The following is a 144,179-nucleotide window of genomic DNA, read 5'->3' as shown; positions in this document are numbered from 1 at the left end:
AACGCATTCTGTGTTTAGCACAATAATTAAGTAGCACAATTAGCAAGTTGCTCAGGAAGAAAATCATGATATTCAATGTCTCTATTTTTTTTTTTAAATGTATAGCTCTCTGTTGTTTATTTTTGTCAGACTGGTAGTGCATTTGACTTCCGACTCAATAAAACATAGAAAATGTGTATAATGCAATATAACTGAGATAACTAAGAATGCTCAAGTGATGGCACCCCTTCCCCTACAGACAACTTATGTGTATGTGTGTGTGTGTCACACTTACTATTGTTTCTTGTCATCCTGTCTCTAGACCTGGTCAGGCCACAGAACCTCATCCACATTATATGCAATCTTAGTTCTGGCCAGGCATAGGGGGAACTGGAAATACCCTCCTATGTTCTGTATCCATCCCTGGATAGACCTGAGTATTATGTGCCCCAAATCACTCTTGTAATAAATCTTCCACTGGTGTGTAGTGAATAACTCCTATAGGCTTGAGGAATGAGGAGTATGCTGGCAGAAACAGACTACAGAATGTGTGATTGTCAGTAAACCACTCATGCTCCCCAGCAACAGAGTAAAAACTGACATTATCCCAAATAACAGCGTGACCGCTTTGGATACCCTCGCTCTCTCTGCTCTTGAAGGACATTATTCTGAAGACAGCTGAGGAATGCTAGTAGATGTAGAGTGTCGTATTAGTCCAGGGTAACATGGCACAATGGCTCACAGCAGCATATTGTGATATTTCCTTCACAGGATATCCACCATGGCCCAGTGGCCTATAATGCTCTACCCTCATTTCCTCCTTTTGGTGAGGGTAAGCCCAGCTTCATCAGTGAAGTTGTACTCTCTGTACAATGAAGGTTTATCTCTGGCATCAAGCTTGAAAATTGCCTATCAAAAATATGCAATTACATATACAATTTAATAGCGTTGTAGGATTGCAGTATATCATATACTACTGTATAGCGGGATATCGTGTAACATACAGTACCACACTATACTGTATATTGCTCTCTTGGACTTACTTACAAATTCCAACATTCAAAACTGCTTCTTGACATTTTCTGTATCGCTTTCCAGTGGACATTTTCTGTATTGCTTTCCAGTGGATCCCAATAGACATGTTTCTGACATTCGGTTACAGTGAAGCCTTGTGGTCAGCATTTGAATTACTGATCTGCTCAATTTCTTTAAAGACTCTCTAATTTAAAGATAAATTAGAGTTTACTCATCTCTGAAGTTCTCAAAAAAAAAAAGTATAGCATTATTGGCTAGCACCATATTTACAATTTCATGATTACATGATTACATGATTTCAATCAATTTGATGAATTGACAAGAACCATGGCCTGCCTCCAGAATGTTGTTGTCTCTCGCATCTACAAAACACAGAAGTATTTTCATCAAGGGTCGTAGGTGGGTCAGCGATGAAGGTTTGATGCTTGTTCTGGCCGACTGCCGACTAATCAGAGACCGTGAGACCAAACCCCAGCACCACCAAGCTTCCACATTTGGGCCCTTGATCAAGGCACACACACCCTGTGTTCCCGGGGTTCTGTATCACTGTGCTGTACTTGTATAAGTGACATTGAAGCCTGGTTTTCTTTCTTTCCCTTTCATACAGGAAAATTGAGAATATAGCACCCAAGGGCATGTCATGTATAACAATACTTTATTGTATTTCACACAATACAGTATGTAAGAAACAAGAAGAACAACAGGGAAGAGAGCTGAGTCCACTCCAGTTTTGCAGTACTATAGTACAATGAACAGTGTTTGTCTGAAACTCTGCATTGTGAAGCAGCTCAAATCTAGATCTTTGCCAAGCTTTGCTCATGAACATACCATAGACAAGGACATGGATGAATAGAGTAGAAAGAAATGTTCTCCTTCTCCTTTCTCTTCCTCTTTGGATTCCACATTGTCTTTAATGTACATGTTCTTCTGTCTCAGCGTAGTTAAGCTCAGTTCTTCCAAAGCATGTGAGCACATCTGCGGCTCTATTCAACTATCCTGAGATTCTGACTGGACTTTGGTCAGTTTAGTTGTTGAGTGATTGTCTAATGAAAACTGTGTGTTAATTTGAGGATTAATTTGAGTTAATCACAATGAATAGCTGAATGAACTCAGTGTTTACCTTATAGGTTTTCTGATTTGTGTGAAGAGTTGTGCACAAGCAAGTGTCTTTCATTTGATGGCTGACATTGTGGTTTGGGATGCTTTGCTCATAGGATTATTAATATAGAAACACTTTCTGCAGTTCACGGGTTATATTATACAAACACAGTCATACCAGAATGGGCTCTACAAGTAGGTATTGTATGCTTGTTCTAAAATTAATCAGAGATGTAATCTGCAGAAGGTGTTATCTTGTGTTTTGGCTTAAATTTGCCAAGTGTAGTATTTGACAGACTGATATCCAATAGAATCATCAAAACAGTATATACAGTATTTTAGGTTATTTAACAAATGTGTGACATTAATTTATATTTAAAAGGTATAGTGCTTTTACATCAATGTATTGTCTAATGTCTGAAAATTATAGTCTATAGATGCAAAAGAAATTAGATATTATATGCTTTCAGTTATGCATTTAGCCAGTAATTAATATGTCTAAATATGGCTTGAATGGGGTCATTACTTAGTACTGCAAAACAAAGACATAGTTTGCTGATTTATTTAAAAAAAAAAAAAAAAAAGGTACAAAGCAGGTGATTGATGCAACTGTATACCTGCAGGGCTGTAATATTTATTGGTTTGAATATCTTTAAGGTAGACATTTGGATGTGTTTACTGTTCACAAAATCACGTCAATCATTCATGTCCTTGGCCAAGGTCTCTTTTTTCTTCCTCTTGTCAGAATATCGATTACTGAAAGATCATAGTAAGACACATTCCATCTCAAAAAAGCTTCACATTTAGCATTTTGAATATCTACTGGTTTCACCACAGCCCCAGAATCACTCAGCTTACACAGCTGATGAAGAACTTTTGTCCGAAAAGGTTCTGGACATAGTTGGACATGAATTGACAATATTTTCTAAGTTAAATTATACAGTTTGAATCAAAGTGCAAAACACTAAAAGTAAAGCCCATATGCTTTAGCATCTGGACAGCAGAAGAGTGTTAGGAATCCTCAGTCCAGTAGATGGCAGCACATCCACATTGAATACAGTGATAACACAACTACAACAATCAAGTACAACACTGTATTCCATGGTGTGTTAAAAAAAAAAAGAATGTTAAAAAGAGAAAAGAGTCTGCTCTTCTTCACTTTCCTTTCTAAACTCAGGACAGCTTGCTCTGCTGCTTTCTCGATCCTTATAAACTACTCCATTTCAGGAGTTTTCTCTATAGGGATCGAGTTGGCCTACAGGTATGCAGATATAAATGTACTTGTCAGCAGAACAATTATGCTTCCTTCACATCTTAAATGCTGAGCAGAAAGGCTTGATTACAATCTGATGATGAGCTTGTTATTTTGCTCACAAAGGAACATTTGTCATCAGATGTTAATAACCTTCACATCTTCGTGCCTACTGTATTTGTGTTCTCAGTCTTTAAGGACAAAATCATTTTTTTTATGATATCAGCTTGTGGCTTTATGTAGAACAAGCTGAAGCCCAGTACAAAAAGATGCACCCACACGCATGCACACACACACACACACACACACAAACACACACACATGCACGCACACACGCACACACACACACACACACACACACACACACATGCACGCACACACGCACACGCACGTACACATGCACACACACCTAGTAAAGAAGAAAAATGAAGAAACAGCAGTTTATTGTGCAAAAGAAGAACCTTATCTCAAAAACTTTTTTGCACTGTATCACTTTGTTGCTGATTGCTTAATAACATAATAAAGATTGACAGTGATTGCATATTCCAAAGGAATGTGTAGGAGGCATGTGTGTGTGTGTGTTTCCGGCAGGTATTTGTCCTGGTATTGACAATAGAATGTTTAACAGCTGTCTCCTAGATCATTTTTTTACAAGATCTCAGGGTGCAACAACTGAAAATTGAGTCGCACACACACACATACACACACACACACACACACACTTTAACTTTACATATCACACATCATTACATACCACTCAAAAGAATATTTTTTATTTGTTTTATTGAATATTTGTCATTTTGTGTGTGGTACGTACTTAACTGTAGATGCCACTGATTACAGATCTCTATTCTTATTAGATATTTATATTTTTGTATTGTATATTTTCATCTTTTTTGCCTTAGCTTGGTGAATAAAAAAACTGTAGTGCTGATTTCAGACCATGCCCCACTCACAAGGGCTTCCAGCTCCTTGAAACAACAGTATCCTTTATTTATTCCCAATAATCACCCTGTGGAGTGGCGCTTGTCGTTCTCTAATTACCCGTGTTGTCTCAAAGCTTCTGTTGTTGTTTTCGATGTGCTAAGAGGGTCAGGCGCAACTTTTAGTGAGAACTAAGATGGTTGATCACAAAAGCCATGAATAATACAATACTACACTGTCTCAGAGACAAAATCACGTACAATAGGACTTGTATCAGTCCAGTCAAAATCAAATTGCTGTTTACAACATTCCAATTTAGAGTTAAACCATGTTTGCTGCATTTGTAAACAGCTTAGTTCAGAGTCGCCATTATGCTGTTCTTCTTATTACTTGATTACTAATGCACTCTTGCATTAGTAATACGCTTCTAACTGCTTTTATCAGCCAATTTCATTATTTAAAAGGTGGCCTACCATAAGATGTTTTAATGTTACTGTGCATTGCTAATAAAGTATGAAAGCACTTTATGGAATAGCTCTAAGTGTATTTTGAAGAATCTGTGTTGAGTCTCTCATTAAGAGCTTCAGAAATCTTCAGTACTGAAAGTGTTTGGTGGGAACTGTGAAGCATGAGCGGTGTTTGCATTTTACTCAGCAGATAGCTACACACGTGAAGGCCGCGGGTTTTCAGCACTGAAACATTATGAAACTGCTTCGTTTCGCCCACACCACCGCATGCTCTCTTTCTTTCTTTCTCTGACCTGTCGTTAAACCAGCCATTTCTCACCAAGCACCAGCTTTTTTTTCGTAATATCTGTTGCATATACTTGTCTCTTTTTTACTACAGCAAGCAATTTTTTTCTTCTTCTGCAACCACATCTAAATGTCACGGCAGCAGTGGAAACTCAGTCTCCCCGTGTGTGATGATGGACTGTCCAAACGCTTGCGTCTCTCCCTATTCTCCAGAAATGAAACTTGTCTGCTATTACAAAGTGATCATTTCTTGGTAAATATTACAGGGGATTACACAATAGTTTAGTAATCACTTTGCAACAGATACACTACTAAATACTCAATAAAAATCAACATATAGTATTGTAGTATTGTAAATTAACATTTACAATAGTAAAAAACTAACTCACAAAAATTGTATCTCAAAAATTGAAATTCACAAAAATTGTTACCCATATAAGAATCATATCATTGTATCACATACCTTTGAAAGTATTGCGAAACAGCAAGGTCAATTCTATTGTTTTTGCTATGCACTGAAGACATTTGGGTTGAAGATTATAATATGAATATCAGACAATAGATCAGAATTTCAGCTTTCATTTCCTGATATTTACATCTAGAAATGTAATGTGTTAAACAGCTTAGAACATGGCACCTTTGATAGCAGACCACCCAATTTTTAGGTGACTATTGGAACAGATAGTCTTAAAGTCAATTAAAGTGAATAACGCTTAATATTTGGTTGCATATAAATAAAAAAGTATTGGAACAGATAGTCTTAAAGTCAATTAAAGTGAATAACACTTAATATTTGGTTGCATATAACTTGCTTGCAATAAGCCAGAGACCCACTGAGATCACCAAACTGTTGCATTTTTCTTTTATGATGCTTTTTCAGTCTTGTACCACAGCTTCTTTCAGTTGTTATTTGTGTTGGGGGGTTCTCCCTTCAGTCTCCTCTTCAGAGGGTGAAATACATGCTCAGTTGGGTTTAGGTCTGGTGATTGACTTGGCCAGTCTAAAACCTTCCACTTTTTCACCTAATGAAGTCCTTTGTTATGTTGGCAGTGTGTTTTGGCTCATTGTCTCGCTACATGATGAAGTTCCTCCCAATTAGATTAGATGCATTTCTCTGTAAAATGGCAGACAGAATGTTTCTGTAGACTTCTGAATTCATTCTGCTGCTACCATCATGAGTTACATCATCAATAAAGATTAGCGAGCCTGTTCCAGAAGCAGCCATGCAAGCCCAAGCCATGACACTACCTCCACCATGCTTGAGCAATGAGGTCATATGTTTTGGAACATTTCTTTCTCCGCACTTTGGTCTTTCCATCACTTTGGTAGAGGTTAATTTTGGTTATAGAACTTTTGTGGTTCATCTCTGTATTTCTTTGCAAATTCCAATCTGGCCTTCTGATTCTTACTGCTGATGAGTGGTTTGCATCTTGTGGTATGGCCTCTACAGTATATTTCTGCTTTCAAAGTCTTCTTCAAATGGTGGATTGTAATACCTTCACCCCTGCCCTGTGGAGGTTGTTGGTGATGTCACTGGCTTGCTTTTCTCCCATAGGCAGCTCTCTGGTCTTCCCTTTGGTTTATTCTTTTTAACAAAAAATACAGTCTTCCCATGTGAAACCCAGGGCTCAAACAATCAATCTAACAGGGCACACATGTTCTAATGTTTTTGATGACTTGAAAAATGTGAGGGTGCAAACAAAAGGTGCCATGGTTTAAGTTGTTTAACACATCTAGGTGTAAATATCAGGAAATGAAAGCTGAAATTCTGATCTATCATCTCATATTCATCTTTTGATCTCAAACCCAAATCTTCAGTGTATAGGAAAAACAATAGAATTGACCTTGTTCTTCCAATACTTTCAGAGGGATTGTATAACTCATATAGTGTACTTTAGTTAGCATTATTATTATGAATTATAGCCTAATTATTCACCAGTGGAGGTCATAGATGTAGTGTGGAAAATGAAAGGATGTAAATATCATTATCATAACACTCACTTCAACCTTCCCATCATGCAATACTTCATATCAGAGTTCATATACAGTACGTGTGCTGTTCTTTCCTGCAAACGAAGGCAAAGCAACAAGCCAAGTCAGGAACTCTAAAAATATATAGTATGAGAGAAATGACAGATTCTGAGAATATTCTCTCTCTCCCTCTCTCTCTCTCTCTCTCTCTCTGCCTTTTCCCTCATTTCAGCCAGCACAAATCAACAGCACATATAAACAGGGCCTGGCTGCTGAATAATGCATGGTGAATCTGTGTACCTTTATTCCACTCAGGCCTTCCCCCGTTCTCCACAGTGTTGCAGCAACCTTCTCATTTTCTGTGACAATGAACGTGAGCTGTAGCTGAGACTGATGAAAAATAACATTGCTGTTGATATCTTTGCAGCCCCCCTCACCTCTTCTCTGCCGTGATAAAGAGCGATTGTAGTATTGCAGAGGAAGAGGTTTTGCACATTGTATAAAAAAAATTTTAGTATAAAGGAATCACATTTTAAAACATATTTCATGACACAAATGCAGATTTCTACTTTAATTAGATTTTTCTTCTAATTTGTTGTTTCATATAAACAGAACTGTCCCAGTTTTAGGCCTGTCATAGTTCTGATAAATATTCCTAACTATTACAAATGATCAAAATTAGGATTAGGATCTTCTGGAATTTTTGCACAAAACAATCTAGAGTTTACACAGAATGGTAAAAAACAAACAAAAAATTTCTGCTTTTCTGCTCACCACGGTTGTAAAGAGTAATTATGAGAGTTACTCTATCCTTCCCGGCAGCTCGAACTAATCTGGCATTTTCCTCTGACTTCTTATTAACAAGGTATTTCTACCCTGTAACTCAATCAATGTTTTTTTGTTTTTTGCACCATTCTATTGTAAACTCTAGAGACTGTTGTGTGTGAAATTCCCAGATCAACAGTTTCTGAAATACCCAAACCAGCCCTTCTGGTATCAATATCCATGCCATGATGAAAGTCACAGAGATCACACGTTTTCTTCATTCGTATGTTTGATGTGAACTGATGTTATCTGAAGCTCTTGACTTGTATCTGCATGATTTCATGCACTGTGCTGCTGCCACATGATTGGCTGATTAGGTAACTGCATGAATGTGTGAGTAAAGGTATTCCTAATAAAGTGAGCAGTGAGCGTGTGTATGTGTGTGTATGTGTACACACACGCACACACACACACACACACACACACATATATATATACATATATACACACACACACACACACACACACACACATATATATATATATATATATATATATATATATATATATATATATGAAATTACAAAAAAAATAAATCATTTTAGCATTAGCAGCATTCTTGCATTGCATAAAAGGTCACATAATGAAAAGGCAGACGCACATGTCTGTCCCCCAGTGGAAGTAACAGTTCACGCACAGCACTCACAAGCATTGTTCCTGAAGCTAAAAGCACATAAAACATCACGAGAATGCTCCACTTTTTTATTTGCTGTGATCACAGATGCCATCAGAGATAATAGGCTTACTAGTGCAATTACTGCTCTTTGGAATCAGATAACCTTTAGAGTATGAATTCAAGAGTGACTCATCCTTACCTAATTTTAGCGGCCTGCTCCACACTTGGACTTGAAGTAGATAATTAAATAAAATATGACAGAAGATGAAGGGAGGCTAGATGCAGAAGCTATAGGTTTTGACTCCCGGCTTCCTCCTACTTACTCGGACAATGCTTTCAGTAAAAAACGAATGTGAAACAGTTTGTCGTTTTCATTACATGACAGTAACGTCAGTCTCTGTATATCTGGATCAGCCATAATGATGCCGAGGACATTTCCAGCTGTGATGCTCATTCAGTCTTTTGTGTGAGCGTGTGTGTGTGTGTGTGTGTCTTGGGACAAATTATGTGTGTAATGTGTACATGTTAAGTAAGATTGGGTGCTTACTGTGAAGACAAAAACTGAAAAATAAATATTTTTACGTTCAAGTCCGCAAATACCAATCACCAGTCAGATTAATCCCCATGCTGGTTAGATGCTTTGTGCCCAAAATCATTCATGGTTTTTTCTAGCTCAAACACCACTAGTACTCTGTAGTGCTAGTACTTCTGTCTTCCCTGTACACACTGTGATACACTGAATGGATAAAAAGTGTTCACTTAACAGGACATACATGACTATACCAAGTTACAACAGCTAATTTGTACCTCACTTCTTGTAAATATCAGAGTACATTAACTATATATCTATATATGTCTTTACCACTGTATACTGCATATATATACCATTTGTGTCACATTTACCACCTGTTATTTATGTCTGGTAGTTTCTATCTTCTATTTTCTACTGCAGTGTCCAGGAAAATGAGCAGACTATGAATTTCATTGTAAAGGTAGCATGTGCATATGTTAATAAAAATACATGAATCTTGAATCTTGAGTAGTACACATAATTATAATAATGATTGTTTTATGATCTAGGTCTCAGTAAATGTCTGTAGATGCGACAAATGTAGAAATGGTAAGACTGAAACTTGACTGGTGGTTCCTCAACAGTCAAGGTGACCTTTAAGAAAGGAAAGAAGTGTGCTTAAATGTGTCACATTCAGTAACATGCTCATATTCACACAACACGTGCCCTGTCCTGTGCTTCACAATCAATGAATGTTATTTTTTTGCACCAACTGCACATTTTAGTAGGCAAAACAGCCTTTAAATGTATTTGGACATCTGTGGTGTACAACACGAGGGGATGCTGGAATTAGCATATCCCAATGCTCAAACAGCTTTTCTGATGAACTGTTACACCAGTTGCATTGTTCTACTTCCGAAGTCGTGCGCACTGGTAAGCAAGTATGTTCATCATCTTTATGCATTAGTGGTATGAAAGACAAATGGCAGGGTTTTCTCACAAATTTGAAGCTTTGCTGAGTACTCCTACTCATACTTTATGACCTACTAACTTTTAAGTGAGCATACTTATTGAAAAGGAAGGACAAAAGTTGCTTAGTCATGAACTTTCCGAAGGAGCCGAAGACACAGCTCTTACTCTGTGCAAATATTACAGGCTTATGCAATGCAAAGTAGGTCCTGACTCAATACACTCATTTCTCATTTTCAAAAATGCTTATATCTCTAGCACTATAGAACGAAATAACAATATGTTCTTTTTATCAACATATCTCAATCAACATAGGAGCTGAGAACATCAAAATATTTTGTGTGGAAATGTGTGGCTACATTTTTACAAAGGTGTGAACTGATTAATATAAGAGATACCACAGTTCCACTGTGTGACAACAAGTTGCATAAGGTGTGGTTTATGTACGCTTTCAGTATGAGCTTTCAACTGGCAACCTTCCAAGGTATCAACTGATGTTCAGGACTGTTGGGAAAGGGGTTGATCTTTTAGTGTTTTGTATTGTGAAACCTAGCATACTTGGTTCTCAAAGGAAACTAACTACATATCCTATAATGAGCTAATGACATCAGCTTGACTCTCAAAGTGGTGATATACCTTACAGTTACAATTCATTTACCCCAAAATAAAAAGAATATAAAAAAACACACACGGTATGAAATATATAGAGTATAGAAGTGTATATAGAATCCCTTTATATCTTAAAATGAAAATTAGAAATCTCAAAGTGTTGGATATCCCCCCTTTTTTTCCTGCTCATTTCTGCTCTCTTTTAAAACATCCATTTGTACTTCTTTTTTTTTTCTCATAAATTCCTCATTGGTTGGTTCCAAATTCCTATCCATCTGTGGGTATGTGATACTTCTTTGCAGCACAATGGGCCTGGGAAGGAAGACAGCTTTCTACATAATCCTCCAATTCATTCAACTCTCACATCATATCATGTAAATGGGACTGGCGTTTCAGGATCCACAATCCTGTTCCAAACCTATGCCTGAGTCGGGTGTGATACAACAAATATATTATGCATGCGTCTCACTAAGCTTATGGTAATAAGGTATTAAATTAGTGCAGGACATTATTGCTCCTGAAGATACTTTCTGTTTGAGAGATTTTTCATAAAAGTCACTTGACACTAAAGGAAACAGATTGTGAGCCAGATGAGGAGAAAATTCATATTTCCACACCAGTGTTTGAGCATTCAGCTCACTGTCATTGCCTTCATGCTGCATATTTTTCAAGAGCATGTGTGTCAGGCTTCAATATATTCAATTACCCGTATTGCCCTGTGTTAAATCAGTAAAATATTTTAGACAACGGAGCAAACACTTAACTTTGCCCAAGGTGAAAGAGATCACATGAATTACAATGGGTTAGATGAGCCTTGTCATGCCTTCGCTCAGTCTAGCAATTCCAGAAACTTCTTCACTAAATTGATCAGGGCACTGAACTTTTATCTTACAGAGATTCAGTCATTACAGCATCGGCTACATAAACATTTTCACCTCACTGCTCACATATGGAAGTGTTCAGGATGCCTCATTTATCAAGGTTATATTACAAACAAATTGTCCTCAAAGGTACATTTAAAACATCTGCATTTATGACACGTGAAGTCCACAACCACCATTAAAAATGACTTCTTGTCATATCAATTTGCGACAAACACTGAAACAATCCTGGTAAGCGCACAGTATAGTTTTGCTATATTTTAGAATTTTGTTTGATTAAAAAAATGTCTGTTTTTTTTTTACAGATTATTAAAATGCTGATTCAATCTCTGAGACACAAATAACAACTGTGATACATTCATACATTAAATCCTCTTACTGTACTCCTGCTAAAGTTTATGTATATTTTTTTCTTTAGAATATTTTTCTCATGTCAACCCTGCAAACTTCTTCTATCCAGTAAGTCTTGCATCAGTACATAATACCAAAAACTTCTCTGTTTGTTGAAGATAAGATAAGATAAGATAAGATAGAACTTTATTCATCCCGTGGGAAATTCTTGTGCCAGAGGTTGCTCAAACAGATATCACAATGAATAAAAAAGAAACCAAAGTGTTTGGTTTTTAAATATCCATCTGATTAGGTCCTACTTGTGGATTAAAAGGGAAAGCACAGCCTTATAATCAAAACTTTGTAATATGTAGGAGTTTATGGTTATATGGAGGCGGTGCAACTAAGATTACACGATTACACTTTTTGTCATCACTACACAGTTTAAACAAAACCCCAGATGGGCTTCTTCAGCTTATTCTTCACACATTCTGTACCTTAAATCACATTAGATTAATGGCTTGTTTTGCAAGGACTTATTTGATTTTTTAAATTTAAATTAAACAGAGAGGGTGAGGGCTAACACATGCTTCCATGAAGCCTGCCAACCGCATCCTTTCGAAGTGCTGCTCGTGCTACGTCACAAACCAGTTGAATACACATGGAGAAAAACATTAACTACACTCCTCTGTGTACATGCGGTAACAGATGCCCCTGATTGGCCAGTGTTTGAATTCTTGATATCTCCTGACACTAGGGCAAATACTGGAGAACATCTCTGATGTATGTTAGTTTTCACTATAAATTACAGCTTTAGCTATAGTTAGGGTACTTAACTGAATCGAGATGCCCATTGAAGGTTTCAGGCAGCACAGTTGCACAGCTTGGGTTCCTGGCTGTGCGGAGTTTCACATTTTCTCCACATGTCTGCGTGGGTTTCATCCAGGTTCTCAGGTTTCCTCCCACCTCCCAAAAACATGCTGGTAGGTGGATTGGCTACGCTAAATTGCCCATAGGAGTTAATGAACGTGGGAATTGTGTGTGTATGGTGCTCTGCTATGGACTGACGTTCCATTCAGGGTGTATTCTCAGCACGTGCCCAGTGTTCCCAACAACCCTGACCAGGATTACATAATCACTGAGGATGAATGAATGAGCCTGGGGTTCTCAGTTCAAGAGTATTAAACACTGTGTTGTTGTCAATTAGCATTTATTTAATTTACTTGAAAAAATCTCTTCACTTGCGTGTTTTCGTTTCATCCTGTACTAAACTCTCAGTAACAGTGCTTTATCTTGATGGTGTTCTCAGACCCCTAAACTATTGAAATAGCATGAGGAGATGCTTTTGATAGAGACTACAAAGCACTTCTGTAACTCTCTCGGGATAAGAGTGTCTGCAAAATGGCATAAATGTAAATGTAAACATGTTAGTTTAACTTCATTGTTATGAGGCTTTATAATATTTTGACTTATTTTACATTTATAGCTTAGTTTTGGCATGCTTCCAAAGAGTGCAGGCAATACTACATGAATTTGAAGGGACCATTATGAAAGTTTCAATAGCTCCATCCAGACCTACACAAAATCTTTCTAATCGTAAACATACTATAGGTCATAGTGAGTAAAACATCACAAAGTTCCTCCATGAGTTGTTCTTTATTAAAAACGCCTCACTAACCTAGTATTTCATGCAGTAATAAGCACCACTGTCTACTAATAGTTCAATAAAATAAATGAAAGTATGTGCAAACAAGGTTATCTAACATGCAAACTGTTTTTAAAGTAATGTTGAACATGGGTAACTTCGTTATTATTTGGCAGACTCTTGCAGCTGCAGTTCTAATCTCTTTCCTGAACGTGTTCTATTGTACTGCTGTGGTGCATATCTAATGCGTTCAATCTAAATAGTGAATCACTGTAGATATACTTCATCAATCACCAGCACACCAGTTATTTATTGTTACGTAATGTGGCACTGATGTACAAAAGAGTGAAAGAGAGTAGAGAGAATGTGAGACTGGCAGGTCTGCATTTCTAATTGAAGCAGTCACGCATATTACTCTCACTACACTGAAGATTGACTGAGCATGCCACATAATAATTGGCCTTATTTCTTTAATTCTGTCATATTTACCCAGATTAAATCCTTACATTAATAATGTTTTCATGACTAACTAATGGCTTGCACTTTGCCAAGAACCGTTTTCTTCCAAGACTAATCCAAATTGGTCCAATTAATCATGTGAAAGGTAATTAGCGCAGTCAAATGAGATGTGAAGGCTTGTTGGTGCTCCAGGGATTTGTCTTTTCTTTTCCCCGTCTCTCGATAGAAGTAAAAAAAATTAGTCAAGGATGGTGGTAGCAGGAAGCCCAGGCATTTGTGGCGTAATACTAATGACTGCACTTCTTTGTGGCAAAGTCCAAGCTGCTGGCACATTAGCCGAGATGTAGAGTCAATGAGAAATCTAATGCAGGAGTAAGAACGAAGAGAAAATTGAGAACAGACATTCAGTATCTGCATATAATTCTGCATATGATTGTGTATAGAAATATGAAGTTATTTTCAAGCCATGCCTTTTTTTCAGTTGTTATTGAGGTACTTTCAATTGTTAAAACTAACTGTTTACTATTAAATCAGACAGCATGGTGCTTCAGTGGAAATGCACAAGTAGTCAGGGCTCTCTCATTGAGGATGTGATGCAACCACAACAGCATCTCTGGCACAGGGACGGCAAGGTCAAAGGAAGTGTTTGAACCCTCCCCCTTCTATGTACAGGTGGTAAAGGGTTGAAATGTCACTAAGTGAAGAAGCAACTGTCAAAACACTTCAAAGTGTTCTGGTTAACTCTGCATTTATTTTAAGCAGCATGTTGCAACACTGCTACATGCAAGTTGGACAAGCTTGCACCTTTTCTAAACATCTGAGGAAATGTATGAAATACTGTAAGACGAACTACACATCAACAACTGCTGGTGATTACTCAAAAGAGTTTAAAAAAAAAATCGATGTATTCAAGTGAATAGCAGAATCAATTCCACAGCATGTTTCGCCTAAAGGGCAGAATTGCTGAATTATACAATTTATATGTTTATTAAGGTTGGTACTTATGTTTGACATAATTCTATATAAAATCAAATCTATAAAATAAACAGGAATGATGGTAAGTCATATGCTAAAAGACAGGTAATGCTAAAATCAAATTATTTTATATAGCTGGTCATATGTGATTACCAATTAAATATTGGAGAACAGGAACGATCTCATATAGAAAACTGCAAATTTCAGTGTCTGTATGTGTCCCAACGCACATAAATCATTCATTCATCTTCAGTAACCACAGAGCCTGCCCCAGCAACACTGGGCACAATGCAGGAATACAGCCTGGACGGGGTGCCAGTCCATCACAGCACCACACACACATATTCACACATATTCTCATCCGGAGTCAATTTAGAGTCAGTCCACCTACCGTCATGTTTTGGGAGGTGGGAGGAAACCAGAAAACTTTGAGGAAACCCATAAGAACACAGGGAGAACATGCAAAACCAGGTACCCTGGAGCTGTGAGGCGGCAACGCTACCCACTGCACCAACATGCATTATATTTGACACTTTGATGGATAGGTTCTTGTAAAATGAGACTAAAAAAAATGGACATATTGCCATTTGGCAAGAATAACTACCAAATAGTAGACTGATTCCCACCATGAAATATGGTGATGCCTTGAAGCTGCAACATGGTCTCAAGTGAACATTCTAGCACAATAGTAATGACACACCTTTCCTGAAATAACGAGAGCATTCTGTATGCTTTGATTTATAAGGACATCATCGTTCGTTCATTCATCTGGAGCTGTGAGGCATCATTGCTACCCACTGCACCATAGTGTTGCATCATGTCTTACTCTTATCCTTGTCAGAGAAAGACACAGTTAGAGATTTTATATATTTGCCAATGATTGGGAGTTTTGAAGATAAGAAGGTGTACTCTGTGTCTATAATACAGGATTTATATAAATCCCCAGACTGACTATTACATTTGCATTAGCATTTGAGTCTGGCTTCAGTTCTCCCATAAACTCTGAGCAGCATGTTCTATCCTCATTCACAGTGTGAGCTATAAGCAATGGAGGCAATTTAGCCAGAACTCACAAGTATTGATCAAGACCCAGTGAAATAAATAGGCTGCCAGGCTCTTATCACTCAAAGCTGACAACATATGAGAAGCAAGACCAGCTCTCAGCAGCTCAACTGCATCTCACAGAGCTGGTTTTTACCATTAAAGTTCACTGTACCTCACGCTCTACTGCTCACAGTCTCAAACTGGTGCACATATACAGATGTTCCTGACATCTGGATATCCTGAATTGCAAGGTCACGACGTCTTAAAAAGGTAGTTCGAATTGAGTGGTACTTTGCAAAGCAGTTAAACAGCACAATTGTTAACATTCTGTACAGATTCAAGAATAATCCTGAAGGGGTGGAAAGTAACAAACTACATGTACTCTTGTTACAGTAAATGCATACATAGTTTAATATAACAGTAACTACTTTTTTGTACAATTGAATCAAATTTTACTCAAGGTTTTTTTTTTTTAAATAATAAATTCAACTTCACTACATTTGTTTTTTGATAATAGTTACATAATACCATAATAATGCATTTAACCAGGGACATATATAAGCTAATGTGTTTTAAATAATACAATTTTGAGACCCAAATCAAAATAAAGCAGTTTCCTGAAAAGATCTACACGTGCAGCAAATGCTTCAGTTAGCAGCAGCGATGTCTGACACAGTAAAGACAGATAAACATCCCTGGCCCAATTTGTCAGATATCATCACGAAAACAGCATGATAATGATCTGCAAAAAATGCAAGCCAAAACCTGTGGAGGTATCGGCATTTCACAGCTCAACAACTAACCTGTGGAAAAGTGTGCAGGTAAACCAATAGCTAGCCAGATCTTTCGATATTTTACAGTATGAAAGCTCTGTATTAAAAATTAAGATGTAGAAATCTAGTGAAAAGCTTTCCCAGAAGAGTGGAGGTTATTACAACAGCAAAGGGGACTAAATCTGGAATGGGATGTTCAAAAAGCAAATATGAATGCGATGGTCAGGTGTCCGCAAACTTTTGGCCATATAGTGTATGTGCTGCTACACCCTATAGCTAACACTTACGACAATGTGTAAGGAACATCTTTTTGTGAGCTAGCTAGAAACATGTATGAATTAACATGAACTAGCTAAAGAACCTAGTAAGCTAATGAAACCCCAACAGCATCTGGCTAAGTTAGTTATCCAGCTAAAGTTATCTTTCATATTGTTGATAGCTTAAGTGTGTTCACTTCAGCAAAGCTCATGAAAAAAGTCATTTGTAATTGCAACTGTAGTTACTCAAGTATTTTTCCACCAGATGGCTTATTTATGCTTACTTAAGTAATTTTCTTGATCATAAGGTCACTAGTGAATTATTACTACAGTAGTAGTAGTGCACTCTTTCCACCACAAACTCACATTACAAACTCACATGACCAAGCATACCCCTAAACACGGATTTCTCTGAAATAATAAACATTAAGAAAATTAAATCAGTAGCAAAAACATTTAGAGAATGGATTTTTATCAGTAAATCAATGCATTAGTCACTTCTGCCTTGGGTCAGTAATTAACTCCAGCCAAGCGCAGCTAAACATTTTTGACGTTTGTTCTCATCTACAATTAACTGTCACAGAGGAGAGAGAAAATAATCTTGTCACATTGAGTTCAAATAAGGATTACCAAGTCTGTTCCTCTCTCTCTCTTTCTCTATCTCGCTCTCTCTCTCTCAGTAATGAATAAAGATGGTGGAAAGTATGACAAAGCACAGACTTGCATAAAGATGTGACCAACTCCACTGCCATTTTCTCATCTCTGTTTGCGTGCTGCCCACTATAGGTCTTCAACAAAAGTATTTTTTTTCCTACGGCATCATTTCAGTAATATAATGATAATTCATTGTCACTTTTCTGCTGTGAAAAGTTTAAATGAGGATGAACAGCAACAAGCTAGCATAAGAGCTGAAAATGTAGCCAGTAGACTATGTTTTCATTTGGATTCGGATTTACCTGAAATCATCACAAATATATCCTTCTATCAGTATATAGCAATTCTAATGTGCCTTATGCAATACCATATGTCATGAGCAAAATATTAAATTTAATGCAGTCTATAAAATTTCTTGCCACTAATACTTAATTAAGTCCAGTACTGTAAATGTGCTTCCAATTATCTAACACTAAGAAAAACAAAAATACTGGAAGAGGGTGAGCTCATTATTTTATCTTGACAATAAGGCAAGGGAACAGCATTGTGATCAGGTCTGAATTAATAGAAAGAGAATATTGTGGGCTTAGCCACTGGTATTGTTTATAGCATTGAATGAAGCAAGTAACCCTAAAACAATTCAGAAACGAAAGCGGTATTCCTGACTCACATATTTACCTGTAGCATTAGTAAGAGCTTTTTATTCTGGCATTGTAAAATCATCTGATCAGCAGTGAGCTATTATAATACACGTATACCCCTGTACACCAGCACATTCATACAATTATCCAAGAAGCTAATCATGTGGTAGCAGCATAATGCATAAAATCATGCAGATACAGGTCAAGATGTTCAGTTAATCTCACTTCATTAGAATATCAGAATGGGGAAAAATGAGATCTCAGTGACTTTGACCATGATGTGATTGTTGGTGCCAAAGGGGTTGGATTGAGTATTTCAGAAACTGCTGATCTTCTTGGATTTTCACACACAACAGTCTCAGAGTTTACACAGTATGTTTGGGAAAACAGAAAACATCCAGTGAGCAGCAGTTCTGCAGGAGGAAATGCCTTGTTAATGAGAGAGGTCAGAGAAGAATGGCTAGTTAACAGGAAGGCTAAGGTAACTCACATAACCACTCTTCACATCCGTAGGGAGCAGAAAGGCATCTCAGAATACAAAAGCTCACCAAATCTAGACAGTTAAAGATTGGAAAAAGACTAGGTAATGTTTTCCAATCTTAAACTGTCGGGTTTCTGTGAGCCTGTGTCCACTGTAGCCTCAGATTCCTGTTTTTGGCTGACCCGTCTGCCTCAAGGATTGATGTGTTGTACGTCCTGAGATGCTTTTCTGCTCACCACTGTTGCGGCTACATGAGCTCACACATGCCCATGATTGGTTAGTGTCTCTCTGATTGACAGGGGACCATGAACAATTTGGCAATCTTGGATTCCTGGCTGCAGATGGCTGAGTTATTGTTGGGATTCGAACTCCCAATCTCAAGATGATAGAAGCCCATGAATAACAATTACATTTCCTTTCTTTTAGTAGGTACACATCATAATATAGTCAGAGCAGCTCCCTTCACTGCTTTACTGACTTTGCCCATCTATCGATCCATCTACCTATCTTTAGATGGACAGATAGAAAGATGTACCAGCAATCCTTTCATTCTCCTTGTCAAACTGAATAAAGATACAGTATATGGTCTCTCTTAAAAGGTTGATATAAATATACCTCTAAAAGGTTTCCTATGTACTATCTCAATAACTCTATAACACTATATGGCAATGTTCTTACAATAAAAGCATGCTTCTCTGCAGTCTCTATAGCGTAATAGTACTTAGTGATGCAAAAGCTCATACAATGGAGTCCTTGGTCAGAGTCAGAATGAGATCTATGGGAAACATTTGTGGAGATAAATTCTAGACTGGGGCCATTTTCCAGAGTACACTCTCTGTCATTCAACTAAAAAATGGAATTAAACTGTCTGTTAAAAAAGAGCCTGCCTCAAAAACTCAGCAAAATCCATTGAATGTCCCTAATAAACAAATGAAATGGCCTGCAGCTTGTTTTTTTTTCCTTTTAGAGAGCAGAGAGAAATAGAGAGCAATCAGCGGTTATAAGAGGAAGTACTGCTCACTGCAAGTCATTTAATTAGAGCACCAGCTTGTTTCACTTTCTCTAATGAAACACAAAAAGATCTGTGCGGCATGCATCAGTTTTATGCCATTTTCATGACCGAGCATGAAAACAAATCTAAATTAAATGAAAGATAATCAAAACACAAACTAAAGCGCTCTCTCTCTCTCTCTCTCTCTCTCTCTCTCTCTCTCTGTCTGTCTCTCTCCTCCCTCTCTCTGTCTCTCTCTCCTCCAACCAGCCTAAAGTTTCAGCTTAAATAAGTCCCATCATCTCCATGACAACCGTTGTGCGGGTAACATGGAAACATATTAATGTAAAACCATGGCAACGTTTTCCAATTGAATTAAGCAGCACCTGTGCACATTAGAGAGCGAGAGAAAGAGAGAGAGAGAGAGAGACAGAGAGAGAGAGAGAGAGAGAGAGAGAGAGAGAGCAGTGATCCTGGCCTGCGACAGGCAGCTGTGTCTGCACTCACTTCAATTTCCATTTTTATTTTCCACCAAGTCAGACATTTTGTTAGTGGATATGAGCATTCATTGTATGGTTCTAATGACAAAGACTGCTCCTTATATAACACATGAACAAAAGCATGTGTGCTTTCAGCTCTGCATTAGATTGAAACAGTGACTGGTGCAAGGTTGTGCATCTTTCTAATATCGTACAAAGTGAAGTTGAAGTGGACCGAATTTTGATGTCAGAGGTAATGATAATGATTTAGATATGCTGATGCCTAAAGCGAGAAAACAGGAGAAAGATGAGCAAGAGAAAGAGGGAGGGTAGAAGGGAAAAGGTGGGGGTTTTGGAGGGGTAGTAAATGAGAAGGCACGGCGGTGGAGGGGCTGGCTGGGGTGAAAAAAAGTGGTTGTCAAGTGTACAGGAAAAAGGAGGAGAACCAAATCAACAATACATGTGCAAAAAAAAAAAAAAAAGAAAAAGAAAAGGGAAAAAAAACGGTTCCTGTTTACTGTTTCTCGTGCCCTTTATAGGCAGATCTTTAGTTTAAATTTTTGGACCACAAAGGTGAAAGCGTACATATTTGGTTGTAGTCAAAATAAGTCAAATAAACATGAATACTTGTGTAATACTAAAATACTGCGTTCTGTTTCACTCCTCCTAACCATGAAGGGCACTGAGACTCATCTGGATACCTTCCACTGCGTGTTGAATTAAAATGGGTACTGCATGTTCACGTTTTCCTCTCCTTATAACATTCTCTACGTTAGAGGGAATTTTATGACTCTCACTAGAAACCCAGTGCATTTGGAACTCCCTTTCTGAGTACTTGATCACTTGATATCTGAACCTCTGCTCTGGTGTAATTGTATTTATTGTATTACTGCTTTCTAAATGTGAGAAAGATGCTTGCATTGTGGCACTGCTCTCTGGCTGGTAAGGATGGAAATGTGGTATTTCTCTTTCCTGTGATGATTAGGGCAACTCTTGCTAATTGCTCATGTGTACAGAAGAGGGCAGTTAGTATCTCCTCCAAGCCTGTCATGCTGCCCTGTGGTGCTTGTTTGAAAAGATGCATGTTAGCTCTAGTAACTAGAGACAAACAATGACAGATAATAATTAAATTAATAACATAACCATTTAATTACTCTTCTGTTTCTGTATTTGTATTTTAGCTATAGCCTATAAATAGAAATTGATACCTGACTTTAGAAACTGATAAACAATTGCAGCATGATTTTATGTAAATCTGAGAGTAAGTGTGTGTTCTGAAGGGCAGCCAGGACACACACCCTTTTTGTTCCTAGAACAGCTTCCACTCTTCTGGGAAGACTTTCCACTAGATTTTGGAATGTGTCTGTGATGATTTTGTGCCTAGTCAGCCCCAGGAGCACAAGAGGTCGTGCAGTGATGTCAGAGTCTGGGGCGTAGTCGTCGTCCCAGTTCATCCCAAAGGTGTTGAGTGGGGTTGAGGTCAGGGCTCTGTGCGGGCCACTCGGGTTTTCCACTCCAGCCTTGCCACACCATGTTTTCATGGGCCTCACTTTGTACGCAGCAGCATAGTCATGCTGGAACATGTTTGGCCCCTTAGTTCCAGTGAAAGGAATATACTTCTACACATATTTTGTAATTGCATTTAGCCTATTCTTGTTATAATGATATTTTCAGTTAGTTATTATTGTTAGTTATTAGACAGTGCTTACATACGTATTATAGTTCTTAGCTTTATATCATTTATAGTTTTTTTTTTTTTACATTTTTGAGTGGACAGTCGGCTCTGTCTGTTCTAGTACGAGCGAGGAGGATCACTGTGTTCTGCCTTGCCATGCAAGCTCCTCCTCTACACGCTCAAATTCAGGAGTTCCCGCCCCCAACTAACATCAAATAATGATTAAAATATGATTATAATCATGCATCCCTAACATTAATTGACTTTGTGGAGTAAAGGGAGTTAGTTGAAAACTCGGTTATCATTAGAAGTGTAATTTGTGCTACTTCTGTGTCATTTTATTATTTAAACAAACATTTTGTTTATCATTTGGTTTGAGTAATTTGTTACTTATACAGTCTGCTATAAACAAGTTCATGGTTTAATTAAGCTTTTATATTCAAAATATTCAAAAACTAAAATAATTGATAGATGCAGCCCTAGTGGATACCAAGCTCTATTTCTTTGGGAGAATTTAACATTCTGACACTGGAGCTGGCACTTTCGTTTCAGTAAGAAGGACTCAGAGGACTCGGAGTGGCTCATTTAGAAAATAAGAGCTTCAATCCCACAGATAAATCAGCAGCTGGTTTATAGAGTGACCCAGCTGCTGGGCAGAAACACCTGATAGGGATGAAGGAGAGGAGGAGGGGCGACCGAATTTGCCTCCTCTCCACTGTCACAGATATTAAACCAGTCACTAACCCAGCAGCTGGGTTACAGAAAAACGTTTTATCCTGGTCAGGGTCGCTGTGGATCTGGGAACACTGGCCCGGAGGTGGATGGGAAAAAATAACCCACTGTCCCTAAAATTTCTCATGTCTTACTCTTGAAGAAATGAAACGAAACACTGTATCCTGCTAAAGATTTAATACCCTCCTTTACCTTGACTGTAGCATAATTGCAGAATGTTATGTTCTCTGCTCTGAAAAATAACAGCCCTATCTTATGAATATTTATGATAAATATAGCTATTTGTGATAAATATTTAATAGGAGCTGTTTCTGAAGACTCAGGCTTTGCACAGACCAGAGCATGCACAAGTTGAGAGAGAGAGAGAGAGAGAGAGAGAGAGAGAGATAGGCATGCTTACCCTTCTCAACCATTAGCTGCCAAAATTAGGGCAGACTATTTTGAATTACCACTGACTGAATATCAGAGATTCAGCTCACAGCCTTCAGTTAGGTACTTAACTCTGATCTCAGGCTTATCGGGACAGTGCATTCACCTATGAGATATGATTTTTAACTGGCCATAGCAAAACATCTGTTTAAAGAATTAGTAATACATAAAGACTTCACACTGACTGCTTTTTGTATTTATTGTGTAGTGCACTTGTTTGTTCACTTTCAGTCTCTACTATTTTCTGTAGTGCATAATGTATTGTTTTTGCACTTGTTCTTGCACCTTACTTAACTGTTTCTGTCCGTCTGTTGCTATGCTGTTAAGAAGATGGAAGCAATGGAAAAGGGGGCAAAAGAAGAGTGAGTGACTGAGTGACTGAGCGAGTAAGTAAATGAGTATTTGAATGAGTGAGTGTTAAGCAAGTGAGTGAGTGGGTGAAGTGAGTAAATGAGCAGCTAAGTGAGTAAATAAGTGAATGAGTGGGCGAGTGGGTGAGTGAGTGAGTGAGTGGATGAGTGAGTGGGTGAAGTGAGTAAATGAGTGCATGAGTAAGTGAGAGAATGAGTAAATGAGTGAGTAAGTGAGTGAGTGGGTGAAGTCAGTGAGTGAGTGGGTGAGTAAATGAGTGAATGAGAAAAATGAGTGAGTGAGTGAGTGAGTGGGTAAATTAGTGAGTGAGTGAGTGAGTGAGCAATTGATTGAGTAAAAGAGTGAGTGAGTAAAAGAGTGAGTGAGTGCATGAGAGAGTAAATGAGAGTGTAAGTGAGTAAGTAAATGAGTGAATGACTGAGTGAGTAAGTAAATGAGTGAATGACTGAGTGAGTGAGTGAGTGAGTGAGTGTGTGGGTAAGTCAGTGAGTGAGTGAGTGAATAAGTGCGTTCAAGTTCAAGTGGCTTTATTGTCATTTCAACCATATACAGCTGGTACAGTACACAGTGAAAAGAAACTATCTTCCTCCAGGACTATGCCATGGTGCTACATAAACAACACAAAGCTACATGAGACGACCTAGAAGTAAATACGACTGCAAAGACACACACAAGACTACATAAAGTGCACATGTGCAAATGTGTGCAATAGTGCAAGACAGTGCAACAATTACTAAACAGGACAACAGGCATAGTAAAGGACAGCGTAGCGCCAACCAGTACACAGTTCTTGTGTGGAATAAGGTGCAGCGAGATATTACAATACAATAACAAATGTTGGAAATGTAAACATAACATACTAATTAGCAGCAAATATGCAGGTGGTTAATACAATATTTTTATAGTGTTTTAGCAACAATTTAAGAAAGAAATATGCAAAAATTGCAGAGATAGTGGAATGGTGTTCAGTTGAGTATGAGTGTGTGTGTGTATATGTGTGTGTGTGTCTGGGTTAGTGTCAGTCCAGTCTCTGGGTATTGAGGAGTCTGGTGGCTGGGGGTGGGGGTAAGGGCCCGAACGCTTCGGTACCTTTTGCCAGATGGCTGGAGGGTGAAGAGTTTGTGTGAGGGGTGCATGGGGTCATCCACAATGCTGTTGGCTTTGCGGATGCAGCGTGTGGTGTAAATGTCTGTGATACAGGGTAGACAGACTCCGATGATCTTCTAACTTGTCCTCACTATCCTCTGCGGGGTCTTACGATCCGAAATGGTGCAATGTCCAAACCAGGCAGTGATGCAGCTGCTCAGGATGCTCTCGATAGTCCCTCTGTATAATGTGGTGAGGACGAGGGGTGAGAGATGGGTTTTTCTCTGCCTTCGCAGAAAGTAGAGATGCTGCTGGGCTTTCTTGGCTATGGAGCATGTGTTGAGGGACCAGGTGAGGTTCTCCACCAGGGGAACACCAAGGAATTTGGTGCTCTGGACCATCTCCACGGAGGAGGCATCGAAGTTCAGCAGAGAGTGGTTGCTCCATGCTCTCCTGAAGTCAACAACCATCTCTTTAGTTTTGTCCACATTCAGTGACGGGTTGTTGGCTCTGCACCAGTCCGTTAGCCGCTGCACCTCCTCTCTGTATGCTGACTCATCATTCCCACCACGGTCGTGTCATCAGCGAAATTGATGATGTGATTCGAGCTGTGCATTGCTGCACAGTCGAGTGAACAGCAGTGGACTGAGCACACAGCCCTGGGGGGCACCAGTGGTCAGTGTGGTGGTGCTGGAGATGCTGCTCCCGATCCGGACTGACTGAAGTCTCCCAGTCAGGATGTCCAGGATACACTTGCACAGGGAGGTTCAGTCCCAGCAGGCTTAGCTTTCCAGTCAGGTGCTGAGGAATGATTGTGTTAAATGCTGAACTTAAGTCTATGAACAGCATTTGAAAGGAAGTGTCTTTTTTGTCCAGGTGGGTGAGGGCCAGATGGAGGATGGTGAGTGAATTAGTGAGTGAGAATAAATGACTGTGTGAGTGAGTCAGTGGGTGAGTGAGTGAGCGAGTGAGAGAATGAGTAAATGAGTGAGTAAATGAGAGAGTGAGAGTAAATGGGTGATTGAATGAGTGGGTGAATCAGTAAACGAGAGAGTGTGAGTGAGTAAGTGAGTGAGTGAATCAGTGGGTGAGTGAGTAAATGAGTGAATGAGTGAGTGAGAAAGAGTAAATGGGTGAGTGTGTAAATGAGTGTGTGAGGGAGAGTAAATGAGTGAGTAAATGAGTGAGTAAATGAGTGAGTGAATGAGTAAGTGAGAGTGAATGAGTGAGCGATTGAGTGTAAATGCGTGAGTGAGTGAGTGAGTGACAGTGAGTGAGTGAATGAATGAGAGACAGTAAATGAGTGAGTGTGTGAATAAGTGAGTGAGTGAGTGAGTGTGTGAGTGAGTTTGTGAGTAAATAAGTGAGTGAGTGAGTGTGTGAGTAAATAAATGAGTGTGTGACTAAATAAGTGAGTGAGTGAGTAAATAAGTGAGTGAGTGAGTGAGTGAGTGAGTAAATAAGTGAGTGAGTGAGTGAGTAAATAAGTGAGTGAGTGAGTAAATGAGTGAGTGAGTTAGTGAGTGAGTGTGTGAGTAAATAAGTGAGTAAATAAGTGAGTGAGTGAGTGACAGAGTGAGTGAGTGAGTGAGAGAGAGAGTGAGTGACAGAGTGAGTGAAAAATAGCAGTATAGCCCCTGAGTATAAAAATAGTGAGAGAGAAAAAAGTACAGGGAAGATGATGTGGCAATATAAACACACAAGATAAAAGGAAAATCCTGTAACATGTGCTGACACACAGCTAAAAAGCAGCGAAAGAAATGGGGAAAATGTACGTATAATAAGAAAGCCTTGTTACTTTTAAAATATTAATACATCAATGAAAGCCTCGAACACATTTTGAACCCCATCCTCTCTGAATCCTTAAGCAGGGGCCTTCTACATTATGCTGAAAAACAACACTGCCCCTCTCTCTCTCTCTCTCTCTCTCTCTCTCTCTCTGTGTGTGTGTGTGTGTCTGTCTCTCTCCCTCTGTCAGTCTGTCTCTCTGCTCAGTATGCCACACCAAAAGATTGTAGAGTGTTTATCAACATGTTTTGCATTTTTGTTGTTATTCACAGTGCACTGACTGTTTGAGACTGTTTTTTTCTCACTTCTTTCCTCCTCTTACTTCCTGTGACTCAACCATGAGGGAGGAAATGCCAGGCAGCTGTACCTTATTTTTGATGTGAAAACATGCCTTAATGTGCGGCTCCAAACAAAAGCAGGAATCTGCTCTGAGTTTTTTTTTTTTTTTTCCTCTGCTGCTCTTAAAAATTCCTGTACACCTACTTAATTTGCCTGGGCTATTGAGTGGCAAAGTGCAGTGAAGGGCTTTGTGTAATCCTTTGGTTATTTAAGTGTGTCAGGAGCTTAAAGTAGCTTATATAACTTTACTAGTTGGCAAAAGTAAGTAGAGTGCTCCTATTGCTTTTGATCTAAAATTTAATTCATGGACAGGCTGACCCTGACACCACTGATGTAAAATTAACTAGGTTTCCCTTTTTATGATAATTGTGGTTTTTCATTTAACTAAATTATCAAGCAGATTAAGTGCCTTTAAAACAGTTCAGTCAAAACAAAGCATCAAGCTTGAAAATCACTCATATTTGCAACATTACAAGTAAGGATCATTTTATTCCTGAGCTGCACTGAGCACAGTTTGTTTAATGGGAGTGGTGAGCTGGATACCTGTGTGTGTGTGTGTGTGTGTGAGAGAGAGTTTTTTTTTTAATGTGCCAAAAGAGGTTGGCGTGAGCAAGGGGAGCTTGAGGCTACGATTTTCCAAACACTTGCCATGCTCTATAGAGAACACTGTGATATGATAAACTTGTTTGTTTTATATTCTCTTGGATGAAGTGCTGGAACGTTGCCAGCATGTTACGTAACCCACAATGGCATTCCTTCAAACAGAGGCTCTTCGAGAGGTGCTGAAAAAAAGTCACTGCTCTTCCACTGTTACAGAAATGACAAATCCATCTGACAGCACTATTGTTTAGACACCACTGCAATTTTGGTACGGAAAAATTAATTACATAATGTGGCACTTTGTAGGAAATTATGTTAGTAATAAGTATGTGCACTAGGAGTGTAACACAGTGCCACTATCTATATCTGTATTAGTTTAGTGTTCCAAATATCTGTATCTGTGCTTGGATTTAATCCTAAACCTAAACCTGGAAGACCTCAGCTACATCACTTGAATTTACAATTCTCAACTAGAGGTGTGCACACGACTGTTTTATTATTATTATTAATTTTATTATTATTATTATTATTATTATTATTATTATTACTATTTGTATCTGCCCACAGTAATTTGTAATGAATTGAGTTCTATTTCCCATAATCTAAACAAAATAGCAGCCTAATTTAAAAAACCATGACCCTGACCAGGCAGTTCCTAAGGATGCTGAAAATGAAAAGCACAGTGCCACACATTCATGTTAATGAATAAAGTCTTTCTTTGTACTGCAAGCTTCATATCTGACCACCCACTGCCACCTGCATGAAAGTAAAATTCTCCTGATTGTGCGACTTGCTGTTCTGTGGGATCACAGTCCTGACAGATACCTCTAGACTCAAACTGATGCCCTGTGAACCTTAATGGAAATGTGTACAATGTACAATTCCTGATAATTGTATGCATACAGAGTGGCAAGGAGGCACAGCAGGTAGCACTGCCGTCTTACAGCTACAGGGTCCATCTCCAGTCCTGAGCTTGGGTTGCTGTCTGTGCAACTGAGTTCTACACTATATGGCCAAACGTACATGGACACCTGACCATCACACCCATATGTGAGCCTTCACCAAACTGTTGACACAAAGTTTGAAGCACACAATTGTCGAGAATGCCCCGTGCACAAATCAAGGTCCATGAAGACATGGTTTGCCAAGGTTGGAGTGGAAGACCTCAAGTTGCCTGCACAGAGCCCTGACCATCTGCACCCCAGGCTTCCTTGCCTAATATCAGTACCTGACCTCACTATTGCTTTTGTGAAGCATTATCCCAAATCCCCACAACCAAGCTCCATAATCTAGTGGAAAGCCTTCCCAGAAAAGTGGAGGTTATTATAACAGCACAGGGGAACTAAATCTGGAACGAGGTGTTCGAAAAGCACGTTTGGTTGTGAAGGTCAGGTGTCCACAAACCTTTGGCCATATGGTGTATTTCACCCCTCCTAACCACCAGAAGTGGCTAGTCTCACCATGATATCTTCTTGTGTGTGCATACCATACCAAGACCTTCAGCAAAGTCAGGAAGTGACACAGTATTTGCAACCTCTGTCATACAGCCATATTCACATTTCGTCTTATCACCTCGTAAACATGACGGACCACATGTAAACCATCTGCATGGTTGAGTGAGCTTGACTTGCTGTACCGTGTGCTGTCTACTGATGAGAATGCTATGTTAGCTGCATCCTCTAACAACACTGATGTTGGAGACATGTTTCTCCACACTGGGATGGGTCTACATTTTTCCACACTCCCTGCCATCAACTGACTAATGGGCTTGTGACTAAACTCCACTAGCATGGTTAAGTAAACACAGATTGCACACTGTACACTACTGAGCTTGCTATGTTAGCTGGATTGCTAACACAGCAAGACTAGAGTCAGTATACCTCTGTTTATGCATCATTCTCATCACTTGGTCAGTTTCTCGCTCTGTGGTTTTAACACTCGGGCCCCCATGTACTAAATGTTTGCATGTGCACACTCGATAGCACCTGCAGAAAAATGTACCAGCTGATGTCTAGTTCTGTGCAAAAGTCTTAGGCACATGTAAAGAAATGCTGTAAAAATAAAGAAACTAAATGTTTCTACATTAAAAAAATACTATAAAGAGCAGTAAACAGTAATAAATGAAACAAAGTCAATATTTGGTGTGACGATCTGTCGCTTTAAAAAAAAAAAATAGTAGTCTCAGGTACAATGTGTGCAGTTTTATAAGGAATGAGCTGTAAGTGTTACTGAGCATCTTGCAGAACCAGCCACAGATCTTCTGGAGACTTTGACTGTTGCACTTGCTTCTTATTTTTGCAGCAAAACCCAGCAGCCTTCATTATGTTTTTCTGTCTGAAAAGTGTCTCTTATGTAATATTCTGCTTTCTTTACTGACATACAAACATTTTTCTGCAACATTTAATTTTGTGCTGGAAAACTAATGTTTGGAAATCTAAAAAGTTTTTGTACTTAATCAATAATGTAGAAGTCACAAAATAAAAATCTATAACAAAGTTTGTACTAAAAATAATAGGGTGCCTAAGACTTTTGCACAGTACTGTGCAAAGTACTGATCCTCAATCCTGCCTATTGAGGATTGTGTCTTCAAACAAAAAAAAAAAAATAGAGTGTGTGTTGTCTGGTTTTCCATGTATGCCTTAATGAATATGCAATTTGGGGCTTTCTACCTAAAATTGCAAAACACAGGGTGGTGTCAATGCAAATAGATTAATTTAGTATCTGCAGTGTGATTTACTAAACCTGAAAGCCCTTTTGGGAATGGTGATTGCATGCACAAATTAATACGTTCCAGAGACCACATATTAAATTTGCAGAAGTCCATTTTCACCAGATGAAGACAAAATTATGATTATGCCTCAGTATTTTAAAAATGATCAAAAATGTTCTTAAAATGATGTTTTAATATAACTGCGGCAAAGTTCATTTCACGGTAGATATTCGCTGCATGTTCACACCTCCGATGCCAGCAGCATTTAAATACCAGGGACGTGCAGAGACCTTTAGAGGGGCAGGTGCTCAAAGTTAAAAAGGGGTACATGGATCAAAAATTTAAAACAACAACTACAGCATAATGTGCTGAACTATAGCAACTGATTTTCAAGCAGAACGTAACAAACCACATCATTATATGTTCAGATTAGCATTTATAAAATGATTATAAATTATTATCATTTGTTTATTAACATATAGGGGTTTGGCAAAAATGTGGGCAGGAATAACGTAAAAGTAACTGATCTTTCTTTTATTTATAAAAAAAATTACTTTACGTGGTGCAGGGAATAGCGTTGCTGCCTCAGAGCTTCGTGTAGCATGTTGTGTAATGTCCATGTGGGGTTCGCCTCACACCCAGCATTCCTGGGATAGACTCCGCCACTCTGACCAGGATAAAGTGGGGGGAAAACAGCTTTAAAACTAAATTTAGTAAAATAGCCTGCTTTAGGTTTAATGACAGCTGGACTTTGGCTCCCAAAGACATTAAGTGTATCAACCTTTTGTAAATAAATTTAGTAAATAAAGATTAGTCAGTATATGTGACTGTTGGCAGCAATGAATGAAAAGCTTTTCTCATCAATGCAATCCAATCAAATAGTTTAAAGAAAATGAGTTTAATTAAAGAAAAATAAATAAATAATCAATTAAGCAACTGATATTCTTGAAACCTCTTTTTTTAAATCACTCCTTTCTTGCATTCTTGGCCTGTTATGTGTGTGTGTGTGTGTGTGTGTGTGTGTGTGTGTGTGCACACATAATGATCAGGCTAATCATCGTGAGTGTCTGCAAGCCCTGCAGATGCTTTGCTGAGCTCTACATTTAGCTTATTAGTTTTAGTGAGGTGTCCAGTGTTAGGCCTCACTGCTCCTACCATCTGATAAGTGGTGTGTTCCTGCCTCTGTGTGTCCTTACCATGACTAAATGCTTTAGCTTCCCTCTGGGGACAAAGGGACAGAAGAGGAACCAGAGATCTCTGTTTTTATTAGCTAAACTGCCGAGGGAGGGAGTGAGAGCGACAGGAGTTTGCTAGACAGTGTGTGATGCTGAGAGTAAGTAGGTTTTTACATTTTCCAGTTGAAACCTGGGTGACGTGCCAGGGAAGGCACGGTGGAGAGAATGACATTAGCAGAACCATGAACTCTCATAAGTAGAATTTCCATATGATAGCTTGACAAAGGCAATTTATTGTATATGAGACATAATAATACGAATCTTTTATACAGAATCTTTTATTCTGCATGTTGTAGGCTCTCTGTTAATGGCCTTACATCTAAACATTTTAATATGGCTTCGGGACTGATGCTTTATGGTATCATGAAGGATTTTTTTTAAGACATTTTCAAGATTGAATAAGATCAGACCTGGAAATCTAATTTACCAGCAATCCAATCTGAGATATCTATGGGTAATTTGATTGAATTCCAGTGAGTACCATCCATTTTGTCCATAATACAATTACAAATATCACAATTCCGATTTTCTGCGGCTCTCCAAATAGGTTCACATGACAAATGTAGAGATGTTGACTAAAAAGAATCCTTATAAATGCTGTGTTTGTATTTTAACAAACACATCAGATGTAAATTTCTTTTAGAAAGAGCACTGTGACTGAAGGCTGACAGGGGCACTTGAATCGCCCAGCTTTCTGAACTACTATATTGTAAGCAAATATTATTTGTAGAGCACTTAAAAGACTGGAACTTAATAAAACACAGTGCTATAAAAACCCTACCGTTTGATGAAACTGCAGATTACTTATTAAGCCTCCAATGTTTATACCTCTGTATTTCCTTTTCTTCAGAATAGCCTCTAAATCGCACAAGTGAAAGCTAAAGGATTATTTGTGCAGGATGGTGGCTTCTTTTCTCTGGCGCTCCCCTCTTCTGGTGACCTTTACTGTTTAATACTCCATGTTTGGTAAAGGTCAAGCTTGTTGTGGCTCCTCACTGTGGGTTCTGATGTACAATTGAAAATGCGTGGAGAAGCACGGGGATGTATAAATATTTCCCTGATTCTGTCACAAACACAGAAAGGCCAAATAATCATGATGAGATTTATGGTTTTCTACAAATGTATCTCTGATTCGCTTCTCTCAAAGGAATTCTGTTTGTCTATGTTCTGAAAGCAATAAAAAGACAAAACAATTTATTATGCTTAAGTATTTTACAGCACTTGCTTGCCACTGCACTTTTTGGGTTAGCTCAGAAGTGCTAAGGTGTGCTATGTTTAGCATGCAGTTATGCTGTGATGTGCATTGTGCTCATGGTGGGAAAGTATTCATTCTCAGGCTACTCTAATATTACTGTAAACCAGTGAGGTAGTTTTAGCCTCAAGTAACAACTGCACAATATTTATAGCTCGTCTTAACTGTAAAACCTCACATTTCTGTTGAAACGCCCAGTGCTGCATGCTTTATGTTTCCTGCGCTACATATGATACTTTATTTGTGGTCAATGGCTAATCTTTTACAAAGAAAGTCAAGAAATAACTATGACAACAGATAATGTAATGGCATGGGGATTTGTTATTGCTGCCTGCTGATCAGAAAAAGAATCGAAAGAAGAATATTTTACAGTGAAATATTTTATAAGGTCAGTCTTGTAATGTCAAAGCAGCACCAGCTCTCTGTTTGCTAACTAGCTAAAATCACTTCACAGCTAGGTAGCAGTAGCTACAAAAAACATATCCATTTTGAAGCTGTTGTCAACTCTCATTCATTTATTCATCTGTTCATTCATCTTAACTGCTACATCCTGGTCATCCAGGTCATACATGCCAGTCTATTGACACCAAGCGCACACATTCACACACTCAATCACACCTAGTGGGAATTTAGCATAGCAAATCCACATAGCAAATCCATATATATATATATATATATATATATATATATATATATATATATATAAATATATATATATATATATAAAACAAAGTGCTAATATAGGTACTTATTATCTATTTATCTTTCTTATAAGTACTTAAATTAAACTTATATTTATATTTTCATTCCTCTTATAATGCTGGCTTCACAACAGTCACTGATTGTAATACCTTCATTTGTGCATCATTATGTCTGACATATAAGTCCAAACTATTTGTGCCAAGAACTCTGGCTTTAATAATTCAGGTTTTTCAGGGTAACACATCAGCAGAAGAACACTGTGTTTTAGAGTAGTTTTTCTCCCCTGGCTTAATAATGCTTCTTCTTTAATGACAGCATGATAAATCCTGAGTTAAATGCACACTAAAGTTGAGATTGTAATTCTAATAGTGTCGGTTCATAATTGTCACATTGTTACATACATGCTTACTTAACACAATTTTCCTGCAGCTTGCATTGTTTGTCCTCTGTAGAATGGGTGTAATTAAATGTAATAAAGTCGTGTTGCCACGCTTACCTTAGAAAAATGCCTGCCTGTTATAAAACCTTCTTGATAATTATGCTGTTGTTATATGATGTGTTACAACAAGATGCAGGATATTATGTGTCATATACCAACAGAGTACTCTCAAGGATTTTTACACAGACGTCTTGTGTGTGTGTGTGTGTGTGTGTGTGTGTGTGTTTGTGTGTGTACTTCTAATGCCAGGTGCAATGCTATCAATTGGAGAAGTGTAAATCGTTCCATCTGTTAATAACAGTTGCACAGCTCAAGAAATAAACTAACAGAAAATAGAACGTAATTATTTTCTCTATCCATTGTGCATAGCCAAGTGCATAACATTAAAATGTATGATAATAAGAAAAGTATGTGAAGGAAACTTTAATGCCATATTTTAATGCAAATGCCCTCAGGAGAGCATGAAAGGATCCATTTGCCTTTGATAACACTCCACTTGAATAGCAGTAAAAGCACTTTTTATGAGAATGTAAAAAGTATGTAGTATTGAAGTAGTCAGGAAAGTGCTTCTGTGTTACATTTATATTTAAGACTCTGTCTCCTGACAGAGGTGGAATAAATGTATTCAGTTAAATTCTAATTATCTCCCAGCATACCATAAATAATGAAATGGGATTAGTTATTAAAATAGTGGTCACCAAAGTAAACTGTACACTTAGATCAAACTGAATTCAAGTAAAAATTTTAAGTTACAAATCAATACAAAAAAATAAAGTCCTGACATTTTAAAAGAAACTAATTTAAAATTGTCAGTTTTATCACTCTTAAAAAAATCCATCAAATTACCCATTTACTTCTTTTATAAGTGATTTCAAAAGAAAAACATTTATCAAACATACTGCAACAAGATTTATTATGAGGTGCCTGTTATACACCTCTCTCACTGTGTGTCTTTCTCACGCTTATTTCTTCTCATCCTCGACTTCCCTAGTTTAAACACGAGATGACTGCTTGTGTAAAAGCGTACTGTCCAACCTCACATGTTCCCAACAGAGTGGAGACATTAATCAATTACAAGAGGCTTGTCAAAGGAAGGAATGATACATCGGTCTTGAATTCTTTAACATAAAAAACTCCATCATTCAAACCTAATACCCCCTCTTTTTCCTCTCTCCGTCATTCTGTGTGTTACACAACTAAGAGAAATGGACTTACTGCTTAGGTAGTGTGTTACTGTGGTAAGCTAAGCTAGAAATAGAGAGAATGTCTGAAGAAATGAGAGAGATAGAACGGTAGATGGAAGGGAAGACAGGGGGGCGAAATAGAGAGAATATGCACATCTTACCCAACATTTGACTTTCACTTTCAGCCGTCTGAATCTGCCACCTCTTTCTCAGGTTGACAGAGTCGAGTGGATAAAAGGCAAATGTAAAATGGCAGAAAGCCTGACAATAACCAAACTGCTGATCTTAGTCATTTCATTGGCTCTGAGTCAAAGCTTTTGTTGAGGGAAAATACGACTCTTCAGCAAGTGGAGTGCACTCATTTTGATTTTTAAATGTCACAGTTATTACAAGTAAGCAAGCCCCTGCATTATTATTCATAATGCAAACAGTATGAGTGTTATTTAGAGGACATGAGAGTACAGACTGAGACTGAGAAATGTGAGCAGTGAGAAATGTCTTCAAATCAGTAATTTCAAAAAATAAAAATAAAAAATAAAAAATTAATCAAACTCTTGTCAAGCAGATAAAAAAACAGACTTAATTTAAAAACAGCAGAAGGCTAGCAGTTTCATATTGTATTCAGCAGTTGTTTCATATTGTATACTCATTCTGCATGTGTTTCAAATGATAAAAATTGTTTTGATGGTTACATAGTATGATCTCTTATTCTACAGAAGACAGTATGATGAAAATATATGTCAGATGTACAATACATTTAACGTTGCACTCTACCCCGCATTACTGATTTGAACAAAAAAAAAAATCAAAAGCACGATGAAAGAACAGAGCATGCATCTTTCAGCGGTATCTTTTTTTTTTTCAAATTGGATGCCAGTCAGCAAAAAAAAAAAAAAAAAAAGAGTAAGATCAGTTCAGAAATGAACCAATATAATGAACAAAGATATATTTAAAGGTATACATGACTAACAGAAACCCACCAGCCATATCACCTCAGGTTCATAACAGAATCTAAACATTTCATCTGAAAGAAATACTATTTAACTATCTCTAATTTGTAAGTAACAAACTGAAGCAGACACAAAGCTCGCACACAATACCAGGTTTAATGACAGTTAACAATAAAAACACCTTCTCACCCACTAGTTTCCCCAAACACTGAGAAATGTGATATCTACCATTTTCTGATGATCTGTTTGACACAATACTTTCAGGAAACTTTAGGGGAAACCCATAAAACTGAACTAGAAAAATGGCATTGCATGAGAAGGGTTAAAAGGTATACCATTATCTGGCTGCCTCAGTTATTCCCTACTGCCAGAATCTACTGTAGTGCTGTAATGCACCCACACAGTTAAGCACTTCATGGTGTATCCAAGCAGAGCAGCTCGACAAACTTCAAAGGAATCTCTGAGGAACGGCTGGAAAATCTGACTGTTTGTATGAAGAAAGTGTGTACAGCATTTAGAGACATGAAGGCGGGTTTGTATTGAATGCAATTGTGTTCCTGTCACAAGAGCATCAAGAGTTTGTTTTTCTCAAATTATTTTCCTGGTTAGTATTTGACTAGTTGTTGCAGACTGATTAAAAAAGAATGCTCATATTAAAGAAAAAAAAAGATAACTGTGTATATATCTTTACAGGGATGTCTATGTTTACAAGGAAATCAATTTTGTCTTGATGTTTAAAATGGTTAAAACATGAATTCATTTGGCTTTTACCTAACAAATTGATTTAATATTTTCACTATTTCAACTATTTGGGCAATGCCATACTGCAAATACTGTATTTAATTCACACAGGTCTGACACTTAAAAAAAAAAAAAAAAAAAAAAAAAAAAAAAAAGTGGATTACAGCTAATGATGAGGCACAATGAGTGTAATGTGAACAGTGGATGCTTTTGTTCACTGAGGCGAGCTGTGATGGAAGCTCGAGTTGACAAGCTCAGCTCAGATAAAGCAGGACTTCGATGATGCACTCATCATTCTGACATTAAATAACACTTGTATAACCCCTTTGTATGTATTTGTATTTGTGATTACTTGTGATGGACAAACATGTGATGGGGAGGAATACACACATATACATATACACACAACTCCATTCGCAGAGGTACAGAGAAATTTGCAGAAATAAGCACTGTGTTTCCATGTTTGAGCAGAGAGAGAGAGATAGAAAGCCTGAGAAAGAAAGAGTGACAGAGACAGAGAGCGAATAACTATATTAATCTAAAAAAAAGTTCATTACTGCCATTTTAATTATTTTGGAAAATTTCTGCGTCCCCTAATGTGGTCTGTTTCCTTTCATTCAAGCTATAAAAGGCGAAGCTTTATTTGTTCTTTTAATTGGCTAAGTGGTGGAGTGATTAAGGCAGACTAAAGCCTGCCTGTAATTGGTTTCGGTTGGCTGTTGCATAGCAGCCGATCCATTGTAGTAAATAAAACTAATTTTTAGAATCCCTTTGCCAGATTTTAATTCGTTCTGTTTAACACAGATGGATGCAGGGAGGGAAGGCACCATACATTCCAATCCCATGATGATAAACCACCCCAGAGCTTGTTAAATCCATTAACATGAACAAACATGCAACATGTAAACCATGCAAGACTTGCATGACAACACGCACACATGCACACGCATACACACACACACACGCACACACATGCACACTTACAGGATTTCACTACCTATATGGACTTCTTTATTACTGTAACTAAATGATATATGCCTACCTAACACCTTAACTCTCAGTAACTACAGGTTTTTCACACAAAAGCTGCACACGCACACACGCGCACACACACACACACACACATCTAAGCTGTTGCTTCTGGCTTTGACCGGCTCCACACACCCATGGAGTATTCCATCTGTGACTCTTATTAAACAGGTTCCCACTCCAGGACCCTATCTTACACACACACACACACACACACACACACACACACACTACATGCTGCATAAAAAGAAGCTTGATACACAAGCACTATACTAGAGAGAACACAAGCGCCCCACTGTGATGACAATGGCAGCTCACACATGTCGGCGTACACACACACACACATAAAAAAATGACCTTTGCAGATATTTACTACATTTAATAGTAATAGTTTGTCTTCAGTTGCTTGAGGTGCAACATTTTATTCTGCACCAGAATATCTTAAATACAGAATAGCCATAATGCATTTGTATAGGGAGTGGTGCACCATTTCAGACACAGGGCAGCTGTAGAAGATTTGGTTTTTCTCTGTGTAATAAATGGGGATGTTTATTGGCTCCTAATTATTGTGTAATGACATACACAGAGAAAATGGACTGAAACATAAATCCATTTCAAATGTGCTGGAGATGTAAGCCAGATTGCTAACACATCAACAAGGCGAACAAATCGGTTTCCCTCCATTTCATTCCTCATTCTGCTAGCTGGTTAGTTTCTTCCCCAGAGTTTCTTTTTTTTTCCCTCTCAGAGATTTCCACACTTCATCGTCTGGCTGACTAGAGGACCCATGGCTACATACTGCTAGAGTGTTTGAGTGGCTTTTTCCCCACCACAACAAGTACTACATGATTAAACGAGCCATGCTGCAAGACACGCACTCAGAAACTCAGTGTTTGAATGTCTTGGACACTGAAGATGGGCACCAACATGTGCTCAAGGCCTTGGTATTGGCCATCTTAAAGAGGCAGTGTTTAGTTCAGATATCCCCTGTGCTGACTGTGCGCAATGCTGTTGCTTAGACAGTGCGAATGGCTGACAGATTTAGACCCTGATTTAGAGTCAAATCTGACCCAAACAACTTGCCAGTCATAATGGCCACATCCAGCAATGACTGATAAGCGTTGTAAGAAGTCAAATACAAGTTATTTTCTGGATGGCCTGACAACAGACATGGCTTAGCTAAAATCACTGAGTCTGGAACTGAGATCATGCACCGTGGAAGGTCATGTTCATCAACAAGACTTCCTTAAAGCCCAGTGACTGGCTCCTAGTACACAGGCCTTGTATACCCTTAGGAGGAAGCTGTTACATGAATGGCATGCACCTCGTCGACTATATACACTGCACTACCTGATTCCCAAAACACTAACCTTTCTTCTCGGGTCTGTTAGACACTGGCAAATCCCCATCTACACTAAGGTATACAGTATGAGGTGGCTGTTGCAGTGCATGTGGCCTGCCTTTGTAAGATCACAACCCATTAACCAACTGGAACTCACTGTAACATTCTTCTAAGTTCTGAGATTCATCATATGAAAACGCTCTTGAACTCCAGAGCTTCTAGTACACGAGCCTTTCTGTAAATGACATGTAAGGCATCAACCAGGTCTGGTAATATTAACCAATTCTGTAAACCATTCAACTGACCTTGGAGCGTTCCATGACAGCGAACCTCCAGAGCATCCTTTGGTGTGCCCAGTGCAAGCCCTATAGTGCTCCTTAGAGCATCTGATCCTCAGACCAGCTGTTCATCTGTCATAAAGGAAAGGAACCCTTGCCAAAATACAGACTATAGGCCTATCCTCATCCTTACAGGCATTATTTAGAAGCATGCCACTCCAGGAAGTTTGCGCTGCTGCTACCTGATTCTACAAGTTTGGCATGAGTGTGATGGTCATCTTTGAATAATACCTTTCCAGTAAGTACGGTGACATTGTGGCATATGGTATTCAGGTAACTGTTACCACCCTGGGTGGTTAGACGGTGGTTAATGAAATCATGAAAATACAAGTGTGTCAAAATTAGGTAGCTCAAAATCCAGCCCAAAACCAGAACTCAAAATATCCTCCTTCCTACATCATTGCCACATGTACTGTGACGTTTATTGTAATATTAAGCCATTAAAAAAAAAGAAAACAGGTAAAACACTGTAAATTGGTCTTTCAGCATGGTCTTAAAATGCTCATATTATTATATTGCCAAAAATAAAGTATCCTGTACCTGTGAGCCTGATTAAAACAAATCATTGAGAAGTGTACAGGCACGTGGTTTGATATAGGACAGGGTCAGTCTGGTATAGGCTACGATTTGTGGCATAAATAATTTAATCCGCTTGAATATAATTCAATTCATAGATATAGGCCTAATTAATGTGCGCAAAACATGAATACACTCCTGGGCAAAAAAAAAAAAAAGGGGCCAAGCACTAAATGTTAAAAATATTAATCTTTTAATGGTCTTAACAACAAATTATTGGTCAGGAAATTAGCAAGAATGAAACAAACAGATAGAGGAAGTTAGTATGTGAGCTTTTCCCTTTGATTTCTTTAAATGTTTAAGTCTTGTGGCTCTTGTTTGGCTGCATCAGATGTGGCAGATAACTAAATAACGACTAAACTTTTAAGAAAAAAAAATCCCAGAAGATATTTTTGGAAAATTTTATACACCGAGACAGGTGTTATGTATTAGTTAGAATTTTACACCAAACATTTTAATCATTATCATGATTTTATCTTTGCTTACAAGAAGACTATATAAGTGAATTTCCCTGTTTCTAGCTTTTCTCCAAACAAACAGTTCACTTCAGCAAAAGTAAACCAGCAAATGGAGGCACAGGAGCTCTCAGGAGTGCACTTGTTTCATTCTTGCTCATTTTCAGACTAATTGTTGTTAAGATCATTAAAGATTTGATTAATATTTGCCATTTTGGGTTCGGACTATTTTTTTATAATAAAAATCCTGGAACTTGATTAGACTCTTGATTAGGCAAATCACAGTGTAGCTATATTGTCTTGAGCTTGTTTATCGGATGCTCTGTCCACTTCCGGTTTCACCTTCCGCTAATGATGATTGTTCCCCCCCATCTCTCTCTCTCTCTCTCTCTCTCTCTCTCTCTCTCTCTGTTCCTTTTCCCAACGGCAGAGGTCGCTTGGCGTTTCCCATGGAGCGCGAGCGCATGGACGCGCACTTGTCCCACCGCTGCACTCTGAGCGGCTCTGAGCAGTGAAGCGGCCCCGGCGCGCGCTCAGCGGATGTCAGCGCTGTGTTTTTGAAAAGGTCACACGCAGTAGCTGCAGTCAGGCTGCACTTGTGCTGCAGCTGTACATTCGCAGATCCACTTTTACAGCAGGCTGCACTAGTTCCTGCCTTAGAAAAGTGCACTTTTTTGTTTGAATCCTAGCGTTTGTCCGGTGAAGCTAAACAGTAGTCAGTAGTCAGTCCATCATCCTCAGGCATAATGAGCGGCTGATGTGTGTTTTCATGCTGAAGTGAAAAACCGCGAACGGATGTGAGGAAAAGAGCGCCTGGAGAGAGAGAGAGAGAGAGAGAGAGAGAGACAGACACAGAGAGAGAGAGAGACAGAGAGAGAGACTCAACCCCTTTTTTTCTTCTTTCAATCGTTCTGTTTCTTTTTTGTTTGGGTTAACAATAGAGCAAGCGCGCCGGAGAGAGAGAGAGAGAGAGAGAGAGGGAGAGAGAGAGAGAGAGAGACTCGTAGACGCTGAACCTGTTTTCATGCCTTCAGTGGAGCGGAGCAGGCGATGGATGTGAGATTTTATCCTGCACCCCCTTCGAGCGTGGGCTCCTGCACGTTATCCACCGACTCCAGCCTCGCCTCTCTGGACTATTACCACTGCAACAAGGTAATGACCCAAGTGCAACCACGCTTTGCTTTTTCTTTTTCTTCTTCTTCTTCTTGTTCCTCCTCTTCTTCTTGTTCCTGCGCACCGGCTTACTTTCTTTCTCGCTTTTCCAAAACGCGTTGCTGGTGCGTCCATGGCGCGCGCGGCTCAACTCAGTTGTGCGGAAGTTGGAAAGCTGTCTCCTGTCCTTCTTCCTTACCTTCCTTATTGTTGTTTAGGTGGCCATGATTTCCGAATTGCAAAATGCGCGCGAGACGCATCAATAGTCCTGAATATGTTTTAAGAAAAAAAAAAAAAAAAAAAAAAAAAAAAACGAACCACGCGTGGTCCGGGACGACTACAAGAAGATGAGATGCAAGAGGAAGAAGATCCAGATGTCCAAACTTCGAGTTTCTTTGGAGGAATTGTGCAGGCGAAGAGCGAGCGCGCGATGCTGTCTGACTATTGGCTAATTGGTGGCACAACAAAAACAAGGGCGCGTGGCTGAATTTGACGTCGCGCCTCTGGGGAAACGCGGCTCCCGCAGTCTGAGGAGCACAAGCGACTGAGCCACAGGATTTCCACGCGTCCGGTTGTCTCGAAACATGAAACTTTTTGGGTTGTTTTTGCTCAGAGGGACAGTGTTGGAATCGAAATTGACAGCAGGTTTCGGCGCGCTTAATATTGCTAAGTCAAAAAAATAGGCTCGTGCAGCACTTTGTTTTTCCCGCGTGCTTTCCCATTCAGTACAGGGTAGACTGGTGTGTGTGCACAGCCTAGCCTTTCAGACATCCTCATACTCTTTTTTAAAACCCTGTTTAGTGCTATTTTTGTCTGGGTTTTCGATTCAGCTCAGTGCTGATGCTACTCTAACCCTGCAAACGGCGCTGCAGTGACGTAGCCCAGGCTCCACGTGCTAGCAGAGTCCGGCAATTAATTACCGCGCGCGCTAATTATTTCCTAACGGGCTCCCAGCTAATCGGATTCTGTTATTGGTCAGCGGAGGGCAATATGGAATACACGAGACGCGATTAAAGCTGTTCAGCTAAAAAAAAAACAAAAAAACAAAAACAACAACAACGAAACTAAACCAAACAAAACATGCTTTTCCCACTAGATCCCATCATCATCATCATCATCATCATCATATTTATGGGCAAACAGGCATCCGCGTGCGGGCGCGCGCTCATTTCAGTAACCTTCTTCTACCTCTATATGGCACTGAAGCCTATAGGAAATAACAGGCCTAATAATACCAGCCGAACTCAGTACAGCACTGAAGCTGTAGATATGGCGTTGTTTGGCACGTGCCTCCGGGTTATATGCAATAGTTCACAGGGCGTAGGCTAATACACATTCTAGCAATATCAGATGAGAATAGATAAATGTGTGTTCGAAGTGTGTGTCGCTGCGGGGCCTTTAAAGCCGAACACACATACACACGCACACACACACACACACACACAGCTGTGAGTTAGTTAGATGCTTGCTTGGGATTTTTTGGTACTTGATGAGTTAAAAAGCACACACTTCATTTCATGTGCATTCTGTATTTTTTTCTTCTCATGCAGAATTTGATGTAATTTTATGCAAAGCAGAGAATTGGATTTGGTCTGTTTTGGGGAGTTACTGGCTCGCAGCACCTGCCACCTAACTTCGAGTGAATTCAGCTTTTAGTTCCAACCAAAACACACTCACATGAAGAATGATGAGATGTGTTTAAATTGGCTCATTTAGGCTGTAACAAATAACACGCTCATAAAGCGCTTATAACGCACTTATAGGTGATGGGGAACATTAGTTTGAAGCGCGTCTCTCGGAGTTTACAGAGCTCTGCTTCCACTTGCAATCACTGTCTGTCTCTGCATGCCACTAAAACTCTGTGTACCTTTAAAAAAAATTTACCTAAAACTACCTATATAAATGTACCTATATCTATAAAATATATCCAACAAAATCTAATAAAAAACCAGCCTTTGCATGCAGGTATTATATCTGCAGCCTTTGCATGCAGGTATTACTGAAGGCATGAATGCTTTACCACCCTTCCAGCACACTGAATAGATTTTTGATGTAATGAAATATATAATATTTCTCTGCATGAATGTTGTCATAGCCCTGTTTGTGAGGTTTGGAGTTATTGCTGTTTTAAGACTAGTCACATATTTTAATTAATGAGCTGAATGGTGCAGCGTTGAAATTGCTTTTGAACGTTTTGAGGGCAGTACATTAATCAGTGATCGGTATGCCGCCAATCCAATCATGTTGTGTCAGTTGTTCATCCTGGTGACCCACTGCTTGTGCGGTGTGATGGTTATTCGCAAGAGATTTACTATAGAGTTACTATAGTCACATCCAAGTTGGAGTCTGATTCACGCGCTGGACATTTGTTTAAAAATCACGGCCAGAAAGCTGTTATATTTAAACTTCCCTGAGCTAAGCGGCCAATAAATTGTGAGCACAGCAGATATGGTCTCTTAGATAAAGGGCAACAATAAATAAAAGTCAGAAACATCATGAGAGAATTATAAGCAAAGTAATATAGGATACAAAATGGATGGAAGGCCTTGATGTATGACTCGTATTGCTTTGCTCTTCACCCTGTGGTACTGCACTTAAAACTCCCCATCTCCCCTGTAAGTAACTCATAATTGGGTGATGTGTGTTTATAGAAGTGTGTCGCAGAGTTTAGCTTGTGGGTTGGAACATATGGAAAAGATCAGCCGGCAAGCCAAAGAGGGTACAGTATGCCGACTGCACATGCTGAAAAATGATCTTTTTCAAGTGGACATTATGCAGCAAATTTGAAGGGAAACGTCTGCTCTCTCTCGGCCACAATAGCCCCTTTATGCAAGCCTGCTTTAATAAAGCAAATGCTCAAATGTGGCTGGGAGGTTGTGCATCCTATAGGAGCCCGCGTGTGCGTAATAAGAGCATTGAGATATGCGCAGGGGTTCTGTGGCATCCCTTGAACCGGAAATGGTTCTGCAAAACTAGGCCAACCATAATGGGTGGCTCTCATTTCCTGTTGCCAACATGTTAATGCACTAGTTGCCATGTTTTAACATCTACAGATGAACACTGACTCCTTGCAGTGGAAACGGCAGTTATGGAGGAAATCCAGCGCTAGAAGGAGCAAGCAGGTTTCTCATTTAAGCCAGAGAATTAATAGCGTGGATCCTGTCATGCTGTTGTAGTTCACCTGGAAGTGGTGGACATCGAGGAATAAATAATGTGCTGCTTGTTGCTATAGGAAATTCAAAATAGCTGTCAACAGCAGCATTTGGATGGGAGTGGCATAACTACTGTAATCATACAAAAGAATAGATATAGGCTTACATGCTTTGGTCTCTAATAAAGGCCCAGGACAAGAATCCACTAAACATGTTTGCATTCACCTAAAAAAAAAAAAAAAAAGGAAACAAATTTTGCACGTACACAAGCAACTTAACCTACTTATATTTCATAAACACAAGAAAATGAATCTTTCTAACTTTCTTAAGCCAATGCTTCTTTGTAGGATTGTATATATCTAGTGTGGTGTAGCTCACACTGACTTCCGTTAAATAGAAGAGCCAGCAAAGTTAGCATTACAAAACATCAATATGCAGTCAGTGAGGAAGTGATGAATAGACAGCAAGCAGTCATGTGATCATTTGATCGCTTATGTCATACATCCTGTGATATGCATGCTATGATACAGTTTATACAGCCTCAGCTGTAAAATGTTGGAAGCAAACAGATGTAAGGTTCTAATCATTGTATCACATAGATACAATTATTACTGGATTTTTAGAGCTGACACATATTTCACATTCAAGACATATTTTCCTGTGTAGAGTAGCCTATACTGGAGGAGTTTAACTGCAGGCACTCTTCTCTTTTTCTGATCTGTTCAGTCGCAGTTTATCTATGCGTTCATGTTGAACTCAGTATTGCTGAAACTGAGATTAGCTAGCAGCTATAACAGTGCGGCAACCATTTTGTACAGTGGTAATATAGAAAGCTATTATCTCTCACAAAAATTCATTTTATACCTCCTCTCTCTCTCTCTCTCTCTCTCTCTCATGTGTGTGGGTGTATTGTTTGTTAAGCATACTCTCTATGCATTCCTCCAGTAAAGGCCATCTCTTCATAAATGCATGTTTTGTCCAGAGAATATTTGCTGAATGCATTATGATTTGTGCGTATAGCCTCAGGCTTGTTCACTTCGCAAAAAATATGAAGTTGGAAAGTTTATGAGAAGCACCCCTATAACAGCCTCCACCCCCCCTGCCCCACCAACACCACCACCACCACCACCACCACCACCTCACCCTACTGCTAACCTTATTGTATAGGACTGAATGCACTACAATACAAACATTCAGATGAAATGAGACAAATCAGGCAAACATAGCATGACTGTAATCAGCCCTGCCAAGTTCAACAATATCAATACATGGTTTAGAGCATGCTGAACCACTTTTGGCCATTAGCAAGGATATTTAGAGCACAGAGTGGCAGTACAAAAGTTTGTCAAACATTTACAGTAAACAGTAGAACCTGAAACCTATTTTGAGATATAATACACTCTATTATGGAGTGTAGGAAAACAGTACCATATGTAAAAAATATGTGCTTTTGTTTCATGTTATGCTGGATATAACTAGAAGAAGTTATTAAACAGCCACAAACTATGAGTCCACTGTTTAATTACATACCAGTGTCCAACTGTCAAAACTGAACTTAAAGCATATGGCCCAGTTTCTCCCATCAGCATAAAGTTACACCAAACTTTAAATGACAGTTCAGATTTTTTTTTACCCGATTTTCGGTCTGAATCGCTAATCAGTGAGTGGGTGGGAATGACAGGTTCTCTGTTACCTGCCTGATGACTGTAAAAGACCTTGATTCATTTAAGGATACTTTGAAGCCCCATTAGTGAACTCAGCACATTATTCAAACCCCTCTCTCTCTCTCTCTCTCTCTCTCTCTCTCTCTCTCTCTCTGCTTATACCTACTTCTCTATCTCTCTCTCTTTCTTTCTCTCTCTAGCTTTTAGTTGTCCACTTAAGTCAACTAAAAATAACTCCAGAGCAGTGCAATTACTGGAACTGGGTAGCACAGTGCTGAATCTAGGAGTGTGAATATATGGCTTACACGTGTACAACATATAACAACTTTTAACAAAATCAATAACGAGCCTACATCACATTATTTAAAATGGATATATAACAACAACAGTAATAATAACAACAAATAACAGCAACAAATAGAACTGCAAGGAGCGATCTGTGGCGTCCGAGCACACTTTGCAAAAATGTTTTTGATAACTGAGTTTCAGATATTAATGAGTGTTTTGACATCAACCTTACAAAGATATACCAAAAATCCTAGGACTAGTTTGCCCAAGTAGGTTTCATATTTTATGCATATTAGCTCAAAATCGAAGTAGGCAGAGCTTAATGGTCCAACTCGTAAGTTTGTTCCCATTAAGCCAAGTTATCAGAGAAAAAAAATGTTTCTACGACCCACGTTTCTCAAGATTTGGGCTAAAATGTAAAACGCTGCATGACAGCACCACTATCAGGCTGATCAGACACATCTCTCTTGCTAGATTACCTATTGACTTCTGGTTCGCTTCTGTATGCCCTACAGTTTGGGCTGCACGATTCTTACTAGTAGAGAAAAATCATTAAAAAAAAAGGTAGAAGAAAAATTCTCATGGAAACAAAAGGGTTCCAAGCACCTTGTGTTTGGCCCATTAATCATAATAATAATGCATGCTAATGTGTGAGTGTGTGTGTGTGTGCTCATGTGTGTGCGTGCATGTGTGTGTAATGTGCTCACATTGATAATACACCCTGCAGCAAGATCTATGGAGCATATGATTCGATGGGAATAAGCCCCAGGTGTACATTCGTACTGATTTAACACACATGCACACACACACACACACACACACACAGACACAAAGCAGTCTGTTTTCTATATTTTGATACCTTCTTCTTTCCCTACTCTACAAAATTCAGTTAAGTTCTTGCTCAGCACAAGCTTCTGTTTTTCTCATCCTGCTCCATATCCAGCTGGTTGCACTCGCTATCAGCAAGTAAACTGTTGTTCATGTACAATGAAAGTGCTTGTTCCTCTTTTCCTAAACTGATTCCCTATGACCATGTTTACAGTCAATATGTTTTCCCCCTATGACTCAACCATTGTGGAAATATAAGATATGGCATTTACATTTATTCTTTTGGCAGATGCTTTTATCCACAACGACTTATGTATGCGGCAGATACAATGCAAGCATGTATAAAATGAAGTGTTGGCCCACAGCACTTCATTTTACACATGGCAAGGGTAATTAGGCAGAAAGAAGCAGTCTGACTGACTGAGAGGCAGACTAACTGACTGAATTTTAGGCTGCTTTGGGTTACTCATTCATTCTGACTGGAGAGAAGCTTGCTAAGCTCACCAGGCAAAGAGCTAAACCACTCATATTATAAGGCAAGGAATGCACTACTGCATAAAAATGGTAGAGACAGGGCACAAAAGGATCAGCTCTGTTAGGAATATTTATGAGTTTGAAATGACTGTCATCAAAGTCCTCTTTACTTGTGAAAATGATTTAGTGGGCCTCAAGAATGTTAGATAAAACGTCAAAAATACTTGTAAAAATCTCTGTCTCTAAGCCAAATTACATGTTGTCACATATTTTGCAGTGAGCAAATTACACCTTTCATACTTATATAAAAAAAGGAACCATAAAGGTGTTTTGCTTCGAAAGGAGTAGTAAACCACATAGTGTGCAGTTAAGGGGAAAAGTGAAATGTTACGATGCGTACCCTATGCCTGGTGACACTTTTCCCATGGTGCGAACTCTGCATTCTGCATGAGTCAGAGCCATGCACTAGCGTGTGTGTGTGTTACTCCACTCGGCTGAGAGATGCGGGGGCATGAGCCGACCTTATGGTTCCTGGAAACTAAAAGTGTCCACATCATTGATCCCTCTCGATTTGATGCAGCCAGCTGACTAATATATCAATTTCTAGCTGACTTTTTCTAAAATGAAGGGCCTAAACCAGCAAAGTGTGATTAAAAAGGTTATGAATATTTGAGCACTTAAAGAACATGCAGTCAACTTGTTGGTTGCCAAAAATGGCAAAACACCGCAAAACATACAACAATGCTGCATTGCACGATCCTGTTCATGCAACATTCATTTTTTCATTTTAATTTCATAAAAAACATCAACTGGGCCTGTAGATATATTTTCTACTTTTTTATGTTATATTTACTAAGATACTCTTAGTAGTGAAATAGATTTTTCAGTGTTACTCTCAAATTATTATTTAAATCAGATATTACATGTTAAGTGTTTAGATTTTTTTTTTTTTACATAAGTCACATTTTCTGTAGTAAAAAGCAAGAGTTTTGTGCGTATCCTTTAAGATGGTCGTCTACCCTGCCGTGTAGGGGTATTAAAGAAATTGCTGCCTTCTCTAGTGACATCATAGCACGTGAATTTTCCTCCGTTATGTAGTTTCTTTCCTCTGAAATCAACTGCTGAGGTAGACGCGTAGCTGAGTTTCCTTTTGACAAAAGGTATAAAGTTGCTTAATCGATCTGCCCAAGCTTAACATTTCCACCCTGTCAGAATAAAATATGTTGGAAGTCATTAAAATAAACCTTTCAAAATGTTCTAGTTTAAGAATTCAGTGGTCAGACATTATTCTAGCATGGCAGCAGTTGCTCGTAGTCTAATTGCTGACCGTTGCCTGAAATCCACGCTGTTATTGTTCACCTTATCAGCCGTCTAGACAAATAGGGAAGACGAACACCTTAAAGTGTGGATATAGTATCAATTTACAAGATGAAGAACGTGTTTTATTTTATTTTTCATTTGATATTGTGGACTTAACCGTACCTGAAACTTGAAAAGCTGAACAAATGTTTAATATATATTTATAATAATATTTAAATAAACTTTGTCAAATGTTTACATCAGTTACATTTACATCAATATGCAATTAAATTGCCCAAATGTATCCAACTACTGCAGCAAATTAAATAATACCTTTAGTGTTTTTAGTGTAAGTAAAATCTTTTTTTTGTTGTTACTTCAAAGCAAGCAAAGACCATTTCTGGTAAATAAAACATTTTTTAAAAAATTGTGTTAACAAGACAAAGAAAATATTTTAATATTTTTGGATGTATTTGATGGTTTATGCTCCAAATATCACTCCCTAATTATAGTAAATATGAAAGAAAAAAGGAAATTAAGACCAAAATATTTGAGTATTGTGAGATCTAAAAGGCACTCGAAGTTGATTAACCTCCTTATATTATTTTCTTTAAGATGCTGTACATTCTAAGGACACAGAGTAGATGTAAGTTCTAGGAGTGAGTCCATAGTAAATTAAAATTTCAAATAGTAAACGAGTATTATTTAATAGTAACCATAAAAACTGTGTTTGAAAGTCTTTCAGCAGAACAGTTTGTTTCCCAGCCTTTCCAGAGCATATCTCAGTGTGAGACAAGAATCCTTGTATGCTTGTCTCAGTGCTAATGTCGCTGTTTCAAAATAAATGTGTAAATGATTCAATGCTGCAAAAACAAAGAGAATTTTTCCACCATGCCTGTAAACACTGAGACATACAGAGGTGTGTATCAGTGAGTGAACTTTGAAAGGTGGTTGCAAATGGGGTCAAACTCAAGTTTGATTAAACTTTAATTACAGCTGCAAGGTGTAAAATCCAAGGCGGGACCGTACTCTCTCTTTCTCAGCCTCTCACTCTCATTCCAGTAGAAAGCAGCAGTTTAACTGTTGTAAAGCAATTTTCTAGCTCATAACTAACAATGTGGCAGTACAGTATGAAGACTGTTAGCTTGTTAAACATGCTCTAAGTTAACTCAACTCCACCCAAGGATGGGAACTTAAGTTTGCAGTGGATAAAGGAATAATAATATTTTGTTGCACATACTGTATGTGTGTAGATGGTGGTTCAAATATTCAAATATTATAATACTTTTACAAAAATGTGCATAGTCATTTTTGCTCATCCTTAAAAAATGAGGGCTAAACTATCTATCACTAGCTCAGCAAGGAAATCAGGGTTGAGTAATGTATTATATCACAAGGTCTCATCAATGGCATAGTGAGAATGATGTGAGGCAAACACACACGCATACTTGGAGACAGATAAGCAGCTGCATTTGTGATTTCTAATTTTGTTTTAACTCTTTCAAGTCTGTCTCAAAGCCTTTACTGGCTTCATGCCAAGTTTCCACCAAATACCAAACATGGTAAACAGAAAAGCTGTAACCTGTAAAAAAGAAAAAAGAAAAAAAAATAGCACTAAACTTACTGTTTGTCATCTGTCCTTTTGGATAATTTGTACTTTGACTAGATAATATGTACTTAGTCTATCTAGTTTTAGTTTCTCCTCCAAAGGCATTTGTGAATAAAGGATGATAATAATCCACCTCCTTTACATTCATTACCCCCATGACTATATTTCACAAGCGCCTTGTCAATCACTGCTGATGATGTGCAAAGCATGGGGCTATGGGGTGTTTCACTCTGTGTAATCACCTGACATGACATGGCTGTCGCTGAAAGGATTGATTAGTGTCACTGCATTAATCTGTGGTCTTGGCTAGACAGAAATCAGTCCCAGCCTCATTTCTTCCTACAGTTCTGTGTATTTCTTATGAACATTGGTGGTGAAGTTGTGCTTGGTTCCACAGAAGTACAAAATTATTCACCTTAAGAGATTTGTTAACAGAAAGTAATCTGATGAAATGAAACCTTATACTGATGTCTAGTTATCTTTGAAAAACACACAGACCCTGCTAGCCTCTATATGAGAGAATTTGTTATATAAACGTATATATATAAACGTATATATATATATATATATATATATATATATATATATATATATATATATATATATATATATATATATCTATATATATAAAATCTAGTGCATGTAGCTGCTGTTTTGTAAAGGCTTATCAGTAGCAGTGGGAGTGCTACCCCAGCGTTGCGCTAATTGGCCTTGGCAGAAAGACAGAGTTGGAGCCCTTGTGAGCAGGGGCCTCGGTTTTGAATGGCTGCTGGCTGGACGCTGAATAGCAGACTGATTCACTAATGCACACTGTAAATAATAATGATTCCCATCCATGGGGAAAAGAGTGCTATGGACTTCTGTTGAAATTTGCTGAAATAGCAGAGGTAAAAAGAAAAGGCTTTTCATCTGTAGAGATGCCAAGGCCTGCTGAGAGAAGATCTCACAGCTCATAATGTAGCATAGTAGCTCCAGGTGCTGTGAGACCAAAATACCTGTGGGCAATGAGAATGGATTCTGTCTTGATTACTGGGAATGATTTCATTGGTTGACCGTGAATCTGAGTGCTTACATTGTAAAGGCCTTACTGCCAAAGTTAATGATCCTGTCTGTGAATAGTCATTTTATTTGCAAGGTAAAACTCCCTTTAGAATTAAGTGAAATGCTTGACTCTTCTAGTTTAACTCCTAGTCACATTCTTTTTGAAATAAATTTGTGAGAAATGAGATTAGTAGATTCCTACAATATAGCCATTTAGTCATCTCTACAGGATTTTACACTGCAATGATATCCAGTGACATTTACTCCAATTATATAATATTACAAGATCTCTCAATCTTTACATTTTTTTTGCATAGGAGCTCTGCAAATTAACATCAGCTAAAAATAGAGCCAAAAGACCACTCATTTTCTTATCAATAAAATGGTGATGAGACACATTAAAACATTTGAGCAAACAGTGAAACATTGATTTGTAAAAGAATTGTGTAGGAAATGTTACTGTTTGTACAGTTCACTACACATTACTGCAGAATGACATAAAAAAAATCCACCGTCCAGTTTGGTTTTTGTGACTGTCATTGCCGGCAATCAGTTCCCAACTGCACAGCTGACAACATTTTTATGCCCTCCCATACCTTCCTTAAACCTGAAATGGTGGAAATCCACATTTCCCTGTCCTCGTTTAGCCTGTCGGCTCTGCATGATTAGATACTATATTGCATTTTTTTTAAAAAAGGAAAATCGTGAGCAGGGAAAAATTAATATCGCACAAGCCTAGTAATGAGTTCGAATATTCACTCACAGTAAACAGTTGAAGGCAACTAAAAGAAGGCGTATTAATCTAGGTCCCCTTCAGTGTTTTAGGGCACTTTGATCAAGGATCAGACAGTCCTTGATGTGGGCCTGCATTTCCTACCCATCCGCCTTACAGCTACAGTGGTGTGCCGTGGTGCTCTAACACACCCCCACCCACTCCAGGAAGTGGTGGTGGGTTCAGCAGTCAATACTACAGAACCCCCACCCCCCGCACCCCTGATCTACCATCGCATCATATTTCCCCTGCTCCTCATTATATCAATGTGGGGAAGGTGAACCTCAGTGGGTAAGGAAATTCTTTTTTTTCATACTTTTTCAAGGGCCTGCAATGTCAATCAGTGGGGTGGAAACCTAAGAGGAAGGGATGGCGGGTTATAGATGGGAGGGTGTGACAGATATTTTCTGGGGCACATTATTTTTCAGACGACTATAATGTCAATCAGTGGTGTGGAAACCCAAAATGAGCCCTGCCACCAGATGTTGCCACACTCCGACTGTCACTTTAAAGACAGAGGTTTATTGTTCTAGTCCACCCAGCGTGGTTGAGAACTCAGAACCCATAAAGTGCTGACTGATGTCTCCTCTCTCTATAGAGGAATAAAAAAACTGAAGAGGCCTTAACTGTTCTCCCTTCCCAGGAGAATCCTATGCAAAGCTGCTGAATAGTTCTCCTGAAGTGTTCCTGTTTAATAATACTGCCAGATTTTTTTTGATATGCCTTTCCGTAGTATTAAAAACGTGCAATATATCAGCCATGATTAATGAGCAGACGGGTGGCGCTGTTATGGTGCGGCATTTCAAAATGGTGCCATGGACATGAAAAGCATTTATGTGTGTTGGTTTCTGTTATAGGCAAAGCCATTGTTTTTGGACTGTCTGGTACATATGGCTTCTTGGCTAAGTTTGAATTGGGAAATATCTTTGTGGCAGCAGAGCCTCAACCAAACAGGATGGCATCTCACAGTTAGCACAGTTTCTTTGTCACCCACGTGAATGTGGCTTTCAGTATTGCACTTTTTGGTCAGGAAGTGTTTTAACCCCTGTAAAAAATGTGCGTGTTCATACCTGTGTGTGTGTGTGAGAGTGTGTTGGAGGCATGTGGAGCTGCTGTAATTCCAGAATGGGCACTAGGGATGTTGACTTAGTAGCAGATAACTGAGGTTTCTAATGGCCTTCCTTTGATTTACGGCTGTTGCTGTTCTACCCTTGTAAGCCTCCAGTTGTTTCAGGTCTCTTTCACAAGGCCTCTAGGGGAAATAAATAAAGGTAATTAAATAAAGATCCAAATAAAACTAGACAAGTAATGTGAGTGTCAACTTCTTGTGAGTGAATATTTTTACATAATTGCCACCATTTCACAATTAAAAATAATGGCATCAGTATCAGCCTTGAAAAAAAGGAGGAAAAATACTCAACTTTACCACTACATACACTGACGGTGGGTTTTCTTCCCAGCAAATGATTGGTGTTCTCACTGTTGTGCTGTTCTGATGAGGGACTTTTTAAAGGAAGCGTTACATAAATACAATGAAACTGCTTGCTTTATTTTTAGCCCACCCGCTCGCAGACCTTTCTCATCTGTGGCTTTTCAGCGAGACCTGCAAACTTGTAGTTCAAGCTTTTGAACAGGGTTTGCTTAGATATCTTTGCTCAGTGCATTTTTTTTGTTCTGCATTTTCTATTTTTTTATTGTTTTTAACCATGAGCTTACCCTATTCTGTCCTGAAACATTGAAATTGTGTAAACCTCTTGTTAGATTGAAAACAATGTAAATTCTTAGCACAATGTAACTTTTCACCCTGGAGGAGGAATACATTGTTCTGGGAATCTGTGTAATGAAGTAATGAACTCAAAACAGTAGATTAAACATAGCACAAGAATGCTGGCTCTTGTTTACCGTACTCATATTTAATCTGTAGCTTACCTTTTGGAAAATTAGGATCTGTGTCTGGTAAACCCTGTAACACACATATTGCTTTCAAACAAGACATTCCAAAGACACATGGCTGTTCACGAATAATTCATCCTGTCATTAAAATGGCTCTTTTTAAATAATGATAATGATATAATAATAAGACTGAATGCTTCATTTGTTTGTTTGGAGTTTTACGTGAATTAGCTTTATGACTGGGGTGCATGCTTTCATTTTGCTAACGACAGTTTTGGGTTTTTGGATCTTTAGATTTGGGGTTTCAGTTTTATTTGTGTCAGAAGAAGATTGTGTTTTATTAACCTTGAAGTGGTTTATCGTGAGGCTTTTGATTACCAATAGTTTTAGCACGAGCTAGCTGCATGTAGTATTAGCATGAAGCAATACCTGGCTTTGATGTAGTTTTATATGGGGGAGTTATTTTGGTAGCTTGCCGTCATCACGTAGCATAATAGAGTGTAGCTGAACAGTGTGAAATGGACTCTCATCGTCCTCTTTTATCAGGAAATGAAACGTTGAAGAGAGGAAAGTGAGTCTAGTGTAACAAAAAAGAGAGACAATTTCATGGAGGTTTGACTACCTGTAATGTGGAAAAGTTTGACATGGGCTGGAAGTTGCTGATAGTCTATCTGTGTTGATTATCAAAACATTTGACTGGGAGAAATGTGAGGGACATGTGGAAACGGTTTGATGTGTACCCAAGAGAGCTTGACCCGAGGTGGAGCCTCACATGATGCTAACGGTTAACAGGGAACAACCACAAAGTTTGCAAGTTAAGTTGAACTGTGACCAACAACTTTCACGCACTGGGGTTTGAGGTACACTAAAAGGCTCGTGGTACAAACAGGGTGTCTTTTCCTAATGATATCAGCTTTTGTGGCTCTTTGAGAAGACAAGGCAGGAATGGAACTTGTGTTCACTAGAGCAAATTCCGTGTTTTCATTTCTTCATAGCATTTCTAAGAAGTGGAAGGACAGCTATGTAGATTCCATAGGCTAAGCAGGAGAATATGGGATAAATAAACAGAGTGGGCAAGTGGTATGGATGGAGGAGAGGAATGCACTGCCGGGCTTTATTGAGAGAGAGAGAGAGAGAGAGAGAGAGGGAAAGAGAGAAGGGTTGGGCAAACACAGGCAGTTGTCTTAGCTTCCTATGGCATGTCCTGAGCAAACAGTGGCAGAGCTGACTGGCTTTAAGCCTAGCTTAGGATTGCCTGGGGCCTCCAGGAGGAGCTACCCCCAAGGCCCACACACACACACACACACACACACACACACACACACACACATGCGAACATGTATGTGCAGTCATGCATACATACTTATTGTAGCTTACTGTACATGCTATAGTAAAGCAAGCTACACTAAATCAATATAGGCTGCTTTGTCATCTATGAACCCTTTTTTTATGCACAACCTTGTCACTGTATTGCTCATGTCACGTTTTTGACTTCTGCTGATCACTCGTGAGACTCTAAAATGAAAATCCCCTTTACACTATTATTGCACTGTTTACAGATGACTGTCCTGCTGAAGTGTGAACTTTGAGCTGTGCAGGGACCCTCCCAGCCACAATCACTACACCTTGAATTTCCTGGAACACACGAACGACCTCAGTGTGCTACATACAGTGTGGCTATTAATGATAGCCTTTCTGTACATATTTTATTTTATTAGTCTATCACAGCCTTATATCAAGACACAGTTATTTTGTGTGTGGAATTTAATACCATTCAATGGCAGTATTCAAGTAAATAGTTTATGTAATTGTAATGAAAGGTTTAGTTACTTTTTCTTTGAGTTTTGATCCCATCAGGGCTGCAGCACTCTCTGTCTCTCTCTCTCTCTCTCTCTCTCTCTCTCTCTCTCTCTGTGTGTGTGTGTACTAGTGTGTGTGTCCCGGTGTGTGTACTAGTGAGGAATGTGATGTGTTGTTGTAGCAGAGATAATGTACGATCACAGTGCAAACAGAGAGCTCTCTCATTCCAGCTCACTCCTAATCACTCCTAATCTTTGACACAAAGACACTGGAATCTGTCCTTTCTCTCTCTCTTTCCCTCTCTCTCTCTCTCTCTCTCTCTCTCTCTCTCCCCCCCCCTCTCTGTCTCTCTCACTCTTTCCCATGTGTGAATGGCAGGATGTTGGGGTACGTGTGGGTTGGTAATCACATAGAGCATAGAGGCACTATGGCACAGGAACTGACAGCTGTCTTTATCACACGCTCGGCATCCTGGGAAAGCAATTTAGTGCAGTTTTATACAGTTTCACTCAATTGCCCAGTAGATGTGTTTTCGTTAGCAGTGAAAGAAGGTGCGGAGGAAGATATTTTCCTGTAATTATTGGATTCTCACATCACAGTCAGTGATGATACTTAGTTTTGATGTTCGAAAAATGATAAAATACATTTCCGACATGTATAAGCAGGCTGTTTTCACATAACTTACTGTATGTAGTATATGGAAAACGCTTGTTGCGTCCCTGTACTATGAGAACTATAAGCATATAGTATCATGTCTGTCTTTAAATTAGCTTTGAGCATGTACATGTGTGTTATAGTAGCTATAGTAGTAATTGGCTGCAGACTTTGGTGAAGAAATCCTTTAGCATATATATATTTTTTAAATTTTGGTAAATGGGAGGTGACAGTACAGCTCTGCTTTGTTGTAAACATAAATATAGTCAGTCAGTCTGTCTCATATGACGAAATCCTAGTTGAGTCTGTGATGAAAAAAGTAAACTTCTTTGGATAAAAGCTCACCCATGTTTTTTTTTTGACCCACCTAGATTCCAATCAAGCTCTGTTCTTTTCTCCTTCATCACTACATATTCAGACATGCTGCTACAATAGAGTAACTCTGCACCCTGTTCTGTAATTATCCCAAACCCACAGTGATGCGTTTTGTATAAGCCTCTCTCCTCCGCTGCCATGTTTTTCCTCCCAGGCTGCACTCTCTCCAACCTCTGACCCTCGTGAAAACGAGATAAAATGTTTGTTTTTCCAAGTGCGGTTACAGCTCTCGGCAGCGCAGGGTAAACTTCAAATTACAAGAGCCAAGCGAAAGTGGCACGGTTGCTGCTGACATCTGGTCTCAACCAAGTCCTCCTCGTCGGCTGCCTTTTTTTTTTTTTTTTTTTTTAAACATACCAGAGCTGAGCACACAGCCATCCTTTAACACTTTTCAAAGACACTAATCAATAAAACCAGATTGTACTAGCCTGCTTTGATTCTTAATCTTCATTTCCTTATTTTTTGCTCCTTTTTTTCTTGCTGTTCTTTTTAAGTGCCTTTAATTTACTCCCCTGCTATTGGCTGCAATTAGGAGAAAAGAGGAAAGCATGTAATGCAGCACAGTCGAAACATTGATGAAACACTCTTTAATTTTAGAGCCCCTCTAAGCCGAGTTGGAGGAAGCCACAGCACCTATGGCAGGGCTTATGTCGGCCTGGATGCTCTGCGCAGTTTTGGAGTGTTCCATGTCCAAACTGGCAGCTCGCCAATGTGCATGCATCCATTTTATATACTGAGTGAGAGAGAAAGAGAGAGAGAGTGGGGGAGAGAGAGAGAGAGAAGGAATTTATTTTTAAAAAAGTGCTGCGGGGGGAATAACGCAGTTGAATATTTAAATTCCTTGTTTAGGGTTTAAATGAGTTTAGAACTGAGTTAGTCTCCAGCAATGCTTTGACATTTTCAAGGTACAAAGCCTGTACTTTTTCTAATCTGTAAGCCATTACTTCTTTTCCTTTTTTGTCAATTATTGATGTGTGGTTGCTTTATAACTTGCTTCTGTACTGCCTTATATTGGAAACTGTGATGCAACTCTTAAAAATTGGGTAGTTTTTATTTATAGTAAATCTCTTTCATTCTCCTTTTTGCTTTCAGATCTTTTTTTTTTTTGCTTTCATTCTGAATATTTCAGCGTTAAGCATACATCCGGTTTGCATTTCCTTAGCAGTGTACTCTATTTTTGGAAAAAAAAAAAAAAAATTAACCATAAGCTTAAGTGAATGATGGAAACAAACATGGTTATGCTTTAACGGCAGAGTGCAGTAGCCTTTTGTAACTGAATAGACAGAGTCAGGTGAAGAGGAAAATAGCAGCCCTGCTTGAATAGCAAGGACACTACGACTATGTTCAAATAGACCCTGGGAATTTTAATAGGCAAGAAGTGCAAGCTCAGATGTGACTTTGCTTTCTCAGCAAAATCCTATTAAACACACTGTGTTTCTTGAGGCCCACTTTGGTCTGAGCCATGCCGTGTTAGCCAAGGCCATTTAATACAACTGGATTTTATAAATAGATACTATTAGTTGTATCAAGGGCTTGTAAATAAATTTGAGTTGAATCAGACCGATAAAGCAGATGCTGTGCGGACACTATTTAGTGCTGAGTATTCACAAGGCCCAGATGCCTTGGAATGAAAGGCTTTCAGATAGAAATATAATTTCTTTTCTCTTTTTTTTGCAAACAATTTTCATGTAATTCCTTATCTATTCAAACTGCTCAACATGGCCTCTTTCATAAACTTTTTTATTGACCCAGAACCTGTGGTCTTGAGGAAGTAAGAGGCGTATCAGGTGAAAAAGTGTCAGATAAGGACCTCTAAAAGAGAGTGAGGCACTGCCATCTGTGAAACAAAGAACAGATACAAGTGTAAATAAATGTAATTATTGAGGGCTTTCTCTAACTTACTATGGTAACAGCATTCCTGTGTACTTGTCCTATCAGATAAGCTTGAGCTATTTTAGTGATATTCTATGTTTGGCTCAGAGAGTGGCTCTCTATAATGCCAGCGTTCAGTCCAGGTAATGCAGAGTATCCATTCATCACACATTTATATTTATGACAAACTTACCAGCTGGTGCATTCCTTGCACATATGAGTACTGATGATGATTACTGAGAGAAGTACACACTGAGGTCCCACACCCATGATGGTAAATACACAATAACACACAAGCAGAGGTTGCACATGACTGACACTGAATAGAATGAAAACGATGGCTGGTGCTGACTTGCACAGTGTATAGTGGATCACATACAGGGACTATTGTGTGCAATCAACAACATCATACAAACAGCTCATGAAGCCCTTCTCTTTACTAATGTTCTTGCATACATCGCTGTGCCACACAAAGCTTTTTTTTTTTTCTTCCTAACGGTTCGTTCTCTGTATTCTTATGTGAAACCTATACTATGTCATAATCCAGCAGCCATCTGGAATAGCATTTGAAATCAGGCATCAAAAGGCTTCCCAAAGCTGGTGTTTTGCCTCGAGAATGCAGCTCCTCAAGCGATTGAACGACAGAAATGCTAGCTAATATTTAAAGAGAGAGAGAGATAGAGAAAGAGAGAGAGAGGGAGGCTAAAGTGGCGTATGTTGCCTGCGGGCATGCGTAGGGTGATGCTTTCATGTGCCTCGAACAAGCACCGAGAAAAACACAGAAACACTCACCCAAGTCTTTGTAAATGTTGCCATTGTCATTTTTGGGCAACGTAAGACAAAGAGAGATGGTGCAAGAGAGAGTGAGAGAGGCAAGGGGACAGAATTGCCGTACGAAAAGAGAGCGAACGGCCTAGTAACAGGCCACAGCTCATGAGAATGGACAGAGACAGAGATAGAAACAGAGAGAGAGAGAGATGGAGAGAATAATGCTTGAGCCCTGGGATTAGAAGCGTAACAGCTGGTGTATAAAGCCAGGATACAAAAAACCTTCAACAAGCCCCTTAGGCTCATCATTCACTCATGCAACAGTAAAACACACACACACACACACACATACACACACAGCAACACATACAATATACTTATACTGTATAAATATAATACGATCAAAGCCTTACTTACATGGTTACGTAGTTCAGTTGCTTGGGTGACCCTTTACATCACACACGCACATACACACACACACACACACACACACACACACCCCAACACACACAATACACTTTTACATTTTTTTTTTTTTTTAATAAAAGCTGTAGCTTTTGTTAAAAAAAATAATTTCTCCACAAGGTCTAAACTAATATTACTACTGTTTTGGGGACATTTGGTCCACACCAAAATATAAAAACATATTATCCACCCACACACACAACACAACACAAATGAAAGGAAGGAACCCAGGCAGGATGGTACATGTGTTTGTGCTGATTGTGACTTTCTCTTTTCTTGAGCGAATACAATACAGTGTTCATGCATTGTATCACTAAGCCTCCTGTGACTGCTGTGAATCATGACCATCTCTCTGAGGTCTCACTACTCTCTCTTATACTATTTTCATCACTGAGTTAATCAGGGATACGCGATACAAGTTCAAACTGTTTCCAAGACGCTCCACACCGAAGCACGCACTTCTCTCTCAATAAGACCTCACTCTTGATTGATTTGGGTTTCTCAGACGTGGTAGTGCTGGAAGAACTAAATGTGTGTGGCTTGCCGGCAGCAGTGGCAGCTGTCTCACGCTCTTCCAGTTATTAAAGTAATCATCTGTAATTAAGAATGCTAAATTCTGAATCATTTGGGGAGTTTACATATTTTGTCTTATTACACAAATTAATTAGACAGAAAATAAAACAGGGTGCAGGGTGATTAAATCTTTTCAGAGCGCACAATCTGATTATGTTTACAAAGGGAAATCAAATATGTTGGCAGCCAAAATTGCCTTCCTTTTTAAAGGTGGAATGCTGCAGGGATAGCCCAAGCTTAATATGATGGCCTTTCCCCGAAGCAGAATATCAGGGGGAATAGTAGAGCCTATAGCCTCAACATTAATCCTAATTGCACATCTGGGATTTGAACTAGTGACCTGTGGGGTCCTGAAGGGGGCCTTAACTGAGCTGCTGCCTCCCTCTATCAGTATCACCTACCTCAATTAAACTTACAGTAGACTTTTAGACCTTATCTCCCTGGAGTGTATCACACATACACACCTCTAATGTTCCTTACCAAAATGAATAACACATGTTCTACAGCTAGTGACAAGGGTCATCAGAGCTTATTCAGCTGAACAGTCAGGCATTGCCTTAAGCACAGCCCTTCTCAGATATTTCATATGGTGAGGTGATTTGTTATGCCCTCACACAATGTCCAGTCCTTTCCACCTGCCATCGTATTGTCTGTTGTTCTCACTGACCTTTCGTTTGGCTTTGCATTAGCCTGCTTGAGCTCATAAACAAGAAGAATGCCTTACTGTAATAAAATTGGTTCAAAAGTGCTCACGAACAATGCAACTTCTGTTTTGTCAAGAACTTTCCTGCTTAAGGCAGCCATTGTATGTGTGCTGAATATTTGTGGTTTTCTTTTTATTTTTTTTTTTAACTTTGATTGGCCAAGAACACACACTAAGAGATTCTGTTGTGGGGTTGATACATCCCACAAATCCACGGGTGAGTTTTCATGGCTTTTTCCAGTGAATTGCAAGATGCATCTCAGATTCCTGGCGAGTCACTTTCTCTCTTTCTCTCTACTAGGGTTATTACGGTGTCACGGATTCATGGGTAGTTACGGTGTATGATCAGTTGGTTACCTCACCACTGACTTTTCCAAATATTGATTAAAATGCATTTCTATCTGTAACCATCTTTTTTTTTAACCCAGTCAAGTTCCTTACTCCAGTGGTTCTCATTCCTTTTGAGTCCCTCTGGAGTCCACCTACACCATAACCCAGCAGCCTCTGTTTCTCGGGATGCGACTGCACTGTAAACTGTAATCCGCTACTGTTGAAAACGTTACACTGCTACCTCTGCTGCCACTCCTAAAATGTTCAGAACATTATCATACATGACAGCTATCAAACACGCTGAAGAACATGGCATGTGCTGTCCAAAACTAAACGAAACAACTATTTATTTTTTCTATTTTTGGCTAAGCAGCACTGCACACTGCCACACTAGTGAGATTTTATTTTTTTTGGCACAGCGTGCCACCTTTCCTTGTAACCACACTTTCTTTCGGGTTATAACAGCAACGTGATTTTATAGAAAGGTCGCTCTCAAAAATGCTGCCATGGTTTGGGTCCATTTGTCCCCTTAGAGGGAAGAGTCCAGAAATAACAAGAAGAAAGTTTTTGCCATTTGTAATTGACTGCCTGAGAGATTTTGGAGCAACATATCAGACAGTGCTTTCCGCCACCATCATCAAATCACCCATTCAGGGAGTATCTTTTGGAAGAATGGTGTCTAGAGTCATGCACCAAGGCTCAGTGAAGCTGTTCTGGTGGCTTGTGATAGCTCAACATTAATTCCCATTAATTCCCGTTAAATCCCATTAATTTGTTACCCATCTGTATATGCCCAGCAATCATTAGTATTCTATCTGGTTCAGATTTCTCATGTTGATTTGAAAGGGTTTTTTTAAAGCACAGGTTTATTGCTGTATGGTGACCTATACTGTGCACTACAAAATATTTTCTGAATTTTCATTATATGTACAGAATTCTAAGGTACAAAATCTGTATTTTGAATGTTTATTTGGAATGGTCAGCTCTTTTAATTCCTTCATAGGGAGAAGTGAGAGAGAGAGAGAGAGAGAGCGAGAGAGAGCAGTGAGTGAAAAGGTATGAGAGATACTACTTGTGTCTGTAGCAGAGTCGCTCAGTTGCTGTGGCATTTATCTGGCTTTCAATACTCCCAACAAAGAGTTTTGGGGATTTTAAAAATCTTGAATGCCGTAGAATCTACTGTATATCTCCCCCTTATCTCCCAGGCTGCACTGCTCTTTTCTACCTCTAGAGGGTGCAGGCACAACCCATTGTTTACTTTAACGCAGATGTTTGCGGTTTGGACTAAATGAACTTGCTGACTCATAAAAGTGTTGTTCTGGTAATGCACAACAAACAAACAATCTAGGTTACGTTAAAAACAGGTAGCTGTGGAATCTGCCCTGCAGCTTGTTTGGTTTTGTATTGTATTAATGGAGATACTTAAGATCATTTGCATGCTGTTTTGCTTAAGTTCATCAAAATCAGTGTGTTGTGTTGCAGACATATTCCACTGCCCTGGGCCTTCCAGATGTCTCTCTCATAGCAGACTCTTTTTGTGTATGCTCATCTCTGTGTGTGTGTGTGTGTGTGTGTGTGTGTGTGTGAGAGAGAGAGAGAGTGTGCGTGTGTGCATGTGCATACACACTCTGACTGGCCCCTAAATAGGTCACCCAGCCCGCACACAATGACCCCACTGTTCAGCCCTTATTACTGCTCACCAGGTGGCTGTTTGGCAAAGCCATGGCCAAATCACATCCTGACATTGGATCATATATATACACATGTGGGAAATTACCTGTGCTCTAAGCATGTTTTGTGCAGGCTTATATTCTATTTTACAAATTATTACTAAATTGTTTTAAATTAAAAAAAATTTTTTCAATTTTAGGCTACAAACATTCTTCTGCTGTGTTTTTTTTTTTTTTTTTTTTTTTTTTTAATATAACTGAACACACACATGATGTCACACACTGGAAAATACGAGGTCACTTGCACATGCCAGGGGTGTGTGCTAACTTTAGCTGCCTGCTATTGAGCTGGCATACGCAGAGACATCTCATATGGGGAAAATCAACCGAAAGTGTCTGGAGTATAGCTATACTTTGACAGATACTTTTGACGAGTAAAACCCGAGTCCCTCTGTGACTCTGGAGCTCGCTGCGTACTCTGCCATACTGTTTCAGTGCTGTGTAAGATGTTGTGGTTCTGTATATTTTTCCTTACATCTACATTATTTTAAGATATTTTTATATTTGGTATATCACTATGCAAATCCTGTGTTTGATTACTTTTGTAGTAACAATGAAAAACTCTTAAAAGCATACATTATATATTTAACTTGAAGTTTCCTGCAGACACCCTGTTGGGTCATATTGATATTTCTGCCACATTTTGAACTAAAAAAAATATAAAGCACTACAGCATTGCTCTGCACTAACTACTGATTGATATTGGCATTTCTTTCTAAGCGCATTAGGCTGAACTTGAGTCAGCCCTCTCGTTTTTCTAGAGGAAGAGCTGGTGTCAAACACAAACCAATTATTTCTTCTAGCAAATCAGTTAATCACAGAAGCATGACAAGGCAGGAATTTCGACTGTCAAGCGAGCCGTTTTTGTGGTGTTCATCATGAACGCCGCCAATCAGTTTCACGCCATTCAATTCCACAGCGAAGCCACGCTGCATCCAAGCATCCTTTCATGACTCAAGAGGGCTGGAATTGAGATGAAATCAGAGCAGAGAGGTCCCAAATTGAGAAATCCGCGCATGTCCCTGATCTGGACAGGGGTCGGTTTTTTGTTTTGCGTCTGTGTACGTGTGAATGTTTGTCAGATAGAGAGGTTTAGCTCTCGTATGGAGTTGAGCGTGTAATTTAAGATTCACTCTTTTTCTGTCGCTCATGTCATTTCTCTTGCTGAAATTGCTCTGACTTCAGTGCAAAATACAATAATGCAATTCACGCTAATGCATCTTCTGAGATCCACTTCTGTGTGTGTGTGTGTGTGTGTGTGTGTGAGTGAGTTATGCTGTGATTATATAGCTAAGAGCTGCCATGTTGAAGAGCCAGTCACATGAAAGCATGCTCACATGGCTCAGTGCAGCACAAGTCCATTAACATGAAGAGACTAGAGGAGAAAAAAAACCCTTTCAGACAGATACAGAGAAAATGGTTGCTTGCTCCCTTTCTCTCTCCCTCTCTCTCTCTCTCTCTCTCCCCTTTCTTATATGCATATACTTTCCGCATTGACGTGCAAACACATACACACGTTCAAAACATTTGTACTGGTAAAATCACAGAAGTAAAATCACATACGAATAAACTCGATCTGACGGTAAAGTTTTCACCACTATGTTCAGCTGTGGTCAAAGATGCCAAAGCTTTCACCACTGTCTAACCTTCGACTACTCCTTCACACTCCTTCTTCTCCTTTTTTGTCCTTCGATGTCGCCGCAAACGAGCCCTGGCGAGCCAGTGTGATTTTACACGATTGGTTTAGAGAATGAGGAAGCTTTTAGAGGTCTGAGAGTGTGTTCTCATTTCTTTATTCACTGAGCTCAGTTCTCTATCTAGTGTGTTACACATAACTAAAATGCATTAGTTAGACCACTGAGAGTGATGACTAATGACTGCTTGGTGCGAGCTGTCAGTGGACAGTGGTTTCTGTAGGAGGATTGTTCTGAATGAGTTTTATTAGTAGGCCGACGACAATCTGAGCATGAGTAATGTCAAGATTTAAGCATCTCACATCTGCCTTCCAGATTTTGAAAATGCGTACTGACGGATGTTTGTAGGATTAGGAGATACTTGGAGCTTATTCCAGAGCAATGCAAGGACATCCAGTGAGAGCCTACCTCTGGAGATTTTATCAGTACCTCTTAAATATATTACACACAAATATATTACAATTTATATGAATTCAGCCTTTCAGTTTGTTTTAGAACTTAAATTCCGTATTTGTGCAGCACTGTGGTGGGTAGCATTGCCACCTCACAGCACCCCGGCTCGTTGTCTGTGTGGAGTTTCTCTGCATGTTCTCCCTGTGTTTGGGTTTCTTCTGGGTTTTCTGGTTTCCTCCCGCCTCCCAAAAACATGCTGCTAGGTGATTTGGTGATGCTAAAACATCACCAGATATGTCAAGGTGTTTTTGGGATAGACTGTGGATCCACCGTGATCCTACTGCAGATGAATGAATGAATGAATGAATGAAATTCAGTAGTTTATTTGACTTTATTTGATTCCGTTCAGCATTTAATCTTTTCTGCTTATCCAAATATCTTTTCTGCTTATCCAAATATCTTTTCTGCTTATCTTACCTATCTTGTTGCTCAGTCTATTGTTTTTCGTTTTTTTTTTTTTTTGCTCTCAGGATTCTCTTTTATCAAACCGTCCGAGATTTGATTTCAGCAGGTCAACCAGTTATTTGAGGTATATTAAAGCATTACCTTAAATAAATATTACAGCAAAGCTCAATATACTATTGATCTGAAATATTTTAAGCATCAAAGACACATGAAATTAGCATCTGCACCTGTAAAAGCTTCATTGCATATCAAAGTCTGTGATCAAGTGATCATGAGACTGCAGGACAGAAAGTAATGTTGGATCATTTCCATTGCTTGCTAACTTGTTCTGTTAGGCTGAGATTAGTTTTACATACACACACACACACATATATATATTTATACATGTCACAGTTGAGATGAAACAAACTATCCATGGCCAGCTATGACACATTCAATGCTTGGGCCCTGAATGACAGACCCTAATGAGGCCTTTACCTGATTCGATCTGGTTTCTGCTTAATGCTCAGGTTAGGGAGCACACATGAAGCATTCGTGTATCATCTATTATCCTCACTTCCCTCCTGTCTCTCTTAGCTTTTGTCTTGTGCCATGCTGCACCCATATTTTCCCCCTACATTTCTTCTAGTCATTCAGAAATATCAAAATCTTCTAGAGTCACGTCATAGGTTACTTATGTTGGTTCTTTGGAAAAGTAGGCTATATGTAGTGCACTTGTGTGATCCCTACCTCTTGCACAAAGAGGTAACAGTAGCAAGCCATGGGGTATTCCCGTTTGAAAGCCGGTGTCGAGGAGGTATGTCAATGGCAGGAAGTGTGTGTGTGTTAGGAGGAAAAGGCTGCCTCGGGTACTGGTAAAGGCAGGGGGTAAAAATAGGGCATTGGGCAAGTAGGCAGGAAACCAGCGAACTGTGGCCTCGTAGAGGAATGTCTTCTGCAACCCAGAGATAAGAGTTTTAACTCTCTCCTCTTCGTTCGTACACAGATGCACACACTTAGCACATCACACATACTCACACACACTTTGTTTTGGATCTAAAGGCCTAAATGCCACCATCACAGCTGTGGGAGCGCTCCTGAATAAAAACTCTTAACTTTAATACCAGCTGCAGTCTGTAATGAGCCAGTTTTCATGTCTTTGACATTAAAAGGCCCGTGTCATTCTACTTCTCTGTGCACGTTTATGGTGGCAGATATACAAAGGAGACAGAAATGGGCAAAAAAAAAAAGATTCCTCTATTGCCACAAATTATGCATAATACCTTTTTCCCCCATAAAAAGATCCTAAATGGTCAGACTAATCAAATCCAGCACTTGGCATAATCTCTGTCCAGAAAACTGCCCATTAATTGCAAGTGGAACATTTCTCGTACAAATACAGTGTAACCAAAACAAACATGCCATCCGTGCAACGTGCCAATTTAAACAGATTAATTTCAGTGTTATTGCAGTATTCCAATCAAAGGCACACCTCTCACTGTACAATTACAACTCATCATTTCATCACAGCCATTGAGTGGCACGGAAAGTTGAGAAACCAACATTTAACGCTTATCATTCTGGAGCAGTTTGATTGATAAGATGCAGGAGAGTGGAGCCTTGGGCAAAGCTGGAGGTAGCAAGAACGGCATGAAAAGAGTAGACAGGTGAAAAGACAAAAAACTATATTGTATTTACATTTGCTGTTTTTGTGGACTCAGTGGCAGCTCAGGGCAGTGATCAGAAGGTTGTGAGTTTAAGTCCCAGAACTGCCAGAGAACCACTGATGGGCACTCGAACAAAACTTTTAACCCTCAACTGTAGACTCTGTCTGAGTTCATTGCTTTGGATGAAACTGACTTTAACCTGGTCAGGGTCATGGTCGATCCAGAGTCTAACACTGGGAGTGAGAAGGGAATACATCATCTACTATCATCAAAACACCAAATGAGGGAATATCTATTTGAAGAGTGGTTATTCCACACGAGAACTGTGTACTGGTCGGCACTGCACTGCACTTTACTGTGCCTATTGTCCTGTTTAGTAATTGTTGTACTGTCTTGCACTGTTGCACACATGCATGTAGTCTTGTGTATGTCTTTGCTGTCTTATTTAGTTCTGTGTAGTCTCATGTAGCTCTGTGTTGTTTATGTAGCACCATGGTCCTAGAGGGACGTTGTTTCGTTTCACTGTGTACTCTACCAGCTGTATATGGTTAAAATTAAAACAAAGCAACTTGAACTTGAACCTGAACTTGTTCCTTCCTCCAGTACAGTCCCACAGACTTGTAGAATCTTTGCTAAGGCGCACTGATTCTCTTCTGGTGGTTTGTGGTGGCATAACACATTACTAAGACACTTCATACTGGTTTGTCCTTTAATATGTTACCCATCTGCATTTCTACATGCCCTGTAATGATGCGCACACAAGTGTTATCAGCTTTCTCATTAATATTTGGCTTCAGTGACCTCTGAACCAACAAGAGCTCTGAAACACACACACATGTCATCCTGCATGGTGCTGAACATTTTTATTATTGTCCTAGGTGGATCATTATCTCTCTGGGCTTAATGAGTGTGAGTACAGTATGAGTTGCAATGGCTCAGTGGTTAAAGTAAGCTGACCAGGAGCTAATAGAGATCAGTGCAGCTGGAGAATCTGTTTAGACATCCGTTTTCGTCTCCTCCAGGCTGCATCCTCCTCTCTCCATCCTTCTGTCACTCTCCACTTACTCCCTTTTCCTTACTGTTATTTTTTTCGAGGAGACCACCTTTTTCACTCCTTCCATAATTCTGTACTTGTAGCTCTCTCTCTCTCTCTCTCTCTCTCTCTCTCCCCACAGGCCCAGTGGCATGCCATTACAGGGCTAATGAGAGCTGTCCACAGGCAGAGAGCTGGCGCAGTCGACACACACTAACCAACACTGACACACTCATTATAAAACTGGCACCCGCCGAGTGAGGGAGTCCCTCTCTTGCCCTCTCTTCTTTCTTCAAATCCTCTCATCCAGTGTCTTTTCCTTCTTGTGCCATGTCCTTTCCGTGGAGTTTCTTTAACTACCTTGAAAAGACCCTACTGGGATTTGTAAATCGCAATCAGAGGTGACGTCAGCGTTGCTTTGTCATCTTGAAGCACAGCCCGGTTCGAGAAGTGTGATATTTTCTGTTTCCGGAAGACAGAGAGTACTTCAGAGAGTAGTTCAGACACGGATATTCAACTTAGAGGTTCCTCTCAGTGGAATCTCAGTGTACACTAGAATCCACAGCTATTAAAATCTGCTAATAGTTTTTCTGGCCATTGTCTTTCTAACTGTTGCAGGCTCACGTTTCCCTACATAATCCATGTCCGTGAGTTAAGCATCCCACTGCATTTCTGCAGGTTAACTTGCTTGAGTAACATTATAACCTGATTACCTTACGGAGGTATGCGCCTGTGGTACATTCACACACACAACGTGTAACATGACAATGTTTTTCATGTCCATCTGTGTGTTGGTGCCCTTGGGAGTTTGAACACTTGTTTCCTGTGACATTCTACAGGTCTGTCATTCACACTTTAACAAAAAAAGGTACTAAACTGTAGCTTATCTTGTCAGTGTTATCTTTCCCCTGGAAATGTGGATATAATGTACCATTAAAATGATTTAAGATGCATAATTATACCATAATTACCTTTTAGACTAAAGGTACACTACATGCACCTTTCTAGGTAAAAGTGTACCCTTGGAGATATCACCCCAGTGAATGGTACAGTTTAGTACCCTTTTTTTCTAAGTGTGCCTGGTGGACTTGCAAAATGTCACAGGAAACAAGTGTGCAAACTCAGGACACACAGATAGAAGTGAAAAACAATGTCATTTTACACTGTGTGTGTGTGTGTGTGTGTGTGTGTGTGTGTGTGTGTGTGTGGTGTTGGATCACTTTTTCTATGTCTATGTAGAAGTTACATAGAGATACTTACCACTGCCAGTGTGTGTGGACGGGCATGTTTTTACATCGTGGTGGGGACCAAATATCAGACAGTTTTGATATTGTAACAAGAAAAAAAAAAAAAAAAAAACATCTTTTGTTTGAAAAAGCTAAATGAGCAAATGTTTTCTTTTTGGTTAGTGAGGTTAAAGTTAGGGTTAGGGATAGGTGTAGGCATAGCGTTAATTAGCTGCTTTAATAGTTAAGGTCCTCACAAGGATAGAATGACAAATGTGTGTGTGTGTGTGTGTGTGTGTGTGTGTGTGTGTGTGTGTTTGCTAGGGACTTCCCCCTCTGTGGTCTGAAAGGTAAACATGACATTACTGGCTAATTGAACTGCCAGATATTGCTGACCAATCAGCATGTGGGACGGTTGCCACGGCGAACAAATAGGGAAGGAGGGAGCAGTAAATGAGTGCAGGGAAGGATATGGAGGCAGAACAATGAAGCCTGGGCAGCAGGCCAGCAAAACAAGCAGAAACGGATGCCATATTGCTGTGGCTTATCGCTGGTGTGAGGAGATACTCACCAGGCCAGAGTGATGCGTGCATTCTGATATTTAAGAGTGCTTTCCTTTTGACTTTCCTCCAAGACCAAGCTAATGCAGCTAATAAAGAGTAACTTCTCAACTAAAGCGAAAAAGCCAGTGCAAGCGTTAAAGAGAATCTGTTACTGTTTTACTGAGTTTTGCTCAGTAAGCTTTGGAACACTGCCATTTAGTCTAATAACAGGGTTATATAGCAGGTGCAGGGACCTGGTTTCAGGGTTTCCATTTTTTTCCACACACACACACATACATACACACACATACACATACACACACATATGCACACCCACTGGCTGTTTGCTGTGTGTGCAGCCAGTTATGCGAGACCCCCAGGAGCAGCTGGCTGGGTTATGTTACCTGAAACGTAAGTCCTCTCATGTTGTATCATTTACACCCATCTGCATTAATGGAGTGTGTGTATGAGTGAGAGTAGGTTCTGTGTGTGTGTGTGTGTGTGTGTGTGTGTGTGTGTCTTCACCAATGAATGGAATCTTAAGCATTGCCCCATTCCCTCGTTCCCCATCAGTAGCAGATAAAGACCCTCTTATAGTCCTTGCATTGTGTTAACACACACACACATACACACACACCATTTCTGAGCTCTGTGTGTGTGTGTGTGTGTGTGTGTGTGTGGTGTAGGATCAGTTTTCTATGTCTATGTGGATGTTACATATATCTATGTATAAGATGTTAACAGAATAGACATCTATGGCTTAAGTCTATTTTTTTTCTTTTTTTTCTTTTTTTTAACCATAACAACATAAATCTCATAGTCTACTGTACTGTGCATTCCTTATATTCTCAGATACGGAGCAAATGCACAAATTTGAGCTTCCTTTGTTGTTTGCACAGACCACAGAATCTTAGCAGGCACTTTCAGTATTGCACAAGCAGTTTATCATTTATATCATTGTGCCACAAAGTGCTGACATTCAACAACAACGACAAAAAAAAGTGAATCATCTTCTGAGCAAGGTTACACAGTGTCCCCACATTGCTCTCGACATCCAGCTGTGGTGCATTCTGGCAAAATGTGCCTCCAGGTGTGCTCACTGTGACCTGCCGTGGTTATGGTCAGTGTTAGAAGTGTCATATACAGCGCAGAGAATTTCATACGACTGTGACTACAGTAAGCCTTGGCTTATGTAAGAGCATTACTCATAAAGTAAACATAAGCCTGCCAGGCTTTTCTTTCCTTTTCTTTTTTTTTACACAGTTCTCTGAAGAGTTGTTCAAGTTTACTTCTGGTGAACTAACTCTCAGGTACCACACACACACACACACACACATACACACAAAATTTTAAAAGCTAAAACACACATACACATATATTTAAGTGAATTTCCTAAGCAGACATTTTTGCCAGCATTCTGCTGCCTTTCTGCTCACCATCTTGTCAGTTATGATCAGAGAGGCAAAACATTTTTATGGAGTTTATGAAAACATTTCAGCTCCTCATCACTGAATGCTTACATTTGCATTAGTCATCTCTTAATTAAATCAGGTTGCTTGGTGGACTAGAAATATTCTGATAACTGGCTAGTAATAACCATTCGTTGATAGCCCTGTACTGACAATACACACACACACACACACACACACACACACAAAATAAACACTTTTCTTTGTTATCCATGATTACTTGACATTCATGAGTACACATCCGTTCCACTGTGCTTGTGTGTATGTAATGTTCTTCCATTAATTCAGTGCATGTTTATCTCTCTTGGTCTTTTATAAAGGCACGGAGGTAGACATTGTTAAATCCAGTTTAAAAATATATTTATTCTCCCAGCCTTTTGAGTCGTTTTCACATTTGGATTGTGTTTTATTTCACTGCTTTTTGAACCACTTTCCAAAATTTTATTGTGCAGCACTTTGGTCGACACTTGTCTTTAAGTGCGCTGTATAAATAAAAGTGACTGGACATGAGATGTCACTTATGAATTTTGCTGTATTAATTCCATAAATAAAACCCTAGACATGTTAGCAGTCACCGAATATCTGTTAATGACTTGCAGCTACTCTTTATAGGCATGTGGAATTCATTTCGTGTAGTTACTGTGTCATACCAAATTTAGTACAGTGCTTTCTGCTTTCATATTAACCTTAAGTGCACTTTAGACAGTAATTATTTCAGATCTTTCAACCTTCTTACTGTCAGAAGACATACTGTTTCACTGTGATTCGCCAACCAGGGTTGATAAAATACATCTGTGGTTTCTTTAAACCTTTGATTAAAACACTCCAGATGCCTGTGGTGGAACCTACCAAAGCCAAAAGACTCCAAAACTCCTCCAAATCCTCGCTCTGTATTAAGGGCGATATAAAAATATCGTATTATATCACAATACTTGATACACAATATGTATCATGATAGAGTATATAGGTTTGCTAACGTTCAAAAGAGTGCGTGAAATACTGACTTAACAAAAAGAAATTATTTTAACACTAAAAATAAGGGAAGATACCATTATTTTTACCATTTTAAGATTTAGTACAAATATTTAACATCAAATCCAGATTTGAAAAAAAAAAATCATTTCACAGTTTATATTTGTTATGAAAATACTGATGATACTCGTGATATTGCAGAAAACTGTATTGTGACAATTTTTCTCAATATATTACATATCTTCATATATCTTCATATACTTTCCTTTAACACAGCGAGCAGTGCAACAGGTAGCAGCTTCTAGTTAGTTCGATATCTCTAGTTTCATCATGGAAACAAGTGCCTCTATCTCTCAAAGAGCTGAGAAGCTGCAGTGCTCTAAAGACAATGTGGGAATTTAATCTCAATATGGGGACAACAGGTCTGATAGGGTTAAACGATGAAACTTTTCCATCTGGCACTTGTTTGATGAACAAATAAATTGGAATTGTCAGAAGTTTAGGGACCACGTTTGTCCTCTCGGTTATTGCAGTATGGCTGATTACGTTTGGCAGATGCAGAATTCGGACTGCTTTTTTCACAAGCACTGTGGCCGTGATTCAGTCTAGGAACAGATGGTTGTAAGTAGATTGCTTTAACGTTTTGGGTGACTCTTTCCTTCTTTTGTGTGGCATGAGTCATGCAAATGGGAGATTATTTTAATGCAGCGTGCATGTTATTACTGCAAAGGCAATAATCCCTAAAGAAAGGAACAGAGAGCAGGGCTCAACTGATGAAAGCACCTTCTCAGCTTAATTTGTCTTGCAACTGTCAAGGAACGCAGGTGTGCTTTTTTTTTAAAAACTGTATTTCAACTTTTCACCAGCGCAGTATTGCTATCTCAGGGGAGCGCCACCTGTCTGCGAGGATGAAGGCTGCATTAATTTCATCAAACACAAATGCGTTTCCTTTGGAACAGCTCACACACTCACATTGTACACGTGACCATGCGACCAGCTGATGAGAGATTAGGGATGAGAATGAGAACGGCACCAGTTGCTCCTCAGCCACGGGCTGTCCGATTCACTGGGAATGAAATGACTCATGTGACATCATTTTGTATTACTTATGTAATGAGCTCTATGAAAGGTTTGAAGATTTCATAGAGATTGTCATATAAGATTCTTAGGAACATATTGTTGGTGCATGTTGTACATTGACCTTCACACCTGAGCCCTAAAAACTCACTCATGCACAAGTAAGAAAAGAAAAACATGCAAGCTGAAAAATTGTTAGGTAAGTGATATTACAGGTATTGTCAGGGATTTTGGTGGTTAGCTGAACTTAGCTGTTTTGAAACTCAAAATCCACCCCAGAAAAGTCCCTCTCTTCGGTGTTCTTACCAAAGCCACACCCCATGAACACACACATCAACACATCACACGATCTATACTCAGTGCTAGTGCAAAAAGGCAAAAAGTGGAGCTTTTGAACTGACAGGCAATCTGACTGACAGGTCAGAATGCCCACCCAGCTCACATACCTTTTTTTAATTGAAGCTGCTGAAATATATAAAAAAAATACAAAATAGTACTAAAAGTGTTCTGATTTTTTTTTTAAAAAAAATGACTAACCCTGATCTTTAATTGGCTGCTTTACAAAGATTATTCGTTTTCTCTCCCTAGACCTGCAGGAAGAGTGTGCTATTCTTACACTCGAATACTGAATCATTCAACAGTTCTTTCCTTGAGAGTGATACAGACAGACACAAAGACAGAGAGACAGATTGGGGAGTCTAAAGAGTCGAAGTCTCTCATTTATACCACATCATTACTAACAAGCTCGACATGTCTACTATTCTTAGAGCTGAGAGCTTGATTCCTGGAGAACTAGTGTGCGTGCGTGCGTGCGTGTGTGTGTGTGTGTGTGTGTGTGTGTATGAGTATGTAAAGAATTGAAAAGGCCTTATTACCCTTACGCAGGACACCCCAGTACTAATTTACACAACTTTCTTCTCAGAGAGTCCTTCAGTTAACTCCTAACCTTCAGTAGGCGAGTTTGCCTTCTCGCCCGCGTGAAGATGGCAAAGGTGGTCAGTGTTCAAACTGCACTCGTGTCCTAACAGCAGCCACATCCTGGCCACATTTTTATGGATATGTAACCCTGGGTTACTGGTTCGTTCCTATGGCAACGCCCATCAGCAATGCCTTCCAATCAGCAGTGGATCCAAATACCGAGTGCAGTGGCCTGTGCTTGTGTGTGGGGGCTCTTTAGAAACAGCAGTATTGAATTGCAGGTGCACTGTTCAGTAAGCCCCCTCCCCCCACAAACCCAGCACCCTCGTTCTCTGCGTTATCTTAATTAGAACCCGCTGACACACACACACACACATACACACACACACACATACAATGAGCAGCTGAAATGCAATTTTCTCAATTTGCATAATGAGGATTCACAGAGCCTGGGAAAAGCTGCAAGAGAGAGAGAGAGAGAGAGAGAGAGGCTTTTAGTTGCAGTTGTTTTGATGATGCATATTTTTATGTTTTTCCCTCATCTGTTTCCGTGTGTGTGTGCGTGTGTATGTGTGTGTGTGTGTGTGTGTGTGTGTGTGTGTGTGCAGGTCACAGTCCCAGAAAAGATCTGCCATCAAAATCAACACCAGAACAACACCCACACAAGTGCGACATACACTTAGTTCACAGCTGTTAGGAATCAGACTATTAAGCCTGAGCTATCGCCTTAATAGCACATAGATTGACTGTTCAGAACTTCTTTACTTAATTGTAAGAAAATGTGTTTGCTTTTAACAAAACACAACAGTACCTGTGAACCGTCCCATTTTTTAAACTTCTGTGTGTGTTTGTGTAAAATGTGTAAAACCTTCAGTCTTGTCACGTAGCTGATGTTTATGTTGCGACACACTGGGTAGATTTATTACGTCTATATTACAGTGTTTGACTTGGCACATAGCTTCACACACATACACATACATACACATATACATGCACAGGTCCCTACATGCACTTTAAAGCTTAAGCAGACCATAGTATGTATACTCGCATGCATACAGTGTACACACACAGGCCCATACATGTACATTAATGCTTACACTGACCATACACCACACACACAGCCTAATATCTGAGTATCACAGCTAAATCTGATAGAGCACTAAGAGCATCTTGTCCCTGTCGTGTCCCTGCAGGCAGAGACTCTGAATATAGAATAATTCCACTGGCCTCCATGGCTTTCAGACCATAATTGCAACTTAATCTCTGGCCCTGTGCAATTTGCATGGTAATAATATCCAATATTCAAAATGTAATAATGCTCTTGTGGTCGAGGCCTTGCATTTGCATCCGAACTCGAGCAGCTGCTGTTCCACTGTGCTTCTCTTTGATGCAGATGTTTCTCTCTCTCTCTCTCTCTCTCTCTCTCTCTCTCTCTCTGTGTGTGTGTGTGTGTGTGTGGATCACTGTTGTACAAGTGACTACACTGTATTTTTTATTTTATTACACAGTACCACTCTTCTACTGGCTGTGTGCTGGTGTCAGTAGGCTTTATATAATTCAGACTACTGAGTTTTCTCCGTAGAGGTGAACTGGGCGTGGCCTGGGGGAACAACACGGTTGGTGACAGTTTGTGATTGACAGTACTAGGGCAGCATGATATTTGCTTAAAAAAAATAATCATGATTAGTTTTCTCGGTATTAAATATAAGACTGCTCTTTCAGCCAAGTAATTCATTAATTATTAATAAAAAACATCTTTTAAGTTCTATATATACAATTTCCCTTGAAATAAATAATCATGTCCAGCTCATGATTTAATGCAAGAGAATCAATAAACACTGACATCTAACGTTAGCCAAGTAGACAAATTTTGTCATCATAATCAATTCCGTCTAGTTAGCCACGTAAATAAGCCAAAAAACAAACTGAGCATGATTAAAATGTGATTCATTGAGCAGCCCTGGATAATACCATTGGCATGTGTGTGCTGATAAACCTATTACACTTAATCTCTATCTGTCTCCTGTGTATGTGCACAATTTTGTGTGTGTGTGTGTGTGTGTATGTATGTGCCCATTTCTTTATAGCCATAGAAGACTGAACTCCAGAGGTAGTCCTTTGTGTAAGCTGTTGCTTTTGTTATTCAGCTACAGCATTTCTTTATACAGTCTTTAGCAGTGAGTAAAAGCTTCTGTAAAACTAGAAGTTTAGTCTCTCTAATGGTGTGAGCTGCAAATTAGTGTGTGTGTGTGTGTGTGTGTGTAAGAGTGGCTGTTGTGCACCGAGCAGTTACTGTAAACGCCTTGGCCTTACTGACACGTGCAGTGGTTAACAGGAGGTGCAAAGAAAAGGTTACATGTCTAAGTTTAGAAGCATGTAAAAGTGCGAGAAAGTCTCGTCTCATAAGTCAGAAAGATGCAAGCAGTGGCCAACTTGATGTACCACATCTGACACTGAAAACTGTCACATGTTTGTTATGTTTATTATTACATATGTTTGTTATTACATTCATTCTTGAGTTACGTTCATTCTAGTACGACACCTAGACAGTCGGTGAATAATTACATAAATGGTTTGATGTTTCTTTTTTTATATCACAGCAGAAGTATGTAGAACTTTTCTGTGAGGGGATTTGAAATGGGCAATTCCACCACATCACAGTGCAGTCATTATGAGCAGTGCAGCTCATCTGCCTGAACTTTATACCTGGACTGTTCTGTACTTTTCCCCTGAACTCCCACTGCACTGTATTACAGTTCTTTCCACACCTTTTTATTCAGTGTTTACTGGACCTCTGTACTATTCATATAATGTACATCCTCAATGTTGCACTCTCACTTCTGCACAAATAGTTGCTCAGATACTAGTGTGCATAGGTGCATAAGTATATTTGCATTCGTATTTATTTGCACACTCACCAACCACTTTAAAAGGAACATCTGCTCATTCATGCAGTTATCCAATCAGCCAATCATGTGGCAGCAGCACATGTGCATAAAATCATGCAGATACAGGTCAAGAGCTTCAGTTAATGTTCACGTCAAACATCAGAACGGGCAAAAGATGCAATCTCAGTGGCTTTGAATGTGGAATGGGTGTTGGTGTTGGATGGTGGGCTAGTTTGAGTATTTCAGAAACTGCTGATCTGCTGGGATTTTCACCCAAAATGGAGTTTACACAGAATGGCACGAAAAACAAAAAAAAAAACATCCGGTGAGCAAAAGTTCTATGGGTAGAAACACCATGTTGATGAACCAGGTCAGAGGGGAATGGCTAGACTGATCTGAGCTGGCAGGGAGGCTGTGGTAACTCAAATAACTCTTCTTTACATCCATGGTGAGCAGAAAAGCATCTTATAACTCTGCACACTCTGGATGTTTTTTTTTCCACACCATTATGTGTAAACTCTAGAGACTGTTGTGCATGAAAATCCCTGGAGATCTTCAGTTTCTGAAATATTCAAACCAGCCCATCTGGCACCAACAACCATCCCACGGTCAAGTCACTGAGATCATTTTTTCCTCCATTCTGATGTTCGATGTGAACATTAACACATGATTGGCTGACTGGATAATTGCATGAATGAGCAGGTATAATTTTTGTACTGACTCATGCATCATTTGAGTAGTTTTTTTTTTCCAGTAGATACTGTCTTGGTCTTATATAAGTAGGTACACAAATGACTTCATGACATTATTTTTACTAGTACTTTTCTTTGAGTAAGATTTTTCCTTACTCTACCCACCTATAATAGACAAACACAGACAGTCATCTACAGAATGGACAGAAAAAAAGTACACAGATTCTTTAAAAACATTTACCCCCCCCCCCCCCAGTTCTTGTTCAGGGCATTTGCAATGAGCAGAAGTGGTTTAACAAGTGTGTGAGAAGGAGGGAGGAAGAGAAAGAGATTGATACTGGGCAGACTGGAGGCTCTAATTAGTTGTTGCCACAAGCATCTGTTAATCTTTTACACTTCAGTCTTTCTTTAGCTGGCCAAATAAGAGAGAAATACAAGTTGCATGAGATTCGAGGCCTCTATGCAGTGTGTATAAAGGTTTGTGCGTGTGTGTGTGTGTGTGTTTGGCACAGAGTGCTGTGTGAATCATTAGATGCTGGATTGCTCGGGCTCCCAAACCTAGCCTGCCAACCCTCCCGCCGCTAGTGTTTTCCCAACCCGTCGTCACACATGGTGCGATGCGGAGGAGATCCCTGACTGCGGGCCACGCCAAAAGTTCCTCCCATAACTCGTACCGTGCTCCGAGACGTCGTCATACACACTTGAGCAGAGTCATCATTTCTTGTGATCAAAATGTCTAGAGCTGTCAATGGACATGACACTGAATTGTCCCTGTTCTTGTCCTCTCTTTCCTTCTGTCTCTCTTTCTCTTTCTGTCTGCATTGTCCTGTCTGTCTGTGTCTGTCCCATTTCACTGTCTCCGTCTTTCTCTATGTCTGTGTCTCTGTGTCTCTGTGTCTCTCTATGTCCCTGTCTCTCCTCTACAGAACAGATACAGTGTAGGAGATCGTGCTAGGCTGTACAGCGGTTTGCCCGTGAGGCCCAACCCTGACGGGAAAAGACTGCCCTCTTCAGGGGTGAGACCCTCCATCTCTCCCTCTCTTCCACTCTCTCTCTTTCTCCGTCACACTATGTCTTTCTCTCTCTTATGTGCCTTCTGTAGATGGTAAAACCTTTCTTGGGTGGTTTTGTGGTTAGAAAGCTGCCAGGCAGAAGGGTCATGTGATTGACTGACAGCCACGACGAAGCGTGTCCCCATGGGGTCACACTTCACACCCACGACAGGCTCCCAACTCAATGCCCCCACCCCCACTCCTGCCCGGCACTGAACAAACACACACACACGCACACACACACGCACACATACACACACTTACAGTTTGAATCAGAAATAGAGGATCTCCTGAATATGAATGGCCTCTGAGTGAGTGCTGAAGAGAGACAGTAGTGGACATGGTGAGTTAATGATAATTCAGCCACACCAGTGAGCCCATATGTCGAAGCCTTATGTGCTTGTTTTGTTCACTGTTCGCTATGCCAGGTGACCATTTGTGACCATAACCTGAACTTATATTTAGTTTCAGCTTTATCACCAACCAAAACATATCCAAAATGGTGGTTCTGAGAGGAAAAATCTCTCACTCTAGTGGAAGCTGAATTTCTGGTGCCATTTTGGCACAATCTTTAGAGTGACTGTGCCTCCATTTTATATGCGAGCAACAATGCATGTGGCCGAACACACGCCTTGGCAAACACACATAGGCTTTGTTAATAGAGTAGCCAGTATAAACACAAATCCTGTTTTTCTCTACCTGAGCTAGAAGTCCTAAGCTATTCCCTTCCCCTCTCTCTCTCTCTCTCTCTCTCCTTCTTTTTTATGCATGCACACACACTTACATTTTTGGCTTTGTTAAGTGTTTCCATTCACCAACTAAATAATGATAACCAAACTCTAACCTTCAGGACTTAAAGAGGAAATCTTTTGGCTCCTTACACCCCCCACCACACATATTAATGATTCATCATCACTCAGAAAAGTTGAAAAGTTAACTTTTCCCTTTTCCTTCCCCTAAACAGACAGCTTTACGTAACAAAAAAAGCTAATTGGAAAAACAGATGAATAAAATGTGAAGCCGGCAAGATCTTTTTTTGTGTTATGAATTTATCTGCATGCCGTACATATAGGAGGACAGACAATGGGAATAAAGAATTCCTTTTTTTTTTTCCGAAAGACTTTTTCAGGACTATCTGAGCTTTCTGAATTATCTTTTCAGTTCGCTGTTGGAGCTGAGTCCTGCCAATGCAACTTTGTGGGTGGCTTCTTTTTTTTTGTAATTATAAAAGAGATGGTATTGATGTTTCAGGCGCCTTCTTAAATCATTTATCAGCAGGAGAGTGCTAACAGAGCACTTCCTCCGAGCCCACCACTCCGCACCGTGGCTATCGGTCATACGCTATCTCAAGCCAATATTGTAAATGCAATCTGCAGCACGATACGACACAAATCATTCCAATGAGCACTATGTGTGTGTGTGTGTGTGAGAAAGAGAGTGTGACAGAAGTGGAGGGAATCAAAGGTGTTGGAACTTGTATTTGAATAAAGTGGATTCTTTTTGTCTATTAAGTTGAAGTTAATTTTGTCTTAGATGTCTTTTTTTCCTCGCTCATCACTTCATCGCAGCCTTGGAGGAACAATCTAAATAAAGTTTCCGGCACGCGCATTTGCATATGAATGCGTTTTGAAATTATCTCCCCTTTATCAAACATCTCCTCTTCCTTCTTTTAAGAAGTCTAACCAAAGCGGCACATGGTTCAGCACAGAGCAACCACTTAAGCAGCTTTTAAAGGAAATGTGTCTTTTTTTTGTTGTTTTTTCCACTCTGTGTCAGGTGTTGTGGTGGAGTAGAGGGGAGCTGAGGGGAGGAGTGTGAGCTTTAAGGCCTTTGTTCCGTATCTGTACATCACTCCACACGGGCTTCAGTTAAAAATGGGTTCAGCTGAACATCCGCTCCTTTGCCAAAATAACCTTCTCCTGCACGTCCCACCCGCTCATCTGCTCACCTTTATGACACACACACACATATACATACACACATGTAGAGATACACAGCCTCTTGCAGAAGCATGCACACACACACTGAGTTCATTCCATTATTTTATTTCTCAGAACTGTGCTTTTCTCTGTCTTTTTCTTTTTTCCCCATATTTTTTTTTCTAAAGGGCACAACCTAATGCTTCATGCTATCTCTATAGCAACTCCACAGCGGCCTTATCCTGAGGCAGAAGCTTCAGCAAGCAGACTGATGGCTGACAATTCTGAGCCAAAAACACAGAAATATTAGACTTTTGGAATATAGGCTCACATTTTATAATCTCATGTATGCTGCTGGAATGTAATGTGACATTTCACTGCTCTGTGTGTATTGTATGTAGTGATGTGGTGTACTAATGTTAGCTGATTGGAGTTATTAATGCAGAAACAGCATACAGTCATAATAATCAGACAGCAGCTTTCAGGCTTGCTACATTAAAAATACATTAGAATAAACAGAATGATGTTCTTCGTTTTTAATAATGATAGTTTGGCCATTATTTAGTAATGTCCAAAAACCATAGTGGAAAATATCTGGTGCATTCCCACAATGCACTGCAATAAGTTAGTGTCCAACAGATGACCATTAGTAGACACCCATAATGTGTGTTGATATTTGTAGGGAATATTCAGTAGGGCATCATTAGGGGTGATCCAGAATGTACTAAGAATTAAAATTTGAATATATTGCCATGTAATTATATGAGAATCTATAAAGGGAAATAAAATTCACTGTAGTTGTTAACGCTGACCTGGCCTCCTGTCCCATGACAATTTTTAAGGTTTATGATACAATCAAGATGAATTATTGATATCTGCAACCAGTTTGCACCCCTATACTCTTTCAGACCTTTTCCCTGCACATGAGTGCACTGTCTCTTGTTGGCTTTTTGTCATGTATTAAAGCCTTTCTGTGCTGATAGCTTCTGTAGTGAGACATAGTTACAGCTGGAATCATGCAAGGTACAGCGTTAACATCCACTGGCTGAAAACAGCATAGATTTAGCAAAGGCCTGGACATAGTAGTGGCTTGGGGTGCTCAGGAACACCAACCATCTCAGATAAGGATTCCTCCAGTGTCTTGTGATAGTTCACACTTCTACTGAGTGTTTGTAGGCACCTGTTTCTGTGTTCCAGATAATCTCATATACTGTATTTATCCCATTGTTGATGGACCGAGTGAACCTTCTGTAAATTCAGCGACGTCCTTTGCTGGGTGTTCTATTGCTACACCAAATTGGTGATGTCCTTCTGCCAGTGGTATCTCATCCACAGGGGCAGGTGGGGCGGTTGTCCTGTTGCCTCGCACCTCCGGGGTTGGAGGTTCAATTCCCACCTCCGCCCTGTGTGTGTGGAGTTTGCATGTTCTCCCCGTGCTTCGTAGGCTTTCTCCGGGTACACCGGTTTCCTCCTCCAGTCTAAAGACATGCACTGCAGGCTGATTGGCATTTCCAAATTATCCATAGTGTGTGTGCTATTGTGCCCTGTGATGGGCTGGCCCCTCATCCAGGGTGTCTCATGCCCCGAGATCCCTGGAATAGCCTCTAGACTGCCTGTGTATGGATGGATGGATGGAAGTCTTCATTCACAACTCCATACATTTTAAATCCCATTGATATACTAATTAACTCTTTTGAGCGATCAGTTATATTAAAAAATGGTGCTTTTTGACAGATCAAGTTCCATTGATTTACTCGCTTTTTTAGAATCAGTCATGGTGCAGCGCACTCACTGCCCAATTTAGCTTCTATGTTATTATTGCACCTAGTGGCCAAAAATGGAAACTGCAACAAGGGGTAATAGAGGCCCATTGGGGCAGGAATCGCTGAACATTATCAGTGGAGGAGCAGCTGACAGGACAGTTAATGACAGGGTTGCCAGGGTCATGTTTTTGGGGTTTTTTTTGCCAAATTGGAGTTTAAAATACTCCATGACTGCCGAGATCTTGCTTTATAGCAAGAAATTGGAATTAAATCTAATATATTTCTACAAACAAAGACAAACAGTAAGTGTCTATTATGTACCATTTATATTGTAAGAATTATTATAAACTTTGGAAGATGGGATTATGCAAGGGATAAGGTCTGTACATCAGAAATGCGAATGCAAGCAGTGACTTTGTTTCCCATGAGAAAAGGAAGAAAAATGTGTCTCCCTTTTCCAATGCCCAAACTTTTCAGGCTAGTTTCAGGTCTTTTGTGTGTTATTTGAGATGGAGTTGGGCTGGAAATTTTGCTGAAACCTGGCAACTCTGGTTAATGATATTAGATCTTCTGTGTGCGCTTCACTGGCGATGGGAAAAACACTTGCTGTATTGAACACAGTTGAAGAAAGATACAGCTAATACTGCTGAAAAGGTGCTGCTAGACTGTATGCTGGATGATTGTATGATGACGATTCGCAACTGTCTGTTACAGGGATACTCTAAAAATTCACTAGACAGTAGCCTGTAGCATAAGTCAAGTATGATAGCCTCTCGACTTTGTCGTTATTAGTGTCCTCCTGCCCCACCAAATCTAAGGTCACGAGCCAATGCTGGCTTCTGCTGTCACCTTTTACACAGTGCTATCTCTGTTGATTCTGCACTTCACATATTCTGCACGCAGAGGCTTGCCAACAACTGACTAGCTGGTTTTATGTTGCCTTCAACCAAGTTATTGAGCGGCTGTTAGCAGACACGACAAATCTTTTGTCCAGGGAGATCATTACCTGTCTTGTGGACACAATAACTCACTCTTCTGGAAATAAGATGGGATTTATAGTTTGTTCCACTTTGCCCAACAGCTGTCATTATCCTCCTGTTTAAATGGTTTTACGTCTTTTATCAACATGTCACAATTAGAATCCATCATACATCCATACATTTACATTTACATGTAAGTAATAAAGGAAGACATTAATGCAGCATTTTTACTGAGTCTCACTGGTTGACAATTAAGCCAGGCTTCATGGCATCTCCACATGTTGAGATCAGTCACATCAGTCCTGGCAAAAGATTGCATGCCCACCGAGGGGGGACACAAACTTTCAGTTTGAGTTTAACCAACAAACTAACAGGTGCTTCTGTCTTGGTCTGAGAGTTGGCAATATTCCTTATCTAATGCTAGCAGGGTCTGTTGTTTTGTGGCCACAGTGTCTGTAAGTGTGAGAGAGCGAGAGAGAGAGAGAGAGAGAGAGACCATAGGGAGGGCAGCACTTCTTTTTCAGTTTCCGTGTTGCCCTGATACCATCAAACCAAACATCTGCTATTCTTACCTGTGTTTTCTTCTCCTGCTGCCCGTTTTCTCTCATCCCCCCTCCCACCTCCCTTCTTCTTCTCCCCCTGACATGCTCCTCATATTCAAGTAAAATTCCCTCCCCCACCTCTCCTCTCCTCTCCTCTATGTCTGATTTGGAAGACTTGCATAGTCAATTGCGTTAGAGTTTGAGAGATGGAGTGAGTCGGAGTTGCCATATTTTTGTGTAATATTAATATTTCATAAGCGCCATTCTAGGCTGCACATCTAAGAGAGAAGGAGCCTATTAGATTCTGCAGTGCTAGGACATTATTCAGCCTGCATGGAGGATACAGCAGCTCGAGCGACTGTCATTACAGCTACTGCTCTTTATTTTTATCCTGATTGAGGTAGAAAAAAAGAGGAAATGATGAATACAGTACTGGCAGCCTTGCTGTTGTTTGATGTGTGCAGTTGAAGTTTGCCCCTTGAGTGAGTGTGTGTGTGTGTGTGTGTGTCAGTCACCAGATTGACATGTGCAAGACGGGAGGCTTGTAGTGAATTAAGGAGGTCACCAGGTGTAATATAAAGAAGGACTAATTGATATTTGAGCACAGTTTAATGCAGAACAGGCAGAATGATTGGATTGAAATAGAAAGGGTGGAAATGCAAGAAAACAGCAGAAGAGTACAAATAATTGGACACTGAAAAATGGAAAACCTGATTCAGTCGCTCAGTATCATTTCTCCAAATGAAATAGATATATGCATTACCAATCATGTGCATTTGTGGAAAGGCAAACGCATACACCAGTAAACACACACACACACACACACACACACGCACATGCATAACAAACACACAAGTGCACACATTAATGCATGATGCACAAATGTATTAATGTAGTCTCTCAGCTTTCTCTGAAATTCAAATGAATTGGAGGGGGCCATCATATCTGTGTGTGTGTGTGTGTGTGTGTATTTCTCTCTCTCTTTCAGAAAAAAACTGTCATCTATCTATTAGTGTACCGTAAATATTACATGAGCATTGGATCTCAATGGCTTTGGCATGATACCTAATGTTTGTGTGTGTGTGTGTGTGTGTGTGTGTTCAGAGAGAGAGGAAAAAAGAGAGTATTATTTTATTCCAGCACTGCTTGTTTACTGCTACTGTTCCTGACCTACTTCCATCCTTCCCTAGTCAGCGTAGCACACTCCGATCTGCCCCTGTCTCAAACGGCTGTCCCTGCAGTACAATTACCACGTAAAAAGGAACCCGAATGGAGATGTTTGTACTAAATAACACATGTGTAATTAAGACCTAATGAGCTCTTGTCACTACGGAATGTGCAATTAGACTGGTAATAGAAAATCTCGGCACAGCGTGCAGCGACGGCGACAGAGAGAGAGAGTGAGAGAAAGAAAGAGAACGGGAGGATGAGAGTGAGGGTGAGAAAAAGAAAGTGAGAGACAAAAGGAAGAGAACAAGGGGAGGAAGGATTGCAAAAACGATGTGTGAGAGAGCAAAGTTTGCGGTAGAAGTATTTGCCTACAGAAAGCAAGATTGTTACATTAAAAAATTGTGTCAATCAGAAATGTGTATTAGTGATGAAAGAATTCTCCAGAAAACCCAGCAGAGGCCTAAAAGCATGGGTCACACGTTTTTGTTTAGCATTCCTTTGGTTTTTATAAACACATATCGCGCCACGTTCGTTTAAACATTTGAAATGAAAAGCTTTGCATGCCTGCTGGAATGGAAACTAATATAAACCCATTATGGCCAATGAGCTCAGGCGCGGTAAGTGAACTCCTACCGCGATACATTTACTCCTACAGAGCTATATTTGATTACATTCACCTCTGTCGGAGTTAATCAAACCAGGACTCACTGTTAGCCTGACTTTGCTTTGGCCTGTGTTAGTGTTCCAGCTGAGGAATCTCAGCTATTCGAGCAATAGTATGGAGTTTAATATGACATTATCATCATTCTGTGTATCAGAAAGATATTTATGCATCGTATCAAATTATTTATGAGCATTATGCAAGGCATGAGTAAGATCGACAGCTACACTTCCCTGCAGGGATTTACTGGTGTGAAAAAGTCATATATGTAATAGAAAATGAAACGGACAATAATAAGTTGTTGTAGATGGTGCTCAAGCAGGGAAGCCATTAAGTTAAAAATCTGCAAGGAATGAAATGGATGCAAAGTACACACACACACACACACACACACACACACATGTACATAGAAAAGAAATGCGCTTTCCATCAACTCCTCAAAGGGATTGATGCTCTTGATGCTCTAAGCTTCTCGTCACGTACATATGAAAGAGAACCATTCTGTCTGAAGTGCCTCTCTCTCTTTCTCTCTCTCTCTCTGTCTCTCTCTCTCTCTCTCTCTTTCCTGGCTGGGTTGTGCACGTACACTGTATGAAATGGTTTGACATTTGTTGTCCTTATGATCTAATGTATGCAGCTCTAATCTAATGGTAGCAGCTGACAAAGCTTTCACAAACACACAGCATAGAGAAATGTTGAAAATTACTTTTCAGCACATAGAAGGAAAAAAAAAAAAACTTCATGCCAGGAATGTAGATTTCTTAGGCTTACATTAAGGCCACCATTTTGGGGAAAAAAATTTCATCAATGCTTTGACTAACCAGTCAATATCAAATATGTAATGGTTCAATTATGTAAATGCTGTAAACCATTTACATAATAGTGCAGTGTTGCTGTCAATGAACATGCTTGTAGATTAGCAGAAAAATGCAGGAAGTATAGTCTGCTCTGAGGTAGCACATTTTTCTATTTGTCATTAAGCCATGTTGAGACAACACCATAGTCTGATTGTGTGAGACTGCATACGGGGCGGCATGGTGCTGTGCAGGAAACTGTAAAGATGACTGCACTTCATATCTGCCAGTCATTATTACCATTCTGACTATTTATGATTAGCTTAAGGGAAGCCGTGCATCCAATACAGCCTCTTGAACTGGCAAGTTTACAACGTGTTTTTGTGATTATTTATTATTGAGTCGAGTTGTGTTGCACGCTGCGTCTCGTACGTTCCAGCATCAGCGGCGAAACGATGCCCTGCGGTAGCTCTCGTGTCAGCACTTTCATGTAATCACTTGTTCCTGAAATTAGATTTCAGAATCTCGCTCCTTGAAATCTCTTCTCACTTTATAAACCTAGTTAACTTGCGGCTTTGTTTTGTCCCCTCTCACTCAGTGCACGAGCAGAATTGGGGAAACAGTGCAATGAATGAGACGGCATGAGTGTCATATCCAAACACTGAGGACTAATTAAGACCAGCAGACGATGGCGAATGGTTCTCCAGCGGTTGACTTGATTGCTTGTGCATACGCACATGCGCACATATGTGCCACACACACGCACACACACACACACACACACACACACAGTGACTGTGGAAGAAAGTGTAATTTGTGTAGGTGTCTGCGAGTGTCTCCGTTTGGATACATTTGCATGTTAATTAGGGAGGCAGTTCAGCTGTTCTGGCTCATTTGTTCAGGCTTTAAACCATAAAGAAACAAAGATCCTTCTCCCCAGCAGAGACTCTGTGTGTGTGTGTGTGTGTGTGTGTTTGTGTGTGTTGGTGGAAATAAATGACAATTTTGACATTGTGGAGACATCTGGCTGAGAAAAGCTTTTATTAGAAGAAAAAAAAAAATTTCTTTTTAGTTTTCGAGATTATATAGGTTTGAGTCAAAGAAAAAAATTAAGTTTGAAAATCTCATAAAGATAGTAATGTGTGTGTGTGTGTGTGTGTGTGCTGACCTGTTTTGCCTAAATACACCTGTGGTATAACCAAGCTATCATTGTTACTTTTACTTTTAACTTTTAACAAAATGCAGCAAGCACACATACGTGCACACACACACACACGCACACACACACACAGAGGGCAGATTTTGGATGGTTGCCTCTCTCTATCAGTTGTTTGATTGGCACATCATTAGGCATAGCGCAAATGCACAGTGAGGTGTCAAATCCTTACTGAGAGAGAGAGAGAGCAAGAGAGAGAGACAGAGATGGAGTGGGGGGTTGCTCTAATTTCGAACACTAAATTTAAACCAGCACAACCACATACACACTCTTACATACAGCATTTTATATAGCTCTTTGTTGGGAGTGTGTGTGTGTGTGTGTGTGTGTGTGTGTGTGTGTGTGTGTGTCTGTGTGCATGCGCAACTTTGAGTAGGGGGTGAGGGGTAGCCATCTTGTTGTCGGTGTTGCACTCTGTGTCACAGTGCGGAGTGTTTCTGAGCCACCTCATGAAACCCAACTGTCACAGTCACTGAGAGTTAACACACTCACACACTCACAGACACACTCACAGACACACACAGACAGATACACACTGGCCACGGTGCTGTTGTGTGTCAGACAGAGAAGTACTGCATGAGTAAAAGACTCTACTCTGGCAGCTGGAGTCTCATCTTATGCCCACACACGCATGTACACACACACACACACACACACACACACAGACACACACACAATTCACAAGTCATATTTTAGTTCTGTTCGTACTAATGATGTTCTAAATCAAGTTGGCGAAGTTTCCATAGTCCCTATGCTTAATATATCACTTTCAGAGAAGAAAAGTGTGTTTCTGTGTTTGGATGAGACAGGCTTTATATATACACTCAGCTCCAGGGTAAAGATTGGTAAAAAGAAGAGTTTATGAAAAAAAAATTACCTTACGTACACGGAAAATATGAGAGAACTTTAACAATGCTATATGTGTAATAAATAATCCCTTATCAAAAACATTTTTAACAAAACCACAATTATTGAAACCACTTATTCTTATGAACAGACTGTTCCTGAAGTATGTTCACATTTATATTTTATTTGAAGTTTAGATGAGAGCTTAGCGAGGTGTTTCGGAACTCTTAAGTGGTCATCCATGACTTCCTGTTTCACTGTGCTATAAATATGAGGTAACACAGAGGCCAAATTCACTTCTTCCCTTTAAATGACCAAATTCCCTTAGTCATTCATCATCATGGGGAAGATTAGAGAGTGCACAAATGAAATGACACAAATGTGTGTTCAATTTCATAAATCACGCAGTGGCTATAAAGTTAGCTGCATGCCTGTAAATGTTCACTGGTCAATAATTTAAACAATCGGAGCTGTGATGAACCTGCCCGGAAGAGGAGTGTAACTGGTGTATTTTGGCCTCATGCACAGTGAGGAGTGAGGCTCTATGGTCAGATGAAACAAAAATAGAGTTTCTGGGGTTTGGCATTTGGGATGGTTATACAGAAAGAGCCTAATCCCCACTGTAATGTATGGTGGGGGATCTGTGATGTTGTGGGGCAGTTTTTCCTCCAAAGGCCCTGGAATCCTTGTTGGGTTACATGTCATCATGAAGTACCAGGAGATTTTAAATGAAAATCTGGATACCACTGGCAAGACGTTCCAACTTGGCCATGATTTGATCTTTCTGGTGGTGCAGTGATCCAAAACATACTTCCAAGTCCGTACATATGTAGTACATGATAACAGAATCAGGCTTTTGACATGGCCATCCCAGTCTCCTGACCTAAACCCTACTGAAACCTGTGCTGTGAACTGAAGAGGAGAAGCCACAAGAGAGATCTCTGGACGATCTGGAGAGATTCTGTAATGAGAAGCGATCTCAGATTCCCTGCTCTCTATTCTCTAATCTCATCAAGCATTATAGGAGAAGATTCAGTGTCGTTATGATGGCAGAGGAAGGTTACACAAAGTACTAAATGCAATGGAATAAATGTGAGATTGAAGCTAATTAACAACATTAAAACAAAATTTCATAACCATTTTACCCATCTTTACCAAAGGTGCCAATAATTCCGGAGTTGACTGTAAGCCTCATCCACAAACGATGAAGGAGCTTACTACTGGAGAACACACACAGACACACACTGGGGTGTATAGTGTGTGGGTAGACAGACTGTGTCAGAGGTGGCTGTGGGAGCGAGTGGTAGTGCCAAAGGCCGTTCTGCCCGTTTAGCTGCACTGTGCATGTGTGTTTGTGTGACATATGACATATGTATTGTGTTTTGTGTGTGTGTGTGTGTGTGTGTGTGTGAGAGAGAGAGAGAGAGAGAGAGAGAGAGAGAGCATATGACAGTAAGATCTGCTAGTATAATTATCGCTTTTGCATTCTTGACACCCCTTGTGACACGTGTGTCCTTGTCGCACACACACACACACACACACACATATTGTGCATCCACACCCCTGACTGGCCTAATTACCCCTCAGCTAATGAACTGTAATTAATGAACTGAGAAAGTCAGTCTCTCTCTGTTGGGTTCTCTCTCTCTCTCTCTCTCTCTCTCTCTCTCTTTCAGTCTCATTCTGTGTGTGTGTGTGTGTTTTATGTTTGTGATTTATGGCTTTTCCTGTCTTATGTGCCAGTCTTTTTTTCCTAGGTCTACTTTTGGGGCAAACATGAACTAACTCTCTCTCTCTCTCTCTCTCTCTCTCTCTCTCTCTCTCTTTTCACAGTTTGATGGTGAAAACATGTACATGAATGAAAATAACCAAGAGTTCCTTTCCCCAAGTCAGGTAAGAGTCACTTCCTGTCCTGATCATTGCCTCATACTGGACAATATGACATATCATGCATCGTATAGACTGTGCACTTGAATTTGTGTCTTGATGAATAATTCTGAACCAATTTCCTAAAAAAATCGATGAATCCATTTTGTCAATGACACGGACACACAAACACACACACACACAGCTGTGAGGAACATGTCGTAGGCCATATGGTAGTGTTTGTGTTTGGGGATTTGCTGATTGGGTTGTGTGCCTTCTCCCTATTAAGCAAACAGAAGCAGATAAACAGACAGAGCAATCCCTCACTCCTCTTATCCTGTCTCATCACTCCATCATAGCATATGTCGCTCTGCTCAACCTTTTCCTCATAAGCAGCACTTCCCTTAAGTCAAATAATTATTAAAAAATGTAGTTATATTTTAGATGCCAGTTATTAAAATACATATGTATAGTACAAGTGCTACAACTACAGCACACATTCAAATGAAAATAATTTCATCTGCACAAGAGTGTTTTTATTTTTATCATTCAAATACATACTTTCCTTCATTCAACAGCTTACACTGCTGTTCTTTTTACAGCAGAGGATTATGGGTAGATTTCCAAACATGTGTATTTGCTTCTATCTGTAAGAGTGTGATTATATAGTTCAAAAAAGTGTGTCATTTACTGGACAGCTGAAGGGTAAGTAATAACCTATTTTTATTCTCTCTCACAGTCATACAGTGAATTTAGAATTGCATGAGAATCAGACCTGGTTTATACTTTTCTCTATTTGTGAACACATCAAGGCATTGTGTGGGTAACAAGGACGTGGGAAAAAGGGGTGCTGCGTCTGCTAAAGTAAAAATATATATAGGGGAAACCAATAAAGAAATAAACAAACTTTAAAATGGAATAGTTTTGAGTTTGTATTTCAGCGATACACACAGAATATTTTTATTGTGTGTTTTATTTATGTTTTGTTTGAAAAAAAAAAATCAACATTAACCTATGACATTTGACGTTGACATTTGTGGTTGCCGTGCAGTCACGCAATGTTGTTAGGTAAGTTAGCTACAGTACCATCTAACTGCCTAAGCAAATTTCAACCATGTCACAAAAGAACATCAAATATCATCCGTCGAATCAAAATAACTGAAGACATACACTCCAGGGCAAAAAAAGGGCCAAACCCAAAATGGCAAATATTAAGCTTTTAATGGTCTTAACAACAAATCACTGGTCAGAACATAAGCAAGAATGAAACAAGTGCACTCCTGAGAGCTCCTGTGCCTCCTTTGCTGGTTTACTTTTGCTGAAGTGAACTGTTTGTTTGGGGAAAAGCTAGAAACAGGGAAATTCACTTATATAGTCTTCTTGTACACAAAGGTAAAATCAGGATAATAATTAAAATGTTTGGTGTAAAATTCTAACCAATACATAACACACTGGGTGTATAAAATTTTCCAAAAATATCTTCTGGGATTTTTTTTTTTCTTAAAAGATTAGTTGTTATTTAGTTATCTGCCACATCTGATGCAGCCCATCAAGAGCCACAAGACTTAAACATTTAAAGAAATCAAAGGGAAAAGCTCACATACTAACTTCCTCTATCTGTATGTTTCATTCTTGCTAATTTCCTGACCAATGATTTGTTGTTAAGACCATTAAAAGATTAATATTTTGCCATTTTAGGCATGGCCCATTTTTTTTGCCCAGATGTGTAAAGCATAATATCATAGCGTATGTCACATTTATGCTGCTAAAATTCCAGCACCCTTGATGTAAAACGTCTTCCTGTGTCCCTGTTTGTCAGTTACACGGGTGTCTGCCTTCATACTTGCACGTTGCAAGTCACGTGAACGTGTCCACTAGGAGGCAATGTCAGGGATTTCACTGCAGATTAAATGGAGAAGAAGAAGCAAATCAAAATATAACTTACTTCCACGTTCTAGATCACAGATACTCGATTAATTATCAAGGTGTTAAATTCGACCAATAGGGAACAGTTTAGGATTTTTCAGACGAGTCAAAGATGGATATCGTTTATTAAAAGAGAATAATATATATATATATATATATATATATATATATATATATATATATATATATATATATATATATATATATATAAGCCCCGCCCACTGCACCATCTGTTGAAACATCAATTGAAGCACTATTTTTAGTGTTATAGATATGGTTATATGGCTCTATATAAATAAAGTATAGTTATGTGTAAACATGCATTTCCAGTTGTGTACACAGAAATGCTGTGCCAAAAAGCAGCTACAGCTTTCTCTCTCCCTGCCTTGTCGCACTGCACATCAGCACTTTCCGGATATTTTGTGCCCATTATAGTGTTGCGTCAGAGCAGGTTTGCTGACTGATTAAATAATTTTATTGGCATCATTACTGTGAAACAATTGATCAGTTCCCCAAAAGAAGGATGGTAACTTCTTGGCACAGTGTTTCTGTGTACACAACTGGACACACGTCCACACCTCAACCAGTTAGTGTTCACCTGAATTTTGATCAGAGTGTAGAATACTGCAGATAGATTTTGTGTGTTAACAATAATAATAATAATAATTGGCTGAATATTTACTGTAGTGTAAAACTACAGTAATTCAGTATTCCGTTAAGTGAAACTGATCAGGAAATGAAAGGCGTGAAAGAACAGGAATGATATAGCAGCATTTCATTTACTGCTGTCTCTGTGACTTCGCCTGTCCTTGTGTCATGAGGGGTACTGTAGAGCGACAGAGGGCAGAAAGAACGACAGAGGGGGAAACAGAAATGGAGGTAGAGAAAGACTCTAATCTCTCTCTCTCTCTCTGTCTCTCCCTTCCTCCCTCTTCCCCTCACTCACTCCCTTTGTTTCTAACTGTTTACTCAGGGTCTTTTATATTTGACATCTGTCTTCCTCTCTCCTCCACTTGACCAGGCTCAGACTGATTTTTCTTTCTCTCTAATGTTCCTGACACACACACACACACAAAACCTCCCTCTTTGTAATGTTCTTGACAGCACAGAGTAAACAATCAAGCATGTTACATGGCCTAGCTCTTGCTGTATGAGCTTGCTCAGTATATATGCTTTATCATTCGGTGAAAGTAAATAGCTTGGTTTTGTGAAACTTTTTCAAGCAATGATACTTTTCATAAATGCTTCAGAAGATACTAAAATACTCTGCTATTATATTGTAGTACCTGTCGTCCACGTGCTTTGTAATGGGAGAGACACTGTGACTAGCGATTAGGATTATTTAGATCATTTCCCTATTTGAGATTATGTTCAGAATTAAATGAATCTTTGTTATGCTTTACAGGTGAATGCTTATAGAGAACATTTGCAGACATCATCTTAAATCAACATCTTAAATTAATATTATGGAAATTAATCTGGTTTTAGACTTTCCTAAAGATTTCCTGGTTCATATAGTGATCACATGATCGACAGGGTTTGATTGCATGCACACACACACACACACACACACGTGCGCGCGTAGATGCCATGTCATGCGCTTGTTCAGAGCTCACTTTAGGTACATGAGTACTCCCCGGAGTCTTCGCATTGACCCTGGCTGTCCTCCAGTGACCTCTGACCTTGTCTGATTGGAGAGGAGAGATAGACAACGCTTGGCCCCTAACGAGCCCTCAGTGTGTTCAAGGTCAGGGAGGATCGCCGTGGCAAGAACAAAAGAGGTTGAAGCCCACTGAGGGGCTGACCTCCCACTAAGAGGCAATCGATCGCAACCAAATGAGAGAGAGAGAGAGAGAGAGAGAGAAAGGGAGAGGGAGAGCTGATCTGAGAAAAAAGGACACAAACAATATGGCAAAAGAACTGAAGGAGAATAATATATATTAGGAGTTTAGTCTGGTTCATTTTATGATTCCTAACTCAAAACTAGCATTCTTCCTTGAGAAACACTTACTGTGAAGAAATTCGAATCACATTTAAAAGTGGAACTTTTCTCTTTCCTTCTGATTATCTCCAATAAATAGAAATTTGAGTCCACTATGGGAACATCTCTGTGGTTTATTCCCATCAGACCTCTCACATGTGCTTAGTTCTTCTACGAGTTTCACTACAATGATTAATTCAAGCCTAATTGAATATATTTAAGACAATCCCATCTGCTTCGTCTGTGCTGCGAAGCCTGGATCTTTGCTATCGATGCAGAGAATCAGCAGTAGCATTAGTTTTAGCATTAGCATGCTTGGCCTCAGTACACAGAAGGAATAATTCTCTAATGGCCTTGCTGTTTGGACTTGCAGAAGATGCAGCAGCATAGATTATAATCTCTCAATTAGTGAAACAAGGTTTTATTGATTGCCGTTCTGGGTCCTTGGAGCTCCGGCTGCCCAGTAGGGCTAGTGATTGAGAAAGCAGAGCACAGAGAAGAGAAGGAGAGAGCGAGCGGAAAGGCGAAGAGCTAGCAGTTTGTCCTGAAGAGGAATTGGCTAGAAATAAACTTAGACTTCAAAGGGAAAGGAAGTGCTCTGTGGCACTAACTGCTAGTGTGTGAGAGCGAGAAACATTGGGACCGATGTATCATCTGAAGTGTTTTGGCAAGCTTTTACTTCACTTTTTTTCTCCCTTTTTTTACATTTTCCCAGTGTTAATCATAACGTGCTGGTCATCGCTCTCCAGCGCCAGCCCATACCGTCCCCCTCATGCATGAAGCCAGCCACCACATCTTCTCCAGCTGCTGCCCAGCACAGTTATAGTAGATCATAAATTCAGTTTACGTGACCTAGCAGCCGCTAATGTTGGCTGGCACGTTATATATCGGTGACGAGAGAAAACCACGTCGATGAGATCACTGTGAGCTGAAAGTCCAGGGGCCTCAATCACTGATGGTGGATGAATTAAGATTGTTTAACTGTGTCAGGCTACTTCCAAAAGGTCACAGGAGCGCCAGCTGTGGTCACAGAATATTTTCCGAATGCCCCATTACATTATGTACAACATTCATCACTAAATCTTCCAGGAAGTGTTTAATATCTCTTTTTACTTATTTAAATTTTCATTTGAGCGGAACGGTGATGAATGTGTTGCCACCAACACAACTTTTATTTTGTTTCTTTTGTTTTTACTCGGCATATTGAAATAGAAGAACTGATCCCAACAAGAAGCAGCAGAAAACTGGGTTCATTTCTTCCCCACCCAAGAGCACACTGGAGTACTGTGACCAGGAGTTCGAACCGATTTATTTTTCATTATGGTTTGTTCTGAACAAAAACAATATTTTTACATTCCTGTTCCAGCATCCCTCTTTAGTTAGAAACTAGTTAGAACAAAATAAAATAACAGTTAATAACATTCTTCACATATTCTGCTTAAAGGAAGCCTAGGGTAGAAATAAAACCAAACACTGCATTTAAACAGAAATATGTATTTATTTGTAACATTTTCAGAGCATCTTTCTATTTTACATTATGATTTGTTGCTTGCAGAATCATAGGAAAAATACTTTCTACACAGATGTTCTTGTCACGCCCCATCTTTCAAAACCTGCCAATAGCAGCGATCTAATGTCATATATTCCTGTAGCCAGACATGCAGGATGCAAGTGATGAATTCTGTACAGGCCTATTGGGAAAATGTTCAGGTTTAAGCTAAAATTTCTTGAAATCACACTGGAATGGAAAAATAATGCTATTAACCAACTGAGCACTTTTTAAAATAATATGTTCACTCTGGAACAATTTAGAACAATTTCGTTCAATGAAAAGTTTGCTTTTCGGTTTTTATTTTCGTTCCCCTAGTAACATTTCTAGTCCCTGACTGTGACGCTAATACAAGTGAGCGCACCATGGAAACATCTGTAAATGATCAGAAAACTCAGAAAAAAGGTTTACTGTTTGTTCATGCCTTTGTGCCATAGAAACCGTTGTTTGCACTGGTATTGTTTTTATGTATTTGTGTTGTTTTTCTTTTCTTTTCTTTTTTTCATTTGTGTCATTTGTTTTTTTGTCGTATGACATTGTATGTGTAACTTATCAACCTCAGAAGTGTTGCTCACCCCATTCTGGAGAATCATTCATTCCATCTTGAACAGGTACGAAAAACCTTACACTTGTAATGTTTAGTGAAGGACTGATGGTCAGTGGAAAAGATGCAGTTCCAGGTTTCTGGTTCCAAAAGGTGTAGTGGGAAAAAAATCCCTTTCTTTGTGTAGAAGCTGTTCCAGGACCAAGCTGTCTACACACAAGCCCAAAGCTTCTCCATCAGGAGAATATAGACACCAAACACGAAACTGACCTCCGTGTAAATGGCCACTACTAATTTTCCCTCGAAATGACAAACTAGCGGTGTCTTTAATAGCAGAATACTGATTTCACCGATAGCTTGGTGTCATGATAAAGCAGCCTAGACCTAGATTGACTGACGTCTTGTATGACACACACCTGAGGGATGGCAGGATTATATAATTTGATCAAAGGCATGACAGCAGGTGTGTGTAGACAGACTGGACTTAACTCATTTTACAAGACTCTGATTGAAGTTTGCAGTCCACTGTGACTGACAGGAAGCCTGCTGATTGGCTGTGATTGGGGATTTCATATCATTGGCTCATTTTCACTGATTAAAGAGCCGCCATGCTGCCGGTAAACTCCTGCCATTTGCAGGGAGGGGTATGTGTGTGTGTGTGTGTGTGTGTGTGTGTGCACTCTTGTGTTATGTGTACATATGCGTTCTGTGTGTGTGTTTTCTCCCTGCTGGTCTGAATTACAGCTGAGTGCATTACCGTGATTTACAACTTCCTCCCGCTGTTTAGATTGAAAAGAAAGAGAGAGAGCAACAGAGAGAAAGAGAGAGAGACAAGCAGGCAAGTATGCGTTCAACCCTCTACCCTACCTCTCTCCATCTTTTTGCGAAATGAAAACAAAGAGAGAGCCTGCCAAAATATTTCTATAGCCGATCGCTGACCAAGCAGAGAAGCAGAAGACAAAGCAGAGAGAGAAGGCTGGCAAGCGAGATTTGATGTCACAGCAAAAGCTCTCATCTCTCCCTCTCCATCTCTCCACCTCTCTCTCCCAAACTGCCCCACAGTACTCCCCATCAGTCTCTGGCTGTTTAGAATACCTCTCTGACACCGGATTGCTAACAAATGCAGCTGTGTGTTTACTTAAGGGGTTCAGGTTGCCAAGTCTTCCCCAATCCCTTCTTTAATACCATTATTACCGAGTGGAAGTGAATGACATGGCTCTGTTAAATGGGCTTTTATTGGGCCACACACTTAAGTGCAGCTTTTCCGTATGTATACATCACATTATCAATCTCACAATCCACACAGCATCCTTAATGTTTAAAAAGCCATCAGATAAACATTTCTGCACTTCTACATCTGCTGTGTGCTCAAAGTGCTGAAACCCACAATGTTTGTATTTTCATTTTGGCACTTTTTATCCAACACCACTACTATTCTTTACGGAATAATATTCAGAAATCTCCACACAGAATACCTTTAATGTTTATATTATAGCGATAGGAGAGAAGTAAAGAAATTTTCAGCCAGAGTTTGGCTGATTATGTTTGAAATGAATTAATGAACAGGCACATCATTTTGGAAAGGCAGCGATTTAATACTATAGTATACGCCTGTGTGTCGTTTGGATTTGCACTCTGCAGCGATGACCTTCTAGCTAGACAAATGCTTTTGGTAAGTGTGAAGTCTGTGGACAGATATAGACTAAATTGACAATATGTCTGTTCACACTGACAAGTGAGCGAGACACACACACACACACACACACACACATACAGCTGGGAAGGACTGATAAACACAGAATTGGGCATTGAATTAGTGTTTGCAGCAGACAGACAAATACTCTGTTTATTGTATCTTTTGTATATGTGTGTGTGTGTGTGTGTGTGAGAGAGAGAGAGAGAGAGAGAGAGAGAGAGAGAGATTTGGTGGGAAATAGTAGAAGAGAGAGGTAAAATCTTTACAACAAACTGTTACCATGCACTGCTTAAGTGCAACACACACACACACACACACACACACACACAAAAGACACCAGAGTCTACAGAATTGACATGACATTGTTGTTCTGTTGTTTGCAGTATGCATTATTTGGCTTCCTGTGCAGCACTGCTTTGGAATTAAGAGACAAAAAAAACCAGACTGAATGTGGTAGGCAGTGCTGCACAATGTTGCCATGGCTGTTTGTGCACACATTCTTTAACTGCGTAAAGCTAAATGGACTTGTTAGGATTTTTCTTGTTATTCCGATTCCACACTACGTGATGGGCAAAGACCACATTCCATGAGCAAAGACCACATTCCTCTGTACTATTCAGTAAAGTGACAGAAGCCTGATGTGATGCCATAGAATAGCCTTTTTTTGTTTTGTTTTGTTTTTTACATTTTGGTACATATCTCGAGACCCGTGAATTGCACAGCCAAAATTCATTTTGTTCTGGTCCCTTGGCGTAATGCGAACAAATTTTCCATTTGGAATATTTAGCTCCACCTACTTGCAACCTACTTTTGCAAACTAGTCCTAGGATTTTTGGCGTATCTTCACAAAGTTGGTGTCAAAACACTCAGCAGAGTCTGAAAATCAATAATAATTTAAACTTCTTGACTACATACCACTACATGCCAATCAATTCTAGTGGGGCGGAGCTTGGCTTACTCAAATAGCTGTAACTTGGACTGGTTGCATGGATTTTCATGAACCTTCCATGACCTCCCAGGCATGTTCAGCCCAATTTACTGAACTGAGGAGGGCTGTAAAAGTTTGGTGATCATCAATGGAGAGTGGAGTTAAGTTCTAATAACTTTTTTAGGAACCACAAGTCAGGTCAAGCTGAGATTTGGTGTACTTTTATTCTGTAAGTGGATTTCTATTGATGTCTGGGTCATTTATGATTTCTTTAGTGTTATATGCCATTTAGCAAGATCTGGTGAAGAAGTGGTGCTTGCAGCTATATATTCAAGACTGTTTAGGTGAACAGAACAGCAGCAGGCACACACACACACACACACACACACACACACACACGAAGAGAGAGATAAAGCCCACTGTCCTGACTACAGTGTGTGTACTCGTAAATGCATGCTTAATTCTGATTTGCTGTTCAAGACTGCATCAGTTTGGTTTTGTGTGTGTGTGTGTGTCTGTGTGTCTGTGTGTGTGAGAGACCAAAATCAGAATATATAATCCAACTGACCTTCCTTGAGGCCTCCCTCCCTCTCTCTCTCTTTCTCTCTCTCTCTTTCTCTCTCTCTGTCACTCTTCTTCTGTTTCTTAATAACACACACACACACACACACACACATACAAAAGACATATTTATTCCCTTGAGTGATTTGTTGATTATTATGAAAGATAATTTGGCAATTCATTATCCAGTCACAGCATCGCAGGCAGATATTATTGAGTTATTTCTTGAGTCGTCTTTAGAGAATAAACTCATCAAATCTGCAATTTAATCACCCTTTATTTATTTCAGCTAAACTCTCCCTCTCTCTCTATCCCATTTTCTTATCATTAATTCCATTCTTCTCCCCCACGTTGCCTGACTGTCCACTGTAATGTTTCAGTAGTGTGTCTTTTCCAGTCGGCTGTGCAGTTATAATGACCTGTTAGCTCTGACCCGACACAGTTCAGCCAGCAAGCTTCTCCTGTCCAATGTACAAGAAGAAACAGAAGGACAGATATGGGGCAGGACTGGACATTTTTGACTGGACAAATTTATTCCTCCTCCATGCTTCTGTAATTTTATTTATAATATTGGGACCTTAGTGTTACAAGGTTCTGTTTTTCAGATTGATTGGCAGATCGAACCTAATACTGAGGTCACAATATATTAGTTGCCTGTGTATCCCATTATAGAAACACTCTGGTGTTTTTCAAACTAATCTCTATCTACTGCATCTATAGACTAGGTGTGATTACCACAAACAAGAATTACATGTTTCCTGAAAACTCTTTGATTAGAAACTTACTAAGAATGTAAGTCAAAGGACTGTTGTTGAACTCCAACAGTAAATGCATATGTATTTGTAGATGAAGCTCTAAATCTGTATAATGTGCCCTTTCAGAAATGGGACAATAAACTACTTTCTCTGAGTATGAGGAAAGTTCAGAGTTCATGACTGTGGCAAGCGTACATGCAGTACATGCAGTGGTTAGGGATTAGGTTGAAAATCACTTGAGTATTCCTCTAATTGAATTGATGTGAAGACAGAAATAGTGGGGAGGCACGTTGGCGCAGCGGGTAGCATTGCTGCCTCACAGCTCCAGGATCCCAAGTTACTGATGTGTTTTGCATGTTCTCCCTGCATGGGTTTCCAAAAACATGGTGGTAGGAGGATTGTCTATGCTACTGCCCCTAGGTGTGAATGAGTGTGCGAATGCGTGTGTGTGTGAGATCCAGGGTGTATTCCCACCTCACCCCCCGGGATAGGCTCCGGATCCACCGTGTACATCCTGATCAGGATATAGCGCTCACTGGAGCTAAATGAATGAGCAGTAGTAGTCCGAGGGTGTTTGGTGATATTAGATCTTGCTAATTGAAACCTGGGCCCACACTGACATGCCGTGAGTCAGCATGAAGCTTGAAGTGTGTAAATGCAGCACAGTGCCAGAGGAGGGTGTGTGTGTGTGTGTGTGTGTGTGTATGTAGGTGAAGTGTATGTAAAAACAGCATGAATATACACCAATCAGCCATAACATTAGAACCACTGACTGATGAAGTGAATAACATCAATTATCTCATTACGGTGCCACGTGTTAAGGGGTGAGATATATTAGGCAGCAAGTGAACAGTCAGTTCTCGAAGTTGATGTGTTGGAAGCAGGAAAAATGGGCAAGCCTAAGGATCTGAGTGACTTGGACAAGGGCCAAATCGTGCTGGCCAGAGGACTGGATCAAAGCATCTCAAAAACAGCAGGTCTTATGGGGTGTTCCCAGCATGCAGTGGTTAGTACCTACCAAAAGTGGTCCAAGGAAGGACAACCAGTGAACTAGCGACAGGGTCATGGGCACCCAAGGCTCATTGATACGTGTGGGCAGTAAAGGCTAGCCCACCTGGTCCGATCCCACAGAAGAGCTATTGTAGCACAAATTGCTGAAAAAGTTAATGCTGGCTATGATAGAAAGATGTCAGAACACACAGTGCATCGCAGCTTGCTGTGTATGGGGCTGTGTATCTGCTGACCAGTCAGAATGCCCATGCTGACCCTGTCCACTGCCAAAAGCACCTACAATGGCCATGTGAGCATCAGAGCTAGACCATGGAGCAATGGAAGAAGGTGGCCTGGTCTGATTAATGGTGTTTTCTTTTACATCATGTGGACAGCCGGGTGCGTGTGCATCACTTACCTGGGGAAGCTGGTGGAGGAAGTGCGATGCTCTGCTGGGAAACCTTGAGTCCTGGCATTCATGGGGATGTTACTTTGACACATACCACTTGACCTCCAAATTCCCCAGATCTCAATCTGATCGAGCAACTCTGAGACGTGCTGCAAGTCCAATTCATAGGGGCCCTACCTCACAACTTACAGGAAATAAAGGATCTGCTGCTAACGTCTTGGTGCCAGATACCACAGCATACCTTCAGACGTCTTGTGGAGTGCATACCTCGATGGGTATGCACTCCACATTGCGGCACAAGGGGGGCCTACACAATATTAGGCAAGTGGTTTTAATATTATGGTTGATCGGTGTAGTTGCAGGGATTTACGGCAACGGCGGAGGGTAAAGAAGCAATCACAGGTCTTACCATTCACTACAGAGAAGCATTTATTGATCTTACAGATGTATTTACATGGTACGTGATTGCTGAGGTGTGTGGTTTAGACTAGAATACAATATGAGATTGTTCTCTTAGTGAACTGCAATATTGAGTGATTGATTAATGATCAGGATGTACGTATGTGTGAATAACTGGAACCACTAAACAGTGTTACCTTTAAATTTCCTACTTTCTGTAGCCAGAAGTAGCCTGTGCCACCAGCCAATCAAATCACTTCGACCTTGGTGACGTCACGCACACTTAATGAAGTATGACAGAAAAGAAGTTGACTTGCTTTATGAGGAGAGCAGCGGGAGGCTAGGTTTATGAAAAGGTGTAAATATGGAAAGCCAAATGCTAACCATTTCTGACATATGAAAGAGAGGAGATTAAACTCAGGAGATGAAAAATCTAGTGCATTTCTTTGTTTATGTTTTGAATAACTTGTGCAGGAGAGCTACAGAGGCAGAAGAAGGAGAGAGAGAGAGAGAGTTCTGTTCTGGTCTTGTATTACAGTAACATGAGTCTGGTGTCAGTGGACTTGCTTTGTGATGTCTGAAAAGCCTGATATTATTTCAGAGTGTAGAATAGATACTAGAAAGCCTACATATGTGCACACACACACAGAGACACACAATCCCACAGCAACACATGCACAAGCACATTGGAGGGTTAGATATTTTAGCCTAAGCCATGTGCTGTAAGAGGAATATGGGTATGAGCAGATGGTGTGTAGGCTCTGTATTCACAGCTATATTTGTGGCTTGATAAGAATCGGTGTGTACAGTAAGTGGTGCGATAGGCTTTAACTTCCAAGTGTGATTAATTAATTGTTTGTTGCTGCTGAAGATCTGAACCCATTTCACCCGTGGAGTGGTCACTGCAGAATAGGTAAATATTTGCGTGGGCTGATCAGACATACACAACCTCCTTCGCACACACAGACACACATACACACAGACACACACACACATGCAGTCACACTGAAGTGTGTGCCTGGTCTTAGGGGTAATTTATGATGGGTGCCTACTGCCAGCCAAATAAAAACAGATGACTCTCACAAACGTCTGCTTCGATACATACACACACACACACACACACACACACAAACACACACACTGGGAATCTGAGATAAGTGGCTTGCTTTGTCTGTAGTGTTTGTGTGCAAGGTTAGGGTGCATAGACATAAATCATTTGTGTCACTGCACTAATATAAGCAGATAAGTGCATATTAGAGAAAGGAGGAATCTGTCACCATGCTCTCTCGCTCGCTGTCTCACACTTGGACTTATTGACACACCTAATAAACACTGAACCACTGCTCCCTGAATCACACTACTGAATATTTCACTAATATTAGACCTGGACCACACTGACGTACCATGTGGTCCAGGTTTAATGAGCTTAGTGTATGACTAAAACCTTCTCCAGAGGCATATAACGCTATTTCTAGCTCAGAGAGATTATTGTATTATTGTAACAGAGCTGTGCTATTTCACATACGTGTATTTTTTTTATAGATAACAAATGTTAATATCATATTTATCCTTTTTTAAATCTTCTGCAAGGTCACAATCTTTTAGAAATTCTCATCCAGATCTCCAGAAAGTATTAAATAGTTCCAGGTTTGAGGTTCCAACTTGCAGCATTAGTTACACGTTAAATCTATTTGGATTAATGAAGTTCTTGGTGTAATAAACTAGACGAAAATAACTTTATGGCCAAATGGCATCTGTTGTGTTAAGACTGAAGCTCACATGGTCATATGGTTGGACATCTAATCAGTCTGCCAGCATACAATGGATTAGATTAATGCCAGAGATGCTTGGAAACCTTCCCAAACTAGACAGATTTTTTTCCCCCTGCTCATATTTACTTTTTTCCCTTTCTCTCTCCCTTTCAATCCCTCCCATTGCTCTCCATCTTCTCACTAACTGTCTCTTCAACTGTTTCATATAAAAGGTGTTTTTTTTTGGTGTGTGCGCATATGTGTGTGTGTGTGTGTGTGTGTGTGTGTGTGTGTGTGTGTGTGTGTGAGTGTGTGTGTGCACTCCTTCCACAGCTAATAAACCAACTCCAAATGTGTTGAATGTAGCATGCACACATTGTAGATATTCTCAGAAATTTGATAGCATTCATTTTAGAGTGGCTCCTCTGCTCCAGTTAATGAAGGCTCTAAATTGAAACCCTTAAACTCAACACGGACGCCATCTTGCATCCAAATTGAGTTCTAATATCCTTGAAAATTGAACTGAGGAACACAATGGAACAGTTAGCAAACAGAGAATGAGGAGATCAGCAGTGTCAACACGTCTTCTGATGCAAAAACACTGGTGCTATTAAAAAAACAACAAAAAAAAACACTTTTCTTGTTTAAACTTGAAAAGAGAGCATGGACACACACACATGCATTACATCTGTAATGCACACAGTCACATTCTGAACTGAGACATATGAATTATGCAATTCTCCAAATCGTTCAGCTGGGTACATCCTTGAGATTTACATTTCATCATCAAGGACGTTCATCTGAGCTCGAGTTTAATGCTACTTACAAACTCTCTCTCCCTCACTCTCTCTCCCTCGCTCTCTCTCTCTCTCTCTCTCTCTCTCTGCCTCTCTATCTTTCTCTTCCTCTGTTTCTGTTTATTACTGTCCTGTGCAACTGCACCCTTTTTGGCCACCTCTCTGAAACTACTTTCCTTGCAGGCACTTGATGAATACAACCTTGTAGTGATGAACCTTGTTGTTCATGACAGTTTAGAGAATTACTAAAGCACTTACTTTAAATTTTGTAACAAGTAAAATTACATTTCAACCCCCAATGAGGACTCAGTGCATATGCTCCGTAATATGTTCTGTACATGAACATTATATAAGACTGTGCAAAGACTTCAGGCTATAGGAAATGGCAGTTTAAGGAGTCAGAGACAGAGATGCACACAAAAGTGTGTGTTATTAGAGTTGCTCACTGAGAGCTGAATACATTTAGAGTGCAACATCTGGACAGTTGCTGTTGGCTGCCTCAGGAGTCCATTGTCTGTAGAGAATCTGTTTGTTGGTAAGCATACACTGACCATTGCAGATTGCATTTAAGATAAGGTGTTCTTTGTTGATTTGATGTTTTTGGGTTATGCATTTCCACAGCTTAACTGTCCAACCAGTGATTCTTTTAATGTGTTCATGAAACTTCATTTCATACAGCTCCTTCTAGTAATCTGTAATACATATACTCACTATAGTTTACTATGCTTTTGCTGTGATACACTGTGGTTGTACACTGGTACATAATGGTAAGTATGTTTATTATGCTACCATGAATTTATTATAGTACTTCATGGTAACTATATTGTTAGTAAATATTAAAGAATAAGTGCTTTTACTGTTTAACTATAATACTGCCACAGATTTACTATGGTATGTTACTATTATTATACTCTTACCATGACATTTATCGTGTTTTTCCTGTGGTCCCTATGTGCTAAATTGTGGGTTTTTTTGTATATCTATACTTCTACCATGAGTTTCTATATGGTTAAGAAGACATTGTTTGATATTTGTTATGGACAAAGAAAGCACAGTTTAGTGTTTTCCTCTTACACTGTTCAAGACTTTCCAAACAAAAAATGTGTCCACTTGGTAAATGCCATGGTAAGGCCTTATTCATTTATTACACAATTACTTACTCGAGGATTGAAATAGTGCTAAAATGAAATTAATTACAAAAGCTCACTTCATGCAGTATATGCAGCTTTATTATGCAATACGGCCACCACATATATCATATTATTCATCCATTGCATAATAAATAGTATTCTTATCAAATATTTCAACATGTGCACCCATATTCTCATTAAGGTTTAATCATTTTAATAAAAATCATTAAATCTGGTTCTTGAACATTCCTAGTGCAATTTTCTGGACTCCAGTGCAGCTACAAAATGAGAAGAAGAGAGAAGTTACCACCGTTCCCACATTTAAACAGACCTGCCTGGTAATCCAGAGCCTGATTGTCAGAGATCATAGACATGTGAGAACTCTCCAGAGGACGTGGCGAGGGACTCTCTTCACACAATGGCTCTCGATGTTTACAACAGACAATTTAGTTTCCTTCCAACAATTATGAGGGAAATTGAATCTCAGGAAATGTTCGTTTTCGCGTCCATTAGACCAAACAATAACAGGGAGGCCCCAAAGCTTTACAAAGACATCTGTCTTCAAAGGGACCATTTCGAAAATTAATATCCAAACCCTGGAGGGAAAATATAGCCAATGAGAAAATCACATTGAAGCCATTGGCATTTTTTCTACTAATTAAACTTTGGCCAGGGAAACAAAGGTATTCATAAGCAAAAGTCGGAAAATTGACCTTAACAATTGCTTTAAAAATAAACACACTGCATTATAGAACTAGTGCTAAATATAGTAATATAGTAATAAGGCTAAATATAGAAGCTGCTCCTTTTATTTGTGCAAGATATGTATAACAAAACACCTAATACCTGATCTATACTTCAGGCGGTTTTTTCATTGTACTTTCTTGTATGTCAAGTTTTATTATGTTACTACATGTTAGTGGTGTAGCAATGCTATTTGCCAAAAATATTCCACTTGACTTCTCAGCCTTGGGGAAAAGGTGAATTATTGTGACATCCTAGAAACAGAGGTCTTTTATTTAAGAAATATACACTAGCCAGGTGAAATCAGAGGTCCCTGAATCCTTGTCTCTGTCCTCTTCCTCAGCCGTAGATTTGCTAAAAGTATTTGTTTGCAAGATAAATGGCCGTTCGGTGAGAGAAGATGACAGGCAACACAAAGATGATATTGAATTGATTTCTGAAATGTTGCAGAACTGACTGTTTGATGTATATGGGCAGACATGAATCATAAAAATTCTATTAAAAAAGCTCTTGAATGGTTGACAGCAGAATATTATTTCTGATGATTAATTTGACTCAGTCATTATGGAAGGGGCTCCAGTCAGATCACCTCCCACAAAATTGCTTTTCATTCCCCCTTGAATACCCCTGCTGCTCTCTCTCTCTCTCTCTCTCTCTCTCTCTCTCTCTCTCTCTGTCCCTTAGTATGAGTATTCCATTCTTGTAGAACACAGAGTCATATTTTTCGTCTGCCCAATCCGCATTTAAATGACATAGTTGATCAGAGGAAAATGCAGAGGTGTGCATTAGAATGTCCAAGAAAAGAGAGATATGATACCAAATCATTCTTTCATCCACGGAAGATGTAATCTACTGATACAGTAGCACATGCTGATTGCGGCTACGCATAATTCTATGTTCCAACCATCTTGGAGCAATTTGGGGCAAATTCAGAATGACTAATTACTAATCAGAGCCTGCTTTCCATAAGCACCATAGCGTCATCTTGACTGTTAGACAGACTTCATAATAATGCTCTGTTTTTCAGCTTATGGGTTTTTTCAACTCTTTTGGGAAGCTCAAGCCTAAATTGCTAACAGTATGTATTTCATTTGTGATTTAAAAGTAAACCTGGTCCATTTAGGTTTGTATGGCTTTGTAATGACATTTTGTCTCTGCTCCTCTCTCTCTTTTCAGCAGAACTACTCTGGGCAGGGAGGAGGCAGTGGGAATGGAGGAGGTGGCGGCGACGAGGACTATGAGATTCCTCCCATAACCCCACCAAACCACCCCGAGCCTCCTCTGCTGCATCTGATGGATCCAGAGTCCGGCTATTTGTGTCACTCGCTGCCCCATAACGGCCTGATCAACCCGTACTCATACCCCGAGCTGCCCGCTCTCATGATGTCCAACATGCTTGCACAGGACGGTCACCTGCTCTCAAGCCAAATGCCCTCGGTGAGTCTCCATCGCAGGGTTCTTGGGGCGGGGGGGTGGCAAGAGAACGGAGCAAGACTGGACGAATGACCTTATTACGTCTGATATAACACCTCACTGGCTTTGTGTTATATGTGACACTGAGATGATGTTGTGAACTACGAAAAGTAGATTATAGCTACATCACACTTAAAAGTGTGAAATATACCACATAAGCGTGAGACATGATGCAGCTCTACGTACCAGTGATAAGAAACACAGAAATGGTGTAAAAGCTGAGGAAAAACATATCCTCAGTTCTCTGTAGTCCATCTCTGTCTGATCTTGATGCAAATGGGCTGCTGAATAAATTCATCAGTGTCTGTTTTGCTTCAGTTATCAAGCATTTATTCTATCTGTTAGCATCCAGTACAGTATATTCCTCCTGGTCAGCTCCACTCTTGCCATATTGACCACTCAGGTATTCAATTAAATCAAGACATCACATGGAATTGCCTCATAGAAACTGCAGAGTCATGTAAAACCAGCCACGCTGTAAATAATAAGGATACTCAGTGATAATATATAATGTCCATAGATTTTTGTATTGAAATTATTGTGTTTCTGCTGCTTGCTTGAAATATCGGGAAAAAAATGTTGGACATCTGTAAAACCAAGGAACAGAACAGCGAGATTACAGACACTTGTATTTGAATGGATAACACTGGATTCTGAAAGAAACTTCTAGAGCCATAGAAGAATTTTCTCTACTGAAAGCTTCATATTGATAGCTGTACTTACTGTGAGAGAATTACTCATGACTCTAAAACATCGACCAGTTAATGCTATTAATGGAAGAGAGACACTTTGAGAAAAGGATAGAAATCACACCATACTTCTATGCACTGCACTTATACATTTATCAGATGTACGCATGAGAAGTAATGTATTATACTATTACAGGTTTTGCTATTTTGATATCCTGTCCCTTTTTTAGGCATTGGGTTGTGGTTATTCCACTGTGGTACCGCTACAGCTTAGTTTTTTCTACTACAGAAACATATAGACCCTGCAACTCAAAGTTTGAAACAAAAAAAGCAAAAACCCAAAGAGAGAGTATTTTCATGCAGAGACAAATTAGTAAGAAACAGTAGGTAGTTTTGGTGTGTCATTTGGTCCGACATGGTGCGGTTTTGCTGAGGATTTATTTGTGCTGGCTTGGCTTTGACGCGCACAAAATCTGTGGTGATGAAATACATCAGACACATCAATAGGTCGGTGCATATTTTCCATCATCAGAAAAAGGAGGGAAAAAAGCCATTAGGGTTCATCTTGCTCCTCCAGCTCAGCTGGTAAAGAGAGAGGGAGAGATCTGTTTTCATTAGATGTGGTTTAGAACAAGGGGAAAGGAGAGAGAGAGAGAGACGGAGAAAGAGAGACTGTCCGTAAAAACAGAGATAAAGAGATGAGAAAGAGAGAGGGATGGGAGAACGAGGGAAAACGTGGAAGCAAAAAACGGCTGAGTGAATGAAGAGGAAGGAGGGAAAAACGGGTTTGAATGGAATGGAATTGAATGTTTTCTGTACTAAGAAATTTGTTTAAAAAAAAAAGGACACCATCTTCCATTTCACTAGTCATCAGTAATGTTAGCTTTTAAGCAAGAACATTTTTTCCACTCATTCCTCATGATAATTTTCATGCCAAAGCTAATTTCAGTTCAGAGACGGACATAAGAGCAAAACAGTCCTATTATGATCCACCATTATGTGTTATTATGAGCATCCAGCAATTGAATTGTTTTCTTCATAAACAAAATACTTTTAATTCTATACGCAAGAAAACTCAGTGGTTCTGGACAGAGCTCAGCAACCAATATAGCTCAGTCCCTGGTGGTACACTGAGAAGAGCTAAATATGTGTGTTGGGGATGTTGAGCTCATCACCTTGGTGCATTTGTGCCTTTAGGCAAGGTTTTTAACCTCAGTTTTTTAGTACAGCAAATATAACATGAATATGCTAGCACTAATCTTACCCAACCTCCATTCCCTCAAGTAGCAAAAGGATTTAACCACTAAACTGTAGCTACAATCATCTTGCAAGATCAAAATATTAATGTCTGTGTTTACATTTTGAAGCAACATTGGATCTATGGAATTATTAACAAATATATTGTGTATGTAAAATGATTGTGCTATGCAACTAGCCTAGCATTAATTTTTCAGCTGATTACCTGGACCCCAATACACCAGCTTCATCAGTTGATTGAAAGCCATTTGCCCATTTGCCAAAAGGCCTAAGATTCCTTCAGGAGAGAGTATCAAATATTTCCAGATGAACACGATATCTATTCTTGATGCACTGATGCAGTTGGCAGGGCTCCCACTCGTCTCGCTAATGCGCTACCTGTCATAGCATCTTCCAGTGGCCCCAATGCATTAGACATCTAATATCCATGATCAAGTGGCACGGATCTTATCAATCAACCTCAGGAAGGTACTGTACAAATTTTCTGAAGAAGGAAGAGGAAATTTGAGCTGAGTGAGTACTAGGTAAACAAGAATGTGGTATGCAACAGTTAACAAACTGTTACAGGTTACTGAAACCACTTCCGTTAAATCAGCATTCTTCGTTTTACTGACAAGTAGTTTTGTGATTACCGTCATGCTATTGACAATTGTTATAAATGTTTAGTCTTCTTTTGTTGCCTAGAATATTTGTCCATGCAAATCTGTTAGCTATATACACAGACTGTTTTGTAGGTGAGTGTACTTCACACCACCTGAAGTATTAATCACACAGTTAATGTTACTATTTATTTATTATTTACACTCACTGTCCACTAGGAACACCTGTACTCCTGCATGTTATCCATTTCAGCCAATCATGTGGCAGCAGCACAATGCATAAAATCATGCAGATACAGGTCAAGAGCTTCAGTTAATGTTCACATCAAACATCAGAAAACACCTTGTTCATGACAGAGATCAGAGGAAAATGGCCAGGTTGGTTCGAGCCACCAGGAAGGATAGAGTAACTCAAATAATTACTCTTTACAACCATGGGGAGCAGAAAAGCATCTCAGAACACACATCAACCCTTAAGGTGGATGGGCTACAACAGCAGAAGACTACATCAGGTTCCAATCTTTCAGCCAAGAACATGAATTTGAGATTATCATGGGCACAGACTCACCCAATCTAGAAAAAAAAAATCACCTGGTCTTTTTCCAGCCTTCAAATGTCGAGTTTCAATGAGCCTGCCAGGAACGATATAGTAACTCATATATCATGCATTGCGCTGCTGTAGTAATATGTGTAAAATGTGAGTAGTCCCAGAATAGCCCAAGCTTTAAAGAAGAACCATTATTATTATCAGGTTTATACAAGGATTGTCATGGAAACCGTCTATTATGGCTATTAGTTTTATTACTTTTAGTAGACCAGTACCATTTTCATATGTTTAGCTTAAGAGTTTCCTGGATATTTTGCTTCTTAAATGTACATGATAACATTTCACTGTTAAATGCATAATGCTTATTCGTCTTAGCAATTGGAAGATCTAGAATACAAAAAAATTCTAGAAAAGCTAGAATACAAAGGCATTTTCACAGCTCATTTGCTAAGGCACTATGACCAGACTTCATTTCTGGTCACTGTGTGACACTCCTTGCCCGCTTTCATTTCACTCAGTATTCCATAATGCTCGATGGAAAGCGTTTGCTTAGTGAACCTTTAATATTTACCTTTATATTACTATTCAAATATTGAGCCTCCTGCTGTATATCCAATGCTGTGAAAGTCCTGCCTCAGGCTAGATATCACTGAAAGATTATATATTTTACATCTACTCTCTATACATCTGATGCTGTGTGCCCACACTGATGTACTCAGAAATATCTGTGGGCAGCATGAAAGGAAGCAGAGACTTGCATGTGTGAAAATGAGATGATCGTGAATTAGGTGATAAGCTAATAAGGGACTAATGATTTTTACTTATTGCTAGCAGTATTGTTCCTGTATCTTTGGCACAAAACTACAGATCTGAAATAAACAGAAAACCTACTTCAGTACATCAGCTATTCAGGAAAAGAAGTGATAAATATGCAAATTTGTAATTTGATTTGCTGACAATTATTCTCAAGGACAGAACCAATGTCAAAAGTGAATCTGGGTGCAATCTCTTGCTTTATAAGGCAGCTAAGAAATTGCTGACAGTCTTCTCACCTCCACGTTGATTTGCAAACTCTCCACCATCTGTTCTTTACGAGTAGTTATTCTCAAAGAGTATTCCTGATGCCAAGCCCACAGGATACAGATTCTTTGAACCCACTTCCATAAAGTAAGTGCAGTGGATAAAGCAATGCATCTGCAGCCCTGCACGGGCCTGGTAAAGCCATCGCAGCCTAAATTAACTGGACTGTGGTCTGCACTGTGCCATAAATAGGCTCAAGATGATGGCCTACCAAAACTAGGAGGCAGTTTGTGGACATTAGGACTCCAACCAGCTTTAATCAGATATATTTATGTTGAATTTGACCCAGGTTTTCTAAATGAATGTCTAGTGAAACAGCTTACTTCATCTATCATCCGATGTTTCTCTGCAGGGCTAGGAGCAGAACTTCTTTTTTTAATGCTAGAAATAAAAAAACAAGCAAACCAAATTTCTTCTGAAATATTGTCTTGATTAATCATCACCAATCCAAAGATATTTGCATCACCACACAATCCCAGAATTATATTCTTGACAGAAATGCTTTATGGAACTATTAATAACGTTGATATTTTTCCCCCTTGTGGCGGTTGAAAAAGCATGATAGAAAGCATTTTCTGTAAGCAATATTACACAGATGATTGATGCATTCACCAAACAAAGAACAATCTTTTTGAAATTTGACTATGAAAAAGAGTCAGGAAAGACAGCAACACCCAAAAAAAAAAACACCCCTGATTTTTAAACAGCTTTCTTTTCACCTTTTGCGATTATTTATTTTCAAATAGTCCTTCAGGGTAATGTACCATTTTCTTATTTCACACTGCTATTTCCCATAAATGAGGCGAAGGCGCTATAAATCAAGAGCCAAACAAAGACTTGTGCAGAAGCTCGACGAGGTCTAAAGATTTATGTAACACATTCATGTTTTCCACTTCTTCATTTTAGTGCTGCACTGTGAAAGCCTGCCTAATAAAAGGCCCTATTAATATTTCCTGTTGCCTAGCAACCGCAGGCAGCAAGTAATAGCATTCCGCGGAAAAATAGATGACCGGGCCGATAAGGAAAAATTCAATTCTTTTATTATCTCTGGGGAGAGGGTGCCTTATTTCTTTCCCCCGCAATATGATATGAGAGCGCGCTTGTGTATTAAGAAATGTTTTAAAGAAATAGAAGTTATTTTCCAATTTCATTATATCACAAATGAGAGAAGGGGGAGAAAGAAGTGCTTCTTTTTTTCTTTATTTAAATAAAGTTAATTAGTTATCTAATCAAGGATACGCTCTCACTTCTTTGTATATGTTTCAGTGAGGTTTATTCATATAGATCTATTCATACATAGCTGACGCTGTTTATATATTTATTTATACCCTAGTTGTGTCATTTACTTGGATAATGAGCTTTCCACTGTTATACACACCTGACAATATCCACTAGTTTTGGTAGTTGTGTGTGTGGTAGCTTGGAAACCAAGCTCTGCTTTGATTGTGAGTCAGCATACCAGTAGCATATTCTCAGCACCCTTATCTCAGCAAAAGAGATGCAGACAGAAGCAGAGAGTGGAGGACCTGGTGCTGCTCCGTTACCAGCTATTACTACTGCACTAGATAAAGCCCTGTTTTATGTATCTCATTTGGCCACCAGCTCCACCATCTTATCATAGCATGAAATCATGTCCATATTACTGTGCTTTATATCTCCCGCATGCATCAGCTGACTGCAGCTCCTTCGAAACAACATACTTTTAGCTCACTGCCTGCTGTTGTGGGTGAGAGAGTGGGGGGGGGGGGGGGGGGGGGGGGGGGGGGGGGGGGGGGGGGTAATAGAATGAGAAGTGATTGCAAAGAAAAAAGGCAGAGAAGAGAAGGAAAATGTGATGCTCTTTTCTCCCATTCTGCCTGTTTTTTTTTTCTTTTTACCCCTGCCTCCTTCTGATAGCTCTTAGAGGACGGTGTGGATGCTGCTGTAGTTGTAGCGAGCTCTGTGTCAAACTGCAAGCATCACCATTACTTCCTTCCCTGCTGAAATGAGACCTGTGGTCAAAACAGTCAAGTAAAAGGGTGCCAAGATTATTTTGACAAACAATTTAGAGCAATGCATTCTTTTACAGTGTGCCAGGAAACTAATGATACAAATAGAAAAGTTTCCCATTAAACATTAAAAAACAGTCACTTAATGCCAATATGGTTGTTACATAGTGAGTGTTCAGTCAGCTGCATAGACCTACAGTACAATCGATGTCCAATTCAACACTCATTTCCTCAGTAATGCTGTTTATAACTGAGGATATTTGTTTTGATGCAGCAGGCACAGTTATACAAGAATACCCTGAGGGGGACTTTAATTTAAAAATATATTTTTTCATATGTCAGTTATATGCTGGAAGAAAAGAATAGTTTTTTTCAGCAATAGCAAATGGTTTTGCAACAAAAAGTAATTTACAGCCTTTCCACTGATGCATTTGGACAAGCCTTAGGAGTTTAAGAGCACATTTTGTTTTCCGTTTGTTTTAGAAAACTTTCCTAATTTTGGCTTGCAATGACTTCGGGATGCATTCTGAGTGAGTTCAGTGCCAGTGTTGAGGGGTAAAAGTGTTCAGTATTGTGTGCACTGTGCACATCATAAGAAAGCTTGACACAGCAGTAAATCTTATTCCTGGAATGATACAAGTTTTAAAATGTTTTCTCTAGTTTTGCAGAAATGAGAGTTCCATGCTTCCTCAGCTACACGCTTAGCTTAGTGAACAAGAATCAAGACAGATTTGAAAATGACACTCCTAAGTAGACTTCCTTACTAATTGCTGCCAAACTACATCAGCAAAAACATGATAATAATTAATACGGAATTAATTCTTGCCAAAGTTGACTGTAACTGCTTGTAAAAGCTCACTTTATTACACCCGAGTGATTCTCTATGGAGTATGGGGAGCCTGTTTAGATAGAATAGTGCCAAGGCAGATGTGTTTGGAGTTAGCAGGGGGTTTTGGATTGACTCTCTGAGAGATGCTTTGCTGTCACACACACATGCAGCGCATGTGCGAAGAGTTAACACACTCGCTAATCATTCTCAAATGAACCTAATTGTCGCCTCGACTCCCTGCTGAGAAATGTGTGTGTGTGTGTGTGTATGTGTGTGGTGTTTTGGGCGCCAGGCTCCTCTTCTCATTAGATGCAGAAGAAATGTTCTGTCTTACAGTCTGGATCGTGTGTGGAGTGCGCTGCCTCTTTTCTTCCAAAGCCATTTCAGAGCTGTCATGTCAAATCCTGCTCCCAACCCTATATAATGCCTCTAGTGGTGGGAGAGAAAGAAAGAAATCCTCGTACTCTTTCAACTGAAGAACAGACAAACATAAAAATGTGCTCCCGTTTGGAGACCATTTCTCAAGTTCTTCTATTTTTTTCTGTTAACTATCAAATATTTCCTATTTCTCATTAACTGTCATGTAAAATGTACAGGTAAACAGGAACATGTAAGTCCATGCTTCCTCCAAGCTGTAATTCATTAACCGCTACAGTGTAAATAGGCAACACATTTCCTGCTCTGCCTTTTCTTACTTGGGAATCCTTTTTTTCTATTACATCAGGCATCTTATGACACTTACGATGTCTAAAACGGGGGTTTAGGAACATTATCCTGAAGGGCCACACCAATGCTAACACTGCAGATTCAACTAACATTTCGACCCTAGTGTCTTGCAGGAAAAAAATGCATGACTTAAAAAAAATATATATATATATAAATATATATATATATATATATATATATATATATATATAGCTACTATACACAACATTCTCATTAAATATCATTAATTGCATGTGTGATTTCTTTTATATTCATTTTTTTGCTCTAACTAATGTTGGGTGCCAATAGTTCTGGAGTTTACTCTACATGGTTGAAAGACATTTTATAATGGTTTAATATTTAACATGAAAGATGAAATAATAGTATATTTTTTAATTGGCTTACCCTGGTCAGAACCTGCTCAATAAAAACATGTAACTATGGTAACAGCTTGTCTTTTTATTATGTGATCGTACAAAAATGTTTTGTGAGATGAATTATGAAAGCTTACATACTGTAGCTTGCTTATAAGAATGCAGCTTCACTACGTCTGTAATAGGAATGTAACTGATTATGACTGAATTATTCGGAATGAACAGGTAACGTGTTCTAAATGAATACAAATACAGATATGAATGGGAGATGGGAGGCACACTACTCATTTTTTCATGAGACTAGGTTTTTATTTTCATACAGGCATACAGACATGAGCGAGTGGTGGGATATGAAGCTCCCTGGACAAAAAAATGTGTGGCACGAACATGTGGTGCTGAGCGTTGCACTTACAGCACCCTTAGTAACTGCAGGTCGTGGTCAGTGTGGTTTAAATTAGGCTACTACTTTGTTTATATTTTGGGAAAGAGAACCAACTAAATTGGTTAAAAAAATCACAGGCAGGTAGAAAAAAAAACTCCACATCTCTAGTTGAGACCAATTACGAACATGAGTGATGTAGCTGAGGCTGAGGAACTGTCAGAGCCAGAATTCACACACCATGCTGACAGTGCTGGCATTTTTACCTCTGCATTTTTATCCAGTGTTGCGCAGTGTTTCTGCAAGCATAGCTCATATTTAATTTGGAGTGAAAAATAAACAACCATCCTTGAGATTTAGGCCATTCCTACTTCAGGATTCAATCCGAATACAGATACAAATATTTGGAGCACTAAAGAGATACTCTTGTCAATCATGGTCCCAGGAGGACTACTGGTTAGGCCACCGCTGTGGCCAAGGTTTGATTCCTGGCCAGGGGTTGCACACGACAGCATGCTCTTGGTGCCAATCCCAAGCCCGGATAAAAGTGGGGAGGGTTGTGTCAGGAAGGGCATCCGGTGTAAGAACTGTGCCAAATCAAATATGCGGCCCAATGATCTGCTGTGGCGACCCCTAACAGGAGCAGCTCAACAGCAACAACTCTTGTCAATCATATTTCTTTCAATGCTTAGTCAGTTCAGTTGGGTTTTTTTTCTAGAGCGGAGGACACCATACTAGAAGAAAAACTATGACAGTCATGCAATAGGAAGCCATTCTTCTTTTTCTTGTGTCAGAAAAAAACAGGTAGAGTCTGATACCTGTGGCTTAAAAGTTACTGATCACAATTCTGTTGATCTACAACAATAAGAGGAAACCGTTTGTGCTTAGGACGAACAGTATGTAAACAGCTGATTAAGTCCATTTTATTAATTTTGTTAATGGGACAGGTTAATATTGCCTGTGGAATCAGGTAGGACTTGTGTTGGTCTGGAATGAAACCCTGCAGCCACATTGTCTCGTTAGTGATTAAAGTGGACACTTCTGAACTATTCACACCTACATACTCACATGCTGCGGTGTTTTGGTATTACAGAACAATCCACTGTTTCTTATTTTGGTCTGTAGTTTTATTTATTGACACTCGGTGGAAAACCCTTGGCTGTGTGTGTGTGTAACAGAATCCTGCCCTATTACCTGATATAACAGTGTAAACAGCAGGTCCACCGTGCTTACTGATTAAACCAGTGTGTGATTTATAAATCCACTGACTTATTAGCGCTCCTAGCAGGGTTATAAATGACCCTCCAGCGTCTACACACATCCAGAGAGACAGAGACAGAGGAAGTGAGGAGTGGTGGTGGGTTTTCATGTTCTGCCCTCAGGGTGAATGGGGAGTTGTGGGGAGGGCAAAGCACGGCGAGCCTCCCTCTGTTTTCTCCCTCCCTCTATCTCCCTCTCTCGCTCTGTTTACGGCGTTTGTGAAGGATCAGTCTCTGGCGCTCGGCTAATTAAAGCTGCCATAGCCGTGAGCCTGCCGGGATAATGTTCTATTATTATAGTCATTTGTTTCAATTAAACGCTCTGTGATTTTACAATAGCAACTGTGAACCTGGGCCGAGTGAGCCATCACTCCCAACAAGATGTCTCCAATCAGAGAGAGAGAGAGAGAGAGAGCGAGAGAGAGAGAGAGAGAGAGAGAGAGAGAGGGGGATGGACGAGAGCTAGAGAAAGGGAAGGACAATAGAGCTGCCAAAGATGCCAAGATACACCACATCTCCCAGTGGCTATTAGACTTGGTGCATTCACTCAACCATTCAAAAGTGTCATGACTGAATCTACAGAATATTCCAGCTGCTGATAAATTGTTAAATTACCATAAATCCCATAAAACTCCATACGTAGTGAACATACCGTATCAGGGTCTTAATCGTGAACAACTCAGATAGATTGCTGGAATTTCAGACTGTTTCAGACAGGTTTGTTTTGTAATAATTTATTTCTCTTTCAAATACATTTAAACAGACAAAACAGGTGGAAGAAGATTAAAGGTTGTGGGTCTTGATTGTCCATATCTGTAACAATTGCTTCAGGAAGAAAGGATATATGTGCAGTCAACTCTATACTGACAGCAAGTCTACACTAATTGAAGGTCAAACACCAGCAGTCAGGCTACTAGAGGAGAGGCAATACTCCCAAACATCACAAACAGTCAATAGTCAGACACTTCCAGCTGCAGAGACTTACAAGGGACGCAAAACAAAAGGGTTAAGGGCTTCCTCTCTGGCAGCCTAGAATTTCACTCACAACATTTTGGAAACTGACCCAGAACCTTAAAGAAATAGTTCCTGAAACTTATGAAGTATGTTTACATTGAAATATTTGTGATCTGTTTAGTGATTCTGGTGCTAATTTTTGGTTGGTCCAGCATTTTTGTTATTCCATTACTTCATTAGTAGTTATTTCTGTTATTTCATTACTAGTAGAGTCACAGTGGCATTTAATAAGAGAACAAGTAAGTAATAACAATCAAGTTTCATTGTTAGCTCCTAAAAACAAAAGAGCAAGAGCTTCTTTTCTCACTTACTGTTTTCTAGCAACATTCAATATCATATCAATGAGAAATCCTACGTAGAGTTAGGATTCCAGTGGAGACTCAAAGTTCCAGAATGCAGTTCAGCCGTATGACACACACAGTTGTGCTGAGGTACAGCAGAGACTTGACTCGGCTAGTTAGCGAACTACGAGATGAGAAGCATGATTGCGGTGTTGATCGCAGTAATTGCATGAAGTTGAAGATTTGGAGCCCTGTGTTTGAGTGTACAGATGGACAGACTGAAGGATTAAAGATCTGCTGCATCTCTCTTTACGAAATGATTAATTCCCAATGGCGCCACTATCAGGGGGTAGCCGAAAGGCATTGTGGGTAATGTAGGAAACTATTAGCCAAAGAAGACAGAACAACAATGAAAGAAGTCAATGAAAGAAGTATAAGCCAAAAAAAGTCAACTCAGTATTTAATTTTAAAAAATATGTTTTGTACAATTGAAGATGACATGATTATAAATACTGATATGCCATGATGTGTTGCTGTTGTTTTTCCCCTGCCTTCTTTATTTATTCATGACAGAAATTGTCAGGATTATAAACAGAAACTGGTATGATTTTAGATGTTCTAAGATTTAGATGGTGCAAAGACAAGACAGATTCCCTGTTTGATGCTGACCCATCTCAGTGCACAAGCTTGAAATTGTCCTACAGCAGCACCTTTCTGGATGCATTGTGATGGTAATGAAATGGCGCCACATCAGACATCAGCAATCGTTACTGTTTCTAAGTGCAAAAACTGTGTTTTGCCACACTGATACTGAGAGGTGGCACGCAATTTGAGTAAGCCTTTGAATTCTCTGTGGAGGAAAAACTCTACTGATCAAGATATTAGGTTTATGTGGGTTTTTTTCTGCACTATTGTGTGCTTTATCCTGCTAGCGTGAGCCCTGGAGAGCAGCTGGGAATTGGCCAGTTATGTTGGTCTAGTGGACGAACGAGCCAGTCACAGTGCATGAGAGAGAGTCAAAGCCTGGGTCAGAGGATCACTGGAGCAATAACACTGTGATATTCTTTCTGTTGTCAATCTCGTGCATACACACACACACACACACACGCGCGCACACACACTCACACAAAATACTACCCACGATTGGGTAAGCACGGTTGTGTGACTATGATGGACATGGCATGACCACAAAGAGTTCTCGCTACAACACAGAAACAGGAAATGAATCAGAGAACTTTCCAGTGTTTTCGACATTAGGTCCATAAAAACAACAATATGCCGCATATGCGTGTGTGCCTGTACGTGTATGAAGCCGAAGGTGTCTCCTGTCACGTCGCAGAGGTAATTTAAAGTGCCTGTTCCACATTTATCTCTTTGGGCAGAGAAACCTTGAATAAACATAAATTTATGGATCTGGGCTTATTGTATGTGTATATCTGGATAATGGCAGTGCTGTTGACCTCTTATATTAGAATGCAGAGGGGAGCAAAGCTGTTTGTCTTGGGCTCAGAGACAGTAATGGCCAAATAAAGGAAGTTACAAAGATCCCCCACCACCCCCACAGTGGATGATACCATTTAGTAATTAGCATACAGTACCTATGGCAACCGCTAACCTTTGTAAGACTCTTTCATAATGTTTGTACAGCCGTGCCCAACCTGCTTTATATAGCTCAACTGATGACTGTTAGAGATAGCAGTCTCTCTGTCTGTCTCTCTCTCTTGTTCCCTTTTACCTCCGTCTCTCACTGTCTGTCTCTATCTCTCTCAGACCTGCTAGAGACAGCAGTCTCTCTTTTTCTCTCTCTACATCCTTTGCCTTCTCTTGTCCACTCTCTCAGTCATTATTTTTCTCTCTCTGACTGTCTCTCTTTGTGCGTGTCCATGTCTCGGTCACCCACTTCACCCCCCATTTTCTCTCATACACTTTCTCAATCTGTCTTTTATTTGCCACACCCCTGACCCCCTGACCACCCCCAGCCCCCAGACCCCCCCTACCCAGCCACCCAAACCCCCCCCGCCCCCTTCCGCACCATGTCTGTCAGAACAGCAGACAGCAATGAAAACAAATATTTGACATGTACCTACGCTAAACGTATGGGAAGCAGCCACTGCACGAAATAGTGTTTGTGTAATGATCACACAGACTGATCTTTCGTTGAAATTGGTAGTTAAGAGAGAAGTTGTTTTTGCAGAGGTGTGTGCCTTTATTTCTTTTTTTGCCACATTCATGACTGAAAATGAATTGAAAGCAAATGAGACACTAAACAAAAGGCTTGTGCACACTGTCATGAAACACAGCTTTGTTTACCAATTCGCCTGCTCTGAAATTGCTTATTTAATATGAAATATGAAAGTGATGGCTTTGTAATATGAGAAGAAATAAAGGATAAAAGTGCTTGTTCAGAGGACAGTGAAATAAGGTTGTCAGGCTTTTTATCACAAATCAATATGCTCTGAATCTCTGATTAGTCACAATATTTCATATTCTGTGTGTTCTATTGATGAAATGTAGAAAGAATTTTTTATTATACACACACACACACACACACACACAAACACACACACACACACACACACATATATATATATATATATATATGTATATATATATATATATATATATATATATATATATATATATATGTATATATATATATATATATATATATATATATGTATGTATGTATAATTGTCTCAAATATTTACTTAACAAACTAAAGAAAAAATACTGTATAGAAAATACTAGAATAATACCTATAATATTATAGATGAAGTGGTTAATGTCTTTTTTTGTGTGTTCCACTTCCTGCTATAAATTGGAGCCGCAGTCCATCCAGCAGGAATGGGAGCTGTAATTCAAGTCAATGCCTTCGAAATGATATTCAGAATTTAAATCATGGTGCTTCTATGCCAGTTTTGAAACAAATACCATAAATTATTCAAATTTTTTAGAGAGCAAGAGAGAGAGAGGGAGAGAGAGAGATTGGTATTTTGCTTGTTGACAATGGAGAACCGAAGATACCTTTTGTCCCCATGCCAAAAAAAAAAAAAAAAACGGCCTACAATCATGGGTCGGAGCAGGAGAGCTGAGTTGGTGTTAGGTGAGCGTTGTTCTTTACTGTCCTGCTCTCTTGTCTTCTTCTGTTGTTTAGAGAAAAAGCTCTAGTGTGCCCAGATTAAAGAGCACGGCTGCTGCTTCTAGCCCGAGGCTGTTGCTATGGAAATAGGCTTGCAGTAGCTATGATAGGCCATTCGTGTTTGATTAATTGGTTTTTCAATGCTTCTTGGTTTGTGGAAGTTCTTAAAGAGCAACTCCACTGAAGATGGAAAATGAATTGATTTTCACTCTCATTCTCTCAACTCCCCCTCTCCCCCCCCTCCCCCTAACCCCCCTCCCCCTTCTCCAACGCAGAAGCTATTTCGTCGTGTTTGAAATTTGAAGTGATGGTGGTTTTGAAATATGATTTCAGGTTGTGTTCAGCCTCAGAGGAGGTGAGGGAGGAGGGTGGAGGGGGGGAAGGGTTTTCATGAGCAAATTTGAAATGCAAAAAGCACTGCTTTTGTTCAGGTTTTCCTCTTTGTTATCAGCAGTGAGGAAACCATCTAATGTCCTGTAAATACAGCAAACTGGAGCTGCCTATACCACCAGCACAGCTCGCTCTGTTTCAGCGTGTTGCTCTTAACGGAGACTCTGCTGAGGCCAATTAACACGATTATAGGCCCCGACAAAGATCACAACGCCTCTAACTAGTGTGTATGCAGAGTGGATCCATCTCGAGCCCTCTTCATCGATCACTTTAAGTTTCTATCTAATGTATTATTCAGCACATGAATGTTGCATGCCGCTAATAAATGCTAGTTCATCAAAAATTTTTGGATTGGTTCTACACTTAGTATTCCTATTTATGTGTAAATGAATGAAATGAATGTGTAAATGAATGAATGTGCTGTCTACAGTGGAATCGACCGTTTCTTACATGCCCAGATGAGCTGAGGAGGCAGAATTAAAGCACTATAAAATGTTATATGAAATAGATCCTTGTCTTTTATGCTGCCAATAATTGTTGCACTTGTTGTTTTTGAAGGGGTTATAAGGATGCTAGCTCATGACCTGTTTTATTCTAATTGTGTGTGTGTGTGTGTGTGTGTGTGTGTAAGACTCAATTGTTATTAAATGAAGCTTTTCTTTTGCGGTTGCTGTCAGATTGTCTTAAGATAAGCTTTGATGGTATAGCGGCTTTCTGGTGCCTTTGACAGTCATGTCGAAAACATGTGTGGTAAAGGACTTACTGTAAACTTGGTATTTATCTATGTGATCTCTGTGTTTGATTTATCAGATCAGTCAGTGTGAAAGTAGAATTTCTTCTACTACATAAATTCAAATGTTGAACAGAACATCCAGAGGTAAATGTTGCATTGTGACTTAACACGTGTGCATTCTTTTATGGTTTCGAGGACTCATTTGTTAATAAGAACACCATTGATGTGTTTTTTGGAGGACTTTGAGTGAATACACACACAGTATTGGTTTAGCTCACATCCTCATCTGTTCCAAGCCAGCCCTTGAGAAAGTGAGCACTCTTGACTTTCACACAGATACTGATATCATCTTGTATTGAGAAGTGGTGTGGAGTGCATGTTAGACTGTACTACAGAATCCTGGATAGTGCCAGGAACATAGCTTTTAGCTAGATCTCTTTGCTGAGGGAAGAATCAACCGTTTTCCCACCAGTGAGGAGAAATGGTGATTGGTGGATGAGACTTGCCTTACCAGCATGACTGTAGTTAGGCTAAACAGACTCAGGGTGAGTTAAGATCTGGCTGATTAGCTCTTAGTAAAGTGTGGTTTCTTCTCTTGCCTTTAGATGCAGGCTCTGGCCGGGTCAGACAGCGAGCACTACCCCCGTGCCCACCATGCCCCCAAGCTAAACACTCCTACGATACTGCCCCATCCCATGAGCGCTCTGTCCCAGCTCAGCTCTCGGATTGGCCGAGGCTCCTTTACCTACGCTTCCCCTTCGTCCGTGGGAAGTCAGTCAGCCACGCCCTCCCCTTCGAACTCCACCCAGGAAGAGGAAGCAGATTACCACGCAAAGGTACAGGAAGGGAGGTGGACCGTGTTTCTCTTTGAAGTGACAGTTGCCTTATACGGTTGAGGGATAGGATTTAGTGAAGGCAGGATGTACAGACTTATGTGTTAGAGGATTGTTGTTTAAGCAGCTGTTCATAATGTTAGGTGATTTTCTGTCTTGTAAAGGATTAGGCTTGTTGTTTTTTTGTAGTTTGTGTGCAAATAATTGTGATTGACAAATGCTTTTACTGCAAGAGGCCTCTTTTAGATTGTTTACAAATTACAGCAATTCAGCTTCACATACAACTGCCTTTTGTTCTTTTCTTTGCCAAAGCATGCTGCCTGTTTCTCTCTCTCTCTCTCTCTCTCTCTCTCTCTCTCTCTCGCTTTGTCCTCTCTATTTTTATTGTCCTAGAAATCTGATTACTCCTGCTTGTCCGTCAGTCTCTTCCTTTATTGAAAGTGTCAGTTGGAATTTAATTTAATGCACTGTCTGCTAGAAGTCCCTCATTATCGTGATGCGTCGTGCTTAATTGGAGCCCAGAATAAAAAGGGTGAATTAACTCACACAATGCTTAAATTACATTGTTTTAGACCATTTGACTCTTCCTAATAAAAGTTGGGAGGTTGTAGGTGTATTGCAGTCTGTGTAACTTTTCACATCCTTAATGTTCTCTATCATTTTAAACCAGCTGTATTGTTTCTGTGGCAAAGAATCTTTGACAACAACAACAATGCTGCCATATTGTCTCCTAATAGCATGTTATTTACTGGAAGGCAAAGTTGTAGTGAATCCACCTTACACACACACACACACACACACACACATACGAACACGTTACTTCATGTTAATGCATGAAGTAATTTTTTTGAGCCAAAGGGGTTGTTTTTGTGTGTGTGTTTAGCACACATGCTCGGATACGTGTCTGTAAAGGATCACAGATTTTAATGAGCAAAGGTCCATCTGTAATAAGGTGTTTGTTGGCTGCTGTTCTGGCTTCTTTTTCAGCACACATGCCTCACTCCTATCAAAACAATAGAGCCATAACTCAATCAGGGGGGCTTTACTTTTGCATATTTATCTGCAGCTGTGCAGTTTGAAGGGTGCATGTGTTTATATCCATATTATTCATATACATATATCTGTCGGAGCACATACAGACTCATGCATACCATATGTGATTGTGACTACATGTGGTTGCACACACATTCAAATTTTAAACAGTATATTTGTCTATATTTTCCCCACTCATGTCTGTGTATAAGTGTAGTGCATGTTTGGATATGGTCTTTTTTTTGCCATGCAAATGTGTACTTGTATGTTAGCCATAATGTCTGTGCCAACAGAAATAATTACTTCCAACATACCGTTGCCAGTGATCTTATTTCTGTATGCATCCTATAAGGGATGTTGGCATTTCTTACTAATTTCCAGCAGGTTTAGCCACAGAATGAGTCCGTCCCTTCTTTTCAGTCCCACTCCCTCTAGCTCTAATTTAACATCTAACACAATGTAAGATATGCAAAAATATTCCGATTTTCGATCAAACAGAGTTTCATGGTACTCCACCTGTTTCTGAATTAATCCTGTAGTGGCGCTTATGAGAATAATGAGGACTGTGTATTTCTTAAGCCGCCCTAAAATCAACCACTGCCCCAGAAACCTCTTTCACTCATTGGTTTGCATTCTCTACTTCGACTGAAACATGTCATTGCCTCACTCACTCTCTCTGCACTTCTACTCGTTTGAATAATGAAATTGTTTTTTGCTTTAAATGTGCAACTGCTTCGGCAGAAGAAACAAATATCAGTGTGCGTCAGACATGAGATGAAGCCATGTAGCACTGATTCAAATGGGACATTAACAATGCCTGCTCAGCCTGGCCTATGGTAGAGAAATCAATTTTGCCCTGAATATTTCAGATCTCTTTTTCCAGGGCTTTTAACTATGTGTGTGTGAGCGTGTGTATGTGTGTGTATGTGTGTAAGAGCGACAGAGAAAGAGAGAGAGAAAGAGAGAGAGACAGATAGACAGACAGACATTGTCCATAACCTGTCAGAGCAGATTACTCAGACAGAGCTTGAGTGAAAGCACTCTCTGGGTTCCAGTGTATCCCATTTTTATTTCATAATGTTTGCAGATAAAAGACATCTCACGTTTGCATAGTCAAACACAAGCATAACTAGAACCTCATTATCACTTTCAGAAGCAGGTATGAAACTAGGACAAGTTGATCTTTATTTCTTTGCTCTTATTTCCTTTGTCTTGAGTCTGTTAGGAATAGCCTGCAAAAATCAGAAGTACATTATAAACCTGAGTAAACCATGGCAAACTGAAAATCGCTTTCTGTTCATTTGAAGCCATTTAACTGAATGGCTGTCATCCAAAATAATGTTTTTTTTTTCCCTTTTTCATTTCCCTGACCTCCATTAGCTTTGTTTCTCTGTTTTTCTGCAAGGTGGTTGATCTTACGTAAAACACAAAATCTATGCAGAGGAGATTGAGTTTGTGTTTTAAATAGGTTTGGGTGAATCTTCTTTATAATGAACACTGTAAGAATGATAAATGTTGTTTATTGTCTGACTCTCATAACTCTTTCTTCATCTTTCATCCATTATCTGGTACAGCAAGAACAATGCAGTGAAAATTTGTTTCAGATGTTGTTGTGTGCAGACTGAATAAGGTGTATTAAAATGAGACCGGCTACTGAGTTTGGTGCTGGATCTTTTAAGTGTGTGTGTGTGTGTGTGTGTGTGTGTGTGTGTATACATATATATGCCGTATTGTGCAAAAGTCTTAGGCACATGCAAAGAAATGCTGTAGAGCAAATATGCCTTCAAAAATAATGAATTAAATGTTTCTACATTAAAAAATACTAAAAGGTCAGTAAACAGTAATAAATGAAACAAAGTCAATATTTCATGTGACAGCCCTTTGCTTTAAAAAAATAGCAGTCTCAGGTACAATTTGTGCAGTTTTAAGGAGATTAGCTGTAAGTTTTACTGAGCATCGTGCAGAAGCAGCCACAGTTCTGGAGAATTTGACTGTCACACTTGCTTCTTATTTTTGCAGCAAAACCCAGCAGCCTTCATTATGTTTTTTGTCTGAAAAGTGTCTCTTATGTAATATGCTGGTTCCAGTAACATTTAATTTTGTTCTGGAAAACTAATGTTTTGAAATCTAAAATGTTTTTGTACTGACTTGATAATGTAGAAGTCATAAAATAAAAATCTATAACAAAGTTTGTATTAAAGCAAATAGGGTGCCTAAGACTTTTAGACAGTACTGTATATATATATATGTATATATATATATATATATATATATATATATATATATATATATATATATATATACATATACATATACACACACACACACACACACACACACACACACACATATATATATATATATATATACACATACATACATGCATACATACAAACATATGTATATATGTGGGTGTGTGCGTGAGTATATACTTACACTGTTCCTCCTGTTCCCCAAGATCACGGGGGAGAAAAGACCCTCCTCAGACATGATGAAGCCCAAACCCAAGCCTCAGAAGAAGAAGAAGAAGAAGGATCCCAACGAGCCTCAGAAGCCCGTTTCAGCCTACGCCCTCTTCTTCCGGGACACTCAGGCGGCCATTAAGGGGCAGAACCCTAATGCTACGTTTGGAGACGTCTCCAAGATTGTGGCTTCTATGTGGGATAGTTTGGGAGAGGAGCAGAAACAGGTGAGAAACTTTTCTGTAATTTCTGGAAAAGGATTCTGTCTGTTTATTTGGCCTCAAAATCAGGTCTTGTATTGTCTTATAAAGCTCAGGTCTTATATTGGAACAAAAAGGATCTTGAACTTCTATAGGAACTCTTTCCCCAGCTGGAACACACATTTCTAGCTAATGAACAGATGTGGTGTGGACTTAATGAGGTGTGCCCAGGCAGAACACTTCTTACTATGCAGATGCAGTTCTGTTTTGTATAATGTTTGACTGTATGATGCTGATGGTAATAGAGCTAAAGGGCATTCATGTGTCTGTTTAAATTGTAAACAATTGTACTAGAAGTAGGGCTGCACAATATATCAAAATTATCGAATAATCGCAAATGTAAATATTACTATATGCATATCGCAAGGGCTTGCAGTAACTGAATGATTTTAATACTTCAAAAAGTTACGAAAAGTCAAAGTTTTAGGGTGACGCAAATAGCAGAGAACGCTTTTTTCCTCAAAAGAACATGAAACATGTATGTTGCTCATGTCATTTTCAGTTTTTAAATATAAAATATGTATATATTAGTATAGTTTAAATTGATTTTACAGACTTATAGCATTATCATACCACATATCGCATTATTTAACAAGTTATCACATATCACATTTTTCTTCAATATTGTGCAGCCCTAACTGGAAGTTTTTTAATCAGATAGGTTAGTCTGTGTGTGTGTGTGTGTCTGTGTGTGTGTGTGTGTGTGTTATTATGTCCCAACAAGGATCTATCTAACAGTTTTGACCTTGTGGGGACATTTGGCTGATCCTCACAAGGAAAACTGATTTTTTTTTTTAAACAAAATCTGCAAAGTGTCCTACTGGTTACTGAGCTTAAAATTAGTGCTAGATTTAGGTGTAGCATAGCATTAATTAGCTGCATTAATAATTATGTCAGTAGAAGGTCCTCACTAATACAAACTTGTGCGTGCGTGTGTGTGTGTGTGTGTGTGTGTTCGTCAGTAATGAGCTGCACATGAACCAGAGTGATGATGTGTGTGTGAGACAGAGAGAGAAGGGCCACAGTATTTTTAGAATATCCTCCATAACAAAGGCCTGCTATTGCATGTCAAATAAAAGCACCTGTCTCCATGACGGAGTACAGACCACTCACCCCTCTGCCATGTGATATTTCTCCCTCCCTCTCTCTCTCTCTCTCTCTCTCTCTCTCTCTCTCCTTCTTCTTCTTCTTCGTCTCTGGGAGCTGCTGTGTCCTTTTATGTGCAGTTAATTTTTGCCTCCTTCCCTTCTCCCCTCTTCACCATGAATCTTCATTTTGCCACTGACACCCTTGAATGTGAATTCCTCATTTCCTGGGCCCTTTTATTTATATCTGTTGCCTGGTGATTTGATCATGCTGAGAATACAAGATTAGCCATCGCCCAGCTCCCTTCTTTTTCTCCCTCAAGGACATCTGCTCTCTGAAATGTTATTGTTTGTGCTTCTTAACCCTTTGTCTCCCTCAACATTCATATATATATATATATATATATATATATATATATACGAATGCATGATTGTGTCCCTTTTCTGCTTTTTTTAATGTCATCACACTGCATCATTTTTGAGAACGTTAGTGCTGGGAAAATGGTGTTTGTCCTTGGACTGCTGAGCCCAATGTTTTTTTTTTTTCTCCTGAAAATCATTACAATATATCCTTTCCATCAGAATGGGGGGATTTGATTTTTTTTTCCTTTGTCCGTGACTCCAATTTGAAACTTTTCTGAACACATCTGTTTGATATCAGTGGAGCTGCTGAGGTCATCAGTGCTCTGATCTCCAGGATGATTAAACTGAGATCAGGTCATCTTTTGATGACATCATCACCTGCTGCCAATCATCTACAATGCCCTATAAAAATAAATTAATTAATAAACTATTATTATTATTATTATTATTATTATTATTATTTAATATGTCTGCAAATTCATTGCGGTAGACAAAAAAATTGATTTTGTTAATTTTTTTCTATTTTAAAATTCTATCCCAAATCTTGTATTTATTTTGTCTATATGCGATATCTGAAATATTTCAGTTCCTGTATTGCTTTTTCAGAAGATTTCAGATGTGTTTCACACACCTTTCTGGAAGAGTACTTACATTTTATACTTGCAATATATTTGATAACCAACATCTGTTTCTGAAATAATCTTCAGATGGATATCATCAGGGAAACACTGTGTAGTTCATGTAGTCTGTGCGTTTCTATCCTCATCATCCTCATGAAGGACTGGCCCAGAGAAGAGCTGAGCGATTCTTATCTGCCTGCAGAGCGGCCTCTCTGATAGGCCCATTAACAGATGATTGATAGACATCATGTCCAATGCAGGGCTGTCATTTTGTTTAGTGTTAGCCCTGACCTGTCTCTTATATCAGTGAGGAGTCAATGGCATGGAAACACGATGACCAGGAAGCTATAGCACAGGCCCATGCTGTCTGTATTTACACTGTGTGTAGAAGCAGTTCATGTAAATCAGAGTTGCAGCATCGTTAGACCATATTTTAGCTTCTAAAAACTATTAAATATGAAGCATGTAAACATCCGTTGGAAGCGTCTAAAGTAAAAATATAGTGTACATGGTGCACAATGTTAAGATATTCAAATAGAAGCTGCCTTTTCACCACCTTTTTTTGTTTTTGTTTTGGTGCATGACATGTTGTCCTTGAGCCTCACCACGCATGTTTTAGATGTTTGGTTTCTTTTTTATATATATATTTTTCTTTGCTGTCTTACAGAGGTTTAATAATCCTGCCATTTTATATTAATTCCCATGGGATTTAGTGCTTTGTGCTTTAAAGTCTGCCTCATTAACTCTCTGTGTTACTGAGAAGGTGTGTGTATACTACAGCTACGGTTAACGATGCAGAATAGTCTGTCATCAGTTTACCGAGTGGCTCCGAGTTTCTCCCTGCATGGCTGAGGTTACGAGATTAGGAAATATTACAGCTGAGATGCAGGATGCGATTTAGGTGAGACGTTTCAGTGTAGCCTCAGTGAGAGAGAGCGCGAAGAACACGCGGTGAGAGATTCCCGTATTTCCTCAACGGCATCCCCTGAAACAGAGCTCTCCAGTACTACACTACCCCTAAGCAGTGTGAGCACAAATCAAGCCCTCTGTCTCACTCCTTAATTCTCTCGTTCTGTCTCCCCCCCGAGGGTATACGCCCCTTTCCTCATGTCAGGAGGTTCCGCAAGTTATTGTCTTCCATAATTAACCGGTTATCAAACAAGAACATTTCATTAAGATACAATTACCAGCTAATTCTGCTGGGGGGCCACCTGCCATGTCGGGATTAAGAAGGCAACATGGTGCTCGTTCACGCCAGCAGCAGGCCCCCATTCGTTAGTTCTAATTCATCGAGACCTCTCTCTCTCTCTCTCTCTCTCTCTCTCACTCTCTCTCTCTCTCTCTCTCTCTCTCTCTCTCTGTGACGGCTTCAATTGCTAATGAATCCGCTCACTTTGGAATAATTAGAAATCCTTAGGCGTGTTAATTTATTTAAGAGTCGCTGTCGTTAGAGCCACTCATTAGCTCGGGTTAAATTAATTTGAAACCCGAGCTGCCGGGAGCTCCTCGAGAGTTCATTATTACAAAAGCCATACAACCTCGTTCAATATTTAACTGTCAGCAGTGCAGGGACTCAAACTTCGAGCCTGCGTTATCAATGCTTTATACTAATAATCTCGTTAGCGCAGAGGTTTCTATGACGTTTGCTTGCTTGTTTTGCTTCAGTTTTAGGAAGCTAGTATGAAGCAGATAAAAGAAGTCAGTAATTGGATGGCCTTTAACTTAACCTCAGCAGTTGCTGTCTGCTACTTTCAGCTTTCTGACTCTCTTCCATAATCAGATTAGACAGATGTTTCTCTGTGTGTGTGTGTGTGTGTGTGTGTGTATGTTATTATTGTGAACACTGGCCAGTGTGTATGTATGCAGTGTTCTGTAGTGAGGTTGAAGTTCAACGCTGGTGTCTGTTTGAGTGTGTTCACATGTGCGTTTGTGTCTTGTCGTGCGTTTGTGTGCATTTCCCTGTAGCAGTGTGCATAGCATTAAAGCTTAACGGTAATTCTATCTACAGTATTGCAGTCAGAGCCAGGCCCCAGCCATATGTAAATGTTTAAATTATGTTGCTCTCCTTTCTTTACTCGCACGCTGTAACAAGCTCCCTGGAGAGAAACAGCACCACTGTTTTTCCTCATCAGTTTAAACGTTGTTGCCACACTCATCACTTTAATGTTGTTTTTCTCATCAATTATACCACTCTGCTGCTTGCCCTCAATACAGTGTGACATCACTTTTTCCACAACTTTTGTCCATATATTCTCTCATCAGGTAAAGTCATGCTGTTGTCCTCCTCATTTTCAAAGCAAAAAAAAATTTTTTTCTTCCTTTTTTGCGAACAGGGAAAATGATTGACATGCCATTACATTAGCCTACATTCCAATCTCGCCATTTCTCAGGCTTCATTCCTTTGCTATAGATTGCCTTCCCTGTTAAACCCTGCCGTCTTTTCTTCTCTTTCTCTCTCCCTCTCTCTCTCTCTCTCTCTCTTTGTGCTGCTCCTTTGATGTGACACCCACTCTGATAGAACGATGTGCCTCCTTAATGGACTCTCCAGCAGAAATGCTGAAACTGATTTCCTTTTGCATTGTCTTGGATCGGGTTTTTGGGAAGACACCGTTGATGAAATTACACTCCTATGATGGAGTTTCATGCAATAATCCCAGACGAGGGGAGAGAAAATAGTTCATCTGGCTTTTTTTTCATGAGTGGGGTAACAGATATTAGAAATAGGTTTGACACAGAGTATCTAATGTGGTTGACATGACACTGACCATGGCCTTGGCTCAGGTCAAATGGCTGAAGCCTTAGCTCTGTGTATGTGTGTGTGTGTGGGCGTGTGTGTCTAACCACTGTTGTGTTCTCTCTCTCTCTCTCTCTCTCTCTCTCTGTCTCTCAGGGGTATAAGAGAAAAACAGAAGCGGCTAAGAAGGAGTACCTGAAGGCCCTGGCAGCGTACCGAGCCAGCCTGGTTTCCAAGGTAACAGCAGGAGGAGGGGGTCATGTCTTTGATATGTACGGGTCAGTGGTGATGGGGGGATGAGCTATATTATACATTAGATGGAGAAATTCAAGAGAATCCCCTGGGAGGGGCTGTCAAGGGAGTGCATGTGTGTGTGTGTGTGTGTGTGTGTGTATGTATCTGTGTGCATGGATGCACCACCATGCAAAATTAGACCCCAAACAGTCCCCACAGTGTGTTTTTGGAACAGAATCCAGCATTAGCTTACATTTCTGAAGCAATATTCCTGTCTCTATAAGAATAATATACATTATACATTAAGGTTGTGGGAGAAGTTTTTTTTTTTCAGCTCATCCATTAGATTTCATGGACTGATATATTACTCAATTTCGTAATGGCAGAAATATGCATAATCCATAGATCGATAGGTGATTTCTAATTTCTGAAAGCATTTCATCTCAGGATAGTTCGAACAGGATCTGTGTAATGGATCGTTTTATTGCATATTTTCATCTACATAATAAAACACACCATTTTCATACCCCTAATTTCACAGCCATTGTTTTCCTTTTCAAAAACGCAAATTGCATTTTCATGCTAAACACCTTCACCCTCTCTCCCTCTGCGGATCTCTCTCGCTCTCTCTCACTCTCTCCCTCTCTCTCTCTCTCTCTCTCTCTCTCTTTCTCTCTCATTTTCTATACTTCTCTCTCTCTGAGCTCTTTGGCCCAAAACAAGAGGCTTGATTAAGCTATGAATGGTGTATTCATCAAGCCTCCTCCCTCAGCAGCTCCTATTAAACGCCTTTCTCGTCCTTCGTCTCACATAATTAAATATTTCGTCAAAATCTGTTTCTCGCAGACACTTTGATTGATGCATCAGTGAACTAGCAGGCACTGAAAAGAAAGAAAGGGGAAAAAATGGGGTGGAAAAAAATGAAATAACCACCAAATTCACTGCACATTCAAAGTTTTCAAGTCTCGAAACATATATTTATGTAGAGAAAATCACTGTTGTTCTTAAAGGATGTTATTTTTCATATATCTCTTCAGAGAGGTTGTAGAGAGCGTACTTGAACTAAACTGAAAGAGAGACGTGATTGTGCGCAGGCTGAAGAAGCTAGCTTTTATGCAGCTCTTGGAATGGGTATGCACCTGGCGGCATTTTGTACGTTAATACGTTATTGTGAGTGTTTTGTCTCGATAAATGTATGTTGGGTGATTATGAGAGCCAAGTGAAAGCAGCCATTTTAAAGGAGGCCCTCCTCCCTCTTCAGGCATAATACAAATGTCAAATGAGATATTAGCATTTCTTCCAGACACATCGGCTAACTGTGAAAACTCAGATTGCAGTGTGGTCTTTCAGCTTGCGTGTAAATATGTGAAAAGAAATATCTATGAATTCTGTGAGATAGTTTATCAAAAATCTTGTTTGCAGAATCTGTTTCATGACATATGAGGTGCTTAACTGAATAAAATGAAATGTATCCTCTGTCCATATATCCATCCATCTGAGGGTTTGTGTAAACCTGGGGTTTTAAAGTGATGGTGTGGTGTAGCAATATTAAAAAATGACTTCCTGGAGCACTTCCAAGTCCCGTTGTTTAATTTTAAGATGGATTTGTTTGGAAATTTCTAGAAGCAGGTGACTTCTGTCAAACACACACACACACACACTCAGCTGCACTCACATACTTTCCCTATTTTTGTTTCTCCGTGGGGGTTTTTGCAAATACATCACTCCATTCCTCCAGCTAGTATTTTCATATCGATCACATCTGTCGCACTGTTCCATATATTTGAGAGCTGTGCTCATAGATCATGCCAGTTACTGTGACAGCTAATGAAAGTATCAGCTTTTCATCATGTGACATAAACGCTGCCAATAAGTAAACAATAAACGCCAGTTATTTGGAACACAAATTTGCTGTGTCTGTATAGTTCTCTGAGAATTTCTTATAGTTCTTATCAGCTTTTCAACAAATGGTCTCATCTTTTTACAATGCGTGCTTAAGACATTTTGTCCATTTCTATTATTATATTATAATGACTAACAAAACTGCATGCATTTTACATTTTATTCTGTTTGCACTGTCTATTTTTCTTGACTTTAAAAAAAGGCACCCAGTGCTCTGCCTTTAACGTGTAGGATAATTAAGTGTAACCTTTTTTATTTCTGTTTTAATCTGATTTTATTGTTGTCTCTCCTTCTATCAGACCTACAATGACCCAGTGGAGAGTAAAAGTGCCCAGTCCAGCCAACCCTCATCCCACATGATGCCCCCTAACCCCCCGCTGTACAGTGTACCCCCTCAGCCTTCCTCTCCTTATTTGGGCCCGAGTCCCTTCCCTCTATCTGACCTACAGAGTTACACAGCAGCCGGAGCGCCTCGGCACGCGCTGCCCCGCTCGGCCATGCTGCCCGCACTCAGTGCCTCCCCTCCGGCCTCATTCCAAATCAGCCCCCCTCTCCACCAGCAGCTCTCCCTGCACCAGGGCTCACTCCTCAACCAGCCAATCCGCATGCAGCAGGTCCAGTCGCAGCCAATCATCTCTCACCAGATGGGCCTCCAGGCCTCACTCCACTCCCCGGCCCCAGGCCAACAGGTTAGTTCGTGGAAAAATCCTTCATATTAACTTTACAAAGCAAAACAGCTCACAATGTAACCTCGAGCACAACCTCATACCAGCTAAAGTGAAGAGAAATCCAGATCTCCAGTGGTGTGTGATTACAGCATGTTGTAATGAGGTGTGATGTTTTTGACTCAGGGCAGAGGCGTGCTCGGTTGCTGTGTTGTTTTGTGAGATGAAGGTGTGTACTGAGGTGTCATCTGAATCAGCAGAGACCTGCAATGTGTGAATCCAAGTGAAACTGCCTGATTTTAGAAACTGTCTCTCTCTGCTTAGCACATTGCTGCAAAGCCGCTAAAGGAAAAAAAACATTTAAGGCCCAGGGAGGAGGTTACAGTTAGAAGATTGAATGTCAAACTGTAGCTGCGTTTTCTCCCCTTTTGTTTCTAAATTGCTCATCACTTTGGAGAATTTGATGAAAAAAATCCATTTATGAAGTCCTTTAGAGGTAATAGTTAATGAGGACATCTCTCGCTGTCTCTCTTCTCAGGGCTTCTCTCACTTACAGTCAGAATATCAGAAGACTGTGGGAGGCTCTCAGTCTCCTGGAGCTCCAAACCCAGTGGGACAGAACCCTGACTGGGACAGTGAGTACTGCAATCGGGAGTGTGGAGGAAACCACTGCAGGTATGTGTGTGAGATTCTTCCCTTCCAGTGACTCTTAGAAAAAGCTCCCACATCAGACTCTGAACCTAGTTCTTTGACACCCTTGTCAGTCAAGCCTTCAGACAGCAGTGATTTGCTGAATATCTGTAGGGCGTGTCCTCATTGTAAACCTCTTCAGCGCTGGACTTTACAGCCACTTATTACATTTAAGTGGCACTGAATTTTCTGAATTTGTCAATTTGTACCTTTTCCTCAGTGGGCTAGATGGCATGCTGGCAACTACCTGACCTGTTGTTTTCATTGTGTGTTGGTTAAATTTTTGTAATTTATGTGTTTAACAGTTTGAGTGTAATAAACTCTTTAGGTCTGATGGCGCTGATAAGGATAATTTATTAATATAATGGACAGTAGGTTATTGTGTAATGTGTTTAAATAAGTATGTCAAATTCAAACGGTCAAAATAACCATTACAGAATTCTGTCAGTTTAAGGGTTAGGAGTCAAAACCTTGACCATTCAGTGTGTTACCAATCATTAAATGTACACTATATGGCCAAAAGTTTGTGGACACCTGACCATCACATCCATATGTGGATCTTCCCCAAAATGTTGCCACAAAGTTAGAAGCACAGAACTGTGTAGAATATCTTTGCATGCTATAGCATTACAAATTCCCTTCACTAGAACTAAGGGGCCCAAACCGGTTTCATCATGACAGTGCCCCTGTGCACAAAGCGAGCTCTATGAAGACATGATTTGCCAAAGTTGAAGCACGAGTGGCCTGCACAGAGCCCTGACCTCACCCCACTGAACACCTTTGCACCCCAGACCTCCACAAAGTAATGAGTTATTAGGTCAAAATAACACTAAGTTTAAAATAATGTCATGCTTATGTCGAAATAACAACATAGCACTTCAACTTTTTATTAAACTTGTGGTTCAGGGCTTCCTTACACTTGCGTGCTGGAATTGTACAGACTTGAGACAGACTTGAAGAAACTGAACTAAAATGTGCTTATTCAGCATGCCAGCTGATATATTTAAGCATTAATATAACTGATACACCTGTGTGTTAATGCGACAGAGCAGCACCAGACCTCAGATTGGCACTGCAGCCTTGTCTGTGGCCTTCTTCCTGCTCTGCGCTCGAGTGTGCTCTATGGCCCATATGTGAACTGTGTTTAAATGAGTGACTGAGAAACCGAGAGACTGAGAAAGTCCAGACTCATAAAAGCCTGAAACCAGAAGAGTCAGGTTTATATGTTCACATCTGGAGTAGTTTGGACAGCATAAAATATGGATATCAAGATTTTTAGGTGGATGATCATATTTTCTTTGTGTATGAACTATGTATGTTGTCAGACTTAATTGTCGTAACGTATGGTGGTTTTTTTTTTTTATTATTTTGCAGTGGCAGCATGATAGGCAGGGACAAGCCACTCTACCTCACTTGAAGTGAATGGAGAAGAAACAAAAAGACGATGTGTGACAAAAAGTGATGAAACAACACCAGGGAGTACCCTACACCTCTCCACCCTTTCCCCCGTCACCTTCTGTTTTTACTCAGTGTCATTTTCATTCGTTTTTAGAAGGATGTGTACGCGTGTTCTGAAGACTACTAGTGATCCTCTCATTTTTTGCCAAGCACTTAAAATGTACAGGCCTCCCACTGGAGACCTTCCAGAGCACTCTTACTTTCTCTGAATTAAAAAAAAAAAACATAGATATATTAAAGGAAAAAATAAACAAACTACCATAAAACTGGCCCTCAGGGCAAACGAGCTTTAATTAAAATAGAGGAAAACTTTCCTCTTCTTGATTACTTTCTCATGCCCTCATTTTGTTCTTTTATTTATTTCTTGCTTGCTATAATGTTTTTTTTTGCCAATAACAGGTCCTGTACTGTAGAGAAATACTCTTATGATAAAGTCATTAAAGACCAACATCTTACTGTAGGTTCATCTGATGCTCTGTGAATTTTGAAAAGGTATTAGTAAGGTCAGAAAAGAAAAAAAAAGAAACAGGTGAATAGATAAATACATTTAACAACTTCTTTTTTTGTAATTTTAAAGACCTTCATTGGTCTTTAATAATCTGTCACAGTGTGATTGTAAATATCACTTTTTTTGGGATCAAATTGGAAAAAATGAAGTCCAGATATTTTTTCTTCTTTAATATGACTTATAATTCATTAATTTGTATTTTAAATGGTATCCTGTGAGCGTGTGCTGGTATGTGAGCAACTGAATGCCAGTATGCATGTGTGTGTGTGTGTGTGTGTGAGTGTGTGTGTGTGTGTGTGTGTGTTGAAAAATTGATCAGCCTGTGCAGATATTAGAGGAGTGTTTCACACAAACACAATCTTGCATTAAATCTGTGCTCACTGGTGGATTGTCAAATAAAGATTGATGGTTCAAAACCATTACAAACTTTATGACCTGCGTCTCCATTTGGGATCCGCAAACTGCAGCTCCGACCGTGTAAATTAGCAGAAAACCCTGACCCAAGGCTTGGTTTGTAACATTTTCCAAACAGGCTTGTTTTTAGAACCAAAATTTGTTCGGGATCTGATTGGCTTTGTTTGTTATCTCAGGTTGTACATTTCAGATGGATGAAAACGGGGACAGCTTTTACAGGAAGTGAGCCCCCAGTATTAAAACAAAGGCCTTTATTTAAAGGCAATTAGAGTCGTTCTTTTTGCCTGGTCTGACTGATGAATCCATGCCAGTGCAACATGTAGAGGGGAACCAAACCACGCTCAATGTGAGATATTTCAGCACACATTTAAAACAACAGTGGGTCTATAGTTTTCTAGTAGCTTTGCTAGGTGTTATATTGTGTTGATCTCATCCTTAAGTTTTGTGGAAAAAAATACATTTGATCATTTAGTCAAGCTTTTCTTTCTTTCACTGTAGCATAATATTTTAGTTTGGTAAAAAAAAAAAAAACTTTTAAGACATTTAATTTGTGTACAAACCTGCCAATTGTAGTTATTTTATTTGTAAAGCCAGTAATTATAATTATTTTAAATTGTTACCAACTTATCTTTTTTTGCAAGTTGCCCATCAGTTATTTAATTGTTTAACAGGTTTCCTATCTATTTATGAACAAAATGAGATCAGTTTTGCATATAACTACATTATTTCTTTTTTTTTCTTTTTTTTTTTTGCTTTTTGGTTTGATGAAGATTGCTTTTTTGTTCGTTTGTTTGTTTGTTTTTTACTTTTTTGATACTGGCCTCTTCTTTCCTTGCAGCCAGGTAATTTTGTGTCACTATACCTTTTTGGTTTCATTTGTCCGTAATAATAAAAAAAAATGTTAAAGGTGAAATACCTGTGTTTCTTTCTTTCACATCTCATTCAAAACATCATAATGCAATTACAAACATAAACACACAATTTACACACACACACAGCTGCAAATATCTTTTCATAAAAGACAATCATAAATGGCTGTTCATTTGCACCTCACATAAACCTGAGTTAGTACTAAATATAAGTAATTTTCGAGATGGTATTTGTTGAACTCTGAATACATGAGGTGAATACTGACTTGCAGAACCCGCACATAAAAAAGACATAAGACATTACAGTATATATGGTCTGATTAAAACAAATACATCACTGCTGTATAGAGACTGTCCTTAGACACAGAGTTTTGATATTCTATAAGTAGCTGTGCTTTTTCTATCCAACACAGTGCAAAATTAAACCTATACTGTAGGATTGCTGAGCACCCCACTTCCCCAAACGCCATTCTATGTTTTATTCATACTGCACCAGGCACCTCTGCTAGTATTGAATTGGCAAATAGATCATTATTGAGCAATTGGAAACCTGAAGCACCATTCCGTGCTATGACACACATTATGTGGAAATCGCAGTCATACATTCTTAATGAAACACAAGATAATGGGGGGCTGGAAGGCAGAAATGCTCTGTGCGTGCTGTAGCCGTTGTGTTTGTGCCTCCTCTCACATACACTTTCACATACAGTATGTTTCTGTAGCCGTTTGCTGCATAAACTTCACATCGACGCAATAGATTAATAAGCTTATGCTTTCAGGCTTTTTCGCGTGTGTGATTGTTAGATGTCATGAAAGACCTTTAGCTTATCTCTAATGTTTACCTGAAAATACACCCACATTTTACTGTGCTTGTGTAATGTGAATGAGCCTGCTGTCTTTAATAGCAAACGCTACAGCATGATTTTTTTTTATTACTAAACTAACCATTTGCAACAGCAATTGTTTTTAAAAACATAAGTATCAGAAAGTGTAAAAGTATTCATAAATGAGCAGTTGCAAGTGACGGACATATGAACAAAAGATCTAAAGCAAAGAGACAGTTTGTTACTCGCTACGTAGGAACTTTCCACTCGTGCAGCAGCTTAACTTTGTGGTACAACGTGCACTTAACACACTCTTTGACAGGAGATGGATATTTTTTTTTTTGCTCTCCCATCTGGCCATTTTTTTTTCATTCTTTGATGTGGTCATGTAACGTATGGGCTATAGTTTCCACGTCAACATTTTAATCTAACGAAGCCACGTACAGTATGTAACTCATCTGCTAGTCTTTAACAGAGCAAGTCTGTGTGTAAGGAAAAGTCCTAATGCTGTGCTTCATTTTCTTATTTCTTCTCTTTAACAATAGCCCAGTCAGGGAGATAGACGGAGTGAGAGAGAGAGAGAGAGAGAGAGAGAGAGAGAAAGAGAGAGAAAGAGTGCGAACAGGCCCAGGAAACGTGGGCGGATTTGACAAGAAAAGAGTTTCAGTTTCTTCCTTTTATAAGATGTTTCCTTTTCTGTTTTTTTCTTAGATTCAGCAAAATGAAAAAAGTTTCAACAGAGAGAATTTGCAACCTGCATCACAACTGTGGCAACTGTGTAAGGTGCCGGGTATTTTGGTTCTGAGAATTTTGCAGAAATGTTTGTAGCTTAAATCTTTTTTTCCCCTTTTCCATCCTTATAATGCTGTAGCATGCATGCCTTTGTTTTTGTAAGACATTTAACATAAATCATAGGAATTAAGTCTGAAGAAATTAACTCTGCAATGTTGTGATGAAGAGAAGATCATTTCATATTTATGTGCCACTATTTAAAAAAAAAATAGATACCTGGTTCAAAATGTAAAAATGTAAAACTTTGCATGCTGACAGTTAATGATAAATATTCCCGAGTAGAACCTACATTTCAATAACAAAGCTTCAAGCAAGATGGAGAATCTCAGAGGATTTCACCTTGTGCACCACCTGTATTTGTTAAGCACACAGTAACTGGGACACAGTGGGTGTTTAGATTGTGTAGATAAAGCTATAACACACAGCTCTATGGTGGCAGGAAGTTTGCGTTTGAACGAACAAAAGCTTCTTAGTTCATTAACCTTTTTTTATGGCTCTGCTAGCTCTCAACAGCCCACATCACCCTGATAAACCGTACGACTGGCCATGTTGGAACTGAAATAACAGTCGTGTTCCCCAGCCTCAACTGATTTCTCTTAACTCATATCAGAAGTATGAGTCAAAACTACGAAACTAAACTATGAAGTCTGGTTCTCACAGTTTTAGAGAACATCACAGAAATAGAAGCTTCTCAGCTAGTGTTAATACTAAAGAAATACAAACATAAAATAATAATAATACCATAATCCAATAACATGAAATGAGCTCAGCGTATGAAAATATGTATACGTGTATTCTGTAATACATTTCAAAGCTGCAACATGCAACAGTTCTACTACACATAAAGTAGCATTAAAGATGCCATTTGAAAAAAAAAATACATAAAATCACAACAAAGGAAAAGATGAACGTGATGTGTTATAGTCCAGTAATTACCTGTTCATAACATATTTAAGGATTAATTGAAAAGCCAGAGGGGTATCTGCACACGGAGATTTGCATCTGTGGTGGAAATTTGTGTTTCTTCATTTACATATTTGTCCCAGTTGCAGTTTCATTTATATTGTCATATTGTTTTTATTTATATTGTCTACCAAATTTTTTTTATTTACTACATACTACAAATGATTTATAGTACTTTGTCATTTGCTAATACACTGCTGCCTGGATGGCTGAAATGTAACATAGTAGTAAACTATATAGTGTTTTATGGTCAAGTAACCTGCAACAACACACACACACACACACAAAATCCCACAATAAGGCACATCTGTGTCCTTCTACGCAATGCTATTGTCAGGAATCCAATCAGGAATTGAAGATGAAAGCCTGCAATTTGTGTGTGTGCCTTTAATTTACTTAATCAGGTTTGTTCTGAGTCTCCACATGACCCTGTGGCGGTGATGCTCAAATGAAAAATAACACAAATGAGAATGCCTGTGAAAAATTATTAGATTGTCAAATTAATAATAACAACTCAATAAAAGAGCACAGAGAGAGGAATGATTTTTCTCAAACAGCCTTAAATCAATCAAGTCTTTGAATTGTTTTTGGTGTGTGTGTGTGTGTGTGTTAATTCTAAAATGAATTCTACAATTATACACATTAAGAAACAGCAACCCATATACACACATACACATAGTAACACAGTAAGCATAGTACATAAAGGAGTTAGAGAAAAAAAAAAGTATAGGACAAATCTCCTTCATCAGCTGTGCAAGCAAAGTGCTTCTGAGGTTGTAGGATGTGAAACCAGTAGATAACGTGGAATTTGGCGAGAGTGGTGTATTTGATACAGCCATAGTAATAAAGCAATTAAGCATATTTAACCAAAAAAACTGATTAAAGAGGATAAAATGCACAATGATGTCTGCATCTAAGCTATAATACACTCACGCACCCACGGCTATGCAGTCACATTCACACTGCTGGGGGAAAAAAAAGAACAGTAACACTTATCACTAGGCTGAGACTCTACTTTCATTGTACAGATAAAATTATTTAATGAAAGCAATGACAGGAAAATGAAGCAGACAACCATCAGTAAAACGATAACAACAGTGAACATTAACAACAGCCATTTTCACTTTTTTCCTACCCTGTGTGTGTGTGTGTGTGTGTGTGTGTGGTACTGTTTTAACTCTGTA

At 39.5% G+C, this 144,179-nt stretch overlaps 1 protein-coding gene and 1 long non-coding RNA gene across 7 annotated transcripts; both read left to right on the top strand.

Moving 5' to 3' along the window:
- The first annotated feature begins 30,870 nt into the window (after nucleotides 1–30,870).
- Nucleotides 30,871–32,319, top strand: LOC128317956 (uncharacterized). Its single transcript, XR_008301359.1, has 2 exons — nucleotides 30,871–31,215; nucleotides 31,968–32,319. It is a non-coding gene; the product is annotated as an uncharacterized LOC128317956 (long non-coding RNA).
- Nucleotides 32,320–40,634: 8,315 nt separating this feature from the next.
- On the top strand, nucleotides 40,635–140,460 carry tox2 (TOX high mobility group box family member 2). 6 transcript variants are annotated; one of them, XM_026914994.3, is made up of 10 exons: nucleotides 40,635–41,277; nucleotides 79,509–79,598; nucleotides 91,359–91,418; nucleotides 108,731–108,988; nucleotides 124,893–125,123; nucleotides 128,611–128,841; nucleotides 133,833–133,913; nucleotides 136,112–136,501; nucleotides 137,016–137,152; nucleotides 138,542–140,460. In XM_026914994.3, the coding sequence occupies exons 1-10, from the start codon at nucleotides 41,176–41,178 to the stop codon at nucleotides 138,582–138,584; spliced, it is 1,623 nt and encodes a 540-aa protein (XP_026770795.1). In that variant the 5' UTR covers nucleotides 40,635–41,175; the 3' UTR covers nucleotides 138,585–140,460. The 6 variants fall into 6 exon arrangements, with proteins under 6 accessions (XP_026770795.1, XP_026770788.1, XP_026770811.1 ...); XM_026914987.3 differs by having other exon boundaries at nucleotides 108,728–108,988; XM_026915010.3 differs by lacking the exon at nucleotides 79,509–79,598.
- The last annotated feature ends 3,719 nt before the right edge of the window (nucleotides 140,461–144,179 follow it).

Source organism: Pangasianodon hypophthalmus, chromosome 2 (genome assembly GCF_027358585.1).
Source record: "Pangasianodon hypophthalmus isolate fPanHyp1 chromosome 2, fPanHyp1.pri, whole genome shotgun sequence".
NCBI classification, from domain to species: domain Eukaryota; kingdom Metazoa; phylum Chordata; class Actinopteri; order Siluriformes; family Pangasiidae; genus Pangasianodon; species Pangasianodon hypophthalmus.
Note: the sequence above shows the minus strand (reverse complement) of the source record. Positions and strands in the feature narration are given on the sequence as shown.

What these genes read in the sequence shown, in the direction of transcription:
- tox2 (XM_026914987.3), top strand. Translation starts at nt 41,176, where the DNA reads ATGGATGTGAGATTTTATCCTGCACCCCCTTCGAGCGTGGGCTCCTGC. An exon ending in AAGCAGATTACCACGCAAAG is followed by an intron (nt 125,124 to 128,610) that starts GTACAGGAAGGG and finishes CTGTTCCCCAAG; the next exon opens with ATCACGGGGGAGAAAAGACC. An exon ending in GAGCCAGCCTGGTTTCCAAG is followed by an intron (nt 133,914 to 136,111) that starts GTAACAGCAGGA and finishes TCCTTCTATCAG; the next exon opens with ACCTACAATGACCCAGTGGA.